This window comes from Notamacropus eugenii, chromosome 3 (assembly GCF_028372415.1).
Source record: "Notamacropus eugenii isolate mMacEug1 chromosome 3, mMacEug1.pri_v2, whole genome shotgun sequence".
NCBI classification, from domain to species: domain Eukaryota; kingdom Metazoa; phylum Chordata; class Mammalia; order Diprotodontia; family Macropodidae; genus Notamacropus; species Notamacropus eugenii.
This window is the reverse complement of record NC_092874.1, coordinates 426,971,641-427,113,578: the sequence shown is the minus strand read 5'-3', so window position 1 is coordinate 427,113,578 and position 141,938 is coordinate 426,971,641. Positions and strand designations below refer to the sequence as shown.

At 45.2% G+C, this 141,938-nt stretch overlaps 6 protein-coding genes across 9 annotated transcripts; 4 read left to right on the top strand and 2 right to left on the bottom strand.

Annotated features, from left to right (window-relative positions):
* Window positions 1–27,640: 27,640 nt before the first annotated feature.
* Window positions 27,641–48,939, bottom strand: TPRA1 (transmembrane protein adipocyte associated 1). 2 transcript variants are annotated; one of them, XM_072598339.1, is made up of 11 exons: window positions 48,736–48,939; window positions 38,437–38,564; window positions 37,679–37,811; window positions 33,805–33,891; window positions 33,300–33,372; window positions 33,074–33,153; window positions 31,102–31,212; window positions 30,733–30,793; window positions 30,233–30,335; window positions 30,021–30,101; window positions 27,641–29,404 (listed from the first exon to the last, which is right to left on the bottom strand). In XM_072598339.1, the coding sequence occupies exons 2-11, from the start codon at window positions 38,544–38,546 to the stop codon at window positions 29,164–29,166; spliced, it is 1,080 nt and encodes a 359-aa protein (XP_072454440.1). In that variant the 5' UTR covers window positions 38,547–38,564; window positions 48,736–48,939; the 3' UTR covers window positions 27,641–29,163. The 2 variants fall into 2 exon arrangements, with proteins under 2 accessions (XP_072454440.1, XP_072454441.1); XM_072598340.1 differs by lacking the exon at window positions 48,736–48,939 and adding an exon at window positions 44,117–44,137.
* On the bottom strand, window positions 47,217–49,646 carry LOC140532270 (uncharacterized). The gene is made up of 4 exons (XM_072650693.1): window positions 49,578–49,646; window positions 49,134–49,217; window positions 48,530–48,825; window positions 47,217–48,339 (listed from the first exon to the last, which is right to left on the bottom strand). The coding sequence occupies exons 1-4, from the start codon at window positions 49,644–49,646 to the stop codon at window positions 48,171–48,173; spliced, it is 618 nt and encodes a 205-aa protein (XP_072506794.1). The 3' UTR covers window positions 47,217–48,170.
* Window positions 49,647–71,725: 22,079 nt separating this feature from the next.
* Window positions 71,726–86,366, top strand: MCM2 (minichromosome maintenance complex component 2). The gene is made up of 16 exons (XM_072598338.1): window positions 71,726–71,843; window positions 73,158–73,402; window positions 74,863–75,038; window positions 75,428–75,688; window positions 76,307–76,526; window positions 76,993–77,200; window positions 78,669–78,803; window positions 79,239–79,430; window positions 80,628–80,721; window positions 81,127–81,377; window positions 81,520–81,646; window positions 83,062–83,174; window positions 83,780–84,028; window positions 84,725–84,907; window positions 85,188–85,343; window positions 85,449–86,366. Exons 1-16 carry the CDS (start codon window positions 71,838–71,840, stop codon window positions 85,557–85,559), a joined length of 2,727 nt encoding a protein of 908 aa, XP_072454439.1. The 5' UTR covers window positions 71,726–71,837; the 3' UTR covers window positions 85,560–86,366.
* Window positions 86,367–88,068: 1,702 nt separating this feature from the next.
* On the top strand, window positions 88,069–125,350 carry PODXL2 (podocalyxin like 2). 2 transcript variants are annotated; one of them, XM_072598327.1, is made up of 8 exons: window positions 88,134–88,371; window positions 106,134–106,412; window positions 114,295–115,091; window positions 115,547–115,621; window positions 117,546–117,702; window positions 118,844–118,905; window positions 122,539–122,718; window positions 123,991–125,350. In XM_072598327.1, exons 1-8 carry the CDS (start codon window positions 88,332–88,334, stop codon window positions 124,201–124,203), a joined length of 1,803 nt encoding a protein of 600 aa, XP_072454428.1. In that variant the 5' UTR covers window positions 88,134–88,331; the 3' UTR covers window positions 124,204–125,350. The 2 variants fall into 2 exon arrangements, with proteins under 2 accessions (XP_072454429.1, XP_072454428.1); XM_072598328.1 differs by lacking the exon at window positions 115,547–115,621 and having other exon boundaries at window positions 88,069–88,371.
* Window positions 125,057–129,046, top strand: LOC140532269 (uncharacterized). Its single transcript, XM_072650692.1, has 4 exons — window positions 125,057–125,265; window positions 125,382–125,517; window positions 125,688–126,087; window positions 128,787–129,046. The coding sequence occupies exons 1-4, from the start codon at window positions 125,057–125,059 to the stop codon at window positions 129,044–129,046; spliced, it is 1,005 nt and encodes a 334-aa protein (XP_072506793.1).
* On the top strand, window positions 125,585–141,625 carry ABTB1 (ankyrin repeat and BTB domain containing 1). Of its 2 annotated transcripts, none has more exons than XM_072598329.1 (12): window positions 125,585–129,329; window positions 132,579–132,641; window positions 133,555–133,610; window positions 134,101–134,245; window positions 134,790–134,949; window positions 135,326–135,371; window positions 136,014–136,130; window positions 136,256–136,374; window positions 136,590–136,688; window positions 137,178–137,345; window positions 139,750–139,950; window positions 140,135–141,625. In XM_072598329.1, the coding sequence occupies exons 1-12, from the start codon at window positions 129,274–129,276 to the stop codon at window positions 140,339–140,341; spliced, it is 1,437 nt and encodes a 478-aa protein (XP_072454430.1). In that variant the 5' UTR covers window positions 125,585–129,273; the 3' UTR covers window positions 140,342–141,625. The 2 variants fall into 2 exon arrangements, with proteins under 2 accessions (XP_072454430.1, XP_072454431.1); XM_072598330.1 differs by having other exon boundaries at window positions 129,131–129,329; window positions 134,871–134,949.
* Window positions 141,626–141,938: the final 313 nt, after the last annotated feature.

Here is a 141,938-nt window from a genome sequence, read left to right as displayed (position 1 = left end):
GGCTCCCGCCTGCCTCCTCATGACAAAGCTTGGATGAGAAGCCAGGTTTCCAGGCTCCCGAGGGTGCTACTCTCGTCAACCCTAGTAAGATGATGACAAACTCATAGGAGAACACTCATGCTGAAGACTGAGCTTTAATAAGTGAATAACACTAATTATTGTCCCCTAATAAATTATCATAAGATTGCGCCAGTAGGATGCAGGGCAGAGACAAGCAGGAATGCTTTTAAGTACTTCCTTGATAAGTGGTTCTATAACTGGGGCCATCATGTCATTTGTTAAGCATTCTAAGGTCATTAATATATCTCCTTGGGACAAGTTGCAGCACCAGGGCTGAAAAAGAATCATTAGAAAAAACTCATTTCTATTTCTCATGGGTTCGTGTTATCATTAGGAAAGAACGTTTCCCTGAGGTTTTTATTTGAAACATCCAGTCAGTCCCTTTTACCTTTCTCTTTCCCTGCTCCATCCCCCTTCCACATGCCCCCTCCCTGTACACACCCAAATTCAGGAAGTCTCTTCTGTCTCCAAGTCACCAAGGTCTTAGAATTCTCCCTGAAATGAGTATGACTAGCAAACTCAAATTCAGAAGCCCATTCTCCAGTCTTTTATTCCCCAAACCCCCAGGAGGCTGTGAATTAGCCTGAAGAAACCCAAACCAGGTCAGGATTCCTGGATTTAGCATTGGAAGAGTGCTTTTCCCACCATCATCAACCCTGGGAAGATGATAGTCTTCTCATCCAAAGCCTTTCATCTTACAGAGCAATAATCTGAGGCATAGAGAAATGACTTACCCAGGGTCATACACATAGATAAGGTTATAAAGTCATGGGTCAAACATTTGAAAGGACTTCCGGGCCATCAAATCCAACCCCCTCATTTTACAGATGAAGAAATGGAGGCCCAGAAAATGACTGACTTGGTCAAGATCACCAATTTAGTAAGCAGTAAGGCCTAGAATCAGGTGCAGTGATTTTTCCATTGTATATACACCATACTAAAGTCTCCAAGCCTCTGACTGACCAGCAGAATTCTCAGAGGATCACAGACTGCTCAAGTCACAGATTTAAACCTAGAAGGGACTTCAGCAGACACCTAATCAATCCCCTCACTGTTCACAGGAGGGAAATGAGGCCTAGAGAGGTTAACTGATTTGTCCAAGGTTACACAGATAATAACTGGTAGAGTTAGGATTTGCATTCAGCTCCTGAGATTCAAAGTAGAGGGTTCAAAAGAATTGGAAGGACCTTACAGTTAGCATTGTCCTGTGCTGACTCTCTAATGCTCTTTGTCTTTTCTATCTCTGGCTCAAGCTCAGATAATTCCAATAAATGGCAGCCCAGAAGACATGAGCCATTCCACCATGTTAGTGCCGGGTTATGGGTAGCAGTGAGCTATGCCACAGGGCAGACCACAAGGGTCAAACTGACCACAGGACTCATTAGTCTAGATGGTAGCATGTGGGCGCTGTGAAATAAATGGTGTATGGAGAAAACAAAAAAAGGAAGCCAAAAGATGATCCCTGAGTTGGAGAAGGCAGAGTAGAAGTGTTTGCACGTAGACAGGAGGAACATGGGTAAGGCCATGGTGAGGAAGTGTAACCTGGCATTTAGTATTCAGAAGTCAAAGCAGGATGGGATTCCTGGTTTATATATCTCAGACTTCAGACTGGACCCAAGGAAGAAGATTAAGGTATAACTGGGGTAGGGCACTTCTTGCTTTCTCTTAGGGTACTTAATTTAGAATGTACTAAAAGTACTTGCAGTCCTTCAGAAACAGAAAAACAAGAGGATTTAGCACTTAGGGAGCAAGAACTGGTTAAAAGAACAAGTTACCAGATGACCTGTTTTATCTCTGCCCTCAACTTCCCCATCCCATTGTACTCAACATGAGCTCTTCCCAGCTTTAAACAGTTGTTTTGAAGGCCAGTTTAGCACTACTTTCCCCAAGAACAAGAACTGCTAATTATAGTTCTGCAGGAGGGCAACTGATTTCAGGTTTGGAAATGAAGAACAGGGTTTCAGTTTCCAAAATTAAGTCTACACAGGCACACTTGAACTTATGTTCATCATACAAGCTGCTACCTGCCCTTCTTTTAATCTAGAGTGGGCTGGTAACTATTTGCAAGTGTGTTCTCCTTCCTAAAGTGAAGCCCCTTACAAACCTATGACTGTGTAAAGCAAATTCCTTCCTCTCTCTGACCCTCAATGTCCTCATTTATAAGGATGATATGATCTACTGAGTCCCTTCTTGCTTTCAATCTATGATTTTATGGCATGCTGGTGATTCAGGCAGAGGTCTAGGGCCTTGAGGGAACCCTCATAGTTTCACACCAAACCTTGTACTCCTTCTCATCTGCTTGTCATTTATGTAAGTCCTTCTTATCTGGTCACTTATCTAAATCCCTGATCCTCAGAGATTAGCTCATCATTCCAATTTCTCTGTATCTATTAGCAACACCATTATCTCCCAGTCATCCAGGCACATAAACTTATCCATCTTCCCAAATCCTCATCCCCCACATACAATCAGTTTTGTTGATTCAATATCTACAAGTTTTGCATCTGCTCCCTCTCTGCTTAGGATGCCATTCTAATTCAGATCTTTACCATGTCTTGTTTAGGTTCCTTCAGTAACTTCCTAAGAGGACTCCTTTCCTCCATTCTCTACCATCTTCAATCCATCCTTCACCCAGCTGCACAGTTCCAACTAACCAAACATTTTATTGTTTATTTTCTAAGAGAAACAGTTACATCACCAGGTGATGTCTTGACTTGCTTGTGAGTTGGAGTTTAGTGAGGCAGAGCTACATGAAGTCATCAGCCTCACTCCCTTTTCCACAGTCATTAGAAGTCCAGTAGCAAAATGAGTGGTGATGGTCCAGGATGCAGCGGGTGACCTTGGTGTCTCCCATGTCTTACCAAGCTCAAAATACTCTATAACCCCTGCTTCAGTCGCCTTCATGGCTGTTGGAATAAATTATTCTCATCCAACCATTCTGCTAGGGAAGTCTTCACATGGTTGGGGGAGATATCTCCCCCCAACTCATTCATCAGATAGGTTTGAGGCCTGCCAGTTAGCTTCAATCTGATTTAGCCCAAATAGTTTTACTCGTGCATGACTGCTGCACATGCTACACTCCCTGGAGTCAAATGTGAGAGCTGGATGAAGGTGGACACCCAAGATGGAAAGGGCTTGACAAACCCTCACACCAGAAGAGCTGGTCCTCCCTGAACACCCCATCAACATGCATTAAGTGCCTACTATGTGCCAGGCACTGTGCGTAAACACTGGGGATACAAAAAAAAAAAAAGGCAAAAGAGTCCCTATCCTCCAGGAGTTTACAATCCAACCAGGGAAACTACATGCAAATAAATATTTACAAAGCAAACTACATATTTAAATAGGAAGTCCCTGGTCAAAAACCTTCAGCAATTTGCCCACCGTCATAAAGCCCATCCCTGGCAGATGTTGATCTAGAAGGTGAGGCAAGGAACCTTGGTGTGGTTGATGACTGAGTGGTACAGGTAGCCCCCAACTTGTAAACAGGTATATGTTCCCAAAACAGAAGGAAACAAGCCAGAAGGCTGGGGCTTGGAAAGTCAAGAAAGTCATGGACTTTGGAGCCATAGGCAGAGTCGAGGGCTCAATGAACCAGCATGTTGTCAGGAGTCAGGTACTTGTACAGACACCAGAGGTTGAATCAGGGAGCCCTAGCAAACACAAAATGAATCAGGGCCAAGCCTCATCATTTTTTCTTCTGCCACATTTCTAATATCTGTTCCTTTCTCTCTATTCACATGACCATTGTCCAATTTCAGAACCTCTCCCCCACTCCAGAGGTCCTGGCCATCAGGGTGGGACTGAACTGCCCTGGCATGAACCATATTAGATACCTTCACAGCAGTAGTTTATGCCAAGGTCTCCTTCTTGACCTCTGACCCTGCTCTCCCCAGTAGCCCTAACCCTTCTGCTATGTCTGTTGACTCCACCTGGTGGATGTTTAAGCCACTTCTTTGGACAAGTAGGATTACTGCTGACCCCCTCCATCTTTGCCCTGATATCCAGGTCTATTCTGATCCGATTGTCTGACCTAGAATTATAGACTCTTGCCTGGAAGGGACTCTAAAGATCACCTGTTCAACTTTTCCACCCCAAGCTGGAATCCTCTCTCTGACACCCTAGCAAATGTTCACCCTGCCACTACTTAAGCATCTCCAATAATGGGAAACTCACTACCTGTTTGGGCCATCCATTCCATTTTCAGATAATTTTCTGATCTCTTTATAATACTGGGTGAAAATCAGTGTCTAACTTGTGGGATTCATTTCAGCAAGAATTTATGAAGGGACTTCTGTATCTGTGGTTCTATGGGAGGGAGGCCCTGGGGGTAAGCAAGATGGGGAGAAGACTCTGAAAGAAGCATGAAATAAAATATCTGTCCTAGAGAAACTCAAAGCCTTGTTCACCCAAGGATGCCTACGTACACACAGAACAAGGGATAGAACAACATCACATAGAATCAAGGAATAGGTTGTTTTTTGCACACCTCAAAGGCTATCAGAATTTAGAGAGGAGGTAGACCCAAATGGAGCAGGGAAGTTAAGGAAGGCTTCAGGGAGAAGACAGAAAGAAAAAGTAGAAAGAGCACTAGATTTTAAGGTCAGAGGAACTGGGTTCAAAATATCTGCTAGGTGGTTCAGTGGATGGAGGAGTTCTGGGTCTAACCAGCCTGACACTTACTAGCTGTATTACCCTGGGCAAGTCATTTAATCAGTTTTCTTATCTATAAAATGGAAATATTAATAGCACCTACCTCCCAGGGTTGTTGTGAGGATGAAATGAAATAATTTTTGTTAAGTACTTGTCATGGTGCCTGGTACATGGTAGCTATTTAATAAATGCTTATTTTCTTCTTTCCCTCTTTCCTTCCCTTTTTTCCTTCCTTTCTTCCTTCCCTTGTCCCTACTTTCCTTCCTTTCTTTATTTTTTCCTTTCTTTCTAAACTCCTTCTTTGCTTTCTTCCTTCCTTCCCTCCTTCTTTCCCATAAAACTGAGGAGATTGGCCCAAGCTGATCTCTCAGATGCCCTAGAATTCTAAGCTTTTCTAAAGGCCTAGGACAGCACTTGATTTAGACCCTGAGAGAGGGAAAAGGGACACATGAAGGGAGAGAAAGCATGATCTCAAGTCTGGGAGGACTAGGAGCAGAGGGTCAGGGCTCTGAGGTAGAAGGGATGAGGGGTGAAATATGGCCCTGAATGGGAGATGGGAGCTGGGGAGATAAGGTTGGATTTAAATTGGGGCATCCTAGAGGACTTGACTGGGGTTTCGTTGGGAAGGTGGAGAATGAGAGAACAAGGAGATGAATTTGAATTAGGGGTTAAGTTGGATTGGGAGTTGGAGAGTGAGAGAAATAGGATTTGGATTGGAAAAGAGGGAACCAAAGGGGCAGCATTTGCACTGGGGTCCGGGGAGTCATGGAGGAGGAACTGTATTGGGAGTAAGGGACAAGGGAGACTGGGTGGAAGAAAGGGTAAGATTTGTCTGGGGGAGCAGGAGGAACAAGAAGGAAAGTTGCTGGATGGGGTGGCAGAGGCCAGGGAAGGCAGAACCAGATTTTTTATTTCAATGAGAATGGCTCTATGACTGATGAGTCTGTAAGTCTGGGTTTCCAGAAAGATGGGCCCACCTGGATAACTCCCCAAGCAAGAAGCGTTGATCCAGGGCAGCCACCTGGACCCCTGCCTTCCAGCAGGGACAGAGCCAAAGAAAGCTCCTGTCAGGGCATCTCTCCTTTTGGCTTCTGCCGGGTTTCTCCTTATGCAACAACAACAAAGGACAAAGGGAAAAGAGAAAGAGAGAGAGAAAAAAAAAAAACAGGGGAAACAACCCTTCGAGCAAAATGTCAAGGTTTTAAATTAAATTTAAAACAGTTTAATTGCCTAATTGCTCAGCTATTTTGTGCAGTTTATTAACAGAAGCAATTCTCCAGTAGTCATGCCAGCATAGCAGAAAATTGGCATTTCAACCAGGGGGAATGACAGAGGCATAGTGTGGAACTCCCAAAGCCCAGCACCTCCATCCTGGCAGGAGAGCTACCAGGGGCCTCTGGGCATGAGTGTCAGTGCATTTGTGGGGCTGAGCACACTCAGGTGTGTTTGCTTTGTGGCTATGGCTGTGGTTTGTATGTGAGGACAGGAACTCCATTAGGGTGCTTGGGTAAGACAGTGTCTTTGTGAGAGTGCATTTCTGTTATCCGTGTCTGCATGGGTATCTGTGTTTTGTGTGTGTCACTGCGTGTAAATTCAAATGTGGTAGCATATTTTTATATGCATCCATGTTTATGTGCCTGCATATGCATTTCTTTGTAGGTGTGACTTGGGTATGTACATATGTGTGTCAGATGTCCATGATATGTTTGTGCATATGGGGTCTTATGTGTTTGTGTATTTTAATAATGTGTGCTGCATATTTGTACATCTCTGCGGTTGCGTGAAGGCATGGTTTATCTCCATCCTTAATCTCCTTCGGAAGGATAGCAGTTTGACTGTTTTGGAAATGAGGCCCTGTGGGTTGGTTACATAAAGCTCTTTGCCATCTGGGAAAAGAAGGCCTAGTATTTCTCTTAAGCTTTTCCTTCTGCAGGGAGCCCCCATCGGAGGCATCATTAAAACCAATTTAAGCTCACACAGTCAGCCCATCTCCAAGTACATGCCCAAGCCTCCTCTAGAGATGCCAAAACCTGCCCCAGAGGAGAACAGCATGTCCCAGGGAAACTGTGATTTCCTGCTTCTTCAGACTGGCCCATGGGTACCTTTGGTCTGCTGCCACAACCACCCTCTCTTCCATCTGGCTTCTCTCAGACCATATTCTCCTGCCCAAGTCATCTCTGTAATAAATAGACCCTGTTGTTCTCTCAACAAATCATTGCACTGAAACCCATTGGCTACTGAATCCAAGTATAAAGTCCTGGCGTGGACATTCAGGGTTCCAACCAAACAACAGGGGACAGAAGAAAGGATGATCTGGAGTCAGAGGATCTGGGTTTCAGACCCAGACCTGCTAGTTTATGCCTATGTGACTTTGGAGAAGTCATTTCATCTCTCTTGACCCCCATTTCCTCATCATTAAAATAAAGGGATCAGAATTCAAACTTTCAAGAGTCTCCTGTAGCTCTAAATCCACTGGATTCAAGGATAAGAGATGCTACCTTATTTTTGGTCAGACCTGAGATTTCATTAGCATGAGAAACTCCTTGAAATAGAAACTGTCTCTACTAATGCAAGTTGAGCACTTGTCCACCATTTAAAGTCTTAGGGAAGACTGGTCTGGGGCCCCTTGTTGGGGGCTTAGCCATGTTCACATAGCTATCAGGTATTAGAGGCAGAATTGAATCTGGGTCTTCTTGAGTCAAAAAAGCTGTTTCTCTATCCCCTCTGACAAACTGTATCAGCCTCACCTCATGCTACACACTTTATTTGATGTACTTGATACTCTAGTCAAACAAGTTTTTTCTGTCTCCCATTATCTGGCCCTCTCCTGTCTCCATGACTTTGCTCTCAAGGTCACTTGTGCCTGGAACTGCCTCTGTCCTCCTATTCTCAGTTTCATCTGTTAAAGTCCCTACCTTTCTTCTAGATCCAGCTCAGATGGCATCTCCTCTATGAAACCTTCCCCTCATACTCAGTCAGCCTACCCCTCAAACACAGAACACCTGTCCCTTTCCAGACCCTATGAAAGTGATCTCCCTTTCCAATTCCTCTTAACACCCTACCTGGATTGATCGTATGCTATCTTTTATCAAAACTATTTGTGGAGGTGACTCTCCAAACCCCAAGAGATTGTAAACTCCTTGAGAAAAAAAATCCTGCTTCAGGCTCCCCTTTGTGCCATGTTTGTAGAATAAATAAGTGAATGAATTCAACCATTTTCTGCTCCTCTTCTATTACTATCTTATAAAAAAAAGATTCCTCAGCTTCCTTTAAGTTGTCTAAGAGTCTACTGCTCATCACTAAAGAGCAGCAAAGCCACGTTTAAAGCAATTAAACAAAAGGGTAATGTTACAAAATTTAAAAGATGTCTTAAAGGCATAACAGTAATAATTCATCCTGGTCTTCATTTGACTTATAAACTGCAACCAGGTCTGTTTTTGGTGATACAACCAAGAGTGTTTAAACAAGCACTAAACCTCGAGTCAGACCCTGTCAGTTCCCAGGTGAGAGACCATAAAGTCAATTAAACTTTCTCAACTTCACTTTTCTCACCTGTAAAATGAGCTTGACAGTGCTTATAGGATCTATTCCACAAGGCTGTTGGGAGGAGTCCTTTCTAAACCTGATAGTGCTATATAGGCCATCAAAGGGTGAAAATCAGCACCTTATAGTGCTATGAGATAGGGAATATGAAAATGCTTTGCAAACTGTTAAGCGCTACATACAAGTCATATCTTTTATTTTTTTTATTTCTTACTTCACACATTCATTCAACAAGCATTTATCAAGTATTTACTTACCTTCACAGGTTAGTTCTTCACAAGGAATGACAACTACCTCAAGGTCTAAGGAAGGTACCCTGTGGATACCCACTCCTAACACTATGTAGCTCGTGAGCCCCCATCTGTATGCCCCCCATTGACGATTAGTCCATGTTCTGTTGGCTCTTAGCAAAGGCATTTATCAAGATGGCATAGTAAGAAAAGTAGCTACAAAACATTCCTTCTACATAAACTTGGCTCACACTCTCCCATAAATACACTCAGTAGAATGCAATAATACTGGGGTATATATGTAGGGTATAGGTGTAGCCAGGCCAACTCACAATTCCTGGTGTTTCAAGGCCTTTCCCTTTTGAAGTCTTCACAAAGCTCCTCCTTTGGCAACATACCCTCTGTGGGCTCTGCTACCAGGAGTCCCATTCTTCAAAGCTACTTATTCCCTTGAATAACTCCCTTATTTTATCCATATCTATCTTGACTATGTGTCTCTGCTCCTTGATGGATGCAGTATCTCCCGTCTATTAAATCAATATGTCCCCAGGGAGAGAGAAGAGGTAGTGTTGGAAGGAAGAAATGAGGAGGGGGAGAAAATCCTCTCCTTCCTCAAAATAAGGATTCCCTCTCAGGGACATAGTTCTTACTTCATTCCTGGCTCCCATATTAGAGCTAACCAGAATTCCCCACGGTTTCACTATTTAAAATTCCCATTGGTGTGGCTAATTTGTTTGCTTAGCCAATTGTGTTTTTCCCCTCTGACTTGGAAAGGTGTTCATACTTTGTAATGGGATCATCAGGCAAGGCCACAATTTTACAGTTAATTTAAAATCTTATTATAACATTAAAAACTCATCATCTGTGACTGAATCCTGTAACTACAACAAATGAGTGGGAGAGAGGGGAATTACATCCCCTCTCTTTTATATATAATGCCAAGATACTAGGAGACAAACTGTTTTCCAGAGTTAAGGCCCAGCAAGTAGGCTGTACCCTGAACTTGGCATAACAACAATCCTTTGCACTCACCCTCTGGGTGATCTCAGACACAGCAAAATCCCAGAATTGTTTTATACAATTATTGTACTGCTTTGACCAGCACCAGGTGTTCTCTGAGCTCAGAAAAGCACCAGACAAGTATCCATGTTCAGGTCACAAAGCCCTGCTATGAATCAAACTTTCCTCATTATTGCTGTTAGCTCTCATTGCCAGGGCTACAGCTCATTGTACAGCCGTTGGTATAAGTATTGAGATCTCCCCATGCTGCCATGAGTCCTCCCACTTGCGGCAGGGCTCCTTGCTTACAAGCCATTTCCCTCAGTTTGAAATTAAACTTCTATTTGTTCCTGTCTCTAGCCTGTTCTGTTCAGCTCTGGCCATCCACAGATTAGAGGCCAGTCCGCCCTGGTTGACAATACAAATAAATATAAAATCATTTCTGGGAGTCAAGGAATGTCACTAACAAATGGCAGTTTTAGGCTAGGCTTATATAGAAGATGGTGCTTGAACTGGGGTCTAGAAGGAAGCCTAGGGATTCCAAGAGGGAGAAGTGAGAAGGCAGCTAATTCCAAGCATGAGAGTCACCCAGGGTATGGAAAGTCAAGCATGTGAGCAACAAGTAGGCTGGTTTAGATGGAGCTTAGTTTATAAATGGGAAAAAATGTTCAATAAGTCTAGAAAGAGAGGCTGAAGTCAGATTATGAAATACTTTGAAAGACAAATGGATCATAGAATCATAAATGAAGCTAGAAAGGACTTAGGGGCCCATCTCATACATTTTACATATGAGGAAACTGAGAAACAGAGAACTGAAGTAACTTGCCCAAGATTACACAGGTTCTAAACATCAGGGACAGGATTTGAACCTGGGACCTCTGCACCTCCTAGAGGAAAAAGTTGAGCCTCTGGAGTTTCTACCCTTCCTTCCTTTCATCCTTGCACTTTTTTTCTTGTTCATCCTCTCTTTCTTTCCATTCCCCTCTAAGACTGTAAGTTCCCTAAGAACAGGCCTGAGTCATAATTGCCTTTATATCCAAAGCACCTGACACAGAACTGTAACTGGGATTCCTTACACTCACTTGGAACTTATGGCTCCTGCATTACATCTCTGGGCACCCTTTCAAGACACCACCATATTAGTCAAACCCTCCTAAGCAGAATCAGATCCACCTCAACCCTGCCCAGGTTTGTTGTTAGACTAGGCCGAGCTTTTTGGTAAAGAAAAATCTGGTTCTTAAGGTGTTAGGTCCCCATCTAGGCTTTAATTTCAAAACAGAATTAAAAAATTACAAAATGTAATGGGCTGAGGAGTTGCTTTATTCCCTATGAGTCAAACGTTCCTGAGATAGATGCCTCCAGCTTCACTCCTCCCTTTTAAAGATACCCAAGAAATGGCTCTGGATAATTTGCTTAACTTGACCCAGAGGAAGACAGAAAAGGTCCATCCAGGGAAAACCTTTCGGTCACTGTCACTCCATCCCACAGCACCACCAAGGAAAACAAAATCAACAAATAAGCAAGGCTTAGAGGGAAAAGCTCTGGACTAGACTCAAGATGTAGGATTCTACCCTCACTCTTCCCCTAGCTGTGTGACTTCAGTTAGGTAAGTCATTTCCTCTCTCTTGGCCTCAGTTTCCTCCTCTGTAAAATGGGGGGAGGGTAGTCAGGGAGGGAAGGGAGGCTGGTCCCTTAGAGCTTCAGCATTCAATGATTTCATGAACCCCAGGCATGGACTTCTTTGTGTTTGGGGTCTGCTTTTGGCTCCCTGATCACATCAGCAGCACAGATTATCAACAAGGTTTAAAATGAAAGTGAACTCTGAAACTAATGAAATCCCACTCCTTGAAGCCCTGCTGTTTTGGCTCCCACTTGGCCATCGAAGAGTGAAAATCAGCAGGAACAAAGCTATCTCTGAGAAGTGCTCTCAGAGGCAACTTCAATGTTCCATCAGGAGAACTGCAGAGGATGAGCAGTCTTCCTTCCAAGCAACAGACCCAGGAATCAGGAAGACTAAGGAGGGAGGGTTATGACCCAGCCATGGATAACCCCACCAGAAAATGGCGAGTCCTAGCACTTGGAAAGGAGAGGAACAGTAATTAATAATCATTCATATTTGTGTTGTTATTATTGCATTTATACAGACGTTTGCCATCATAAAGCAGCTTCATATTATCTTATCTCATCTGATCCTCACAACATCTCTATGCAGGAGATTGGGTAGGGATGGTTATCCCCATTTTATAGAAAGGGAAACTGAGACCAGAAAGAAAGAGCATAGACTGCTAGGACATTGAGATGGATTGGATCTTAGACAAATGCTAGGGCTTCTGGGGAACTTTGAATGTAAACTTATATGTTAAAGCTAGAAAGAACCTTAGAGATGAACTATTCCAAATACCTCTTTTTATAGAAGAGGAAACCAAGGACCCTAACTTTCTCATTTTACAGAAATTTGCATTCACTCTGTCTCCAAATACCACCTGCATGACATCAGACAAGCACCATAACTTCTCTGGGCTTCAGTTTTCTCACCCACAAAATGAAGGGTTGGATGAAATTACTTCTAAGGTCACTTTCCACTGTAACCATCTACACTAAGTTCTGTGATTACAAACCTCCATTATTTGTACCCTGACAGGTCTACAAAGGGGAGAGGGAAGGGAAGTTGGGAAGCTGGGCTTCAGGGACTGCTCTATTTAGACAAATAGTGTATATTCTGTATTAGCAGCTAATGAGCTGTGTGAGCACTCGGGACAGCCACCCAACCTCACACTGACAGCCACGGATTCAGACAGCCAGACGAGCTTTAATTTATTGAGCCTTTCTCAGAAGATCACAGTAATATAGGCTGGGTCAAGCCTGAACCCTTCTGGGAAAGAGTCACAGATGAGTGGGCAGAGGCTGGGTGACCAGGTCAATCCACTTGACCAAAACTACAGGTCAATTCAGTCAAAGTTTTAGTTATATTGTCATTGCTGTTTTCTATTGAACTGACTGACCATTGAAAGAAGGAATTGGGGTGTTTGACTTGGAGACAAGAAGTGTTAAGGAGGGGCCTGAATGGTTATATGGGGGAAAGGGAAAACATTTATTCTGTGTAGCTCCAGAAGACAGATATAGAACCAATAAGAGGTCTGGGAACACAGATTTATGCTCAACATGAGGATGAGCTAGCTAATGATGAAAGCGATGCAACAAAATCTCCTTCCTCAATGGTATTAGGCTCCTGGTTACCAAGTCACAATTAGGTTGGAGCAAAAGGGACGAAATTTCAAGTGTTGATATAATTTCAGGGACATGGAAAAAATTAGACTTAGCACCAAGTTAGCAAAAATATTTTGTTAAAATAGAAAGCTACAAGATGGTATGTTGGGTTGGATTCCTTTCACATACACACACACACACACACACACACACACACACACACACAATCAAATAACCAGTCCATAAACACTTAACATTTGCCTACTATGTACCAGGCAGAAATGTATGATTGCAAGGTCCCCCTAAAAAAGGACATCGCCCCAATAGCTTCACAGGCAGGAGGAGTGGCATGACTCCCTAGACTCCAGAGAGTTTGTTTTTGCTCATCTCCTTGGCCAAGAAAATATGAGACAATTTTGGGACAAGAGTAGAACTTGGAAAGACCCATGAAAAAGGGTCCAGATGAGAGAAGGAGGGAGGAGGGATATCTCTTTCTTCTTTCCCCAGTGATGGGAGCAGCAGCAGAGGAGTTAAAAAAAATGTCTGAGAATAGTTCAGAATCTGTTCATCCTGGCTTCAGAGGGCTGTGACATTGAGCCTCACTCTATTTCTTCCTTCCCTCAGGTGGAAGCCTTCGCAACAACCTTGTGCTGATGTCCCAATGTCTCTGTCTTTCTCTCAAGCACATACTTCATACTCTTGACCCCAGGTGCCATTTTTGGTATATTCCCAGGTACAACAAATGTATAGTTACAACTCTATCTGACTCCAGAAATGACCAAGTAAAGATTGGATCATCTACTGGGGTAACATAGAGTGGTTTTCCATCTTATATTGGAGACTAAATTAGATCACTTCTAAGGTGCCTTCCCACTTTAAGGTTCTACTACTATATACCTGGGATCATAGGATTTAAAGGTAAAATCTTGTCCAAGCCCCTCATTTTACAGAGAAGGAAACTGAGACCCAGAGAGGTGAAAGAATTTGCTCAAGATTTTACATGGACTAAGTAACAGAGTCAGGAATCTATTGAGTATGTTGTTGACACATCAACATTATCTAAGAATGAAGATGAGGCACATCCAGGAAAAATGTAAAAAGTTCAAATATAAGAGATCAGTGTATATGATAGCTCTCCTATGCGTGATGGGGGAAGTTCTTATTGACCTTCTTCTGTCCCTCCTTTAACTCACCTCTTTGAGAATGAATGGTCTGAATCTTCCCACTGTCAAGGCCCCAGTAAAATGCTAATTTTCCTGGGCCTCAACCCAGTCACTAACTGCTTTTCCAATCTGGCCCAAGGAAACAACACTATATAGTCTCAAGTAGATATATGGAGGTCTGTTCTTGCAAAAACAGACAGACAATGACTAACCTAGGGCAAGAAAAACCCTTCTGGAACCCTTTTATAAGCTTGTTAAAGGAATGAATGTGTTAAATTCATCTTTATCTCTTCTCTAGAACCTAGTATAGAGCTTTGAACAAACAGCTGGTTAATAAGTGATGGCTGAATACATGAAAGAAACCAACCTATTACAGAGATTGAATAGATCCAGAGCTGCCCTTCACATCAGGTGGAAAGAATACTGGAGTTGGAGTCAGAAGACCTGCTTTCAAGTCCTGGCTCTAAAACTTACCAGCTGTGTTAGATCAGGTTAGCCTGCTCTTACGCCACTTCTGGACCAAAGACCACATCAAATAGCCTACATCTCTCCATCTGAAACAAAACAGTAAATGCTTAATAAATGCTTTTTCATTCATTCTTTCAAGCTGCTTCAGTTTTCTCATTTATTAAAATCAGTATAACAATTCCTATACTGCCTACCTCTCAAGATTGTTGAGATGATTCTGTAAAGCACTTTGTAAATTGTAAAATACCATATAGATGTTAATGTTGTTCTTATGAATTATTACTTTTTTATGCCAAAGTGACTTTGCAAGATGATTGGATGAAGGAAAGACCTGACACCTTAAAATAAGAGAATTCATTTTCTAAGTGTCATGTCATAGAGAAATAGTGGGCAGAAAGGTTAGGAAATCAGAATTTTTTCCTTTATTTCCTCTCTTTTCAGAGCTATAATTTGATTGGGGTAAACAGGGCTTTGTTCTCTCTGAGCTTGTGAAATTTCAAAGGGTATAGTATACATGAGGGAGATATGACTGAATTATTGGAGGACTTTGAGAGAGGCAGTAGAGTTAGGCAAACAGGACAGCTGACTGGAGATCTCCTTGGAGCTAGACACTTAGAGAAGCTGGCCTCTACAGTCTCCCTGATTTCTAGTGCTTCAACCCTATACGTGACTAGGAGTAATAGGAGACATGATAGAGGTCAGTTTCCTCACATCTGCAGCTCCAGAGAAATTTCTGTAGTTCATAGTTTCCTCCCTAGACCACTTTTCTTGAAGTCATTCAACAATCTGAAGTCATCTCTCCCTCAGGTAGTCATACCAGATCTCTTTGTCTCAGAGGTCTCTCAGCCAATCAGGAGTCACATCCTCTTCTACCTAGCAAGCTCAACGCAATGTATACATGTATGTGTGTGTGTGTATGTGTGTGTGTGTGTGTATAAACATATATATGGGGTGGTGGTTTCCCTGAAGTATATGTATATATATGCAGAGAAAGAGAGAAAACACTGAATTAAATTATCTCTGTACATTTTATTATATTCCCCTAAAATGCAGGCTTTTTTAGATCAGGAAGATATTCACATTCTCTTTGAATTCTCAGTATCCAGAGCAGTAGCTAGGATATAGTAAGATATTATAAGTGTTTCCACTGAAATGATTTTAATTGAATGCTGTAGTTATCCTCATATACTTATATACTCCTTGTAATTGCAGATTCAGAAACTGAGGCTTAGGGAGATTTAGTGACAGGATGGATGGTAAACATTAGAGCTTTCAAACTCGGATTTTCTGACTACAGATTCAGTGGTTGTTTTTTTCACTGCATTCCCAGTAATGCCTGTTAAAAACACTTCATAAACTTGGTAGTATTATGCAAATGTGAGAGATTAAGATGATTCATATGTTTCTCTTGTCAGTATCAAAGATCTGTGTTTTTAGAGTCCTTCATAGAACAAATCCCTAACACAAAGGAAAGGCTCACTGATGGTAGAATTTCAGGCATTGTGGTTAGCTGGTGGCAAAAGGATTTGGGGGTTGGAGGGAACAGCCTGTTAACATTCCTCATAATACCATGTACCCATTATTCTAGCCCTGACCTTATCTAGAGCCCTGGGCTGTAACTAGTGAAGGCTCAATAGGGCATGGCCTTGGGTACCGACATCTGAGGGGCAGGGGAGGGTATCATAATGTTTCCTGTTGGTCTATGTTCACTCCCTGCAGCCATGGCTATATTTGCCAAGGTCCTCCCTTTGCTAGAGCACACCCTCCTTCCCATGGACTCTCTGGGAATCAGGCCACCCCTTTGTCCTTACAGTTACACCTAAGATCTAACTATGTTCTTCATTATCACCATCTGCCCACCCTCATCCTCCATCAGGATGGCCCACTCTCATCCCCCCTCAGAACCATACCCCTCCCTTGACTATTTTTGCTCCAGGTGAAAAAAAATTCTCAGTTACAGCTCTGATAAAATCCTCTCACAGTCTGTTAGGAAATCATTAAGGTCTTAGAATCTACAACTGTTCCAACTAAGGCTCTTTGCACAATAAACAGAGCCCTGGTCTGCTTTTGTTTTTTACTCCTTCTGTTAGTTAAAGCAGGTTCCCCTCCCACAGAGCATAGCATCCTTAGTCAGCTGCTGCAGCCTGTGTTGTTCATGCAGAAACCAAGCATCCCAGGAGGGTCAGCAAGGCCTGGTCAAGGCAATCTCCAAGCAGCAGTCGAGTTGTGAGGCAGCAGCGCGTGAAGACTGAGCAGCCTGGCGCCCAGGGTGAGTCAGGTGGAAAGCTGGGGCTCACAGACCCCTGCCCCAGGGGGGACTCCCATTATCATCACATGAGGGTATGGGGGAAAAGGGGAGGGAACAAGTATGGCAGAGACTCTCCAGAGACTGAAGGCCCTGCCCCCAGGATAGGGAAGGAGAAGCTCATTGGCCTCAGACCAAAATCCAAAGGGATGTTCTCAGACGGAACTCTCTCCTTTTCTTTCCCCAGTTCCATTTTATTCCCTCTACAGTGTTAGGGTTACAAAGATTTTTTGTGGTGGTTGTTTGGTTCTTTGTCGTTCCTTTTATTTAGTTGCATCTGGAGTTTGGTTTGGTTTTTCCTCTTCTTGAAGGAAGAAAGAACTCTACTTTCATCTGCTAGTCACGGAATCATAAAAGATTACGACCATTGTAAAGACTAAGGACCAGCCAGAGGGTGCATGATGGGCCACACTGCCTTACCGTCTGACATAGAGGGGATGGAATTGGTGTGGAATGAGACACACGTTCCTGGATGTGACCAATGGGGGATTGGTTTTGCTTGACTCTTTATTACAGGAGTTGTATCTCGAATTCATCCTCCACTCAGCTGTCAAATGAGGGTCTGGACCATACAGTATACACACACACACACACACACACACACACACACACACACACACACACACACACATCCACTCAGTCAATGCCAGGGGCTCCTTCTTACCTCCAGGCCCCAACCTCAAATCCTCTGTTTAGCTTTTAAAGCCTTTATGACCTGGCACGTTCCTACCTTTCCAACCTTCTCATGATTTACTGTCCTCTATGTACTCTGCCATCAGTGACAAACAGAGGCCTGTACGTTGTAAAACACATGTTATTAAGTGCCTGATGCACACATGCCCATGAGCTGGGTGCTAGGGATAACAGAGATAAAACAGACTCTTCTCTCAAGCAGTGTGACCATTCCCAAGGATGCCATGCTCGTTAATTATCTCCTGAGAAGGCCATGTCATTGCTGACCAGCTGTAAGCACTGGGACATTTTCTCTTCTACTGAGCCAGGATTTCTTTCCCGTCATGTACCTGAGGTAGCGCAGTGCATAGAGCAAAAGACTTGGAGTCAAGACCTGACCTGGCCTCAGATACTTACTAGCCATGTGATCCTTGGTAAGTCACTTAATCCTATTTGCCTCAATTTCCTCATCTGTAAAATGAGAAGGAAATGACAAACCACTGCAGTATCTCTGCCAAGAAAACCCCAAATGGGGTCAGTAAGAGTCAGACATAAATGAACAACAACCAAAGCCCACTGTTGGTCCCTCTTTTTGCCCCCAGGCAATAGAAAAGAAGTGTGGTGCATCTCTCACAGGGCAGCCCTTCAGACAGACCTGCACCCGCCCCCGACAACCCTTTCCCACCTCTTAGTCCTCTCTTCTGACTTCACTCAATCATTCTTCCTGTTACATGGTTTCTGGTCTCTTAATCAAACCAGTCCTTTCTCCTCAAACACTGTGCTGCAAAACAGAACACACTGTTCCAGGTGTGGTAAGACCATGGCAGAGAACAACGAGCCTCTCGCCTCCCGTGATCTGGATGCTAAGTTTCTGCCAAAGCCGCTTACGAAGCTCTCATTAATTCTGGAGAGGGTTGTTCTCTCTCTTTCTTTCTTTACTCCTTTCTTTCTTTCTTTCTTTCTTCCTTTCTTTCTTCCTTTCTTTCTCTCTTTCTTCACCAATAACCCTGGGAGGGAGGTATTATTATGATTCTTAGTTTACAATTTGAGGAAACTGAGGCAATCAGAGGTTAATTGATTTGCCTATGGTTATTCAGTTAGTAAGTGTCAAAGGCTGAATTTGAACTCAGGTCTTCCAGATTCCAGATCGAGAATTCTATACACTGTACCAACTAGCTGCCTAGTAGAAAGAGTGCTAGGTTTAGAGTCAGGAGAGATCTGGGTTTGATTTTTGCTTCCCATATTTACTATATAATGGCACAGTAGATAGAGTACTGGGTCTGGACTTAGGACAACTGAGCTTTCTGAGTTCAAATCCAACTTCAGACACTTACTAGCTGTGTGACTCTAGGCAAGTCACTTAACCCTGTTTGCCTCAGTTTCCTCATCTGTAAAATGAGCTGGAGACGAAAATGGCAAACCACTCCAGTATCTTTGCCAAGAAAACCCCAGATGGGGTCAAAAAGAGTAAGACATGATTGAAAATGACTAAACAACAACAACCTATGCAGGATATCCCAAAAGTCTTTAGTGTAGTTTTAAGCTTTTAAAAGCCAAGCTGGTTTTATTAATGTTTCATAGTTGTACTAATACTTAGGGACACCCTAAGTTTATTGCGATCCTAGGCAAGTCACTTGTCTCTCTGAGATTCAGTTTCCTCATCTGTAAAATGGGGATAATAATATTTATAGTCCCTATCTCATGGAGTTCTTTCTGAGGAAAGTGCTTTGCATACCATAAAGCACTCCATATGTATGAGTTATGAATAGCTACCCCATCCCCAACGTGTTTAGGGATTTTTCACTAAAGTATAGCAGATTCAGCCAGTGTTTATTAAGGATCTACTGTGCACAGAATAATGTGTCAGGGGAGGGGTTTTGAACAAATATAGTACCTGCTACCCCAGAGTTTATGCTCCAGTAATGAATTTTCACTCCATTGAGGGAGAACCTTTGAGAAGCATTCTTACCTCACACTCAGATCCGCACTCTAGACTATGTCTCCCCTCCCCACCCCCATACACATACACACAGTATTCAGCTACCTTCTAGGTGTTGTGTCCCCTCCTTGAAATGGGAGTTCTTCCAAGGCAAGGACTGTTACTCTCTCTCTTTTTTTAATTATTTCATTTGTTTCCAGTGTTCTACAATCACTTCCATATATCTTAGAATTTTTCCCCTCCCTGCCTCTCTTCCCCTCCACCTCCCCACTTCCTCCCTGAGATGGCATACAATTTTATATAGGTTCTACACATACATTCCTATTAAATACATTTTTACCTTAGTCATGTTGCATAGAAGAATTAAAATGAATGAGATAAATCATAAAACAAAACAAAACATAATACAAAAGAAAATGATCTGCTTCATTCCGCAATTGAATTCCATAGTTCTTTCTCTGGATGTGGAAGGCATCTTGCCTCAAGAGACCACTGGGAATTTTTTAAGTCCTTGGATTGCCATGAAGGACTAAGTCTACCGGAAAAATTCCTCACACACTGTGGTTGCTACTATGTACAGTGTTCTCCTGGTTCTGCTCCTTTCACTCAGCATCAGTTCATATAAGTCCTTCCAGGCCTCTCTGAAGTCTTCCTGTTCATCATTTCTTACAGCCCAATAGTATTCCATTACATTCATATACCATAATTTATTCAGCCATTCCCCAATTGATGCGCATCCCCTTGATTTCCAGTTTTTGGCCACCACAAAGAGTGCTGCTACAAATATTTTTGTACATGTGGGACCCTTTTCCATTTTTATGAATCTCTTGGGGATACAGTCCTAGAAGTGATATTGCTGGGTCAAAGTGTATGCACATTTTTGTAACCCATGGGCATAGTTCCAAATTGCTCTCTAGGAATGGCTGGATCAGCTCACAGCTCCACCAACAAAGAATTAGTGTTCCAACTCTCCCATATCCTTTCCAACATTTATCATCTTCCTGTTTTGTCATGTTAGGCGATCTGATAGGTGTGATGTGGTACCTCAGGGTTGTTTTGATTTGTATCTCTCTAATCAAGTGATTTAGAGCATTTTTTCACATTACTATAGATAGGTTTAATTTCTTCCTCTGAAAACTGCCTGTTCATATTCTTTGACCATTTATCAATTGAGGAATGACTTGTATTCTTGTACATTTGACTCAGTTCTCTATATATTTTATAAATGAGTCCTTTAAGGGACTGTTTTTCTTTTGGTTTTTATCTGTATTCTCAGCACCTGCCATTTTTTTTAGTCATTTTTCAGTTATATCTGACTTGTCATGACCCCATTAGGGTTGTTCTTGGCAAAGATACTGAAGTGATTCACCATTTCCTTCTCTAGCTCATTTTACATATGAGAAAAGTTAAGCAAATTTCACTTGCCCAGGATTACGCAGCTAAGTATATATCTGAGGCTGGATTTGAATTTGGGTCTTCCTGATTCTAGGTCCAGCGCTCTATCCACTGTGCCACCTATCTGCCCCAGCAGCTACCTATCATAGTAAGTGCTTAATAGACTCCATTGATGTCAATCTACCTTCTAGCTTAGATATACATACATAATGATACTATAAAGGTAGATGTATCTATCTCTTTCCTCTATTAAATTTCTAAGCTTCTTGAAGAGAGGGATTATGGCAGTTTCCATCCTTGTGTCTCTCCCCAATGTCTCTCTCTTAGGACCTTGGACCTAAGCACCTAAGCAAGTGCCTAATGTTAATTGAATTAAATCAATGAATAATAGAATATAAGTCCCTAAAAGCAAAAAAGAGTTTCTTTTTTTCTCCATCTCTATCCCCAGTTCCTAGCCCAGTACCTTGCTTGTATAACCACTTAATAAATGTTTGTTGATTGAGTAACGGGGAGAGGTCATAGGATCATGGGACATCAGAGTTCAACTAGTCCAATCCCCTTTTTTTAATACATAAGAAAAGTGAGTCATTGACTGGTGAGAAATAGGATTTAAATCCAGGACCTTTGATTCCAGGGGCAGTACACGTTCCTCTGTCACCATAGTCAGTTAGGTTCAACTGCCCACCTGAGAAACTATCTCTAGCAAACAAAAATGTGTCCTACGGTCCCTGAGGTTGTGAAGGCACCGAGGACTTCCCTTACTTTCACAAGGAGTCTTCTGAGCAGTAGCAACCTAATCAGAATGTGCATGGCCTCCCAAGGTGACTTCTCCAAAGAAGCAAATATTCATTCAGACATATAAGGTCTGTTGGTTAAAAATGCAGTCACATCGCCTTAACTGAAATTTGCCTCATGCAGTCATTGAAACTTGGCTAACAAGGAATTGCCTAGAGGAAGTACTTAAGGGACCTGCTTTAATAAATTAAGTTGGGCAAAGGGGCACTTTCTGAGTCCTGGAATGGATGATTCCCAGGAAACAACTTATCAAGAGTCATGGGAAAAACTAAGCATCTTCCCTTCTCTTGGAATATCAGCAGCAGGGGCTGTTTTTAATGAATAAAGGTGAGAGTGGAAAAGGATCCTGGCTTAGACAATTCTCAGGAAAGACTGTGAGCTCTCCCTCTCCAGGGGCAGCCCTGGTGGAGGTGGGGGCAGGGCTCTCCCCTCCCAAGAAGAGATTCGATGTTTTCTATTCCAAATCAGATTTTGCCTTCCACAGAAAGCAATACTGCTTCCAGTCATGTGGAACTTATTTTTTATCCAAGGGACTATATCAGCTTATAACTAGATCCTGATAGGAACCTGGGTTTAAAACATTATTCACAGCAGGCTATTTGATCCTTATTTGTTGAATGCGCTCAACTGAATCGCCATCTCCAAACAATACCAGAAATAAAATGCCAGGCACGCTTCATCAGCCCGCAAGCTCATCTTGATTTGCAGAGACAATTACATCCCTCTCCAACTCACAAACGTTCTTGCACAATCTCTCAATATTTCTTTCCATCTCCTTCTCTCCCTCCGGAGTAGTCTTGTGGGAAGTGTGTTGGCTAAGAGGCAGAGGATCTGGATTCATCCTGATTCTGACACTACTTGCAAGTCTTTGGGAGCCTCAATTTCCTCATCTGCAAAATGGGAACAATTCCCCACCTCCTGTCTACCTCAGTGGGATATCGTGAGGATCAAATAGGATGGGATGCATGGTGATCCATTTCGAAAAGTGTACCATAAGGAGATATTTTTTACGACATCCTAGCGTCCCAGGGATCCCAAACCACCTTCTTCACACAATTTTCTCAGTAGGATCAGTACAGCCAATATCTCTTAAAAGGCAAACTAAGATATGATGGAAGGAAGAACTTCCCAACCCTTAGAGAAACATTTTTCATGCTTACTATGTACATGTCACTGTGCTAGGGGGTGAAGATTACATACAAAAATGACATATAGTCCCTGCCTTGAAGGAACTTACGTTCTAATGGGGAGAATGTAACAAACACAGAATGGTGGCCAGGGAAGGAATCTTTGATGTTAACTTAGAATGAACCCTCTCCCCAAAACAGGCTTTGGGGATACATTAACTTGAATGGGAAAAAATATCACATCTTGATTTTCACTAGCATCTAACTTAAATGAACATTTCCTTCAATTATTTTAAAACATTACTCTAAGAAAGAATCTTTCCCATGGGTTTCCCCCAACTGCCAGAAGAGAGTCTGTGACACAACAAAAGGTTAAGAACCCCCGATCTAGGCAGTTACAAGATCTGCAAGGGGTACAAGGGGCAGTAGATTGTCCCATCCTTTCCAGGATCACTGGTAATAATGATTTGATAATTATTCTCTGAACAAGAAGTGGAGGATGGCAGGAGAGGGAGAAAGATGCTGCTAGCCAGGCATCAGAGTCCTGCTGGATGACCATCATGAGAGGAGAACTTCTTCATCCTGTCTTTGGGCCAGGTCTCAGCTCCTTCCAGCTCTGGCATTAGGTGAGGTTTGGTGAGTTCTGAATTGCAGTGAAAGGTATGGAGATGGTTCATTTCAGTTGATGGGTCTCAGCCTTCTCCATAGTCCCATTCCTCCATCTCATTGGAATATGGAAGAGACTAAAGGTTCTCCAGGCTTTGCCAGGGCAGTGAAAGCTGGGGAAGTGAGACTGGTAAGGCCAAGCAAGGGCCAATCAGCTAACCCTCTCGGTGGAGCTGGGTCTTCTACACTGCCTATTAATTTCTCAGTTTTTTCAGAGATGATATCCCACCTGTGATACTTACCTGCGTGACCTTAGCTTAGTCCATTTCCTTTCTATAAAATGAGAGTGTTGGGCTAGAAAGGACCACCTGAGGTCCCACCTAGATCTGGGCCTATGACCCTGGGGTCTTGGCTTCAGTTACAGTTCCTCTTAGGTATAAAGGGTTTTCAGTCTGACTAAATTCCCTTCCCTTCCCTATTCTGACCCCTTGGTAAACCAGTTCAACTCTACACTGTCCTCTTCTCTCAAATTCTTTGTCCTAGAGGAGATCTTGCCCTTCCAAACCCCAGCCTTGGATTATTCCCACCATCCACTGCCTTTGTTCCTACTCAGGTGCTGCTAAACAAAAGGGGAGAAAATCACACAACCGTATTAACTGAGTCCACTATATGTTACTTAATCTCCACTGGGCTCTCCACAGCACAGCAATCCTTCTACACCTGAGTAAATAATGAACTCATTATCCCACTCTGGCAGCCTGTCTTGCCAACCTATTCTCCCTTCTCATCCTTCCCATGGCTCCCCTTTTCCCTACTCTCTCAGTTAATAACCTTACCTTATATTGCATGAGGCCATTTTGCAGAGAGCTCCATCTTTTCCTCTTCTCATCATTCAAATGCCATCTGCCACTATATCCTCCTCCTCCTTGCCAAGGCAAACTCCACTATTCCATCCCACCTAGAATGTCCCCTCTTCCTCTTACCAAGATCCAATCATACCCTTCCACTGGCTGCTTCTCCATTGCCTACAAATATACTCTCTCCCACCCTCAAAAACCCTTCACTTGATCTGGTCATTCCTACCAGTTTTCATCCTCTCTCCTCCCTTTTGTAGCCAAACTCCTTAAGGGTCATCCACAAAACGCTTCCATTTCCCTTCCTTTTAACTTTGCAGTCTGGCTTCTGACCTCTTTATTCAACTGAAACTGCTCTCTCCCAAGTTACACAGGATCTCTACTGCTCATTCTACTGGTCTTTCCAGGATTAACCTCATCTTTCTAGATCTCTCTGCAGCCTTTGATTGTCAATCGCCTCTTTTCCTTAATACCCTCCTCTCTCTAGGTTTTCTTGAGACTGTTCTCTCTGGACTTTGCTCCTACATGCTCTGTCTCCTTTGATAGATACTCATCCACTTCGAACCGTATACCTCTGGCTACAGTCCTCTTCTCCTCTCCCTCTATACCAGGGCTGTCAAATTTCAATAGGAACCTACAGCCCACATATTGACTTAGAAAACCGTACTTTAACATCACGTTGTGTTGGATTCTCATTTTGTTAAACACTTCTTAATTACATTTTAATCTGGTTCAGCTGCACTTGGGAGTTTTGCTTGTGGCCTTGTGACAGTCTGACACTTCTACTTTATTTCACTGGGTGATCTCCTCAGTTCCCACGGTTTCAATTATCATTATGCAAATGATTCTCAGTTCTCAGATCTGGTCATCCTACACCCTCTCCTAAACACTTCTCGAATCTCCAGCCACATTTTGGATATTCTGAACTGGATGTCTTGTAAACACTTTAAACTCAACACATCCAGAACTACCCAACCTCCCTCTCCCTCCTCACCACCTTCCCTATAATGGTCAAGGGTATCACCATCCTCTCAGTCACCCAGGCATCATCCTCAACTACTTAGGCTCTCTTACCCCCCACATCCTATCATTTCTACCTTTAAAACATCTCCTTTATATGCCCCCTTCTCTCTTCTAGCACTGCCACCTCCTTGGTACAGGTCCTAAGGCATCACCTCACCCCTGGATTATTGCAATAGCCTGCTGGTCAGTCTCCCTATCATCTCTCCCCAATCCAGTCCATCATTCACTCAGCTGTCAAATTGCTTTTCTTAAAATGCAGATCTGACCATACTACACACGCCATCTCCCCATTCAATTAACTCCAGCGGTTCCCTATTGCCCCTAGGATCAAACAAAAGATTGCCTTTGGCATACAAAGTCCCTCATAACCTGGATCCTTCCTGCCTTTCCAGTCTTCTTACATTACCGCTCTCAGCATGCTGGCCTCCTTGCTGTTTCTCAAACAAAACACTTCATTTCCAGTCTCCAGGCATTTTCCCTGACTGAGCTGTGTGCCTGAAATGCCCTCCCTCACCTCTGCCCCTGGCTTGCCCTGAATTTCTTCCAGTCTCAGCTAACATCCCACCTTCTGTAAGAGCTCTTTCCCAGGTCTCTTTAACCTTAGTGCATTCCTCATGTTATACATTTATCCTACATATAGTTTGTCTATCTATACTTTGCATGTTATGTCTCCCCTCCCATGAGACTGTGAACTCCCCAACAGCAGGAATTTTTGTCTTTCTTTGTATCTCCAGTCCTTGGCAAAATGCCCGGCACATAGTAGGCACTTAAAGGTTTGGAAACTCATTATTATTCCACCCTACGAAGAAAGCATGGAATCTTGGGCTGGAAGAAATCCCTTCAATCCAGCTCCAATTTTCCAGATGAAGAAACTGAGGCCCGGTGTGGACAGATGCCTTCCTCAAGGTCACATTATTCTAAATGGTTTCAGAGCTGGGAGCCCAGTCCAAGGCTTCTGGGGCAGCCTGCAGCATCTCGGGGTCTGTGGTGCAGATGGGCCATCACCCAGCCAGCCTCCATCTGCCTGGGGCCCATCTGCAGGAGAGGGGCCCTTGGCCTCCAAGGGCACACCACCCCTCCCCAACCCACTCCCCAGGCTGCTGCACCTCAGGTCTTTCCTGCAGACTGCTGCAGCAACATGTAGGGATATGCATAAGGGTCAAGAAATAACCCTAACTCTCCAAGCCTTAAGTAAACCTTCATTTGGGCACCCGAACACCCTGGCACCTTCAAGGCCTCTGTCAGGAACTTTGTAAAACTTTAAAAGCTTCCTTTGCTCCAGTTTGTCCATGAACTCCTGAGCTCCCTGGGGATGAGAAGGGTGCAGTGACTCATTGTCACTGGCCAGCCCTGTACTCCTCCCCTGTCATGTTCTTTTCTGTGTACAAGGCTTCCTCCTCCAGCAGGAGGCACAGCCAAATGGGGCTGGATAAGGATTCTTCAAAAGGACCCGTGGTCAGTCTCCATTCTAGGCCAGTGGAGATCAGCCCTGGGCCGAGTTGAACAAGAGATCAGCCCTGGTCCTGGATTGACTGGAATCCTAGTCCTGGCCCTGCCCTTATTCCACCACCAATTGGCCCAGCTTCCTCATCTGTACAATGGCCAGGCTGGTCTAGATCATTTCTAAGGGCCCTTTTAGATCAGACAATTCAAACCTCTCTGGGTCTCTGTGCAGCACCCATCCCCCCTTTTCTGCAGCCCTTCAGATAGGCCCCCACCTACTGGCTCCCAAACCCTTGGCCCAGGGAGATGCCAGGGAACTAATGTGCCCCCTCTCCAGGGGGAAGAGCAGGGATGGAAAAAGGAGGACAATGTTAAACCTGGAGTGAAGCTCAAATGGTAAATTGTTACCTCAACAGCCAATTCCTAAATCCCTAAATTCCTTCCCTCCTTCCTAAAAACATCCCGTCACTGAGCTCACTCTATTCTGCCTGGACGTAAGACACACCTGGCCCAGTCAAGTCATCATTAAGGGAAAGGGTGGTGGTTTCGAAGTGTTTGACAAGGCCATACCCTAGACACCAGGCCCTCACCTTCCTTTATCCAGGCGAAAGTAAACTGGGAAAGTAAACTCCTTCAAAGGAGAAAGGACAGGAGTGTGAAAAAGGAAAGACAACCCCCAGACCCTTCATTTATGAAGGGCAATGGGCACTGCCCTCTTTCCCCTCCCTCTGCCACCCTGAGTCACAGCCAGGTTCCCTGGCTGTACCCAGGAACTCAAAGCCCAGATCACCATAGGCAGGCTCCAAGCCCAGGAAATGTCCCCTTATGATCCACTGGAAACACTGAGCACACACCTGGCAGTGGCAGGTAGCCCCTGGTCCCAAAGCACACCTGTCCTCAAGGTGGTGTGTGGATGGAGCACTGGAGCTGGAGTCCTGCCTCAGATACTTTACCTTGGTGCTTCACTCTCTTCTGGAAGGTTGTTGGGAATCTGATCATCCCAGCAAAGCCCCTGACAGCCCTTAAGACCCTCTACAAATGCCAGCTATCCTTCCAGAGGAGGCCACACAGCTGGTTTTCCCACCGAGGCCCTCCCAGCACCCAAGCCCAGGTCAACCACTAAGATTCCTGCCAAAAAATGCCACGCCACTCAAAGCCTGGGTTTTCCCCTTATTCTTAATTCTTCTTTTAAAAACAAAGAACAGTAAGATATGCACAACTTAGCGGTTCTATACAAGAGATCCTTGTGCCTGAACGCCGCGGCAGACAGTAGGGAAAGGAGGCTGGGGGGATGAGGCCCATGGTGGCTGGGAGCTTCCTTAGGGAGGCTGAGAGGCTGATCTGCCACCTCTATGCACTGAGGAGGAGAGAACAAGCAGCAGGATCTAGGGGCCTTGAGGTTTCTTAACCAGAGATGGGGGTGAGGGAAAGGGGAGAGGTAGGAAAGATACTTCCTGAACTGCTCCTTCAGAGGAGCAGAGCCAGCCCTAAGAGATCAGCAAAGGTCCAGCTTGGTGTGTGCCCTCCTCACTTTGACCTCAACACAATGCCCAGGCAGAGTGAGTGCCCTGGCTCTAGCCAAGGCTGGTTCTAAACCCACAGACCCAAAAAGCTCTCCCTGTAACGAGCACCTCTTCCATCATCCAAGGCCCAAGGGTCCCACTGGCACTGCGGGGAGTGCACGCTATACACTCCCTTGGAGCAGGGGAAACGGGAGGCCCAGACCTGTGCTTATTTGAAGGCCTTTAAGGCTGGGGCATGTGGCCACACACACACACACACACACACACACACACACACACACACACACACTCTCTCTCTCTCTCTCTCTCTCTCTCTCTCTCTCTCTCTCTCTCTCTCTCACTGGCTCTTCTGAGTCAGGAGTCGGCTGGGTTCTTCCCTCAATGGGAAGAAGAAGAGGGGAGATCAAGAGATCCCTCAAAACACAGCCCCCTATTTCCACTGCTCATATAGTCGCCACCTGCAGTCCTCCCCTCTCCCCAGGGCCTGCTCTGCCTGGTTTTCAGGTCTGAAAAGACAAAGCTTTCTGAGGTCTTAGCCACACAATGGCCCTGTGTTTAGCAGCATGGGGAGATCTGCCCCAAACATGTCGGCTCAAGTCCAGTCAGCTCTGGCCTCATCTGCCCATTCAGGGTGGGTTCCTTCCCACCTGCCCTCCACTTTCAGCTGGCTTTTTTCTCCTTTTCACTTTGGCCAGCTCTGTCCTAGACTTGGGCCAGGCCTCTGCCCTCTACTCCGGGACCCCTGTACCCTTCACCTCTCTCCATTTCCAACCCCCTTTCTGTCATGGTTCTTTTCCTACTCAGCTTCATCTCCTGTCCTACAAGCAAAGGCTTCCCAAACCCTCCTATGCCACGTGACTGGCATGGAGACATCAGGCGTACTGCAGATGTCCTGTCGGCTGGCATTCTCCTTGCCTTTGGGGCATAATTCTGTCTCCCCTCCTCTCCCAGAGGATGCTGGGAAGTGGCTGTGCCCACCAGCTAGTATGGTCAAGACAGGGAGCGGGCAGGCAGAGCAGGGGCTCAATGTCTGCAACTGGGGTTAGAGCTGGTCTCAGTGAGGAAGGAGTTAGGGAGTCTGGAGGTGAAGCCCAGACTCCTGCTGGACCTCAGACCCCTTCTGGGGCAAGGGAAGGGGGAGGCCCAGGGAGGGAGGGCTCAGGCATTGATGGCCTTCCAGCGATCACTGTCAGTGCTGTTGATGCTGCCCACGTGGCAGGGCATGGAGGCCACATCGTCCAAATAAGCAGCTGTGTCGATCTGAGTGTTGGAGTAAGAGCCCACAGGCACATCTAGCCCCTCTCGGCGGGCCACAGCATATGGGTGGGGCAGGTGCACATCGGGTTCCTCTGCCTCATCCACTTGGCATTTGTAGGAGAACAGGATTTTGGGCTCCGCCCTGAAGGAGGAGAGCATAATACTGTTGTTGGTGGGAGACAGAAAATGGCACGATCCTCGGGCCAGCACCCTCTCACCCTCTCACAATCTGCCAGCTCCAGGGCTTTCTTTCACTTGATCCCCACAATGAATGAGAAGGGGCATAAGACACCTCCACAAAGGGTAGGGAGTGTTCCACATGGGAGAGAAAGGAGGATCTTTTAATAGGGAATTAAGCAGGCTTATTGTGGGAAGGGAAAGGCCAGCCTAGAGGGAAAGGGAGCAGTGTCAATACTGGACTGACACAGATGTTGAACAATGAGAGATCCTGTGTTCAAAGCTAAGGACTGACCTTTATCAATCCCCACCCCCTGTGACATGAGACCCCCATCCAAGTGGTCATCATCAGGGTCTATACCATCCTCGAAAGAAGACCCCACACACAGATATGCACACGCACACACACGTACACATGCGTACGCACACATGCACACACACACTCACCCTACCCCAGTCTTTCCCACTCGAGATGAAGCAGCTCTTCCCACACATGGCCACAGGGTGGCAGCCACACCCCTGGATAGACTTGCTGCTGGTGCTGCTGGTCATGGGGAGCTTCTCCCCAGGGGTTCACTTACCCGAAGAAGCCCTTGAGGAAGGCCACATAGATGAGAGGAGCAAAGAAGCTGAAGTAGAGGAAGGTGGTCACGTCCACACAGCTGAGAGATGGAAGATGGGGGTGGGGGAGATCAGGTGTGAGGCTCAGGACCTCGGCAGACCCCCACCCCTTCTTGGGCTGTCCCCATTCCACCCCTCCAGCCCCTTCCCTCTGTCCCTGCCTCCTACCCACCAGAGGCCCTCAATGATGTCCACGCAGAGCAGGGCACTGCCCAGGCCCTGGACCAGGTTCAGCAGGGCCAGGATGCCAGCATAGATATAGAAGCTCTTCCGGGCTGCAGGGAGGGACGGCAGGGAAAGTAAAAACCTGTCCCCCCCCACCCCACGCCTCCACAAAGGCTTGAGGGAGAGCTTTCATCCCACTTCCAAGGGTCCTGGTTTGTGCAGGGAGGGCCAGGCTCTTGTCCACTGAATTCCTATGGTGACCCTGGGCAAATGAACTGACCCATCCCTGATGTGACCCTGCACATCTGGTGGGGTGCTTAACTTCCCTCCTGGTTCCACTGAGTCTATGCTTTGAACCTTCCCCCTTCTAGAAGGAGCTGAGATAACACCAGCCTCATGCCCCTTGGGAATTCCAACTGCCTTGCCCAACCCCCTAAAGGCCCAGCCTCAACGACCCCCCCTTTCCCTTCCCTACCACAACAGTCCCCCCATTCCCCGCCTGCTCACATGGCAGTGAGATCCGATCCTTCAAAGGCGTCTTCGGGAGGATCACCACAAGAGAGTAGACCTGGAGACGCAAAGCAAAGTGGGATTGGACAGCTTAAAGTGTGGGAAGTACAGGAGCCATTACCATGTAGTAGAAAGAGCCCCAAGATTAGAGTCAGGAGAGATGTGGGTTCTGACCCTGCGTAAGTCACTTGACTTCTGTGAGCCTCAGTTTCCCTCATCTAGAAAATGGGAAAAATAATGTTTGCATTAACTAAACCTCAAGATTCTTGTGAGCAAAGGGAAAGAAAGAACTAGTGGTAGAGGAGAAAGGAGCCTTCCTCAGTCCTTACAGAGCCCCCAGCCCACCCTCATCTCTGTCACCCTTACCAGGAAGAAGAAGCAGGAGCTGGCGAGCCAGAAGTGGCGGCCACCATGCCCATAGATGTTGAAGTCATCAGCAGAGAGATGGGAATCAGGGTACAGGATCTCCAAGGTCCCCTGGGGACAAGAGCAGAGGAGGCTCATGTCCTGCTCAGACCACCCCAAGCACAGGCCTCCTCCCTCCTCCCTCGCTCTCCTGCCAAACTCATGGGGCCAGATGCTGCTGTAGGCCAAGTCAGAGGGGGCCAGCCATTAGGGAGAAGGGCCTTCTATCTACCTTGGATACCTGTAGTGCTTCGAGGTTGGCAGAGATCTTTACATATGAGGCCTGGCTGAAGGGACTGGGGAGGCTGGTCAAGGACATACCTTCCATCAAAGAGGAAGCCAACTCACTTGTAAACTGGTCATGTGTGTGTTTGTATGTCTGTGTGTATATGCATGTATGTGTATGTGCGTGTATGTATGTGCACACGTTTGTGCGTCTTGGTTCCCCAACCAGAGGTCGTTCCCTTGACCACTCCCCTCCTGCCTTATCCAGCCACAGTACAGCAAAGCTTTCAGTCAAGGATGCCAATCATACCAGGCACAGACTAGGCTCCCACTCAGGCAGGTGCTACCTTCCACTAAGGCAAATGATCTACCACCCAACCCTTCTTCAGAGCTCCAGGCTGCCTGTGATTGTCTAAAGGAGAGTGGAAAGACACCCACACCCGAAACTGGACGTTATAAACTTGCTTCACTGCCTACTGATCTTTCCTTGATTGGAACAGTTGGTCCTAAATTTACTGGGGTCATTCTTCTCCACCTCTCCCCATCAGAGACATTCCATTGTGCTGGGCACAGGAATCAGGAGACCTCAGCTTGCTCTCATTCACTCATTTATTCCATCTGATCTCCAATAAGTCTTTCCCTCTTCTGCGGCTCAGTTTCTCCTTCTGTAAAAGGAGGGTGCTACACTAGTTGATTGCTGAGGTCTCACGTCCTATGAGGGTTTTCTTCCTTATCAATGGCTCTCAGCTCTGTGCTTTTTTTTTGAAATAAGGAGACAAAAGGGGTAACACAGGAAAAAAAGACTAAGATACAGAAAGTCTGTCAGACACCACAATCTATCCTGAAAACCGAGACAAATATTTTTGTCCTTTGTGGCTACAAACAGTATGAGGTATTTTGGTTTTTTACATCTAAAAGAAGTTCCGTTACTTTTGGTACCGTTGTGCAGATCGGTGAGAGAACATGCACATTTCACATCAAGCTTGGGTTTCCATTTAAACTGCAAAACTGTGTAAGTATCTAAGTACAGGAATTAATATAATAATTGTCTAAGTTTTTAAAAGTGCAGCCCAGTGGGAAACCCTGCCACAGAGGCAGTAAATACTTCTAGTTCCAATCAAACTAGCCTGCTAGCAGGAAATGGAGTATTGTGTGTGGGTGTCTGTGTGTGCAGGCGCACGTGCGCGTGCGCACTCACACACACACTCCATCTCCCACTACCATGCCTTTGCCCAAGTGCTCCCCTCCTCACCACTACATCTGAGAATCTAGCTTTCTTCAAAGCCCAGTGCTCCTTCCTATAGGATATCTTCCTGATACCCCTAGATAGCATTGTTTATCTCTCACAATTACTTTGTATGTACTCTGTATTAACTTACTGTATGTGCTCTGTGTTTACTTGTCCTCCAGACCCAGTAGAATACGACCTATTTGAAGGCAGGGACTCTTTCATTTTGGTCCTTGTACCCACATGGCTTTGTGTTTAATAAATGCTTATTGCAGGATAGCTAGGTGGCACAGTGGATAGAGCACCAGCTCTGGAGTCAGAAGACTTGAGTTCAAATGTGACCTCAAACACTTACTAGCTGTGTGACCCTGGGCAAGTCACTGAACCCCAACTGCTCAAAAACAAAAATGCTTATTGCATCGAACAATGTCGCTCTTCTTATCTCTGCGCTCCCCACACAGGGCCCACTCTCCCCTTTACCTGAGTGGCTGAGTAGGCCAGGGATAGAACTGTAGTGATGGCCAAGACCCGTTTGATGCTGGATTTACTCTCCAGGTGACCTGGAAGATGACCCAAGTGACCAGTGAGGGCCACCCCAGGGAACCGAGCCCATGTGGGGTGGGAAGACCCCCCCCCCCGGCCCCCTCCTCCAGAAAACTGCCCTCCCTCCCCCATTATAGCCCTGTGTCTTCAGCTCAGTCCATACCAAAGGCAAGGCCCAGAATGATCACACTCAGTTCAATAGCCAGAAGGAAAAAGCGAGTGATTTCCCACAGAATCTGAAAAACACAGAAAGGCAAGAGAAAGAGAAAATGAAGGAGGAAATCAACAGGCCCCAGGGCACTTCATCCTCTACTGTTCTCTGCCCTCTGGTCCTCTTCCCTCCTCTCCCCCAGCTGGTTTCCCTTCCCCCCCACCTACTAATCCCAATTCCTCTTCCCTCACCACAAACACACACACACATACACATACACACACACACATATACACATATACAGCCACACATATACGCATACATATATACACACATACACCTATACACACATACAGACACATGCACACACATACACACACGTACACATACACATACAGATACACAAACACACATACACATACACAAACATCCCCCCTAGCCTTACCAGTTCCCCTCCTCCAGACCAAGGCCTAGACAGGTGTTCTAAACAGGGTTCTCCCTCCATGCCCAAACTCACCTTATCAGCCACCGTGGCTGCATCTGAAGTGCTGACGGTCATGGAGACCACAGCCCGAGCTATGCCCACCAGGGCCACTACAAACACCTGTCGGGAAGGTCACCATGATTAGGGCTTAGGGCAGAGGAAGAGGCTGAGCACAAGGCAAGCACTGGCGGCAGCCCAGAACTGCACCACCCCTGTGACTTTCTCTCTCCCTCCCCTTGACCATTCCCCCATCCCCTGCCCATCCTTGTCCATACCCTGTTACTGCTCAGCCTAGGAACTGGAGGGAGGGAAAATCAGCCCTGGCCCTGAGGAGTCAAGTGAGCAGGTTCATGCAGACCATCCCAGGCAAACAAGCCTGTCCAAGAGGACCGCCATCTGAAAGCTGCTGGGATGAATGGAGCTATTGGGGCAAGTCCAGGAAGGCATTATGGTGGGGTGATTCCTAAGGGGCTATTCAAAGGTAGGTTATGATTTAGTAGACAGAAAAGCCCTAACAAAGGCACAAGCACAGTCTCATCAGGGAGCAAGGTTTCACCAAATCTGCCACAAGAAAGGAAAAGGCAGGCAAGTGGTACATGGGAAAGAGTATTAGATATATTTGGAGTCAGAGGGCCTGGGTTCAAATCCTGAATCTGTCACCTATGTAACTTGTGGAAAGGTACTTTACCTCTCTGGGCCTCAGTTTCCCCATATGTAAAATGAAAGAGTTGAACTAGAAGGCCTCTAAAGTCCCTTCTAGCTCTCAACTTATGATCCAATGGACCAAAGAGGGAAGAGCCTAGTGGCCAGCCCTGGAACAAGGACTCCTCCATTGATTCTGGTGACACGGCCACTAATAGTTCACATTTGCTGACGCAGGTAACTGTGTAAAGTGCTTTCACATGTGCTTATGTGACACAAGTCAAGGCAGGGACAGGGTGTAGCAGAAAAAGAGCTGCACTAAGAATCCCAAGGAGACTCACGGTCTGGAGGCCGGGAGTCACTCTATGCCTGCTGAGTGCTGGGGGCAGGGGAAGATGGCCACAGAGCAGATTTTCTCTCTGACCTCCAGTGCGGGCGCTGACACACATACTCACATACACATGTAAGACTCGCTCATACAGTACACATATACACACACATGCAACCATGCCATAAGACAGTTTGGTGAAGTAGAAAGAGCACTGGTCTAGGCATCAGGAAGCTTGAAGTGCTGTCTAATCCCACCTCTGCCATTCATTAACTACATGATCTCGGGTAAGTTGTTTCCTCTCTCCAAATCTGCAAAATGAAGGAATAACCCCTGTCCTTTTGGTCTCATGAGCTTGCTGTGAAATTCAAGATAATTCAAGACAATTTATTGGGTGTCTACAATGTGCTACAATGGAGACAAGAAGATGAAAAATTACAGTCTTGACCCTGAAGAAGCTTATGGGGAGTATGATGTTCATTATGAATACAAGGAGCAAGTCATGTTACCTCTCTGAACCTCAGTTTTCTTAGCTGGAAAACAGGAAGACTACTACTTGCCCCACCATCCTCAGGCTGTTGTGAGGAAGGCACTTTGGAAACCTTGAGGTACTAGAGAATAGGAATTACTACCAGAGCTGGCACCATTGCTGCCAAGCCTCCACTCCCTACACCAAGCTAGGGTGGCAAACAACTTGGTATTTGTCTACAAGCCTGATCAGACTGACTTCTAAGAATTCACAAAGCCCTCTAAACCCAGCAAAGCAACGTTGTGCCCAGTGAGGTAGTCTGAAGTAATGAATAATCAGGAAGACTTGTATTCAAATCATTCATCAAACACTTGCTAGCTCTGTAAACCCGGGAGTCATTTAACTTCTCTGAACCTGAGTTTCCCCATCTGTAACTTTTAAGGTACCCTCCAACTCTATGAATGTATCTAGAACCTATGATCTTATTCTAAGTTGACTAATCCACATGCTCCAGCAGTTTAGTGAGAATGGGCTAATCTCAGGATAACCCAATTCCTGTTCAACTGAATTGGGAAGTAGAAATCTTAGAGGAAGAGGATGCCTGGCATCTAGAGATTCTGGAAGGAGGGGTGGTTAGTACTGAGGACCACGATGCGGCAGGCTAGAAATTGATTCAAGAGCTAGCTATCAAATACTTAGCCACGGGGATGAACTAGGTCTAAGTATTTGGAAGCTAGCTCTAAAATGAATCCAATACTGTATTACAATATAATACAGAATAACACTGTAGCAAAAGATAGCCAGAAAGACAGACAGACAGAGAGAATCTATTAAGTGCTTGCTATATTCCAGCCCTAAGAAAAGATGACTCTGAAGATAACTGAAAAGTATAAGGAAACATATTAACTGATGCACAGTGAAGTGAGCAGAACCGGAACACTACAGATGTACAGATGTCAATAGCCCCACTCAGATTCAAACTGAATGCTACCTATCAGTACTAAGCATGCATCCACAGAATGGATGAAAAAACGCCCCTCCTTCCCTTGTCTGCTGAGATGGGGAACAAAGGGCATGGACACTGCTGTGTTGGTTGGTTTTGCTTAACGGTCTTTCCCCTTCCTTCTTTTTTATGCTTTGTGATAACGCTACTCCTTATAAAGGAACTCCTCTCTGGGTGGAGTAGAGAATATGGTGGAAAATGAAAGTAAGTATAAAAACAGAAGATCATATCAAAAAATAGTTTTTAAATAATTTTTTTTTACCAGGACCTGTGACTTCCTATGTCACAGTTCATAAACTTCTCACCCAGGGAGGGAGGTAGTGCAAGAATTTTCACAACCTGATCCTCCTGAGAATGAAGCTTAAGTCCATTGAAGTCCATCCAACAAGGTCCTAGAGTGAGGGAGGGATGAGGATGGGACTCCCACCTAGCTCTTCTGACACCAAACTCAGTATCTTCTCTGGGGTCTGTCTGTGGCTGCGAAGGTCAGCTGAGCTCCCAGCCTGGGATTGCTGTTTCCTTCTGCTCCTGAGCTCATGGACGCAGGAAACAACCACTTCTTAAGTTCTTACTGTGAGTCGGACACTGCGCTACAGAGTTTAACAAATACTGACTCATTTGATCCTCACAACAACCCTATGATGATGCCATCTTACACTTCCGGAAAATGAGGCAAACTGAGGTTTAAGTGACTTGCCCAGGATCACATAGATAATGTCTGAGGGTGAATTTGAACTCAGGTCTTCCTGACTCCAAATCCAGTATTCTATCCACTGGGCCATCTAGCTGTCACCAAGAGACCAGAATGAAATAGGCCTTAACTCCCCCGCCAGCTTCCTCCTGGCACCAATGCTCCAAAAAAATGCCATTAGTTAAGAAGTCTCAGACCTCACAGCCTTGGCCCCTACAAAAGTCTAACTCAGGGTCCTAGGTCATCCCTCTACTCTTCCTCTCTCTAGTCTTTATATACATGAGTAGGACAAGAAGGGGGTGTAGAATGGTAGATGCCCAAACTAGTGTTTGGTGGGAGCAAACTGCAGGCGTGTGCGTGTGTGTGTGTGTGTGTGTGTGTATATAAAATGATGGGGGGGTCCCAGAGGAAGAGATGCCAGATGTAGAGGCCTCTCACTTCCAAGGCTTAGTGGGGCCCTAAGGAATGCCTCTTCTAGTCCCTGGACACCCATAGTTGTCAAACTGCCCAGACAGAACATACAAGCAGTGGTACAGGGGAGCAGGAAGGAAAGAAGCATTCATTAAATACCTACTATGTGCCAGGCACTGTGCTAGGTGCTTTACAAACATCATCTCCTCTGATCCTAGAAGGAAGAGATCCCAAGAGGGGTCTGAGCAAAGGAAATTTGGGACTAGCAGGTGAAGTTGGACCTTCCTGGTTCTCAATTCCCTCTGCTATAAAATGAGCTAGCTGGCCTTCTGGCGGTGTTGTTGGGGTGGGAAGAGGACTCACCAGGATATAGAAGGTGGTAAAGATGGGGCTGGAGGTGATACGGATCTTGGCCCGAGCGGACGGCAGCTTCCAGAGCAGGAAACTGAAGAACAGCACATTGGGGATCAGCAGCACGAGGTCCCAATACCGAACGCTGAGTCACACGCCAAGGCTCAATTAGGGAGTTAGGGAGGCCAAGCCCACTCCCACCTCCCATCACCATAGCACAGACAGAGCCAGACCTGGGGCCCACCTGCCCCATCCCTTGGGTCCGCCTGCCCCACCCCTGCCCACCGCAGAGCCAGGTCTCGGGCTCACCTGCCCCATCCCTGCCCACTGCAGGCCTTGGCTCCCTTTTGCTGCAGGCCACACACCAGTGTAGATGTAGACCCCCCAGCATACACTCAGAGCTCCCTTCTTCCAGCTCAGTACAGATCCAGCCTTGGCTGCACACACACACATAAACATACAAGCCCGCACACATACATCAAGGCCCATTCTCTCTCTGTCCTTCAACCAAGATCCTCTAACCAGAGCTGAGCCTCGGCCTCCTCCCACCCTAGAACTCCAGGAACAGAGACCCAAAAAGCATAACCCCTTTTGGCGAAGTCTGTCTCTGTCTGAACAATTGCAATGGCTCCAGGAAGGAAGTGGACAGTGAACAAGCCTGGCCCTTGCTACTACCCACAACTCCACATGACCCCAGGGCTAGCGCTATGTAGGATATCTCCAGCAGTACACAGAGCTCCCCCTTCCCTGCCTCTACTCCAACTACTCACCGGGAGGTGCCAATGTCAACATAGAGCAGAAGTAAGCATCGGTGCGGGGTGGTGATGTTGGGCAGAGAGGATGGGGCTAACGTGGCATTGCTGCTGTCCCAGTCCACCATCTTGCCTTGACTCTAGCCCTGAGGATGGACCAAGAGGGGAATAGATCAGCAGCAAAATTGGGGGACAAAGGCTTCCTCTGACACACGTACTCTGAAGAGCAGTTTGTTTATTACTCCACTGAATCATGCCTGCCCCCTAGGGAACTCCAAGAGGGAACGAATGGTTCCTTTAACCTTCAATGGGAGGCTGATCTGAAAGATACCAAACACTAAGGTAGAAAAAGGCAGACCACACAGTGTGGTCAAAAGAGCCCTGGATTTGAAGTCACGGGGTCTGAGTTTAAAGCATGACTAACCCTGCCACCTAGGAGACCTTACCCAAGTCACTTCCCTGGGGTGGGCCTCAGTTTTCTTCTTTGTAAAATGAGGTTGTTGGACTAGCCTCAAAATTTCCTTACTGGTCTCCTGACCAAAGAAGGATGAAATGCTGGCCAGGACAGCCAAAGCTGAGAGCAAAGATAATGAAAAACATTTCAAGTCACACTAAGGTCTGAAAGAATGGAAGGAACAAAGACAAGAAGACAGGAATGAGGAGAGTGGCCTCAGACATCACTTTACCTCTGTCTGCCTCAGTTTCCTCATCAGCACCTACCTTCTAACATCATCATGAGGACCAAATGAGTTCTCTGTGAAGTGCTTTGCAAACCTTAAAGCACTATAACAGGCTAGTTATTACTATTGTTAAGAGGAAACAGAAGAGACAGGAGGGACGGGATTCAAGAGAGGAAAATGGGCTGGAAGCCAGAGGAAGAATGAGCTTCATGCCAACAGTGCCACGAGCCACAGAGGTCAAGGAGCATGGCAAGAGAACAATGACCACTGCTATGACTCAATGACGCCACTGCTGATCCTCACGAGAATGGCTGCTACAGAGCGGAAGGGGAAGGAGAGGAAACAGAGACGTCCAAGTGCAGAAAACAGAAGCAGGGCCCCCAGGAGGGCAGGGCCCCCAGGAGGGCAGGTCACAGCCTGCCCAGTCAGGGGCTCTCCCCCACAGGAGCAGCACCAGCCTCATGGGAGGACAGCTTGGCTTCTATGCATCCCATCAGCAAAAACTGGCTCATGAGAGCTTAGCTTGTCCTAGTGCAGCAGACTACAGGGAAGGCCCCATCCTGGCCCGCACCCCTGCCTTACATTCTCCTGCCCATTATAAGTTTTCTCAAATTAAAAGTACACTGGGTGCTCCTTTCTCATTCTATGAAAATGCCTTCTTGACTAAGAATAACCTGTGCCGTCTTGAGGTGGCACTGCTATGCCAAGAAAAAAAGACCTGGTTTTCAGCTACTCTGGAACAGGTAACAATTTATATATAACCTGGTTAGCAAGGGAAACCAAATAAACTCATCATGCAGTTGGACCTTTCAAGGAACAAGGATATGGCCTAACCCAGACATCCAAGAGGAAAACATGGAAAATTAAATTTTTAGTCATTATTAACTCAGTGGTAGATGAGACATTATTAAAAATCACCCCCCTGGGTCCTAGGGCAATGTGTACTAAGAATTAAAGCTAGGATAGGGGAAGAGTAGAGAGGAAGAGACTCCCTCAAACCACTTTTGTAGGGAAAAAAAATTTATAAATGGAAGAGCTCAGATGAGGCAATGAAAGGCCCCAGGCCACCAGGATGCGATTGAGGGGAAATGAGACCTCAAGGAGCCTTGAAAACTGCTGAAAGGACTTTCAAGACCAAATTTGCTGTCTGCAAAACTCCTGGTCCAATCAGATTAAAATGCAATTGGAAAATGTTTAATAAATTAAAATTTATTAATAGATAATGTGAAGTTGTGGCTCTCTAAGTGTCTATGGAGCCTGCAGCAGTCAGTTTCAACCCCATCAATGTAGTCCCAACCGCTCATTTTACAGATGGACAAACTGAGAGTCACAGAAATGACATGACTTGCCCAAGTCAAATACCATGGTCATATTGGTCAGGATTAGAATACGGATCTCCTGAAGCCCTATTCAGGACACCAGGACACCACAAGGCCGCCCAGGACTCAGAAAGAATATGAAGTTTCTCTCATACACTACAGGGCAGGGTTAGATGGAGGATCTTCAAACACTCCACTTAGAAGTACTGTGCAGACTCAGAAACTGAGCTGGTCAGAGAACCAGGACTGGAGCACAGGCTTGGGTTCCCTGGAGCAAGACTTCTAACCTCTAACCCCTAACCCCACCCCACTCCTACCCCTCCCCCCCAGGCCTCAGCTTTCTAATTAGTCAAATACACTAAAGCCAAAATGATTTTTGAGGTCTGTGCTCAAGACAGCTCCCCAGATTTCCCACTGTCATCCTCCCTTTCCTTCAATAATAATGTCATTCATTTATTAAGTGCCAATGCGATACAAGATGCCAGGGATAAAAGACCAAATGGAAAAGAGTTCTTGCCCTCAAGAAAGTGACATTCCAGGGGGAGGGAAATACAAGTAGCAAACAGCTAAGTATGTACAAAAAACAATTAAGGGGGAAAGACAGGGAGAGGGAGAGAGATCAGACTACTAAAGGGCTCAGGAAAGGCCGACAACAGGCCCAAGGATTGTTTTTAGGCCAGAAGGGCGTGCATCCAGACTTGGAACAAAGGTAGGAAGATGGGAGATGGAGGTCAGAGGGAGAAGGATGAACTCTGTCCTCAAAGTCTAGGCACCTGAAGCCAGATCATCAAGGCCTCAAAAGGCCAGGCTGAAGAGTTTGTATTTCATCTTACACTGTGAGTTAAATGGTTGGTCAGGATTGGGCTAGATTCCCAGACCACTGTCCACATGTCAGATTTCTCTCTGAGTCTCTCATTAAAAGGGAAAAGTGCTAAGAGTCTTTATTTGTTGTACTTAATAAAGACTGAGATTCTGGCCCTTAATTCTCAAAGCCAGTGAGCTGACTGATGTTTCTCCTGTGTTGGCACTGTGAGCCGTGCACTGGACTGAGGCAGGTGAATGGCATTGGAATTCCGACTGGCAGCTGCTAGCTCTTGGCCATATCATGCACTGTCCCTCCTGTGGTCCATTAATGTCATCTGTAAAATGAGGGTAAGAATTTTTGTCTTACCAACCTCACATGGTTTGGTGAATTTAGGGGAGCTATTATTTCTCACCAAACTCCCCTCCTTATATCTCTCACTACTATAAAATGAGATTCTGGATGCCAATGGAGAACAAGCTAGAAAATATGGGCCCCTGGGACAGACGTTGTGCATTGTGCCTTAGGACAGTGAGGCAGCCAGCTGGCACCAGTGGGTGAAGTGTTGGACCTGCAATCAGGAAGACCTGAATTCAAATCCAGACTCAGATACTTACTAGCTGTGTGACCCTGGGCAAGTCACCACCATTACTTATCTCAGTTTCCCCATTTGTAAAAATGGACATAATAATAGTACATACCTCCTCCCAGTGACTTTGTGAGAATCAAATAATATATTTGTAAAGTGCTTTGTCAATCTGAAAGCACTCTAGAAATGCTAGCTATTGTAATTATTCTAGCTAAATTAGAAGGTGAGAGATCAGGTAATCAATTTTTTAGCCAGACCAGCCCCTGAACACTGCCTGCTAAGATGAGGAGGTGCTACAATCAGTACCGCTAAATGGAACATTGGCAGGGTTATAGATGCTCCAGGTACTTAAGTATCAATATCAGCTCAAGGGGAAAAACATCTAGCCAAGACAAATTCTGGAGCTTTTTAATTTTTCAACTCTCTTACTACTCAAGTGACCTTGGCCAAATCAAGTAACCCCTACGGGGCCTGTTTAAGATGCCTGGTTGTGGGGAGGAAGTAGGTTCTTATCAGGTCTAGGGAAGCCTGGCTCTAGGGTCCAAGGGCTGGGCTCTATCTTTGGCACCATCTGCAAAGGGCTGACAGTGGAATCCTCGCTGGGGAGGAAGAAAGAGGACTGAGGTATAAAAGATAATCTGGTGTGAAACTAGGAGGAAGCCAGTGAAGTGAAGTGATTAGCCCAGTTAATAAGCATCTGAGGCAGTGTTTGAACTCTGATCTCTCCAACTCTCAAGTCTGTTCCTGCCATGAGCATCCTGGGGGCCACAGCTGTTGACTAGGTGGAAAAGAGAAAATCTCCAGTCACTCCTTGTTGGGCACCACGGGCCGGTGTATTCCAAGTGGTCTTGCAGAGGTAAAAGAGACCTGGGAAGGTCCAAGCCCTTCCTCTTACAGATGACCAGCTGAGGCCTAGAGAATATGACTTGCCCAAGGTCACACAGACAGTAAGCAGCAGGGGCAGGATTTATTCAACAGGAATTTAAATATTAGGCACCTACTATGTGGCATTCACAGACAAAAACAAAACAAGTCCAGACTTCAAAGAGCTCACATCCCCAGGGAGGGGGGGATGGCATGTGTACACCTGTGAGCAAATACAAAATTTCTCCATAGTAAATATGAAGGGGGGATGGAGAAGGGGCAGTACTAAATCAAGTGAGGCCCCTGTAGGAGATGATGCTTCAGCTGGGCCTTGAAGGAAGTTAGGAAGGCTACAAGGCCAAGGCAAAGAGGGAGCCCATTGCAGATGGGGGTGGGGTGAGGGGTTAGAGGGAAGTCACTAAGAACAGGGATGACCTTGGAGCTTGCCCGGGCTTCCCACTGACCTGCTGAGTGGCCTCCCTGACCTAAGTTTCCCCTCTCCCATCTAGCATGGGAATACTGTGTAGGTGAAGACCTACAAATACCTACAAACCTAGGTATGCCCAACCAAGCCCATAAAAGCTCAGAAATGCACTGGCTCAGGGTGCACCACAGAGTCACCAAGCAATCTAATGAGGACTTCCAGTGCCATCTTCCCAGCATGCTCTGTGGGAAAGGCTCAGGCACTGGCCCCCAGAAAATAAGGACCAGGACTCAACCCTCCACCGTCATCACCTTCTCACCCCCACCACCTGCCTCAGGTTCCCTTTTCCACCTAGCCAACAGCCCGGGCACCCAGGATGCCCATGGCAGGAGCAGACTTGGGAGTCAGTGAGATCACAGATACTTATTAGTTGGGCTAACCACTTCACCTCACTGGGCTTCCACAGCTTTATTGTATAATGGGGTCACTGATAGCACCTGCATCAAAGGGTCAAATGAGATATTGTGTGTTGTTAAGCCCTTTGCAAGATTTAATGTATTACAGAAATGTTAGCTATTACTATGATTACAGTGCAAAGAGGAATGGCCTGGTGCCTAGAAGCTTTAAGTAAGTCATTTCCCTCTCTCTGTGCCTCAGTTTCCACATCTGTGAAATAGAGATCTTGATTGTTTAGAGGACAGAATAAGTTGATAGATTTGGCAGCATTTGGGGGCTCTCAAGCCAAGTACTAGTGGTTCTTTATTAAAGATCTCCCTGCCTCAGGGATCCAAGAAGAACAAACAAGATGTAAGAGGCCTTTAAACCACAGGACAAATGGAGAAGCAAGGAAAGGAGCAAAGGGGCACAAACAGTTCTCTCACCCCACCCAGTCCTGGGAGGCCAGAGTGAATCTCAGAATCCTCTGACTTCTCCCCAAGGCCTGGGGAACAACGAGGGGAATGAAGGAGCTGCTCTGGAGGGCATGCCCTCCTCCCTACCATCCTAGGGCACATGTCCCACCTGGACCAAAGGAACAGGAAGTGGCCCAGGATTGTGAGAACAGCTCAGTCCTGGGTGGCTAAGCCTTGGTGACTTGCTCTACTGGCCTGGTGACTTCCAGGAGCACCACTTAAGACATCCCTTTGGGCCCCAGGCACCAGGCTAGCAGGGCAGAGAACTTGTAGGTCAACACCAAGGATGCTGGGCAGTGTCCATGTTCTTTGTCCCTGCTCCTGGGCGCCTGCAAAGTCTGAGTCCATCGATATAGTTGGATGTCTCCTACTGAGTCTTCCTCTGAAACCTACCCACACTCTCCCAAAGCACTGAAGGTCAACTTCTGGAAAGGAGAGAGAGAAGAGAATATACTAATCTATTTAGGAGAGAGACAGAAATGCAGACTTCTTAGCTGAGCTTTTGTGTGAGGACAAACCTGTCAATTGGATACCACCTGGGCAAGGGCTAGGGGGAGTGGGGTGGCGTGTAGGGGTAGACAGTGCTATCCATTGCCAAGTTCTTTGGAAGTGGAACACGGGCCCTGGTACTGGCCCGCCAAAGCATCAGGCCCTCTTGATCACTACAGCCAGAACAGGGTGAGGCCACCTTCCCATTCCCACAGCTACAACAGGGGGCTCCTCCTCCTTACCACAATGGCTAAGAGAGAAGGAGCCAACCCCCCTGTCTTGAATTATACAGACATGTAATTCCACTCCGAAACTGGCTCTACAAGCCCAACAGATGGCCCAGCCTCCTAGAACAGCTAAGGACAGACACACGGCCATCTCCCATCGCTCTCCTGGCAGCCACAAAACAAGACTGACAAAAACCAACCAACCTGATTCTAAAGGTCAGCCTGACCCCCACCCCAGCTGGCAGCTCCTTACACTCTAAGGGAACAGAGAATCCTGGGGCCAGGCTGGAGAGTCTCGAGAATCAGATTTCAAGAGCACAAGCTGAGCCATCTTGGCCCAGGTCCAGGCCCACAGGTGCCTTTGTCATCCTCAGAGGTGAGGGATGTTTGATGCATCCAACATCCCATCCTTTAATGCTTAAAAGGAAGCACATAAAGATGACATACGCAGGTCAGGGCTTCTTCACCTGCAGTATGTGAACTTAGTTTTAGTCTGCATATCTTTTTAAAAAATATCTTAACAGCTGCATTTCAACATAAATGGTTCCTTTGCAGTCAGTCCTCTATATTTCATTTAAAAGCTAGATTCTGAGAAGAGGTTCAGAGAGCCCACTAAACTGCTGACCAAGGGGTCAGTAACACAGAAACGCAGAGAACGCCTGATCTAGGAAAAAACCCTGACTTTATACATGAGGAAACAAAGAGCCAAAGAAGGGAACTGCCCAAGAAAGGCAGGACTCAAACTTGGGTCTTCTGGTTCCGGTTCCGGTTCCAGTCATCTCGATGCTCTCCCAAGCTGCTGCCTCCACTGGACACAGGCCACTTGCCACCTCCCCCTGAAGGCTTGTTCTTTGAGCCTTTTTTGAGTCTTGGATGATACCATGGTTGGCTCCAGGTTTGATTTCTATCCCACAAATGAATGCATCTTCTAGTTTGCCCAGAACAAACAAACAAACAAAGAGATTCCTCTAGGCTCAGTACTGAAGGCTTCTCAGCCTGCAAATCCCCCTCTGGGGGTCCATCCAAAGGCATACTGAAATGTGGGCAAAAAAGATTCTTCACTCACTTATCTCTCCTGTGTGGATGGTTAGTACCTAAATTCTGAGTTAACTGTGGATCTCTTCCCAAGTCTCTGCCATGTTCTAGGGCTTGAGGTAATCAGCAAACTGTCATCAGCAAACAGAAGGATGCAGAGGACTCACCTCCTCTGAGATTTCCTCTTTGGCCTGGGCCTCTCACCAGATCTCCAGCACATGCCTTTGGCCTGCTTTATGTTTCATCTAATGTTGTGATCAGAGGGTCATTAAGGAGGAAGGGAAAAAAGGAGGAAACAAGGGATTTTTTAAGTATCTACTATATGCCAAGCTCTGTGCTTATCATTTTAAGAGCATTATCTCATTAGATTCTCACAACAATCCTAGGAGCTAAGTACTATTTTTCTCTCTATTTTTACAGATGAAACCAAGGCAGAGGTTATGTGACTTGTCCAGACTCACACAGCTACTAAGTACCTGAATCACATTTGAACTTGTCTTCCCTACTCCAGGTCCAACACTCTATCCACTGCACCACCTGGCTATCTCAAAAGGTGTTATTTCTGTTGCATTTTCCAGGAAATCTTGAGATTTTAACATATGGCTGGGAGACAGATGCATTGTTGTAACAAGAGCCTAGGTTGTGTTCTACCAAATCAAATGTCTTTCATAATCGATATATAATAAACACAATGGGATCTTAAATTCTGTATACCTTTCAATTAACTGTGAAAAGGTCAAGATGTGGTCCATGGCTAAATGCTGCCTGCCAAAGTCAGCAATGTCACTTAAGAGAACTAAAGAGCTGGGAAAGGCAGCCAGAATGGATGGCTAGAGAGCAGATCCAGGCTGGAGGTGACTCAACTGCAAGGGCTCTGAGGGACCAATATAAAGAGTACTTACGGAGGAAAAGACATGGAAAAATCTCAGACCTCCATTCCTTGCAACTACTGCAATTCGTAAAAAGCATTCCCTAATCAATGGGTACTCACTTTTGCCTACAGTTTTTTGCAGCCACAAAAAGCTACTCTGAACATTTTTGGCAAACATAAGACCTTTTTGTCTTTGATTTCCTCAGGGGACATGCCCTGTAGTACAATTGTTGGATAAAGGGAATGAAGATTTTAGCAACTTTTCTCCAGTAATTCCAAATTTAACTTTGCAGAACGATTGAACCAATCCACAGCTCCACTAATGGGATATTCCTAGGCCAGTCTTCTAGCCACCCCCTCCCCCAACATGGATTATTTCCATCTTTTGCCATCTTTGCTAACCTGACAGGAGGCAGATGAAGACTCAAACCTTGGGTTGGGTTTTTTTTACGCTATCAGTGGTTATGAGCAATTTACCATGGGGTTACCTATAGGTTGCATGCCTTCTTTTCAAAACCATTTGTACCCTTTATATACTTATCTATTGGAATCATGTTAGTCATATATTGGTATTAATTGGTCATATCTGAATATAAGACTTTTATAAAATGTTTTATTTAAAGTAGGAAATCTTTTCTGATTCTAACATCCATGTTACTCATGCAAAATCTTTTTTAAAAGTTTATCTATGAATTGACTATTTTATCAGCTTTTATCCTTCATTTGTTTAAGAATTCTATCCCCTGTCATATCTGTACAAGGTCTCTTCATTTTTCTCTGACATTTTTATAACGGACCTTTTTGTATTTAGATCATATGTTCCTTTGGAGATTATGGCATATACGTGTACACAGAGTTCATACGCATAGTGCGTATACTTGATTAGATATAGCTACATTGTATACATAGTATGTTGCAGCACACCCACAGAGTATAAGATCTGCCCCTCTCTTCTGCCAAGCTGCTCTCCCGTTTTCCTAGCAGTTCCTGTAAAGGAAGGCTGCTTCTCCAGCAGCTTGGAGCTGCTGTGCTCCATGACTCTTAGGTCTTTCTGCTGTTTTTTTTAAACCAGTACCAAACCGCTTTGGTGACCGGTTCCGCAGCAGGATTTGCCAGGTCCCTTCACTGCTGCATCTTTTCCACTACCTTCCTTGAGGTCCTTGGCCTCGTCTTTACCAGGCTGATCACCACTACTTTGCCTGGTCCTACACAGCAGCCCTCTGGGGCGCTCAGTCTCCAAGTTCAGGCAGTCCGTCCACTTCCATGACATGGGCACGGCCTAGGCACGAACACTGCTGATTCTGTAAAGCAGGCACGTCCTGCAGCTTAGCTCCCGGCTGTCCTGTGCAGGCTGGGATTACTCTGAACGGAAGGCTCCCGAGTCTTGTGGGCGATCTGCGTCCAGGCTAAGGATGTTAGGGGGTGCTCTCCACGGGGCTCTAATGGGTTCAGGGGGACACCAGGCTCTAAGGCGGAACTTCAAGGCCAGAGGTCAGAGGATCTATCACACATTGGAAACTGAAAGGGATCGGCGCGTCCGGCTAGTCCAACCCCCCCAACGTCACACCGGCAGGGGGAGAAGCGGGATTGGAACCCAGGTCCTTCAGGGCCAGGGAGTTTTCTACTGCGCTCCGGGGTTCTCGGTCCAGCTGTGACGGGGGCGGGGCTGGCTCTCTCCAGATGTGACGGGGGGAGGGGCTCCTTCCCGAGCTGCAACAGGCAGGGGGCAGGCACCCAGCTGTGACCAGGGTGGGGGTGGGGGTGGGTCCTCCCTCCAGCTGTGGCCTGGTTGGGGGGCGGTGGGTTGGGGGCAGCCGTCCCCCCCCATCCAGCTGTAGCCCGGACTGTCGGGGAGGGGGCGGGCCGAGGGGAGGGGCGCCGGCCCTTGGGGCCTCCTTACCTGATCTCCCCGGATCCGCAGCCGCTCAGCGCCCGGCTCCCGGGCGGCCCATCAGCCGCCCCCCTCCCCGGCCCTCGCAGGCCCCGCCGCCTCAGGCTCCTCCGGCGCTTCCGACCCCGAGGACGCTGAGGAGAGGAGGGGGAGGGGGAGGGGGAAACGAACGGCCGGTCCGCGCCCGACCAGGGACCGTCCCCAAAGAGCCTCACCTCTTGGGCACCGAAACGCGGAACTCGCAGCCGGGGAAACGCGCAGCGGACAGCTCGGCCCCGCCTGAAATCCCGGCGTCCAGTACAGGACTAGCCGACAAGCATTCTGCTGGGGGAGGGGGAAGAGGAAGGGAGGGGATTGTGGAGGTGGGAAAAAACCCAAACTCGCCAAACAGCTCGGCCTAAGAACTTATCTATCATCCCTGGGTGCGACGTGAAGCCCCGCCTCTCCATCACGAAGGAGCCAATAGGACAGAAGCACTCTGAAATCTCTGTTTAAAAGAGAAAGTAAATAGCAGAGGTAACCAATAGGGAGCATCAGGGGGCGGGACGTGCTGGCTCTTCTCTTAAAGAGACAGTCTTTGGCCTTGCCCTTTTCCCGTGGCCCCCAGCCATACCCATCCACCAGGGAGCAGTGCTGTGCGACGGTCCGGACCATTGGGACTAAAAGGGACCTCAGGGCTCCAATCGCTTTTTATGACCTAAGAGGAACCTAAGACACTGGCTAAAGGTCACAGACCCAGTGCAGCTGCATTTTGCACCCGGGTCCTGAGTCCAGATGTGGCATGCTTTCCCCTGCACTATGTGTGTGCCATTTCTTGTGTTTAATTTTTATTTGGTTTTTATAGTATTTTTTAAATACTAAGGAATCTTTATTTAGGAGCCCCAGACTTATTGAGAAGGAAAGCCATACACGTGAAGTTATGCAAAGCATATTTCCATGACAGCCACATTGCCAAAAAAAAAGCGAAAAAAGAAATGAAGGAAACCATAAAGTTCTGGTTGGATTCGCACTCGAGTCCATCAGCTCTCTCCCTGGAGGTGCACAGCTTTCTCCTCACCAGTCCTTTGGAGCTGTCCTGGTAGCCGAATCTCAGGGTGGACCATCTCTCCAAGGCTGCTGGAGCCATGCAGGCTGGTCCGCTCACTTCTCTTGGCTTACGTAGGACTTGCCATTTGTATAACCATTCCCACTGGTCATGGCTTTTAGCTTAGTGTTCCACTAAAATCATATGCCACAACTTGTTCAGCATTCTCCGAGGGACTCCCAAGTTTTCACCGTCACCAAAAGAGCTGCTTTTTCATATTTTCAGTATGCCATTTCTAACCGATCTGGCCCAGTGAGAATTAACTTAGAGTGTCTGTCTCAAGAACCAGGAACTTCCCTATGGATACCCACTGCACTTCTGCTTTCCTTTATAGAAAAAAATAATTGGATTTCAGAGTTGAAAGGAACCTCCAAGGAAATGTAGAAGACAATGCACTACAGAAGAAAAGAAGTTATAGGACTTAGAGCAAAGCGGCTCTTCAAGCTTACAATGTCAGGGATAAAAGGTTCCATCTTGTCCAGTTTCCTTATTTTACAGATGAGTAAGCTGAGACCCAGAGAGGAATAGCAATTGTCTCAGGTGCCAGAGGTAAAATTACAAAAATCAGGATTCCTAACCAGGTTTGGAATCTGCCTCTGCCTCCCAGTTCAGTGCACAACAGTACAATGGATTTGGTATTGGGGAATATAGGATCAAATCCCTACTTATTCCTTGTGTAACCTTGATCAAGTTACATTACCCCTTGAATGGGATATTTGTAAAGCATCTAGCACACTGTCTGACCTATCTTGTTTTTTGCTCGTTTGTTTTCAGTTGTCTGACTCTTCATGGCTCTCAATTGGAGTTTTCTTGGCAAAGATACTGGAGTGGTTTGCCATTTTCTTCTCCAGCTCATTTTTCAGTTGAGGGAACTGAGGCAAACAAGGTGAAGTGACTAGCTCAGGGTCACTAGTAAGTGTCTGAGGTCAGATTAGAATTTGAGAAGATGAGTCTTCCAGACTCCAGGCCTGACACATAGTAAGTGTTTAATAAATGTGTTTCCCTTTCCCCTTCTCCCTCAGCCTTAATTTCCTCACCTCTAAAATGAGGGGAGATTGAATTAGCTAGTCTCTAAGGTTCCTTCCAATTCCATATTCCTATGACATCTAACTTCTTCCTTGGGCAGCTAACAGGAAAGGAGTCAAAATAACAAAAAAGTTACACTGATAATTGAAGGCCTACTCAATCCATCAGCCAGTGGCAAAGACCCTATCTGGGATCCTAATGAGAGGTATAATTATCCCACAGAGCCAGGAGGCGCTGAGAAATAGGGCTGAAAATGGGCAGTCTGAGGGAACAAGTGTGTAATAAGGCAGAAATAAACACAGGAACTTCCAGCAAAGAACAAAAGGAAATCCCTCTGAAGTTAGTCAGGAAAGCCCTTCAGAAAGGATTAGCCACTGGAAACCACTGAGAGCCAAAAGCTAATTGGTGGGAAGTCTTCACTCAAGGTCCTTTTTCTAAGCAGGGATTTCAGCAGGGCTACGAGCCCTGCCTTCACTCTCCTATCACAGACCAGGGTCAGAAGGCACTATGTTACCTACAGATGACCTCTTCTTTCTCCTCCTTTCCCAGTGATTCCGAATCCTGGGCTGCCTCAGAGAAAGACACCTGCCACTCTTATCTCTATCCTCCTCAGCCCCACCCCACCCATAGAGACTTCCTTCCATTGTATCTGCTGGCATTCCCTTTCTCTCTTTAACAAACTTCTCTTTATGTTTGCACTTGACTGCAGACAGATGGTTTATTGGAGAGGGTATTAGACCTGGCTTCACACCTCATCCCAGATACTTACTAGCTGTGTGATCCTGGGCCAGTCACTTAACCTCTGTCTGCCTCAGTTTCCTCAACTGTAAAATAGGGAAAAACAACAGCACCTACCTTGAATGGCTGAGGTGAGGATCAAATGAAAGCCCTTAGCACAGCTCCTGGCACACAATAGGTGATTAATATATGCCTATTTCTTTCCCTGGTTCCCTCATATGTAAAATGATGAGTTTGGTCTTCAAGGCTTTTCAGCTTCCTTCCAGCTTTAAATATCCAAACTTAAAGAACCTAAGCTCCTTCCATCTTCTCACTCTCTCTAACACCTGGCTTCCAGCTATAACACTACTTCCCCAGAACATATACATATATCTTTCTTTCTAGTACTAAACATATATTCCTTAATACTCTCTGACTTGCAGGTCTAGGGTCAGGGAGTTGTAATACTCAATTACCACTTTTAGACCCTCCCTCAGACACTAATTAGCTGTGTGACCTTGGGTAAGTCCCTTACTCCTGTCTGCCTCAGTTTCCTCATCTGTAAAATGAGCTGGAGAAGGAAATGATAAACCATTCTGGTATCTTTTCCAAGACAACTCCAAATGGGGTCACAAAGAGTTGGACATGACTGAAAGGAGTGAACAACAACAAGTGCTTAATAAAAGGTTGCTGATTGATTAAATTGACCTCCATCATTCCACTTCAACTAGGGACATGTAGAGTCATACCCTTGATCTTACCCTATATGTGTCCCACTTTTATGATCAAGAGTCTCAAAATTCTTTGAATCAGCCAAACCCTCTTATGTGGTTTTATCTTTGCTGTGCCTTAGTGCTTTATAACCTTTGGAAATTCAAAAATATACATGAAAGTGGCCCAGAATAAAATCAGCCAGACTGAGACCAAACTGAGGTTAAAAACATTCTGGAGAAAAAGCCACAAATTCACAGGCTAATTGATTAAAGTAAGATCAGTAAGCACGTTGCACTGTTCTGCCTAGGGGCAGAAAGGCTGCTCATGGGAAAGGCAGTTTCCCAGAGTCCTCAGAGGGTAGTGCTATCTAATCTACCTGTAGCTCTTTACTGGAATGCCAAGTTCTGAAAGTATGACTGATAAGAGAGCTTAGGCTCCTGGTGCCATTGCTGTCTATACTCCACATCTGCACTTTCCTTTCACTTCTCAGTCCCTTGTAATCCAGCTTCCAAATACATCACCCAACTGAAACTGCTCTCTCAAAAGCTACCAACGATTTCTTTCTTAACCTTTCATTTTATTTTTCAATGAACAAATATTTATTTTTTTCTTCCTCCCACTCCCCCCACTTAAAAGAGAAAAAAAAGCAAACACATAACAAATAGATGTGTTAATAGATGTGTCTGTTGTCTGACTATATATGTATACATGTGTGTATGTATACACACACACACACACACACACACACATGCAAACAAAACAAATCCCCACCAACGATGATAGGATGTCTTGTTCTTGTTTGTTTTTTGAAGAGGACCAGTGGCACCACAGGGCAATGCCTTGACTTACCCTTGAACTGGGTTTAAGTGATTTCTTAATTGCCAATGACCTTTTCTCATTTGGTTCCCTTTTTGATCTCTCTGCATTTGTCACTGTTGACTAAACTTTCCTCCTGGATACTCTTTTCATCTCTCTCCTGGTTCTTCCCCTACTTGTCTACCTGCTTGTTCTCAGTCTCTTTTGCTGGATCACCAGCCATATTCTTCCACATAAATAAGAATCTATCCCAAGACTCTGTCCTGGTACATTCTCTCACTCAACCTCATTAGCTCCCATGGATTTCTATGCAAGTGAGTCTCAGATTTATGTAGCCAGTCCTAGTCTCCTTCCTCAGCTCCAGAACACTGGATTTTGAGTCCAGAAGACCTAAATTCAAATCCAGCCTCACCCCCTTACTACCTATATGATCTAGGCAAGCTGCCCTACATCTCTCAGTCTCAGTTTCTTCATCTGTAAAGTGGGAATCACACCTGCTTCACCAGGTTGCTATGAGGATCTGTTGAGATAATATAAGTAAAGAACCTTGTTAGCTGTTATTACTATTACTATTACCATCACAAATACCTATTGGACATTTTGAGATGGGCATCTCAAACACATGTCCAAAACCAGAACTCATTGTCTTACACACACATACTATCTTTACAACCTTCCATTTTGGTAACCTCAGAGCCATCTTGGATTCCTCACATTCTCAATCAGTTGATAACCTACAACATTCCTACCTTCTCTCTATCCCTTGAGCTACATCAGGCCTCATCACAACTGGACTACTGTGCTAGGATTCTGATTGGTCTGTCTGTCTCAAGACTCTCCCCTCTCCAGTTCATCTGGCACAAAGAAGTCAGTGATATTCCTACAGCCCCATCTAGGTCACATCAGCTCACCAGCTCGGTAAATTCCAATGGCACCATACTACTCCTAGGGCCAAACCCAAATGCTTCACCTGGACATCTAAAGCCCTTCCTGTCCTGGATTATTACATAGCTTCTCCATGCCTAGCAGAGGGCCCATCACAGAGGGTGCTTAAGAAATATTTTCTAGTCCTTCCTTATTGCCCCTTCCAGACCATTTCTGTGATGCCACCACTCAGTGATCTCTTTATTCAATCCTTCTGTCCACCAGATCCTAGTTGCCACCATCCACTAGCCTCCAAGCACTCTCCTTTCTTGAGGAATTGAGTAAGTGACTCACAGTCCTTCTCAACACTCCCACCTCTGCACCCTTGTTCAGGAACTTCAACATACAGTCAGTCAGTCAATAAAAACTTATCAAGTACCCATTCTGTGCCAGTCACTGTGGCACTTACTAGCTGTGTGACACTGAGCAAGTCACTTAACTCTGTTTGACTCAATTTCTTCATCTATAAAATGAGCTGGATAAGGAAATGGCAAACCACTCCAGGATCTCTGCCAAGAAAACCCCAAATGGGGCCACAAAGAATTGGACATGACTGAAATGATTGAACAATTAAAACTCCAAGCATGACCCACCTACCTACCTCCTAACTGTGACCTCTAGCTGGTGTAGTGGACAGAGTGCTGGACCTAAAGTCAGGAAGACCTAAGTTCAAATCCAGCCTCAGAAATTTAATAGCCAAATGACCCTGGGCAAGTCAATTAACCTTTGTCTGTCTCAGTTTCCTCAACTGTATAAAGGGGATAATAGGATCTACCTCTCAGAGTTGTTGTAAGGATCAAATAAGGAAATATCTATGAAGTACTTAGCACAGGGCTTGGCACACAGTAGACAAAATACAAAAGCTTGCTTCCTTCCCTCCTTCCTTTCTTCTCTCCATGCCTTTCTGTTCTCCCAGTCCTTCACTCCTGTTCTCCCTTTCCTTCCTTCATAGAATCTACTATATGGTTTCTCAAGTTCAACTATATAGTTTTCGCCCTGGGATCCCTTGAACTGTGAATCCATTACAAACACAGCATGTTATCTAATTTCAGCTTGGTCCTCACCCCATTGTTTCACAACAATCCTTTACTCTACTCCAATTAACTTGAGCAAGCAAGCATTTATTATGCTAAAACCCAGACATCAGACTTACCTGTCCAAAAGGACCCAGCTCAAACCACCTCCTGGGAGCTAATTGTTCAATGGCATCCACTTAAACCTGTTAAAGGATAAACTTCTACAAATCAAACTTGACTTATTGTTTTGTTGGTGGTCTAGACTTAAAACAGTCACGGAGAAAATATTCATAATTTTTCCTGGTAAGTCAGTGATTAAACATTTACCAGCACTCCACTGAAAAGGGATTCATGAACGAATATTCAGTATATCCAATCAAAGATTCAGGAAGCCTGTAGATGAGAGGTACCTCAATCTTTTAAATTTGCATCCAGGTTGGAGTGAGTCCGTGATAGCTCCCAACATGGTTTCCAACTTTTCTTTTGACAGAGGGAAAGTCCCATTGCTGACATGCATTTAAGATATTCCCTCCAAATCGGGGAGGCTTCGGGGTAGATATTAATGGAGAACAAGGTGCTGTAACCATCACTTCCAAGACTATGATTTGGACTTTTAGGACGCAGTAATTTGATTGCAGGGAATGAGAATATAGGATTATAAAGTCTTGCAATTTATTCAGGTTTGGTCACAAAAGGTGTGGAACACATTAGTCAATTGGTCAATAAGCATTTATTAGACACTTAGTATGTTCCAGCCATAGACTGGTGGCTGTGTGAGCTAGGTGAACATCTATGGAGTCATAATTGGGGCTTCTTAGCTGGTTTGGGGAGTAACATAAAAAAAGTGGGAAGCAATTAAAACCACAGCCATATACATTACAGTAGTCAACTAATCTGGGCAGGAGTCTTCCAAGAGATCTATGTCTCTAAATTACTAAGCCTTGGTTATTTTCACAAGGGGATCAAAGTCCCTCTGATGGAAACACTCACAGTTTTTTCCCTTGGGGTTCTATAAAAGAATGGTAACTCAGATCCTCTAGGGAAGGAAGAATGAAGTCCCAGCACACAAAGATCCTAACATGGAGGAAAAGGCCTCAGTTATTGATGTAGCTATATCTGAATGTGTGCATGGGGGTCTATTTTGACCAGCAAACAAATATGCATTTATTAGCATTCCAAAGGAAAGGGATGATGCCTACAGTTACAAAATTCTCAAAAGCAAACTTTTATGTTTCATAAGAAAAAATCTAGGAAATGACAAAGTAGATTTAAAGCAGTCAAAGGTGGGCTATAATGCCCATCTGTGGGTCCATTGTAAAAAGGATTCCTGTTCAGGTTAGATCAGATGGCTCTGGAGGGCCCATTCCACTTTGAGATGCTATGATTCTATGACTATTTTATAGCCAGATGCCTTAGGAGAAAAAACATCGTCCGAAAGATTGGGCTTCGTCTTCTCACCTCCCATTTAGTTTTCATCTCTTTGCAATCAAACTTCTGCTTTCACCATTCTTTCTAAGATTACTTGATCTCTGAAATGCTCAAGGTGAAGGGCTCTCCTCAGTTATTTTGCTTCCCCTCCCTGAAGTCCTTAACACCAGTCCTTCTTCTTGGATACTCTTTCCTCCCTTGGCATCTATGACTCTGCTGTCTCCTGGTTCTCCTCCTCCCTGCCTAACCTCTTCTTCTCCTATGGAGCCTTTTCTGAATCTTAATTTTTTGCCCTAAGCATGGGTGCTCACCAGGGCTCCATCCTGAGGACTGTTCTCTGTCTATGCTAGTGGGTGGGTTAGTGAGTATATAGAGCATCCAGTGGCCCTGGAGTCAGGAAGATCTGAATTCAGTGCTGGTCTCATATACTAGCTTGCTGTGTGACCCTAGGCAAATCACTTAACCTCTGCCTGACTTGGTTTCCTCAACTGTAAAATGGATCTGCCTCTCAGGGTTGTTTTGAAGACTAGATGAGATTATATTTATAAAAGGTTAAGTATAGTGCTTGGCACAGAGTAGGCACTTAATAGAAGTTTTTGTTTTGTTTTATCTGTACTCTTTCTCAGTGATCTCATCAGCTTCTTTGGATACAATTATCATTTTTATACAGAAAAATCATAAATCTATGTATTCGATTTTCTCTTTCCTGAGTTCCAGTCCCTACGTTGCCAAAGGCCTGCTGGACATTTCCAACTGGATGCCCCACTGAATGAATGAATGAATGAATGAATGAATGCAAAAACATTTAAGTGCTTACTATGTGCCAGGCACCAGGCACCCTAAGTCCCAGGAATTCAAATACAAAACCAAGGCAGTGCCTGGCCTCAGAGAACTTATGTTCTAATGGGGTAGACAGTATATAAAGGGAAATGGTGCCTAAGAAGGGTTGCTTGTTTTTTTTTTTTGGGGGGGGGGGTAGAGTCATAGGCTTGGTAAGTGAAGCCATAGAGGAGTTGACTAACATACCTTTTCCAGGAGAAACCATAATATTGATTTCATTCTGGTTCTATAGCTGGAAAGTGGTATAGAAAGAAGTGAGGAACAGAGGATGGAGGGAGGGCATTTCAAATCCAACATGTCCAAAAGAGGACACAATATCTCCCTCCTCAAAGCCTCCCCTCTTCCATGCATCCTTATTCCTATTAAAGGCACCACTGTCTCTCTAGTCTTCAAGGTTCTCAGTCTCTGTACCCCTCCTCTCCAATTAATTACAAAGTCATTAATTTTCTCTCTATAAAATCTCTCCCATTCATTCCCTTCTCTTCATACACATAGCTAGGGGCAGCTAGGTGGTGCAGTGGATAGAGCACCAATGCAGGAGTCAGGAGGACCTGAGTTCTAATCTCACCTCAGACACTTGACACGTACTAGCTGTGTGACCTTGGGCAAGTCACTTAACCCCAATTGCCTCATCCTGGGTCATCTCCAGTCATCCTAATGAATATCTGGTCACTGGATCCAGATGACTTTGTAGGAGAAATGTGGCTGGTGACCTGCACAGCCCTTCCTCACTCAAAACAAAGTCAAGTGCAAGTCATGTCATCATTTCTCTGATGGCGTGGTCTTCTTCGGCAACGAAGGATGAACACATACGTACACATAGCTACTACTCTTGTTCATCATCTCTCACCTGGTCTATTAAAATAGGCTCCTAATTGGCACTTCTACTGCCAGTGTTTCCCCTCTCTAATCCATCCTCCACTGATAATATAGAGAACTGGCCACAGATCACGACACACACCCACACACAAGACTACCTACTGATCCTGGACACCTTAGAATTCAGAAGCTGAGGATTCCACCTTCATTCCCAAACTTGGTTGACAATAGACAGACTAGCACCTCTGGGGTGAGGGCTTCCCAGCCCTTTTCAGGGCTGCTCATCCACTTCCTAACTCTCACTTGTGACTCCAAGAAGCTGTAGCACATGCAGCTGCCACATCCTGGTAAAAACCGTCTTTGGAAACAGACTAAACCAGACTGAGGGCCACCAAGAGGCCTCAAACATCTCGGTGAGTTAGGGAAATGTGAAGACTTCCTTGATGGAATGGGTGGATGAAGCAGGCACTATGGAGTGCTTAGAGCTTGGTCAAACATCGTAAAAGCCAAGGTCATCCATTACATCTAGAACTATCATCAGTTGTCTTGACTTTTATCTTGCTACTGTCTTCAATGACTCTGGAAAAGAGGGTGAAGCTGCCAATTTCATGGTCACTTAAATATAATTCACAGACAAGTCAAGATGTCACCTGGTTATGTTGCTCTTACAAAAGCATATGTGGTAGGAACAATACCCTAACTCCTCCTTGACTCCATGTCCCCACCATGCAATTTACTATCATTTTTCCTTAAAAGGAATCAAGACTATCCTTGAGACTTAGTCTTTTGGCATTGCATTCTGGTGGTCTGCATACAAAGCAGCCACAAGGAACTCCAGGCAGGCCTTCTGACACTTGAGTTGGTGGATAATAAGGGACAAGGGATCTTCACTCAGCTGAATGATTTTGAGGAGTCTTCAGTGACCATCCTTGTTGAATATCCTTTTCCTGTTACAGCTAGATAAATCTCCTTTTCTTTATAGATGAATGTTCTCCAAGTGTTTTATTTTGTCCCAATACCAAACCTAAACTACCTGGGGAATGGACTGAGTCAGGCCCAGGCCAGAACAGCATGTCTGGCCTTATCACTTTGCCTAGCTCAAGAATCTTTAGGCGTTCTCTGTTGCTTCTAGGGTAAGACACAAATTTCTCAGCTTACCATTTAAAGCTCACAGTCTCTCTCCAACCTTTCCTTCCAGGCTTACTTCTCCTTGTGTTTCTCCCAATAGAAGTATCCTCCACCTCCTGGCCTCTCTTTCTGATTAGCTGGCTCCTCCCAGAACCTGCATTTTAAGAAGGACGCCCAGGCCAGCCATCTCTCCATCCCTTCCCAGGCTACATTCCTGACTAGATTTTTTCTACTATGGCTCAGCACCGGATTCCTTCACTGTTCCTCCCCACATGCCAGTATGTTTTTAGTTTCATTTTATGTGTTGTCTACCCCATTAGAATGTAAGCACCTTTTTCTTTTTCTTAAAAAAAATTAGCATTTGTTATATGGGATGGTTCTCTGGGAGGGTAAAGGATACTTGGGAGTATCAAATAACTATGATAATATGAGAAACAGAAGAAATCAAAAAAATTATTTTAAAAAAAGAATGTAAGGTCCTTAAGGGCAGGGACTGTCTTTCTGATTGTATTGTATTCTGGGTATTTAGCACAATACCTAGAAAATAGTTGCATAAAACTTAAAATTGATTTTAATTCCATTTTTTAAAAAGTCAACTCAACCAGTACTTATTGTTTATTACGTGCCAGGCACTGTGCTAAATTCTCTAAATAGAAATACAAGCAGGAAAACACTCGCCTGTCTTCGAGGACCTTACATTCTTTTTCTTTCAATTTTAAAAACTTTTATTTAAAGTTTTGAGTTCCAAATTCTATCCCTCCCTCTTTTCCTGCCCTTGTCCCCAAAGACTGTAAGCAATCAGAAATAGGTTATACATGTACAATCATGTAAAACATTTCCATATTAGTCATTTTGTACAAGAAGACTTGAATAAAAGGAAAAAATGAAGGAAAGAAAGTGAAAAACAGCATGCTTCAGTCTGTATTTAAACCATATCAGTTCTTTCTCTGGGGATGGATAGTATGCTTCATCATTAGTCCTTTGGGATTGTCTTGGATCATTGCACTGCTGAGAATAGCTAAGTTATTCACAATTCTTCATTGTACAATATTACTATTACTATGTACAACATTCTCCGGGTTCTGCTCACTTCACTCAGCATCAGTACAGGTAAGTCTTTCTAGGTTTTTCTGAAAACTACCTGCTCATAATTTCTTATAATGATAGTGTTCCATTACATTCATATACTACAACTTGTTCAGTCATTCCCCAGTTGATGGGTATACCCTCAATTTCCAACTTTTTGCCACCACAAAAAGAGCTATAAATACTTTTGTACAAATAGGTCATTTTTCTTTTCTTGGATGTCTTTGGGATATAAGCCTAGCAGCGGCATCACTGGATCAAGGGCTATATACAGTTTTATGGCCCTTTGGGCATAGTTCCAAATTGCTCTCCAGAATGGCTGGACCAGTTTACAACTCAACCAATAGTAAATTACCGTCTTAGTTTTCCCACATCCCTCTAACATCCAATACTTTCCTTTTTTGTTATATTTGTCAGTCTAATAGGTGTTGATCATTTTATGTCTTGAAGCAAATTGAAAACTTATTTAAATGAAGTCTTAATACTCCCAGGAAAGATTCAGATCTGGGACTCTACTCCTAGAGTCTTGATGGTGGCAGGCCATAATAAAATACAATTTAGAGACAGAATTCTCCTAGGATTTGTGGTCCTCACCTTATTTCAGTCTTAAAGACCTCCCAAAACTCCCCAAATTTGTATCTTTTGGGATTTTTTATGGGTGTTAGGCTAACAAGGAGATCAGTAAGGGTAAAGGGCAGCTAGATACTTTGCAAACACACACACACACAAATGGGGTCATAAAAAGACTGAACAACAAAGTAAGGGTAGCCCTGGTATGTATATGTGATAACTGATAAAAATCTAAGCCCCACTACTGATATGTGTGACATGAGATAATAGAGCTGGGATAATGGGATTTCTGCTTGTGGAATTCTGAGATACTATTTTACAAAACGCCTTGCATATAGGCATATAAAAGCCCACCTACCATTCAGTTAACTCAGATTCAAGTTGATTCAATCAAAGCTGCTGCAGACTACTTCCATTGTCTGCACCCTAATCCCACAGCCAGGTGGCGGCAGAGCTTTGGGTCTAGAGTCAGGAAGACTCATCTTCCTGAGTTCAGATCTGGTCTTGAACACTTCCTAGCTGTGTGACCCTGGGCAAGTCTCTTAACCCTGTTTGCTTCAGTTTCCTCATCTATAAAATGAGCTGGAAAAGGAAATGCTGAACAATTCTAGTATCTCTGCCAAGAAAACCTCAAGTGAGACCACAAATTCCAAGAAAACACAACCACAACATTCCCATTTTCTGAATGAGGAGGAGCTGAGGTGCCGCTTATCCCACCTCCTCATTAAAATGTCTACTAATTGAGATTGTTTTACTTTTGTTAGGTGAGAGTCCAATGATAATCAGAAAGAAGACACGTCCAGGTTTAAGAGACCCTGTTAGCCCTCACCCAGGGTCTTTGGTCATTAAGAGAGGCCATTGAGCCAGTTTACTGCTAGCCTAGTTGATTGACAAATCGGTTGTGCTCAGATCAGTTTACCTTAATTTTCAAAGGTAACAGTAATCTCATAATAATAGAAATCCAAATAAATACTTGTTGACTTGACTTGACATTACCTTCCTCTTGTCTTCCAAGCAAAATGGCCTATGTGCCACTCCCTAAATTCATTGTTTCATCTCCCCCAGACTGAATCTTTGTGCAAAGCTATCTCTCCTGATTGGAATGCATTTCCTCCTCAACTCTACCTCTTCAAATCCTTAACTTACCTCAGCATTCCCCTCAGGTGCCACCTTCTAGGGGTAGCCTTTCTTTGTCAATCAGTCAATAAACGTTATTAAGCCAGGTATTCTTAACCCAAAGCCCATGGATATACAAAGGACACATGGGATAGATTTCAAGAGGACTGTGAACTTGGATGGGTAAAATTATACCTTTATTTTCATTCATTGCTAACTGAAATTTAGCGTTTTCTTCATATTTAAAAACATTAGTCTAAGAACTATCCATAGGCTTCACTAGAATGCCAAAGGGGTCCATGATGCAAAAAAGTTTAAGAATACCTGAGTGCATACTTATCATATGCCAAGTACTCTGCTAAACATTGAAAATACAAAGAAAAAATTTCCCACCTCACCCTCATGGTTTTTTACTACTCTTTCTCTTCTTAAACTATCCTGTATTTACTTGTGTAGCATATCCCCAGTCTACTTTCCCAGCTCTGTGCTTGAAAGTCACAGACTGAGTATATAGTAGTCAACTATTGCCCCAAGTTCTCTATACTCCTCTAACAATGCAGTTTATGAGCCCCTACAGGTGTATATCCATTTATTACCCTGTAGACACAATTAGCTCAACTAAAAGCATTTATAGAGAGAACATATATGAAGAGCTATAAAACATTTCCCCCATATATCACACACACATACATATATATGGAGAGAGAGAGGGAGAATCAGTGGGAAGGGTGATATGCAGCTTGTCATGCACAAAGAGTATACTAGAAGAAAAGCACACACATAAGAAATACATGCAGACAAGGAACTTTATGGGGTCCTGTCATCCTTTTCTTCTCAGTTGTCATAATGTTGCTCCCACCTGGGCACAACGTCTCCGCTGGGTAGGTCAATCAGCTGGATTTCTGATTGCCAAGGCTCATTTTCTCTTCAATTTATAGCTAGTTTCTTTCTCCGATACTAAGGGTCGCATTCCTCAAGGTTGTCCCTGCCAGACATTACGTCTCCTTCTAGAGCAGCAACTTTACTACAATATGCCATGGATGACTTGAGGGGAAGATAAATAACCCACCCCCATAATTGCTAGCATTTATACAGCACTTTACAAATATTATCTCTCTGCAATCCTGAAAAGCAGGTGCTATTATTATTTCCATTTTACAGATGAAGAGACTGAGACAGACAGAGGAATAAATGACTTACCCAGGGTTATATAACTAGTAAGTAGCTGAGGCAGGATTTGAATCTGAATCTTCCTGACTCTGAGTTGAGTGTTTCATGCACGTAGCTGCCTACTCTCTGGTAGAGGTATAAGGGAAGACTTTTTCCAGAAATGGCTCTATTTTCAGTTGTTTGGGATCATTCTCATCAAAGCTATCTCTACTAGCTCTTCAGTTATTTTTCAGTGGTTTCCAACTCTTCATGACCCCATTTAGGGTTTTCTTGGCAAAGATGCTGGAATGGTTTGCCATTTCCTTCTCCAGCTCATTTTACAGATGGGGAAACTTGGGCAAACAGGATTGAATGACTTGTCCAGGGTCACACAGCTAGGGAGTGCCTGAGGCCAGATTTGAACTCAGGAAGATGAATCTTCCTGGCTTCAGGCCCAGCATTCTATCCACTGTACCACTTAGCTGCCCCTCTACTGCCTCCATGACTCTAATTTCATCAAACTTAATTGACAAACTTTTAAATATTTCTTTTAAGACTCAAATACCTTGTTATCTACTACTTTCCCCTTACATTGTTGTTTCATCCACTGAACTGTCAATTGATCAGGGTTCCCTTGATGATTTACCCTACTATAGTTGTATCTTGTATTATCTTGTATCTATGTAAATGTTGTATCCCTCTTCTTCTCCCCCTTCCCCTACAGTGGAATATAAGCTGCTTGAGTTAAGGGACTAGTTTTATTTTTGCCATTATATTCACAGTGCCTTGTATAGTCAACATTTAATGAATATTTGCTAAATTTAAGTGAATTGAAAGTTTAATTGGCATCTTATTGTACACAGCTCTAAATATCAAGCCAAGAAGTTTGGAATTCTCTTTGCATACTACCTTCTAAAAGTATTTTGTATTTATTCTGTGTTTCTTTCTCATATTTATCTGGGGACATATTGACCCACTCCACTTCCCCTTTCTAAGACTGAAAGCTACTTGAGGACAGGTACTGTTTCATTTTTACCTTTGTATAAGAATCTAAAACCTAATCGGGTGACTAGCACACAGCAGTCAACTAATACCTACTTTCCTGTTGATAATATTTAATATAAATTTTAGACTTTAATAAGGGCCAAAGTTTGAATTAAGAAGAGCCTGAACCTAATAGTCCCCTTTGTTTAACTTAGAGGATGCCTTTTGATGTCAAGCAAACGGGACTTCCTTATCAGACCCTTCTTCTAGCATCCTAGTGATAAGAGAAAAACACAGATACCTTGAGTTGTAACTTCAACTTTGTCAACTCTGTTAAGATAAACAACTTCAAAGTCCTGTTTAGGACAGGATGTCTGTAATCTGGGTGATGGGACTTTTTCCTTATCTTAAATCACAAAGGCATGCTAGGGAAAGAAGATGCCCATAGCTTGGGATCATAAAACCCAACTGATGCTACTTTGTTTTCAGTGTGTTTATCTAAGAGAACTCCTTTCTCATGGCAAAATGTATATAAGCCAGAAGATTTCTGTACTGGGTAGCCAGAACATCTTTCTGGCTTCATAATGTTACTGTTTTCTTTAATAGGGAATTGATTAATTAATTACATCATAAAATGTATGCATTTATGCTGGGGATGGAAGCTCAATTCCATGTGGACAGTCTCGGGCGGGTAAAGGTGGGAACTTCTAAATCTTAGAGTTCTCACGAGGCCCCCCAGGAAACGACTGGGAATCGAGGTGAACCGAGCTATCTCGTGTATTTCCACCTCTTCCCGTGAGAAACGTGATGGGAGAGAGCTCTCCCCGCCCTCGAGATTGTCCTGGATCTGGGCACACCTAACAGGCACAGTATTCAGATGCAAACTATGCGGCTGGAGAGCTTAAGTAGGATCAGGAAAGCCTGCGGAGCGGACAGGACAGAAGGCTCCACTTTTCCTCTCTCCGCTCTCCCCTCCCCCTCTCTCCCCACTTACACTTCCACTTCCAATCTCTTATTGTAAGATCTTTGCCTCCTTGGGAGATCTTTCTCTCTCCCTCCTAAGGAAGAATTCCCCTGCACTTCTAACCAGACCCTGAAATAAAGCTCAACCCTTGTTCGACTCTGGAACGTCCTTTCTCTCATACGAGCATCCGGTTTGGCCAGCCGAAGACCTCCGATAGAGGTAAGGTAAGACTCGGGTAGCCCTCAGGCCTCTAGGCCTGGCACATTGAGCCTGTTGCCTTTTCTTTAATTAAGTTTTCAGGTCAACACTGTTGAACTGATCAGAGAGTTAGACCATAGAACGTTAAAGCTAGATGGGACCTTCAAGACCATGTCATATGATCCCCCTTCTCTCTCTTTTTTTTTTAATGAGTAGGAAATTGAATCTCAGAGAAGGAAAACCTTGCTTAAGGTCATACATGGAGGATGCATGTGGCTGAAGGCCTGGCACCTAATCCACACCTTGACCCTTGCAGAAACATTGTGTTGCTTTTAGATCAGGAAGCTTTTTGCCCTTAACTATCTCTAGGTCAGATCCTTTTCCATATAGAGTTTTCCCCAAAGGGATTAGCTGATACTGTCAGTTTCCAGGGGAACAATATTCTGTGCAGAAGAAGGAAAAAACACTTCAATAGAATTCTGGACACACCCTAATCTGATTGTTACTCAGTCGTTTTCCAGTTGTGTTTGACTCTTTGTAACCTCATTTCGGGTTTTTTTGGCAGAGATACTGCAGTGGTTTTGCCATTTCCTTTTCCAGTTCATTTTACAGATGAGAAAATTGAGGCAAACAGGGCTCAAGTGACTTGCTCAGGGTCACACAGCTAGTAAGAGTCTGATCCTGGATTTGAATTCAGGTCTTCCAGACTACAGGTCCAACACTTTATCCGCTATACCACCTAGCTGCCGTCAATTCTCACATTGGCCATGTCCAAAAATGTATGCCTCATTCTGCATCTTATGTGTTTGTGTGTGTGAGTTTATCTGTCTTATAAACACATATGCATATATATATGTATATGTAATAACTGAAAATTAGTATCACCCAGAAGGCAATGGGAAAGCAAATGGTAAGTATGAATAGGCTATAACACATTGCAAACAATGTGAACTCCAATAAGAGATGTCTTCAAAGAAATGTAGGAGCTAAAAAGTTGTTCTGGTCACATGACCAGAGTGAGGGATAATCAACGTGATGGGGTTCTTGGGTACTTGTGCTTGGACCCCAATTCCAAGATCACATTTCTCCCTAGCTTCAAAACACTATCCCTGACAACTTTCTCCCCAGCTCAAGGACACTATGCCTAGCAATAACTCATGAGTGAGTCCCAGTAAAGCAAACTATCTTTCCCCATCACAAGAACAGGCTGATCTCTGAAGAAATTCTCTTGTAAAAGCAGGACTATCTTGTAACCACGGAATTATCATGTATTGATTCCCAAAGTTATCATATTCCATCCAGAGGTTAAGCTATACACATCAACTCTCAAATCTATCTTGCTACAGATGTAATAGACCAAAAATACACCCCCGAGAAACCTTTTCCCGTTTCCAGTAGTGAATGACACCTATGACCAAGGTTGCAAGTTATCACCTAATCAGCATATCTGCCAGATAATTCTCTACTTTTCCTATATGTTTTTGCATCATGCCTGTTAAGTTGCAGGTTCCTTAAGGACCTCTGCCTGCTATTTTGGCCTTACAATAAACCTTTGCTACCTTGACATAAAGTATGTTTGAGTCCATGAATTCATTCCAGATGACCTTCTCTTGTACTCTAGTCCTTGGAGGGGTCCCTGAACCCCCCTCAAACCTCATCAAATGAATAGTTCCATTAAAATATGTCCTATGTCAAGAGGAATCAAGGAAAGTCCCTAGTATGTTGTGTGATCCCACACTACAATATTTATGGCACAAGGTGAAGAGTTGCCTAGGATGATCAAAAACTGGATGTTTCTAGCTACATCAGTTTGAATATTCTCAATCAATGAGCATTTATGAAGTGTCTACTATGATGACTCAGTGGATAGAGTATTGGGCCTGGAGTCAGGAAGACCTGAGTTCAAATTTGGCTTCAGACACTAGTTGTCTGATCCTGGATGTCTGGCTTAATCAATTAGAGGAAATCGCAAACAATTTCAGTATTTTTGCCAAAAAAAACCCATACAGGATCACAAAGAGTTAGATATGACTGAATAATAAGAACATGTACCAAGAACTAGGGATACAAAGAAAGGCCAAAACAAAAAAAGAAGAAATAGTCACTTTCCTCAAACAGTTTACAATCTAAAAGGGGTGACATAAATAATCCTGTCCTGAAAGAATTTACATTCTAATTGGGCTGAGAGAGCTCTAAATCAAAGACACTGAGTATTTGCACAGAGCAGCAGATTTTGGAGTAGAGATTGTTAAAGGTGGTCTTTAAGGATCTGTACTGACTTTTGAATGGTGGAAAGATTTCCCTGGAGCTAGAGATTGGGGGAAGTCAGCCCCCACATCTCCCTTTATTCTCGACACTTAGAGGTTGTTAAGAGCAGATTCCCCTGGATAAGATTATTCTATTTCTCCTTAGTAGAGTAGAGATTTTATCTTGCTACTGTCTGAAGAGTTCTTGTATGTTCTTTGATCTCTTCTAATCTGTATAACCTCCCCTTTCTTTATGTTTTACTTTGATAAAGAAATTTACCAGCTATTTGTCATGGTCTTTTGTATAATCAGTTTGGCTGGAGGGAGTTAAACTGGCAGTGGGGAGCCTAGTGTTACCCACCCCTTGATAGTGATGGGTAAAGTGCCTTTTATTCTGCATCCCTTATTGTACTGATGGGCTACAGATATTTGTTATGTGGTAGATAGATATAATTTTAGTCCAATGTCCTTCTTGGCAATACGAGAGTATAGGAAAGACCACACAGCTATGTTGATTTGGAATCCCACCTACTCTTTCCCTGCTATACTACTGGTAGTATAGGCAAGGAACCTCTTCTTGCTCCTCACTGAGAGAAATGATTGCTTCTCCCTCATATTAGTAATCATTTATTGCCGTAGGACAAGAATTTTTTCAGAAGCCTATAGGTTGTTCAGTCTCTGAAGGACATTGCTGATAAATGAGATTGAATCAATTTTCTCCTCAATCTGGTTCAGACCCCACCCAACTTTACAAGGAATTTAATCTAAGGTGGGGAAGTCCATTGTGCTCTACACAGGTATGGGTGGGGATGAATTCTTTAATTAAATTGCCCAAGGCGGGGAAATTTAGAAGTAAACAATATAATGAAAGTTACATCCCCACACCCTTCATTAGAATAGGTCTACTTCTCATTGTAATTTTCTTTCTCTCTCTTTGTTAACCAATTAGAGTTGATTGCCACCCTCAGGAACAGGCATTCTTCCAAGGTCACAGAAACTGCGAGCCCACCACTGTGATTGGTTTTTGGCATTCCAGAATGTCACTGAGTCTTTTATTAATAAAATGCTAGCATTATTAATAAAATGATTAACTACCCAGAAACTACATCTCTCAGACTTTTTAAATGTCACATCACAAAGAAGAAATCACAGGGACCTATTGGAGCTCATTATACAGGGTGGGGAGAAAAGAAAACATTGTTATACACAATTTTTTTTTTTAAATCTCACTGGGAACTGAGTGGAGGATGGATTGAAATGGAGAGAAAATTGAGGCTGGAATATTAGTTAAAACCCTATCACAGTAGTCCAGAAGATAGATTATTAAGACTGAAACCAGGACGGTTGCTGTGAGAATGGAGGAAATGAGATTTCCAGGAGAGATATTGTGGAGGTAGAAATGATGAGATTTTGCAGTACTTTGGATATGAAGAGTGGAAAGTGAAAGAGGACATTAAGATTGTAAACCTGGTTGACTTGAAGGATAGTGATACCCTTAACAGAAATAGTAAAGTTTAGAAATGAGGAATGTTTGGGAGAGACATATAAGGAGTTCTGTTTTGGATATGTTGGATATAAGATGCTGGAGGACCAGCCAAGATGGCAGACTAGGAGGAAGCAATGCAGCTGAGTTCCCCACAGCTACATAAACAAATATGTCAGATAAGCACCTGAACAAACTGTAATCAGAAAACTAAAGTGAAATCATGGTAGGTGATCTTTCCAGCAGAAGACCACATACTCAAACCATAGGCAAGTGACTATGAGAGTTACTGTGGAACATGGATGAGCCAGGATTGTGGAGCCAGACCTGAGGAACAGAATGAGGGGACTGGAATCTTGGTCTTTAGTCCTTGGGTTTGGGCCATAGTTTTGTCACTGTAACCCTGGAAAGGAGATCTTAGCTCAGTGCCCTTCCTCACTCCCCATTCCATGAAAAGGATCTAGGATGCAGCTCCTCTTTACAGAAGACTTTTCTTTTTTTTTAAACTAATTTATTGTTAGTTTTCCACAGACACTTACACAAGATTTTGAGTCCTAAATTTTCTCTCCATCTCCCCCTTCTGCCATTCAGAGGATCCCAGGATTGTGTTCATCCTTTGTTGCCGAAGAAGATCATGCCATCGGAGAAATCATTTCTCCCATGGCATGACTTGCACTTGACTTTGTTTTGAGTGAGGGAGGGCCATGCAGGTCACCAGCCTCACTTCTCCACAGCCATTTGAATCCAGTGACCAGATATTCATCAGAATGACTGGAGATGCATGTTTGAAGAGCCAGCAATGGAGACCAAGATGGAGCCGTTATTAAGAGAAAAACCAGGACACACCACTCTCAAGAAAACCTAGAGGACAGTGTATTGTTGCATGAATCCATTGACTAACCATTGCCAATAACCCAGCAAGAGAAAGAGACAAATTTTTACTGCAGTTCATTCAGTGTGACACACTCCATCAGCAATTGATGGAAATGTGTGTCATTCACAATCCAACTAGAAGTATTTACATAAAACCAAGAAGAAAAGATGGCTGCTTATTAGAAAAGAGTGTGCTCATTAAGGAAAATGTCTATCACTAGCTACAGAAGATAAAAGATCTAGTCGTTGTTAGTACAGCTAGTTGTACTAAGTCAAAAGGAACTATACATTATGTCAGACAAGATAAAGAAGGGAAACATTCCTTGGGCTGCTGAAGTCCTCCTTTCCTAGCAATTAAGTCTTTTGTACCAATTAGGGGAAGAAAGAAGATACTGAAAGAAATCAGCTGTGGCAGTTCGTTCTGTAGTTTATGCAGGGCCCATACACAGCAAAATTACAAATACAGAACAAAATCATTAGCAACTCTGGAGTGGGAAGTTTCTATTTAATGATGAGACTGGAAGCCTGATCATACAAGGTTTAGAAAGGAGTGAGAATAGAGGAAGAGAAGGTCCTAAGTGTAGATTATTTTCTCCAGGAGATCAGTCATCAATGAGAGGATTGGCATAGGATGATAGCTTTGGGTATGGTAGGATGGAGTGAGGGAATTTTAAGGCTAAGGAAGACAATAGGCATGTTTGTAGGTGGTAGGGAAGGAACTGGAGGCTAGGGGGTGCAGTGGATAGAGTACAGGACCCGGAGTCAGGAAGACCTGAGTTCAAATTCAGCCTCAGACATTTATAAGCGGCGTGACCATTGGCAAATCAGTTAACTGCTACCTGCCTCCGTTTCCTTAACAGTAAAATGGGCATAATAGTAGCACCTAACTCCCAGGGTGGTTGTGAAGGTCAAATGAGACATTTGCAAAATTCTTAGCACATCCCAGCTGGACAAATGATAGTTGTTTTCCTTCTATGGTAGATAAGGATCTCTGAGATCCTTAAGGGATAAGAGAATGGAAAAGACGGTGGGGGCAGTGGCTGGAGAGCTGAAGAGATGGGTTCAAGAGAAGTTTGCCTTGGTAAAGAGAAGGGCTGTCTCTTCATCTGAGCCCCAAGTGAAGGGGACGTAGCGGGGGAAGGATTCTCCAGGATGGACGGGAGAGGCCAGGTCCTCCCCTAAACAGGCGGCGGGGAGGGGCGCTGGGACGCTTGAGGACAGAGGTCTGGCGCGGCCGGGGTGGACAGTGGGCAGGAGGACGTCTGTCCAGAAGCAAGGGCTGCGCGCAGCGGTGACCGTGCGGGAGCCGGAAGGCCCTGAGGCGGGTAGGGAGGAGAGAGAACTATCCCGGCGTGCGGATGAACGACGGCATATTCGGGAAATCCAGAGTAATCAGAAAGACGCTCACTGAAACTGCCAAGGGTCAGCAAAGCTGTGGTCCGCCCTTTGGCCCCCCGAGCGCCCCGGCCATCACGCCGGGCCGGGCCGGCAGTCCGGGTGCAGCGGCCCCCCAGCGCAGGCCCGAAGTCCGAGGCAGGGCTAGCTCTCCGGAAGGCCTGCCTCATCACTCACTTCTCAGGTCCGCCCTCCCACAGCTTCCTGCACCGTTACGTAAAAGGGGGGCCCGGAGGGCGAACAACGAGGCCCACGTGGGACGGCCGGGAGCGCCTACAGCACCGAAGGCTCCTGCGGCCCCTCGTCAATAACCGCGGCGCTTCTCCCGGGTCCCAGGCTCGGTACACGCCGCCCGCCCCCCAACCCGGCCTTCGGTCCGGGCCGACTCCCCAGGACCCCCCGCTGCGAGCCGGGCGCAGGCCGGAGAGCACTAGCGGCCGGCAGACGACGCGGGGGCGGGGGGCGGGACTGAGAGGAGTCCTGGTTCCCGGGCCCCGCCGCCGAGCGGCCCAGCGCGAGGGGGCGGGGCTTCATGCTCAGGACGGCGTAGGATTGGCTGGAGTATCTCTGGGCCCGCCTCCTGACCGCCTTCTTTATGCATATGAACGACGTGCGCCGGGAAGCGTATTGATTATTCATGACGTTTCGCGGGCTTCTCCGGGTCACGTGGGCTTTTTCGCGCGAAAACTGTTTCTCCGGGTCGGAGGGAGTTGTGGATCTGGGAGCTGAGCTGAAGCAACTATGGCGGTGAGCTGGGCTCTCGGCCAGCCTGAGGGCGGGGAGGCGGGGGGGAACGTGACCGAGAGAGACCCGAGAAGCGGATACGGGGGTCCTTGAGGGGCCCGGTGGGGGCTGCGAAGAAATAGGGATAAAGGAGAGGGGAGGGGGTGGCGGGAAGAGAAAAAAAAAAAAAAAAAAAAAAAAACGTGAATGTTGCGCACGCGCAGTGAGCAGACGAGGGGCCCTTGGGCCTCCTGTGGGGGTGGGGGGAAAGAAGTGAAGGTTGTGCGTTAGTTCCTCCGGCTTTTATTTGTTTAGGGCCCTGCAGTCTCAGGGGGGATGAGGCCCCCACCTGCAGGGAACTGTGGGGACGAGCCCACTAGTGGGGGGGCAGATGGAAGGTCATTCTGGGGGAGAGGTTACTGGGGGGCGGGAGGGGAAGCATGGGTGGGGGCGGGGCCGCCGAGAGTCCGACAGGCTAACCGTGTCCGGTTCTGGGCCCAGAAAGGTCCTGCGGGCAGGGGCCAGGGTCAGCGGCTGCAGCTCCGCAGAGAAGCCGGGGTCCGGTGGGGGCAGACAGGCACCCCTGGGTGCTTTAGGGGGCTGAGGCGGTGGGGGGCGGGGAAGGACCGCGGTTAGATAAACTGCTATCCAGCGCGTCTGACGTCACCAGCCTCCCGCCCCCCACTTAAGCCAAGTCTGCTCCCAGGGTCCGCCTGAACTCGGGGGGAATGAGCATAGAATATAGTAAAGTATCTCAGACGTGGGGGGCGGGGCACTAACCAGTGGTTCAGAAAAAGCCCCTGGAGGGAGGGTGGGTGAGCCGAGCTTGGAAAGGGCAGGCTTCCCGGGGGAGGGAGCGCTTGAGCTGGGCTTTAGAGAATGGATAGAAATTCAGCTGGTGAAGAAGGAAAGGGGGGATGGCAGGGGGCCTTAGGGAGCTGTGAGCAGCAAAGACCCCAGTGCTGGAGCTTAGCTAGCATCGTAGAGGGAGGAGGGGGCTCCTGGGGACTGCCACTGAAGAGCCTTCCCTCTGCTTAAGCATCCTCACCTATAACTGGAATTGGCACCAGGGCTGAAAGTGCCCCAATTTATTAATCTCCCTTTCGTTTCTCCCTTCTCTACTTTGATAGTTTTTTTCTTTTAAAAATATCACTCTCAAAGGAAATCTCTACTTTGTGGGAGCCTTTTCAAAGGAAGGGAGAAGAAATTTGTTTCCTTACACTTCATAGATCCTATCCTGGACCCCAGCTCTTTTGCTGGAACAGGTTCTCCTATGAAAGCCTCCGTCATTGCCTCTGCACAAATGCAGAACTGCTGACCGGTCTGATCCTTTTTCAGGATTCCTCAGAGTCTTTAAATATAGCCTCCTCTAGTCCAGCCAGAAGATACAGACGGGTCAGTGATGGTTTGACATCTAGCCCTGGGCGGGGTTCCCGGCGTGGGGGCACTGATGCTTTGACTTCCAGCCCTGGCAGAGACTTGCCACCTTTTGAAGATGAATCAGAGGGTCTTCTGGGCACTGAAGGGCTTCCTGATGAAGACGAAGAAGATGGAGAAGAGCTTATTGGAGATGGAATGGAGAGGTGAGAGGTTTGAGAAAAAAGCAGAATTGATGGTGGGATGATCAGGGCGTTTGAGAATCATTCTAGACCAGAACCCTATTCTTTAGGATTGGCTAGTTAGGTAGGATGCCAGGGAGTTAACTGCATTTATTACTACTTTGTAGCAAGTTTCTTCCCCCTGCCTCAGTTTTCCTTCCAGAATATATGGAGATGCCAGTGAAACATAACAGAATTTTTTGGGTGTAGCCTGATCTATCCTTAGGGGAAAATGTATATCTCTAACACTAGTTGCAGTTTCATGATGTATTGTTGGTGGGACTGTCTCAAAGAATTCAGTCAGACCACCTCTAGTCCAAGTGTAGACATTTATGAGAATTGATGCCCCTCAGAAGCAGGATAAGGTTCCAAGAGGAACCAGCAACTTAATAAGACAGGATAGGCAATTTTATACTGTAATGATGTTGACTACACAGCAGAGATTATGTATATTAAAAAGGCAGAAGGGGTTTGTTAAGGGATTAGGTAATGGGGGGAGCCCTTCTATGACTCAGTTGTCAAGCATCCTGGTCTGGGTGCTTTCTGATTGGCTAGCTGTTATGGTCCTGTCAGATCAAGATGGATAGTTGGGTATTGTGGTCCTGTCGTGGGCTAAAATGGATGATGTGATTGTGGTTAAGTACAAGGACCCACCTGTTCAAATATGTGGATTGTGTCTAGGGTCAGTGGGGTAACTAAGGGCAATAGCTGTATTGAGACTGGGGGCCTGTGATGTGGTTAAAGCCAGATTGTGAGGTCAAATCAGGGCCTGCTTGTTATTCAGTGAGTCCCCTAAGGAAGTTAGAATTTTGGGGCTGGGGGCAGCTTTATTAGGATTCCATCACTTTCATCAGCAGAAGAGAAAGAACAGATCAGTGAATTGGACATGCAACTAATAAAAATTAGATAACCAACAGACTTTTAAAACTCAAATGCCAAAATGGAAAACTTGAAAGTCAAGAAATTAATAAAATTGAAAGCATAACATGTGGAGAGTCATTTTTCCTTTGCTGAGATAATGTATTATATAGTTAAGTTAAAAAGTGCACCAAGACTTGGGAACACCTGTATTTTGAGCATTAGGTTATAATTGGGCAGATAACATTGCTCTAAGGACATTGGAGATTCTGTACTGTTCTTACCAGTGCTTTTTTCATCCAGTATTCTTTCTCTGATGGCAGCATCAAAAGATGATGTGTGGGAAAGCATACCTACCTACCATGACAGTGACCATAAAGATTGATTTGATGTTCCCTAAACATCCCTAACTTTTGAGTCATAAATGTCTATGTCCATTAATAAAGTGCTTTTTGATCTCTGAGGCCTTGTAGCCTTATGAATGGGACAGCTGTCCTTTGTAGACCTGAGCCACATGAGCCCTATGAGTTTAGAACTTGGGTTGTCTTTCCTCTGCACTAACTGTACTTGCTCCTGGGTCCCCGTAGGGATTACCGAGCCATTCCCGAGCTAGACACCTACGAGGCAGAAGGGTTAGCCCTTGATGATGAAGATGTGGAAGAGCTGACAGCCAGCCAGAGGGAAGCTGCTGAGAGGGTGATGCGGCAGCGAGACCGAGAGACTGACCGAGGCTTGGGGCGCATGCGCCGGGGACTGCTCTATGGTGAATACTTTGAATTTCTTGCTTGGGTCCTTTTCAGGGGTAAGCAGCTAAAAGGTCTTGATTCTATTATCTCTTCCCTTCGCGGGGTTTGGGAATAAAACCGTAGAGGGGAGAAAAAGGGGAGGGAAGATGTTCTTTATGCTTAATGAGCCCTGCTACCTCACAAGTCCATCTCCTTGGGGCTACCATGATTTCCATGGTATTCAAACTTTTTGGTACCTCCGTTTACCTCTCAGCTTTCAGGTTAATGGCTAGGAGTGATCTATTCACTGAACAATGGGAAAGGTGGTTATGGCCCCAGAGAGGGAATGATCTGATAGAAGGAGGGTATGAATTAGAAGAGGGGAGAGACAGAGGAGGCTGACACCGATGTTCCTTATGGTCCTCAGATAGTGATGAAGAAGATGAGGAACGGCCGGCCCGGAAGCGGCGCCTGGTGGAACGGGGCACAGAGGAGGGAGAGGAGGAGGAGGACATGATAGAAAGCATTGAGAATCTAGAGGACTTGAAAGGTCACACTGTTCGGGAGTGGGTGAGCATGGCAGGCCCTCGACTGGAAATACACCATCGATTCAAGAACTTCTTACGCACTCACGTGGATGGACATGGTCACAATGTCTTCAAGGAGCGAATTAGTGACATGTGTAAAGGTATGTGGCCAGTGCTCCCTTCCCTTCTCTCAGACCCAGCCTCATTTCTTGTTAGTGTTTTTTTCCTTTCTAAATACTTTGCACATCTAGTTTGCTATTTCTGTTCTCCCAACAAGATGCTATTTTTAGTCTTATGACAACTCCTTTAACAGAAAAATTAGGACATGGAATTCCAACATATTGTTGAAGATCATGGAGCTGAAGTGAGCAGGGCTGGACCTAGAGTGTGGCTGTTGAGAATTCTTGCCCAGTGCTCTTCCTCCATGCATGCTGTCCTGACTCCAGCAGGGCCGCTTTTGGGTTAAGGCCATGTCTCCCCAGCACAGGTAGAAGAAAACCTCCCTGCATCGCTCAGGACCCTCGGGAAGAGCTGCCATTTTTGTGTCTCTCTTCAGACCTCTCGGCCTAGCCATCAGCCCTGTGCCTGAGCTTTCTTACATGATTTGTCTTTCTTGTGTTAGTGGGTGAGCTCTATGAGATCTGGAGCTGTCTGATGTTTTCTGTTGGTATCCTGGAACTTAACAAGGTGCTTGGTGTTAGTAAGCACTTGTTGCTTATTCATTCATTTATTGGTTCATCTAGTCATTCATGCATTTGTTCATCTTTGTACTTCACCAGAGAACAGGGAGAGCCTGGTTGTGAATTACGAAGACCTGGCAGCCCGAGAACATGTCCTGGCCTACTTCTTACCTGAGGCACCAGCAGAGCTCCTAGGGATCTTTGATGAAGCTGCCCGAGAGGTGGTGTTGGCCATGTATCCAAAGTATGACCGCATTGCCAGTCATATCCATGTCCGTATCTCCCATCTTCCCCTAGTGGAGGAACTTCGCTCCCTCAGGTGAGAAAGAGGAGCAAGTAGGCCAGGGAACAGAGCCAGCGTCTGTGTGAGGGAAAGGGGTGACAGGGATTGCTTACCAGTTTCTTCTGCTAGACCTTCTGAAAGCTGGGCCTCTGGGGTTTATTTTACCCTTTCTAAAACTGGATGGGATTGTAGAATGAGAAATGGAAGTCTCGTGGACTGTTTGGATTTTCTGCTACCCAGAAAACCTAGGGGAAGTAAGGGCCAGCCAATGGGATCACCTGTCATGGAAGCACATCCTGAAGAGTTCTGTCTTATTAAGGGATGGAGAGAGATCTGGATGGTTCTGCCCAGTAGGGCCGCTGAGGCTTTTATTTACTGGAACAGGATTTCTGGGTGTCCTGAATGAGAGTACTTAGTCCTTCACTGCCCTGTCCCAGCTGGCCCTGGGGAGTGACCCCTGTGGCCTCTGTGTGGTTCATCTTCCTTTTCCCAATCCCTGTAGACAGCTGCACCTAAACCAGTTAATCCGAACCAGTGGAGTGGTGACCAGCTGCACCGGAGTCCTGCCTCAACTCAGCATGGTCAAGTACAATTGCAACAAATGTAACTTTGTCCTGGGGCCATTCTGTCAGTCCCAGAACCAGGAGGTGAAGCCTGGCTCCTGCCCTGAGTGCCAGTCCGCTGGTCCTTTTGAAATCAACATGGAAGAGGTGAGCACAGGGGCATGTCTCAGTCTTGTTAGCTGGGTCAGTACAGAGAGGGTCAGGAAGACCTGAGTTCAAATCCAACCTCCTACCCTTGTTGCCTCAGTTTCTTCATCTGTAAAATGGGGGTAATAACAGCACTTGTTTTCCAGAGTTGTTGTGAGGATCAAATGAGATCGTATTTGTAAAGTGCTTAGCATAGTGCCTGGTCCTAGTAAGTGCCCCATAAACCTTAGCTATTATTGTGATTATTCCATGGCTAATGTTGTCTGCCTGGAGGAAAACTAATCAGGCCATGTGAAGCAGTCATTTGTTTTGATTGCTCAGGACACATGGTGGGGTATGCCCTGAGCGTACATCCATAGCATGAGTGATCCCTTCCTGTGCTTCCTGGTGTATCAAGATGGATATGAGTGAGAGGCATTTGTCCAGCTTCATCTTCAGCTTCACCAGGTGGCCTTGGATAAGCTACATCTTTCTTTACCTTCATCTTCATCTCTGTCATTTCCATACAACACTGCTTCCTGAAGGACTGGGAAGGATCTGACCAATAGAAGGAAATGAGAAATCAAGAGGGCAGCAGTGATGCTCCAAGACCTTTTTACTGGAGAAGGCTTCTAGAGAAGGACATATCAGAGTAGATAGTATGTACTTTGTCCCTATATAGGGGTGTGATGTGAAGAGTGAGACATGGGCTTTTGGCTCCCTTCTAACTAGCTGTGAGGCCTTACCCTGTCTATAGCAATTTCTTCAGATATATCAATATAAATATCTGTATCTCTGTATCCTGGCCAATTCATCAGGGATGTTATCAGGATAAAATGAAATAATGTATATGAAAGAGCTTTGACAGATTGAAAGTGCAGCATAACAAATGTGAGGTCTTACTGTCCCAGAGGAGGAGGGAATTATGAAGTTTACACTGTCAGTTATATTAAATATTAAGCACTTGCAGCATTCAAGGCTATGTGCTGGTCCTTGAAGGAATACAAAGCAGAATACCTTGCTAAGCAAATAGGTACACTACAGAGAAGGACACTGAGTGCTAGAGGTTTAAATGTTTTAGGGATTTTGGGGAAAGTGGAGACAAATTCTGAGAGACTGGGGAGACTTTATGAAAGGTGCTGTGTTGAACTGAAACTTGAAGAAAGGATAGGGTTTTGATTGGCAGTGATGTGGGAGGAGGCATTGAAGGCAGAAGGAACAATGAACAAAGATGGGGCAGTGGAAAAATGAAGAGGTTTTAGGAAAATTGCAAATGTTCCAGTATAGCTGGGACATAAGGAATATGTAGATGACAAGTGCTGAATGGGTAGTTTGGGGGTGGAGCATAAAACTTGAATTTCCTATGGAATTGGGACTTGATCCTGTTTAAGAACTGGGGAGCAGTCATAGATTTTTGAGCAGGGCAGTGCTATGACTAGAGAGCAGTGCTTTAGGATTTTCTCACTGGAATGTCCTTTGTCTTCTCTAGACAATCTATCAAAACTACCAGCGCATCCGAATCCAAGAGAGTCCAGGCAAAGTGGCTGCAGGCAGGCTTCCTCGGTCCAAAGATGCCATCCTTCTTGCTGATCTAGTGGACAGCTGCAAGCCAGGAGATGAAATTGTGAGTGAGCAGGAGAAAGAGGGGCCTGAGCCCCCTTTACTTCAGGACTAGGAAATGCAGAAAAGTGGGTACAGGTTGGGGGAAAGATGGGTGTGGCAGTGTTTGTAATGGGCGAAATGCTTACATAACTTGAACCAATCAAATGAAGAAGCCTGGTGTGATGATGAGAACACCAAAGTGGAAACTTGCTCTGCCATTTATTCATTGAATAATTTAGGGCAGAACAGCCTATTTATTTGCACTCTGGTTAGATAAATAACTTGGATAATGGTGTTGGGCATTATTTTCCATATAATTTTCTGATCTTGGTACTTCAGGATGACAATGCTTAAGGAAAAAATAATAATAAATTGGTGGAGGCCAGCTGTGAGGTGGAGTCTAACTCTTAGCCTTGCTTCTCCAGGAGGACCATTGACCATTTTTTCTCCCATCCAGGAACTGACTGGCATCTATCATAACAACTACGATGGCTCCCTTAATACTGCTAATGGCTTCCCTGTCTTTGCTACGGTTATCCTGGCCAATCATGTGGCCAAGAAGGATGACAAAGTAGCTGTAGGGGAGCTGACTGATGAGGATGTGAAGACTATTATTAGCCTCTCTAAGGATCAGCAAATTGGAGAGAAGGTGAGTTAGGTGGAGTAATCATATGGAGATGCAAATCTTTTCTTTGAATCACTTTGACTTGTCCTGTCTGAGTCTTTAATTCTGAATTTGTCCTTTCGTCAAAGTGATCAGTGAATATATGGGATCTTGGGTGAACTGTGGGTGTATCTAGGAAACCCATATGGTAGGACAAAGTGTCTTAGAGTTGCTGAGATCCCTTATTTTGGGGGCACATAACTGCAGATAATTTTATTTCCACTGTGTGGAGCTGATGCATCACCAAACCAGAGGAACAGACCTTTGAAAGTATGCAGTGCTTTTCAGTGAGTGTCTGCAGGCTAAGTATATGCTGACTTGGAAGCTAGGACTTCTTTGGGTTCTAGGCTTTGTCTCCCCACAGTGGTACTTCACCATATTGTCTTCACCTCAAGAGATGAATGGCTGTCTATAAATTGTCATACAAGCTTAATATGTTATTTCCATTGTTTGAAAAGGTGTTAGTGCCCGAGATTCCAGGTCCTGTCATGCTTCAGGATGCTTATATGAGAGATAAGAGGATCGGGTACAGCATTGTCCATGGGGTGTGAATGGAGGGATAGAGCATGTGTGCAGAGCTCATGTTATAAGAAAGATGGAAGAACCCTGACGGCCTGGGCGGGGGTGGGAGGGTTAGGTACATCCCACTCTTATATCATCCAGTGCTATCATTCTGCCCTAGTCTTTTCTAAGCCCTATTAGGGAGTTAATGTGGTTACCTAGTTCTCGGAGTTTTCGCACTTTAATATAGGAGCATAGGGGAGAATAGAGAACCATGGAGTTAGAGAATGCTCTCCTGGAATGTTTGCTCTCCTCATCCCTCCCTCTTTGCTTCCTTCAAGTCCTGCCCCTGCACAAAGCCTTTCCTAATCCCCCATTGGCATCTCTCTTGATCATCTCCAGTTTGTCCTGTCTCTTACCTGGTTTGTCTGTTGCTGTTTTTGTGGTATCTCCCCCATGAGACTCAGCTCCTGGAGGGCACTGTATCCCTGCTGCTTAGGACAATGCCTAGCACACGGAAGGTTTATTGACTGACTGATTAACTGGAGAACACTCCTTAGAATTGCTTATTAGAAATCACCTGTCTCTAACGTTGGCTTTTGCTGGGGTTATAGTTAGAGCTTCCAGGGGTTCCAGAAGCTGTCAGCATCTCTTGCCTCACACACAGATTGATTCTTTCAGGTCTTTGCTAGTATTGCCCCCTCTATCTATGGACATGAAGACATTAAGAGAGGCCTTGCCCTGGCTCTATTTGGAGGAGAACCCAAAAACCCAGGTTAGTGGAGTTTTGTTTAGGAGCAATCTTATATGAGACCAATTTGGCAGAAATGTATGTTTTGTAGTTTGCAATTTGAGGGTGAGGACACATGTTCAAAGGTAGTTTGTGTTGACAAGGGATAACTGGTCACTTTTGGGGAGATGCTCCCCGTACTCTTCATACCCTAACCAAAATAGTCTGAGTAACACCCTCCCCCCCATAATACCTTGATGCTCCCCTCTTTGTTTTTGTCTACTAGCTGGTTATCTTGGTGCTATGATGCAGCTTCTTTGTCCCTGTTGCCCTCCTGACTCTCAGTGACAAAGTAAGGAGTCAGTGGGCAATTCAGCAAGTCCCTAGTTCTTGCCTTCCTCCAGGATGGTGCTGCCTATCCCCCAAACATTTATCCCTTTCTCCTTTTAGGTGGCAAGCATAAGGTTCGAGGCGATATTAATGTGCTGTTGTGTGGGGATCCAGGCACAGCCAAATCTCAGTTCCTTAAGTATGTGGAAAAAGTGTCTAGCCGAGCCATCTTCACCACTGGGCAAGGGGCCTCAGCTGTGGGGCTCACTGCATATGTCCAGCGACATCCTGTCAGTCGAGAATGGACCTTAGAAGCTGGGGCCTTGGTTCTGGCTGACCGAGGGGTGTGCTTGATTGATGAGTTTGACAAGGTGGGTGCTTGGGTTTTTTAAGGTGTTGAAAATTGGTTTATGGGGAAAGATCTTAGCTGAACCTGAGTCCTAAGAGTCTGGTATAGGTGAATATTGAAGGAGTAGGGATGTGGACTAAGATGGACACTTGCCTGTGCTGCAGATGAATGACCAAGACAGGACCAGTATCCATGAGGCCATGGAACAGCAAAGCATCTCCATATCCAAAGCTGGCATTGTCACCTCTCTACAGGCTCGTTGCACTGTCATCGCTGCTGCAAACCCTATAGGTATTAGGGTTGGGCGGGTGGGAGCAACTCTTCCTCTTTGAATATAGGGACTGATGAAAGGGCTTGACTCCTAGTAAAGAGCCATTTCAAAGGGATTCTGCTCTTCTGTTCTAGGAGTCCATATGGTCTGTTACCTTCTGGTCTCTACAATTAGATTAGACAGCTAGAAGTAGATGGGGGCTTCTACTCCGCAGCTTTGATTTGGGAAAATAACTGATAACAAGAGGTGCAATGAAGCCTTTGATAAAACAGGTTCATTTATGTTAGAAAGACTAAATATAATAAGAGCTCTCATTTACATAGCATTGTAAGATTTATGAAGCATTTGGCATCCATTATCAGGATTGAGCCTCTTAACAATCCTTTGAAGTAGGTGCTATTATTCCCATTTTACAGAAGAGGAAACAAGCTCAAGAAATTAAGTAATTTGTAACTCACTGTGTTTCAGGTGACACTTGAACCTACATCTTCAAGCCCAGTGCTAAGTTCTGTAGCATTTCCTTTTTATTTTATAGCTATATTTTGATAACTTTTCCTTAATATGAGAGAAAGTATTCATTTGAAATTTAGGAGCAGGACTTTTCTGCCTGAGAATGGCAAAGCAAGGCTGCCTGCTGTCAGCATTACTGTTCATTAGTTTTAGAAATACTGCTATTGCAGTAAGATGGCAATATGCCATCTTCTATGGCATATTTAATGCCATAGAAGGTATCAAATATCCATTTGTGGATGATATGCTTTGTTTAGAAAACCCAAGAGACAACAAAATTAACCCAAATAATACGTCCAAATGGGTTTAACAAGATACCAGAATAGAAGAGAAATACTCTAAAACCAGAAGCTGATAAAAACATCACACCAATAAAATGTATAAAATACTAGGTCTTTCATGTAACACAGACCTGGGTAAAGCTAACTATAAAACAATTTTGACAGTTGTAAAGGAAGCATTAAGTAATTTGAGAGATCTTCAAAGTAGATGGCTTAGGTGGAGCCAATAAGATAGTGATACATTAAATCTACAAATTAACTTAGACAGTAATACCCAAATTAATAAATGTGTTTTTTACATGTATACATCACTTTAAATGAAGGTGGCAGTAGGAAGGCCATCCTAGGGTCTCAACTGAGTATATTTCATCCGCTCTCTTTGTAAATGAGGGAGAGAGAAATCAGGTCCATGGTCTCTGCAGAGCAAGCGTTAGGTTTCTGTCGGGCAGGTCAGGTGTTGCTACGCATATTGTGTTATTGGCTTTCCTTCCCTAAGAAGCAACTGGACCCTCTGAGCTATTTTCCTAGAGCATTCAACCCCTATAGAAGTAGCATGCCTCTGTTTGTCTTTGCATTCTGAAAGCTAAGTAGAGGCACAGAGACTTGAGGGAGTCAGAATTAATTGACTCACCCTTATGTTGCAGGAGGGCGGTATGATCCCTCATTGACCTTCTCAGAAAATGTGGACCTCACTGAGCCCATCATCTCCCGTTTCGACGTCTTGTGTGTTGTGAGGGATACTGTGGATCCTGTTCAGGTACTGCTGTGCTCCAGTAGGTTTGAGCAGTGGGTGTATTAATAATGAAAACTCAAATCTATGTAGTACTTTATGTTTATAAATGTAGTGCCTTCCTCAAAATTCTGTGAGGTGAGTTACAGGTAGTCTTCCCATTTTACAGATTTACTGAGGCTTACAAGTCTAGTCACATGGCTAGTACTTACTGGAGCCAGGATTTAACCTGACTCTGTATCCAGTGCTCTTCTCTCAAGAGTCTCCAGACAGGGATTCTTAACATTTAAATTAGAGATTAATGAAAATAAAGATGTAATTTTTTTTGCTATTCAAGCTCACAAGAATCTTAACCATGGATGCTTTGGGGGTCCAGAGACTACAGGGTATGAACCACTCCTAGTCCTGACTTTGGTACTTGGATGGTCCTTGGGAATGTGCTCCTATATGGTAGTAGTACTGAGCAGAAGGAAAGAGATGACCAGATTGGAGATGTCATTCTGTTGGTCATGGCCGTTTCATGTTATTTCTCCTATCTGTCTTTCTACGGTTAAGATGATTGGATGACTTGCGACAGGACTTGGTTTAGAAAAGCAAAGTGTCCTACCTGACCTTTCCCCTCCCCTGACCAGGATGAAATGCTGGCCCGCTTTGTGGTTGGCAGCCATGTTAAACACCACCCCAGCAATAAGGAAGAGGAGGTGGCCAGTGGCAGAACACTGGAACCAGCCCTACCTAACACATATGGTGTGGAGCCCTTACCTCAGGAGATACTGAAGAAGTATATCATTTATGCCAAGGAGAAAGTCCACCCAAAACTCAACCAGATGGACCAAGATAAAGTCGCCAAGATGTACAGTGACCTACGGAAAGAATCCATGGTGAGAAACCTAGGGAGTAAAACTTAGACTGAGAGGAAAGGTGATTTCAGTTCAATTAAGCAGGTATTTACCAAGAGCCTCCTGTGTGCTAGGAACTGAGTATACAAAAGAAGTAGTCTCTACTCTTAGGTTCATATTCTCCTGGAGGATGCAACATGTAGATAGGTAAACAAATAATAATTTAAGGATAGAGAATACTAAGGGCTAGGAAAGGTTTCCTCTAAATGGTGGCATCTGAAGTGAGGAGGATGATCGCAGGGACAGAAACAAAAAAGGTGATGCGTTGCTGCATTTACGGTTAGGCAAGTGGGCAGGTTTGGGTGGAAGGAGAGTATAATACCAGATTAAAATGTAATTGGGAAATATTTAGCAAAACACAACAGAGTGCAGATAATATTACCATGATTTTCTAAGTCGATATTCAGTCCATAGGGGTTCCATTTCTACTTCACTTTGATACCACTCTATTAGGTGTAAAGGGGAACAATAAGAATTGTCTGGAAAGGTGGGGCTGGTGCCATATCACATGAACGATTTTAAATGCCAGGCTTGGTACAACATAGTTTTTCCAGGCTTGCTGAACAAGTGTACAAGGAGTGTTTCTTCAGTTTCTTTGCAATACTGTACTCTAAGCTATAACTTTCCAGTGGGATTTTTCTCCAGCTAAAATCTGAACATGATCTCTGTCTCTGGCAGGCCACAGGCAGCATCCCCATCACAGTTCGGCACATTGAATCAATGATCCGAATGGCAGAAGCCCATGCCCGCATTCACCTTCGGGACTATGTTTTGGAAGATGATGTCAACATGGCAATCCGGGTGATGCTGGAGAGCTTTATTGACACCCAGAAATTCAGCGTCATGCGCAGTATGCGCAAGGTGGGACACGTGGATTTGGATGAAGAACAGTTAGAAAACCTAGCCTTCCCTGAGAAGGAATTCAGTGGGCCACTGGGGGACTCATGACCCTAGAGGTGGGGCACTAACCCTGCCCCAGACTGCTCTGCTCAGTGAAAGCCAGACTGGTTTCAGTGCTGTGAGCATGTAGAGAAGATGGGACAGGGGACACACTGATTAACTGGTTAATGGGGAATTTTAGTGCTGTAGAAAAATGGTTGAGAGCACATGGGTTGATCTTGTGTCCCTTTCCTCTTGTCAGACCTTCGCCCGTTACTTATCATTCCGGAGGGATAACAATGAGCTGTTACTCTTCATCCTGAAGCAGCTAGTGGCAGAACAGGTGATCTACCAGCGCAACCGTTATGGGGCCCAGCAAGACACCATTGAGGTACCTGAGAAGGACCTAATAGACAAGGTAGGGACTGAGCAGGGATTTGCTGTCCTGGGTGTTAGGGCCATGTTTGGGGAGCATGGGCTATCACAGATCATGCTTTAAGTTCCCTAACCTTACCTTTTTTAGGCTCGTCAGATCAACATCCACAATCTTGCTGTTTTTTATGACAGTGAACTCTTCAGAATGAATAAATTCAGCCATGACCTGAAACGGAAACTGATTATCCAGCAGTTTTAAGACCTCAGGACACTGTAGCTACTAATGCACTTTGCTTCTGGAAGGTCAAGTCATTGTTGAACACCTTTTGCTTTGTGCCTTAGGGAAACCTCACCCAAGAGCTTTGTTAAATTGCCAGTGGACGTGGGAAAATGGTGGAGTCCTGTTGATTCAGGGTTTGAACACCTTAACTTGGCTGTGGTTCTGAATGACTGTGGCTTTGGGCTAGAATGGTCATTGTGTATCTCTTCCCTTGCTGTTTTAGATGCCTATATTTTGTATTTTTCTTCCTAGCTTCTCTGGAGCTAGAGCTCAAGACTTTGTGATCTAAAAGAAGGTCCCCAGATCCCCTTCTATTGGTTTTGGTCAGAGAAAATTTCATATTTAAAAATATTCTGATGGCATGAGATACTTTGACCCTGTCCTTAGTTGACTTTGGCCAGATGAGGTATTAAGAATGGTTTCTTCTACCCCTGACATTTCATTTATCATCTTTGTTTCTACCATCCTTTGCTTACAATCAGTGACAAATGAGTGGGAGACTAGTGTGCATCACTTCTAGAACTGTTTGCCTTATACTCATCTGGGTAGAAGTAAACGTCTGTATTTAACAGAAAAATAGAAACCAGAAACCTGGCCATGTAAAGTGTGTGATTCTGACCCTACCTGGCTTACCTCAATTGAGCAGAGTTCAGTCAGTCATCTTTGCCACCATTCACCTTTTTTTCCACCCCAGCTGTTTCCTTCTTACCATTAGTATTTGTACATTGTATTTTCACTTTTGTAGTTTTCACTTTGCATTAAATGATTAAAATGTTTATTTGGAAATGCTCATGTCTTAGTCCTCCTTTGAGGCATCAAGACTATAGTAGAAGTAGTGCTTGAACAGCAACTCCCTAGTTCTGCCACTTAACTAACAGTATATCCTTGAGCCTTCAGTCTCCTAATCTTTGGGGATAGTATCCTACTTTACCTACCAAAGTCATGAGAGGGCTTCAGGGGTCAAAAGAGAAGGCAGTGTGGTATAGAGGATAGAGTGTTGGACTTGGAATTGTAAAAATGTGGGCTTTAATTCTGTGTCTGACAGTACCTGTGTGACACTTGTTGAGTTTCAATTTCCTTATTTGTAAAGTGGGGAGATAATATCTTTAGTACCTATCTCAGAGAGTTATGAAATACAAATGAGACAGTGCATTGCAAAGCTTTTTGCAAACTCAAGTGCTATATAAAATCAGTTTTTAATTATGATCATTACTGATACTGTCTTTAAAACAGACTCTTTAGGGTTCTTGAGGATTTCTGTTTTTAGATCACTTGTAAAGCATTGCCAATTTAGACAACCTATAATCAGATAAGGACATATAGCAGAAGGCTGATTGAGGACTTGCTGACTTGTAAGATGAAAAGGATCTCTGTGACAACTTTTCTGGGCCTCAGTTTGCTCATCTGTAATATGAGCAAGGTTGGACAAGATGGCTTCTAATGGCCTTTTCAGCTCTAAATCCGAGTTTGTTTGAAAAACATCAGACATTTGGTATAGAATGGAAAAGACCATAAAGTATCTCTTCCAGCCTCCTACCTGCACAGTAATAACTCTTAACATTGTATGTTTAACGTTGTCTGTGCTTGAACATCCCAGTGCTGAGGAGCTCACTACATTCCACTGTTGGAACAGCTCAGAAATCTGCACTCCTACAGCTTCCGCCCAGTCAAACCATGTCAGAGCTGCAGGGCCCAGTTCATGTCACAGGGGAGAAAATAGGATTAGAGAAAGGGAAATCATTTTCCCAAGATCCCCCCGGGAAGTGGGAGACCTGGGACTAAAACTCGGATCTGACATCTTCAGCTCCACCGCCCGCTGGGCACATCCAGGTCACTGGACTTGGTTTTCTCTAGTCATTTGGCACAACAAATACTAGGTGACCTTTTCTCCCTACATCTCTGTGTGGCTACTTAGGGTCCTGGGCACACTTCCCAGGGGTGGGGGTGGGGGCGGGGCACAATGCCCCCAGGCCGCCATCCAGAGGCCCTTCCTTGCTAGGCCACAAGTGTCCCCAGGGCCGTTCCTCCCAACAGGGTTTGCAGCCGCGCAGCGGTGTAGGGGCCCCCCTTGTTCTGTGTGGCCCCTGATCCCACGTCCCTGCTGAGACTTAAGACAGACTCCCCAAGGGCCCCCGCAGGGATGCCGGGGGTGGGCCTCGGTCCCCTTCTCTGCCCAGGGGCCCGCTTGTCCCCAAGTACCAGGGCTAGACGAGGCCGACCCCGCCTCCCGTAGGCCCGGCCCGATGTTCACCATCCCGAGGCTGGGCGTGTGCCTGGCCCCTGAACCCTTCGGGCGAGGCCTGGCCTGCCTGGCCGCCTGCCACGTTCTACCTCCTTCATCTGCCCTAACTGGGCACCACCGGCCACGGGGCAAAAAGGGCGCGAGGGAAGACCCCTAGAGCCGTTGAGGCCGTTATGGCCGTTAGGGACACGAGGCACGTGGGACGAGTCTGGGCGTCTGATTGGTTGGTCCCGACAGAAAAGGGCGGGGTTCGGGCGGAAGCGGGTCGACTCCTTCTGCACCCGTTTCCTTCCGGTCGAGGCGTGAGGCACGAGGCCCGGCGAAAGAGAGAGGGAAGGAGGGAGGGGGCGGGGTCCGCGGTGAGTGACTGCTCGGCGGCCCTCTCACGCTCGCCCCGCCGGCTCCGCCCTCCGCGCTCGGTTACGCCCGAAGCGAAGCTCCAGGGTTGCTGCGGCTGCCGCGGGAGGAGGGTGCCTGGTGCGGCGGTGGGAGCCGAGCGAGGCTGCACCATGGGCCGGCTGCTGCGCGCCGCCCTCCTGCTGGCCTGGGGTGAGCGTCCGGGGCCTGCGGGCACGATGTCGGGGAGGCCTGAGGAAGAGAAGGGGGGAGGGGAAAGTGAGAGGGGGAGGGTGGGTGACAGACAGGGTGCTGATGGACAGCGCCCGCGTGTGTGTGTGAACCGTGTGTATGTGCGTGCGTGGGGGGGGGGGGTGTGTGAGACACGCTGCTGGACAGAGCCTGCGTGGCCTCTATGTGTGCCACGCTATGTGTGCGTACGCGCGCGCTCGTGTGACACTGCTGTGCGGGGCGGTGTGCGTGTTGTGTGCGTGTGTGACACTGCTGTGCGGCTCTACGGGGTGTGTGTGACACTGCTGTGCGGGGTTGTGTTGTGTGCGTGTGTGACACGCTGCTCTACGGGGTGTGTGTGACACTGCTGTGCGGGGTTGTGTTGTGTGCGTGTGTGACACGCTGCTCTACGGGGTGTGTGTGACACTGCTGTGCGGGGTTGTGTTGTGTGCGTGTGTGACACGCTGCTCTACGGGGTGTGTGTGTGTGTGTGTGTGTGTGACACGCTGCCCTAGGCCTACGGGGTGTGTGTGTGTTGTGTGCGAGTGTGACACGCTGCTGGACAGCTCCCGGGTGTGAGGGGGCAGCCAGACAACCTGCCCTGCTGGTTCTAGGTACGTGTACACGGTTGGGGGGAGGGGGTCAGTCACGCCTGTGAGGCTTCCCGCAGGGGGTGTGCGGGTGTCTCTACCCCTGGACAGCTCCCAGGTGGCGCCCCGCACAGTGAGAGGTGTGTATCAGTGGGTCTGTGTGGCTGACGTGCTCCTGGATAACGCTCTTGTAGCTTCACACAAAGTGTGTGCAGCTGGCGCTGCTGGACAGGTCCGTTTGCCCTGACTTGGGGATGTTGCGTGTTTACTAGCCAGCCGTGTGTGTGTGTGTGTGTGTGTGTGTGTGTGTGTGTGTGTGTGTGTGTACGTGAGATAGACATGCTTTGGAGACATGCTGCGCATCATGCACGCTCCCTAGTGATTTTGACCCAGTGACACCAGGGTGTGATTGTATGTGAGGAACAGACATGCTGCTGGACAGCTCCTGGTTCAGCAACCGCTCCTGGGTGTGGGGTGAATGCATGAGAAAAGAGACAGTTAGTTCTGTGGTTTTGACACCATGGAGAAGCAAGTGGGGTGTGACATAGTGGCTTGTACCTAGTAGGTGTGAATGCTAGGTGCTTAGTAACTATTGATTGAATTGAACTGAATAACTATTGAATTTAGTAGCCATACAAGTGTGTAGAAATATGTGGCAGTGAGAAATATGTATCAGTGAGTGATATATAAAGTGTCACCTTGGCCTTATATTCGTGTGATGTTTTACAATTTTCAGTGTGTTCACATACATTATCTCACTTGCTCTTCAGGACAGTCTTCTGAGGTATCACATTTTTATAGATGAGAAAACTAAGACTCATACAGGTTAAATGTCTTGTCACAGGGCTGGTTAGTATTTGAGCTGGGGTGAGATCTCAGATGAGATTTCTAACTCTCAATCTGTTATTGTTTTTGTTACATCACATTATCTCATCCATTGAAGGATAGTTCCTATATGATTACTACACAAGGGTGAAGGATGTATATGTGCATGTATTTGTGTTACAGACACTATTGAATCTTATGTAGCTCCTACCAGAACAATTAGGAATGTATGATTCTGTCAGACAGACACTACTGTACAGTCTGACATGGTTATCATACAAGTGTATAAAGGTGTGCTTGTGTATGTCATAAATGGTGTTGAATAATTATTTTACAGTACGTGCTGCTCAAGTCCTCTTTGTATCCCTGTACTGACCACAGACTGTCCCCTGGCTTAGCCAATGAAGACTCTGCAGAAATGTAAAGCAGAGTAGAATAACTTATTCCCTGTTTTCCCTTGGGATCCTGTCATCCTGACTTAATGGTAGTGTTCTTTCACTGCCTTATTTTGTACCCGCACTCAGAGACCTCCTAAGGAAACTGATGTATTTGTCACTGTACGTCTATTAAAAAGGTGCTTAGAATGAACTGGATTTCAGAAGCACTGACAGAAAAACAAAACTAGGTAGTTATTTATTTCTCAGGGTTGACTGCTGGAGCCAAGAGCTGATTACTGGGACTGAATTTGAAATCTGGGAATGAGCTGGGCAATTTCTATGGGGTATACCTCCTCCTCTTTCCTGTCTGGGATGATCAGTTAGATATTCAGCTCTTTGGGGTCATTACCTTGAAGAAATCTGCATGGGATCATAGTATGATCAAAGATCCAGAAGGAACCTCAGAGGCCATCTAGTTCATCCATACTTGCACAAAGTCACCTCAAGTATCAGAGGCAGAATTTGAACTCAGGACCTCTGACTCTAGAGTCAAGTGTTCTTTCCATTGTACCAATGTCCTTTCTGGCAGCTTCTTTTTCTCTACCCAGTCTGATTGCCAAGTATCATAAAGTAAATCATTAAAAAAAATCATAGAGTAAAAAAAATTAAAAGTGCTTGGGGATAAAGAAAACAAACTATTCAGAGTGAAATCCTGAAATATGAAGTAGGGTGTGGCCTTAATTAAGGCAGATTAATTGTTAAATGTGAAAGTAATTATACTTAGAATGGTTAGGCCTGTGCTACTATTTTGGTGTAATCTTATTGTAGACATATTTGAAGAGAAAGGACTCCCATCTAATTATCTAAATAATTATGTACTGTCAAGGTCTTTGAAAATATCAAGGTCTATATAAAGGCAAAATAGTCATCATAGAAGGAAAATAAGCAAAGAAAGTGGGATGCTTCCTGGAGAACATCAGCCAAAACCAGGGATGAAAAACCAGGAAAACAGATTCTCTTACACACACACACACACGCACACACACACGCACGCACACACACACACTTTTCATTCAAGTTGTTCAAAGCTTCTAGTTATTTCAACATATTCAGAAGAGATAGGAAAGAAAACAGGAAAGGAGAGATATGTAGTAGAGAAACTGACTCTCCTTTCTTCACAGATGAAGGAACTGGGTCAAAGAGAAGGAAGTGACTGGACTGAGCCTCCACCTGAGTCAAGAATGGAACAGAAAATAGTGCCCACAAGTACTTCAGTGGCACATTCTGTCCTGAATGCTCTATACAGGATCCAATGATCATAAAAATAATGGAATTTCTAGAGTTGAAAAGAACCTCAGGGGTTATCAAGTCCAACACATGACTGAAATTCCTGCTTCAATATCCCTCACAAATGGCAATTCACTGTTACACAAATAATTTCCAGAGATGGCAAACCTAGTGCCCACCAAGGCAGTCTGTTCCACTTTTGGGTAGCTCTAATGATTAGGAAGCTTTGTACTCATACTTAGCTGAAATCTATCTCTAATTTTCTGCCACTGCTTCTTGTTCTGCTTTCTAGGGCCAAGCAAAACAAATCTAATCCTACTTCACATGTGAACGCTTCAAATATTGAAGACAACTATATATCATGTTGCCCCCTAGTTTTATCTTCTTCAGGGTAGAAATCCTCAATGTCTTCAGTGTCTCCTTGTTTCTTGGTTTCCAGTTTCTCCACTAGCCTAATCACTCACTTCATAATGTGTCACAGTTTGTCAATACCTTTCTTTAAGTATTTTATCCAGAACAGAATGCATCCTTCCTGTGTCATCTGACCAAGGAAAATCACAATGGAAATATCAACTTCTTTGCTCTAGACATTTCTCTTAATGTAGCCTCAGATTTTTACGCTTTTCTTTTTATTGTTTTGGTCACAACTTCACACTGTTGACCAATAATAAACTTGCAGTCCACTAAAGCCTCCAGGTCCTTTTGGATGAAATATTGTCTTAACATCTTCCTCCCATGCTATACACCTGTACAGTGAAGTTTTAAACAATTCCCTTTATTTGTTTTTAGTATGAACTTCACAAACATCAAAGAAAAGATCATTTCCTCTACATGGTAGAGCAAAAAAAGAAGATTGTGTATGAAATGTGTAATTGAGTTTTTAACTGAAGTATAGGACTTTTATGTTTATTCCTTTTAATTTTATTAAATGAAATTTGTATCAGCCTATAAAAAGCTTTCTAGATCCTATTTCTATCATCCAACATGTTATTTTTCTCTTATTTACATACTGAATGAACATACCATCTTATACCTTCACCCAAGTCATTGGTAAAAATGTTAAATTGAATAGTGCCAGGCATATAGTGCTTGTGTCCTTGCGCTAGAAATAGCCCTCCAGGTTGACCTTAATACATTAATATCTTTGGGTCTGCTCATTGAATCAATTCCAAACCCACCCAATGAAGGATCACTCAGTTCATATCTTTTTCTTTTATCTGCCAGCCAGACTTCCTAGAAAGATGGGGAAAACAAATGACTCTTCCTCATTTATCCATTAGTCATTTCACAAGCATCTGTTGAATGGCTATTGTGTGCTAGGCCCTATGCTAGGCACTGAGGAAGATATAAAGAAAAGAAGTTTACAATCCAATGGAAGAAATATGATTTGTTTGAAAACAGCTAATGCAATGTATAGTATCCTAAATTTAAAAAAAAATAGTTATATCAAAATATTTTTGGATTACTAAGGATGAAGAGACAACTTTGGGTTGCTAAGATTGCATGGAAGAGTTCTTGGAGGAGGTAGGTACCTTTAAGAAATGTACCTGAAATGGGTGTGCAGTAGTTAATTTCCCCTACCCTTAATCCCCTCCCAACAAGTTTGCCTAGTTTTCCTTAAAAAGTTGTAAAAATTGCTTTCAAGATGTAATTGGCTTGTTGAATACAAGCTTAAGTCATTGATGTAGCTACCTGGTCACTTGAGTATAAAACTTTCAGGACATGAAGGTCCTTTCTCTGGCTTGTGACTACAGACTGTCAGCATGAACCACACTGGGGAAGCTGTGTCCAAGTGAACTAATGCTTTATTTTGGATGAACTCTGTTCCTTGCTCTGACTGGCCTTCTCCTGTTAAAGCTAAGGAAATTTCTTTTTGCTAACTGTTAGACAGATTACAAGTCTCATTTTATTTCAGTTTTAGATCCAAACTACCAGGAAATTAGTCTGAATCAGGTCCATGAGCTAAGGTATATAAGCAGGAAAGTGTAGTATGCATTTGGGGCACGTGAAGTGGTCCGATTTTACTGGACAGGATTTCTTTAAAGGAAGATGAGACTGGTGAAAGGTAGGTTGAGGAAAGATTGTTCGGAGAATTGAGTGTCAGATCAAGGGGTCTGAACTTTGTTCTGTAGGCAAGCAGGTAGCCATCGACAGTTTTGTTATTTTCCATTTACACTTTGTAGATCTTGTTCCTGACTTTTCTTATTTTACTTTCTTTCAATTTATTTAAGTCTTCTTGTGCTTCTCTGAATTTTTTGCTTTCACTGTTTCTTATGGTATTAATAATATTCCATTGTGTTCATGTGCCACAATTCATTAGTCACAATAGTCCCTAAAGTATGCATATACTATGAATATTTTGGTGTTTATAGAACAATTCTTTCTATCTTTGACTATATATATTGTATATATATATTTGTATATACATATGTATATATAATTTCTCTGTATAAATATGAGATATATTTATTATGTGATCATGATTATAATATAACATCATATATATTACATATAGTTATAGAGATATATTTGTTGTTCATATATAAGTAATTTTGTATTTTTATATTATAGTATTATACTATATTATAGTAAATAATATATAATGTATACAATATATAATGGTATATATGATATTAATTATATAGTATACATATATATCTAATAATAGGATATCTTAGTTAAAAGGGAAATTTTAGTCACTTTTTGGCACGGTTTCAAATTGCATTCTAGAGTAGTTGAACCATTTAAAGCCCTTCAACAACAGCTGTCTTCTGCGCTCCCTCCAACACTGATTATTTCCATTGTTTGTCATCTTTGCCAATTTGCTGAATATAAGGTAGAATCTCAAGTTGTTTTGATTTGCATTTTTCTGATTATTAGTAATTTCTCTACTTTATGCCTGTAATTCTCCTGTCACTTTCTTCTAAGCTTGATTCGGTCGAGTTCCCAATGTCATCATTGCTTTCTCCAAAGTTGCCAGTGATTTCTTAATTGCCAAAGCTGGTGGCTTTTTCTTAGTCTTCATATTTCTTAATCTCTCTGCACCGTTTGACACAGTTGATCACCTTCTAGATCAGGGGTGGGGAACCTGCAGCCTTGAAGCCACATGCAGCCTTCTAGGTCCTTCGGTGGGACCTTTTGCTGAGTCCAGGTTTTACAGAACAAATCCTTTTATGAAGGGGATTTGTTCTGTGAAGTTTGAATTCAGTCAAAGCGCTGCACTTGAGGACCTAGAGGGCCACATATGTCCTCGAGGCCCCAGGTTCCCCACCCCTGGTGCTCTCTCCTCTCCAGGTTTTCAGGACACTGTACCCTCTTCTCCTCCTATTGATATGACTGTTCCTTCTGATTTCTTTTGCTGAAGTGTGTATGTCATGCCCACTAAGCATGACTGTCTCATTAGGGTCTCTTCTGGACTTCTCTTTTCATCCTGTACTATCTATGTATGCTATTTAGTGATCTCATCAGTTCCCATAGGTTCTGTTTCTATGAAGATGATTCAGAGATCTGAATATCCAGTCCTAGTATCTTTCCTGAGCTCTAGTTTTTCATTACCTCAAATTGGATGCCCTGTAGACATCTCAAACTCAATATATACAAAACAGAACTCATTAATTTTACATCCAAACCCTCCTTTCTTTTGAACTTCTCTATTATAATTGGGGGTGTCACCATCTTTTTTAGTTACTCAAGTTGGCAACTTGGTGGCATTCTCAACTCCTCACTCTCAATATACATTTCCAATCTGTTGCCAAAACTAGTTATTTGTACCTTCAAAACTTCTCTCCTAGAGCTTCAGCTTCTCTTCTCTCCACTCCTGCTTCCCCAGAGATGATGAGGACTTAGTTCAAGCCCTCATCATCTCTTGTTTAGACTATTGCAATAGTTTTCTAATTGGTCTCTCTGCCTATAGCCTCTTTCCCCTTCAATCCACTTCTAGCTGCCAACTAGATATTCCTAAACTTCTGGACCTTAAGCATAGGTATGGCTTTGTCATATACACACCCTACCCCACCCGCATTAACTTTAATGGCTATTACCTCCACAATCAAATTTAAAATCCTTTGTCTTTATAACCTGTGTATCTTGGGTCTATTTCTCTATATCTATTAGAGTATAAGATCTTTGAGGACATGGATTTTTCTTTTTGCTTTTCTTTGTATCCTGAATGCTTAGCACATAATACACTCTAAATGTATGCTGACTGAAAGTATGAATATTATGTACTGCTTGCCTTTTTAAAAGTATATTTCAAATTTAATAAGGTAATACTCACACCATCCTGCTTGTCTGCATCCCCTTCTGAGTTTTCTTCTATTCTGTGCATTTAAAATTGTCTCACTAATGTTTTTTTCTTAATTTTCTTGAGTCATTTTCAGCCCCGTAATCCCCCTCACAATCCTATTACCTGCAGAAAATGACAGACTTCCCTTGTAAAAAATACATACAGTCAAACAAAAACAATCTACACATTAGCCAGTATATGAAAACGTTTCTTATTCTGCATTTACAATGGATCTCACCTCAAGAGGTGGCAAATATGGTTTAAATTTTTCTTCCAGAGTTTTGATTGGTCAGAGTTCTTAAGTCTTTCAATATTATCTTCCTTTACAGTATTATGTTTATTGTTCTCCTCTTTCTTGTCACTTTCCCAGGATTCTCTGAATCTCTCTCTTTTATAATTTCTTAATAATTCTTGCATGCTTTCATATATATGATTTGTTATCCATTTGATGGACATTACCCATTTGGTGGGTACCTACTTTATTTCTAGTCCTTTGTTTCAACAAAGAGTGCTGCCATAAAATTTTTGAAATTATGGATCTTTTGCCCTTTTCTTTGATCCCTTTGAGAAGTATACCTAGTAGTAGTATAACTGGATCATAGAATATGCACAATTTAGTGATTTTTGGAGTATTGTTCCAAATTGTTTTTCAGAATGGCTAAACCAATTCAAGGCTCCACAACAATGGATTAGTGTAGCTGTCATCCTATAGCTGCTCTGACAATTGTCATTTTCCTTTTTTGTCATCTTTGCCTATGTGAAGTGGAACCTCAGAGTGGTTTTAATTTATATTTCTCTTATTATTAGTAATGCAGAGCAGTCTTTCTCTATGGTTGTTGACAACTTGAATTTCTTATGAGAACAGTTCCTATTCTTTGACCACTTGTGTGTGTGTGTGTTTGTCCTTCATTGCTGATGAAGACCATGCCATCAGAGAAATGATGACATGACTTGCACTTGACTTTGTTTTGAGTGAGGGAGGGCTGTGTAGGTCACCAGCCTCACTTCTCCTCCACAGCCATCTGGATCCAGTGACCAGATATTCATCAGGATGACTGGAGACGACCCAGGATGAGGCAATTGGGGTTAAGTGACTTGCCCAAGGTCACATAGCTAGTGAGTGTCATGTGTCTGAGATGAGATTTGAACTCAGATCCTCCTGACTCCTGCACTGGTGCTCTATCCACTGCACCACCTAGTTGCCCCTTTGACCACTTATATATTGGGGAATGATTCTTGTTGGAGTAACAGTTCTCATAATAGTCATAGGATCATAATTTAGAGGTTAAAGGGACTCTAGAGGTCATCTTGTCCAATTCCCTCATTTTTTTTTAAAGTTTAAAACAACTTTTTGAGATGAAACAGGGCCAGGATTTGAATCCAAAGCACTCTTTCTACTATATATACCTTACTTCCTTATTTATTGTCCATATTCCCCTCATGTGCCTATTGCTTTTCCCTAAAGACTGGTGCAAGGAAAATAAAGATCTTTATCACACATCTTTCAAGGAATTACTGCTCAGGTATGCCTAGGACCTTTAAAATCATCCAATATGTAGTTATTGCAAGTTTTCCCCTTTGATATTTAGCTCAGAGTTTCAGCAGAATGACTTACCTGGAGGATCTTGGATTACTGTGTCCAAATGCCCCCCAAAAGGGGAGAACTCATTCTGGGTGACTCCAGAGAGCAAAAGTAAGATACGGAAGGAACAGTTAAAAGCCAGATTTTGGCTCAGGATAATGAAGCACACCACTGAGTTGATTTTGCTTCTGTTTTATTGAACATTGTGCTCCAGATTTAATTTCCGTTTGCTTGATTCCTTGCCCCTGGATGATAGTTGTTCTACAAAAAGTAGTCCTGGTGTCCAGGTAGTTGGGGTAGTAATGGTACTCATTTATCCTGGAAGCCCCAGTAAGACCAGCACTGAAGAGAGGAATGGGGGTGGGGGATTGGAGGGAGGGAACAGAGAGAGGCAGAGAGAGATGGATAAAGCGCTTATTATATACCAGAAAGGCAGGTAGGTGGGACACTGGACCTGGAGACAGAAAAGACCCAAGTTCAAATCCAGCCTCAGATACTAGTTATGTGACTCTGGGCAAGTTGCTTCTGTTTTCTTAGTTTCTTCAGCTGCAAAATGGGGATGATAGCATCTACCACACTGGGTCATCGTGAGGATCAAATGAGGATCAAATCTGGGAGGCACTTAGCACGGTGGCTGGCACATGGTTGCCACTTTATAGATACTTATTGTCTTCCCTGTTTCCCTACCAGGTACCCAGGTACTCTGCTAAGTGCTGAGGGCACCGAAGCAAGGCAATCTCTGCCTTAAGGGAGCTTACGTTCTAACAGGGGAAGACAGAAATCCAAGGGGAGCTAGAAGAGAGAAGGTGGAGGAGAATGAGAAAAAGGGGAAGGAAAGGAGGATACCCACCAAGCGCAAGGCTGTCTATCTTTGTCCCCCAGTGCTAAAATAACTTTTATTCCTCCTTTCTTTCTCTTTTAGTGGCTAGGATTAGATCAGAGATGTCTTAGCATGGAAGAGAAAAAGCTAACCATACATATACAGCTATTTCTACAAAGGCAGGAACTGGACCCTCTGGGATATGGCAGGGGTATGCTGGAGCCAGCTCAAACTGACTTATGGGCAGATTGTTAAATTTGTGATATGGGCATTTAGAGCTCCGAAATTGGCAAAAATTATGAACCAGGCTTAGATTTATGTAACAGTAAGCACCCCAACTTACACAGGGGGTTCTACTACCACAGGTTCTTAGATCTGCACTCATAAAAAGAAAGGCAACTTTTGAGAGGTTAACAACTACTTTAATCAACCATATGTATCATTTAGTTAGTTGAAGGACTTGGTGCCCTGAACTTCAAAGAAAATACAGAGAAATTAAAAGTCAACAGATATAGTTTCCTCTGCCTGAATTCAACAGACAGTTGGACCCCAACTGCCTGACCATAGTTACCAGAGAGGGAAGCACGGCATCTGAGTCCTCAAAGCCTGGGGCTGGGGGGGTAGGGGGCAGCCTAGCGTGGCTCATTAGTGGCTTCCAGAGTCCTCATCTGGCACTCAAACCTTATTACAAAAACTAAGCCCCAAAGTAAAACCTCACCCTCAGAGTATTTATACCTTTTTAAGAGCATCCCAACCTTTGAGAACCAGTGCCTCATTAACAAAAGCTGTGGGTGTTCCTACAAATCTTCCCTAATCAAACTCCCCTTAATGAGCAGGCCCATTAATGGGTGGGAAAGATCTTTAATCACATTTACAATACAAATACATATATTGTTTCTAGTTAAAGAAACTCTTTGTTTCTGTACTTTTACTGCTAGTAAAGACTCTTGATTCATAAAGGCAAGATTCAATCTGGCACTTGATTATACTAAGACAAAAACAGCAAAAGATCCTAATTTTACTTGCCATTACAATTTATTGCTTTGGTGATTATCTAGACTTAAGAAAATGATGGAAAAAATGTTAATAATTCAAATTAAACTTAAAAATGTATTGTGGCTGCATTTTTTTTTTTTGAGAACCAATTGTTAGCCATTTACCACTGTACTCTTGGAAGCAGATATGTTTCCAAAAACATGATGATATGGATTCAGAGATGGCATCTGAAGGGAGATCACCCACTAAGGGTTAAAGGGAAAAGAGATATGTAGTGGTGATTAGTGACTCCTAGGAGAGAAATACTCAGACAGCTTTTTGTTGGTTTGACATTAACAATTGATGTCCATCTTCCCAACTTATATATCCAGGACATGATAAAGAATTTTCCAAGACTTCTTGTCTTACCTGGTGACTATTGCTCTTTGCCAGAAATTCAGGTGGGACAAATGGTGCTGCCAGAAGGAATTGAGAACATATTCCTTGAGTTGATGAATTATTTGGCAAGAAGGTGAAGGCCTCAAAGTAATATTTTCCCCACAGATACTAGCTGAAGATTGCCTTTGATAAAGAAAGGCAAATTTGGGAAGTAAACTGCTGATTAAGAGGATGGGGTCTGAGAACACAATTTAGAATTCTCTATGACACTTAAAATAGAAGGGTGATTGGCCTTTGACTAGGGATGGAAATGTACTCAGTGAGAGATGTTAAAATATACGTTCCTGGAGTCTTTAAATCTAATTTAAAGGGTGTTAAATTAAAACAGGAAGAAGGTAAAAACTTACTATGTATCATTCTAGATAACACAGAGTAGCAGCTACAATATGGGAAGAATTACAGTAGAAACGTTTAGTAATTCATAGAAAACAAACTCCAAGAAAGGAGCTAGTAATAAAAATTGACAGCCTAAGATTTTTGCATACAAATGTAGAAGTATGGGTGGTTTCTAGATCTTAATCTAAGGATGCAAGTTTGACCTTAGGTACCACTGAGACGATAAGATAGGAATCAGAACTAGAATATGTCTGGGGATATTAGACTTTCTTCTAAAGGAACAGTTATCTCACCAGCATATTGTTCCAGGCTCTGTATTTAGTGCTGGAGTTGTAAAGAAAAAGCAGGAATGGTCCCTGCCCTCAAAGAACTTAATTCTAATAAGGGAAATAGCATATATAAATGAGAATACACAAGATCAACATAACATAGTTGGAAGGTAACCTTGAAAGGGATGGTACTAGTGGCAGGGAGAGAGGAAGGGTCTCACAGAGGATGTGGTGCTTATAAAAGTCGGGGAATCTACAAGGTGGAGGTGAGGAGGGGGAGCATTCCAGGCATGGGGAACAGTGCAAAGTCACGGAGACAGAAAATGGAGGGTTGCATATGAGGAGAAATAAATTGGCCAGTATGGCTGGCTTGTAGAGAATGTGGAGGGGAATGAGCATATAAGGAAATTGGAAAGCTGGCAAAGGGTCAGGTTATGAAGAGCTTTCAGTGCCAAATTGGATTCTAAAGGTTATAGGGAGTCACTGAAGTTGATTAGGCAGGAAAATTATAAAGTCAGATCGACAACTTCAAGGAAATTACTTTGGAAGCTTAATTTGGAATGGATTGGAGTGGGGAGAGACTTGAGATAGGAAGGGTGGCAGCCCCTGCTGTGTATCAGGGAGGCCCAGGTTACCTTTGGTCCTTACCTTGAAGTTACATCCCCACACACATCATCATACCCAGATTATCTTTAAAGTGGTGGTGAAAGCAGTGAGGAAAACTGCTATTCCTAATCTGATTATGAGATTGGTGATGACTGTAAAGGATGACAAAAAGCACACTTAGAAAAAAGTGATGCTGGGGAAATAACGCAGGTAACCACAGGCATCCTATTGCATTACTCACAGTGACAGTGACAGCACACAGCAGTGAGAAGGGACAACTGCTTATGCCTAGGAGAATGCTCTTTTTGAAAATTATTTTTTTCAGCTTTCAATAATCATTTCCATAAGTTTTGAATTTTCTTCCTCTCCCTCCCGTGTTGCTCCCTGAGATGGCATGTGCTCTTATATGGGTTCTATACATACATTCTTATTAGACACATTTTCACATTAGTCATGTTGCATAGAAGAATTAAAATGAATGGGAGAAACCATGAGAAAAACCAGAACAAAACAAAATATAACTTTGGACTAACAAGGATGAAACAAAAATGATTAACAGGGAATTGAAATCCAGTTTAAACGAGGACAGAAGAATCTAATTGCCTTCAAGGAGTGTCTGAAGAACTACATTGTAGGGCACTGAAGGAATCAATAAGCTTGGTCACTGAGCTACTGGCAGTGATCTTGGAGAGATTGGGAAGAATCAGAGAAGTGCTCCAGGCCTGGATAAAGGACACATGTCTCAATTTTCAAAAAAAGAAAGAGACTAGAGTCCATGAATTAATCTGGTGAGCTTGACTTGAATTCTTTTTTTTTTTTTTACTTCAACTCTTAACAAGGTTCTAGGGTATATTTTACAGTGATTTTTATTTAATATAATATTTTATTTTCTCCCAATTACCTGTAAAAACAATTTAAACATTTTTTTCATATTTTAAGTTCCAAATTCTCTCCCTTCCTCCCCACCCCCTCCACTGAGAGGGTAAGCAATTTGACAAAGGTTATACCTAGGATGTATTATTAAAGAAATAATTTGTTATTATCCATTTATAAATGAAAGCTGTGATCTTTGACAACTTGGTTTCATTGATAGGTCAAGTTGCACTAGCTTAATTTGTTATTTTTAAAAAATGTAACCAGATCAGGAGAATGCTATAGATACACTATACCTAGGTTTCAGCAAAATATTCCAGTCTCATCCTTCCATCACTATCCTTATAGACAAGATACAGAGATGTAGGCTAGATTATTTTACAGTTTAGATGGATTCAGACCTTGTTGGATGACTATCCTTAACAAATAGTCATTAATGCCTTGATAGCAGCTTGAAAGAATGTCTCCACTGGAGTACTCCAGAGATCTGTCCAGAGATTTGTCCTTGAACCAGTTTACATTTTAAAGACAGATGCCACAAAGCTGGAAGGAATAGAGAACACAATGGGTGACAGTCATAGAAAATCCTAAAAAAGTAAACTGGGTAGCATCCAGAGGAGAGCAATTGGGTTGTGAGAGGGCCTTAAGTTTGTACTCTATGAGTATAGGTTAAAGGAATTGGTAGTAGTTAGTCTAGAGAAGAGAATGTGATAGCTGTGTTCAAATATCTGAAGACATGGAAGCAGGGCTAGATTTGTTCTCTTTGGCTGCAGAGGGCAGAACCAGGTGCAAAGTTAGACTTTTTGTCCCTAAAAGCTTCCTTCCAACTCAGATTTTCCAAAACTAGAACAAACCACTGGATGACCACTTATTGAGTGTTTCATAAGAGGAATTCTTTTAATAAAATAGTGATAGTTAGCATTTATGTAGTGCTAAATTTAGACCCAGCGCTATACACTGTGCCGCCAGTGCAGGAATGGACTAGATTGCTAATGAGATCCCTTTCCACTTTAAGATACTGTAATTTTCTGATCGCAACAGACTAGAATTACAGACTTAATCAAAGAAGATATTGTGGAAGGTTGATCAGCAATAAGTTTTTGGAAGGCAGGGATAGTTCTTGCTTTTTCTTTGCATCTCCAGCACTAAGTATAGGACCTGGAACATAGTAAGCACTTATTATACGCCTATGGGTTAACAGTTCCTTTAGAACAAAGTCTAATCTTCCTGAGATGTATTCTAGTTCTGATTCCTGTTGTAGAGCAATAGATTTGGAGTCAGAAAGACCTGAGTTCAAATCCAGCCTCAGACACTAGCTGTGTGATCCTGGGCAAGTTGCTTAACCCTGTTTGCCTCGGTTTTAAAACGAGCTGGAAAAGAAAATGGCAAATCACTTCAGTATGTCTGCCCAAATAAATTGGGTGGAGTCATGAAGAGATACTTAACTGAAACACAACTGAAGAACAACAAACACTTGTACTCATTGAGACAAGGGCAGAGTATCATTTGACTCATTCTAACTCAATGTGGAGTGATTGTGAATGACTTTGTTGGCTCAGATTTAAAAGGGGGCTCTTCAATCCCCTTCCTCCTCTCTATTCTTTGAGAGTAGAGATTGTTTTATTCTTTGTTTTTGTGTGCCTAGAACAGTGACTTGTACTTAGTTGTTGTGTTTGTCTTTCGTTCTCCAAGAGGACCATGACATCAAGATGATGACATGACTTGCAGTTGACTTTGATTTGAGTGAGGGAGGGCTGTGCAAGGTCACCAGCCTCACTTTCTTCTCCTGAGCCATCTGGATCCAGTGACCAGATATTCATCAGGATGACTGGAGACTTAGTAGATACTTAATAAAGTATGGGCTTGGGCTTTTTTGCCTCTTTGCCTTTTCTGGATAATAAGCAATAAGAATAAAATTGAACCTGGATCCTGGGGGGGGGGGGGGGGGGTAGGTAGGGATAAGAGTGGGTGAGTAATCTATGCATGTATATAACCTCCCTAATCCTCCTCCTCCCCAAGAGTGAGTAACAACTGTTTCTGAGACAGAGAAGCTCATGGGAATTGCATGTATATTTGAATCTATGCAGCCAAGAATGTTTGTCCTCCAAGCTGCTAGACTCAGCCTAGGTATAAGTGGAGGAAATGACAAAGCCTTTCAGCCTAAGAGATAGCAGCTATGGAGAGGGGAACCAGTTGGTCTGAGTGCCAGGAGTTCCTGAGCCAAATTGTTTGGAAAAGTGTCAAGAGTTCCTAAACTCCAGCCTTCTGGACGAAGTAGAGATTCCCTGGGCAGCATGATTTTGCCTCTTAGCAAGAGAAGAGAGGAGCCTCTGGGAATGTTAGCCTTGAGAAATTCAAAAGTTTGGGGATCCAGAATTCTAGAGAGAGAATGGGCATAAGGGTGAGTGTTCATGAGCAGTACTAGCCTCTTGGATAGAAGAGAAGGTGGGCATGTGCCCACCTACACATGCCATAGAGGAGTGACAAGGGACTAAATATATGGGGCAGCAGTGGCAAAAGAACTGAACTCTATTGTTATGAGTTATTTGGGACAGCATATGTCCAATAGGAAGTAGGTTGCCTCTTTAGCAGCTCTTAAATTTGTTTTCCTACTTGAGAGAATTCAGACTGTAAAGCTGGAAGTTTTCTTTTTGTTCCCAAGTCTGGGACTTGTTTCCTAGGAGCATTCCTTTGGTTTATAGACTCTTTTGGACCATCTGTGTCTCTTCACCCTTACAGGAGTTATCATACCACCATAGATTTATAGCTAGAAGAGGATCTTAGAGATCATTTAGTCTAGGCTTCTGGGTTTAAAGATGAAAAAACAAAACAGGACTCCAAAGAAATTAAACGACTTGTCTGACTAGGGACACATAGCGAGGAACAGAGCTGGTATTTGAATCCAGGTCTTCTGCCTCCAAATACAGGATCCTTTTTACTGTACCACATTCCTTACATTCATCACCTTTACTTCAAGGGCAATGGGGATCCATGACGGAGTTCTACTCCTTCCAAACAACCCCCATAGCTATGGAACCCACTTATGTAGTCCAGGTAAGTCAATCCCATGGTGTGCTGGGGGTTCTGTTTCTTTTTTCTTAAGCATTCAGGGAACTGACAGAAGTAAACATCATTCAATATAATCCCTCACTCTAACAGAATTGACAGCGTCAGCAGATCCCTCATTCTAGCTCCACCTGGCCATGTTATTCTAATGAAGTTGACCCTTCCTGATCCTCAGACAAGGAAAACACTCTGCTGTCAGGGTCTGACCTGTCAACCTCAAGGATAGGCACTCTTGGTCATCTCTCTGGGTTTCTTGGCCTGGGCATTGTATAGTCATTTGAATGGTCCCTTATACTTTGAAAACAAGGAAGGAAGAGTGGTTTTTTGGTAGCTGTTTTTGGCTTCTTAAGTCCAGAGACCCATACATAGACTTCACACACAGATAGTAGATGGAGAGTGTAAGATAATGACGCTCTTTACAAAGATGAATACCTATCCTCCCACAGGTAAACAAAGGGAGGGAGGCCAAGCTGGTCAATTTTCATAAAAGATTGAATTCCTGACATCAAAGGAAAGAGCCAACTTCTGGCTTATACCAGTCTTACTCAGAAAAGACAAGTCAGGTAGTTTACAGACAAAAAACAGCTTATCTTCTTGTAAAAGATCCAGTGGGATCCCTTATGATATCACCTTCAATCAGCTTCCTACTCAGTCTTTAGCCATCACCTTTTACAGAGGAAGACACTGAGGAACAGAGAGGTGAGGGGCCCTACCCAAGACTGCAGAGAGTGTAATAAAACAGACAAGCACACTTGCAGTTCCATTCTTAAGAGGAATGAAAAAGCAAATAATTGTTGGGCCCTTACTAATTTGAATATTACATTGAATAAACTGCACAATGAATCCCAGAACCACTCATCAGTTTGTACTGCAATTCTTTGTAAAGAAAATATTCAGGATACTAGGCAGCTAAAATACAGAGCAAGTGTTTAAAAGCAGCCAATTTAATCACATTCTTGATCAGTAGAAAGACCTGGGGAGACATGGCTGTGAATGAGGTCAGTCTGGGACTCAGTATTACTTCTGTCCTTACTCTCCCACACGCCCTAGCACTATTTCCTAGGCCTTAAATGCTCTCCTCCTCTTCCTCCCCAAAAGAGCTGAATAGCTATTTTTGAGGAACTCACCAGCCCTGCCTAGAGAGAAAAAGGAGGCCCAGCATCTTCCTGCTACTGAAATGTGCCATCCTGCCACCTCTCCTAAACCCATCCCCCATCCACACCCATGTGGATCTATACTCCACCCCCCCTCCAAATTCTGTTCCCTGTAGACTAAATTGATAATGATATTGATAAACTTGTATAAAGTGTGTGTTCTTGAGAGATTTTCAGTCGAGATCCCTCTTTCCTGTCCCTTCCAAACTCCTCCAGCCTCTTCTTTTTGTGTTTGCACAGGTGTGTCCTTGGGTATGTGCCTGATAGGACTTGAAGACCCTGGCCCTGAAGGCCTCACTTCTACCTCTCTGCTGGATCTCCTGTTGCCAAGTGGACTGGAGTCAGTAGACCCAGCTGAGCCAAGTGAGGCCATTGGGCCAGGAGTTGGATTGGGAGGTCCTGGTTCCGGCTTCACCAGTGAAGAGAATGAAGAATCCAGGATTCTGCAGCCACCACAGTATTTCTGGGAAGATGAGGGAGAGCTGAATGACTCCACCTTGGACCTAGGACCCACTGAAGGTGAGAATTCTAATTAGCTAGCTATATGGATGGCATGGTTCTAGACCAGAGTACAAATGACTTACTCCCCTTAGGTTATTATAATCCATACTCTCCCATTCCCTTCACCAAATTTTTAGTATGTCAAGATTATTTAGAGGTCCTGCCCATCCATGTGCACACAAAAAGGTGAACTTTTTCATCTGCTTTTATGAGTCAGGTGGTGACAGGGTCAAACATATAGGAAAGCTTGTGTATTACCCTATTATAATAATTAGCTCATTTTAAACCTAAGGGATCAATATAGCAGCTCTTAAGGTCCACTTTATCCTTTTTCACTTCAAGGAGTTTGTTTTAGATGAAAAGTTCCATGTTCATTCACAATTCCTCTTAAGACCCCAGTTAGGAAATTTCCTAACATTTAGGCAGAGGTTGGACTCTGAGCATAATTTGCATTTATATCCATCTCTAATTAACCTATGGCCTCTTGGTGGCTGAGACAAAATGCAATTTTCTGGAAACATTTGGGTAACAAAGCAGTAGATTATATTAGAGTGTATGTAGATAGATACTAGGAGGAAAAGTTGGGGAAAGAGGCTACCTTATCTGGGAACTTCCCTCATCCCGGCTCTTCTGCCTTAAAAGCCAATAACCCTTGACGTTGCCCTAATCTGCTACAACTCAGCTCTACCGTTGCTGTTCAAGGACTTGTTGAAGAGCCACAGATACTCCAACTTCTTGTATGAATGACGTTCTAACTAGTTTGATAATTTATAGATGGCGCTGAGTCATGGCCAAGTTTCCTCAACCTATCCAAATACAATTCTTGTATCACTACAGTTTGAAGGACTTTTTCTACACTTAGTCTAAGGCCTATGAAATTGATTGATTAGCATCTGATCACTTACTTTCAGCAGGGTAAGTTTGAGTAAATCAACCATCCTACTCTTACACTTGGATACAGGATTTTTTTTCTGCACTGAGTTTACAGATTTGAGTTGGATTCCAGGGTCCACCTTGTTCCAGGACTTCATAATTGGCTAGGTCTCCATAGTCTTCCAGATCATTCCCTACTCCCAGAGATACTCTGAGATCTGGTGAATGTGAACCAGAGCACCTAGCAGCTCACATGAATGATTTGAAAATTACACAGCAAACTATTCTACAGCTTGTTCTAGCAGCTGTGCAAATGTGCTTGGTTAGCAAAAACTCCTTATAGATTTCAGGCTATTGAAATTCTAGAATGGCAACTTGGTAAGAGTACTGGGCCTGAGTCAGAACACAGATACACTGGGACTGGATCTGATTCCTTCTCTGCGTGCCAGTTTCATCACCTTGAAAATGAAGGGAGACTGAAAGAAACACCAGTTATGGGCTGTAACATGGCTGTATACATGTGGGCTATTATTAGCTTGAGATGAAAGGGCCACTCAGAAGTCTCCCAGAACAGGAAAATTCAGTGTCCAAGCTGTGCTTCCTGTTCCTCTCCCCACCCTCTGAGGGACCTACTTCTGAGAAATTAATGGGATGGGTCTTTATCTTAGATTATGCAAAGTTCTCAATATTTGTCTCTTCCTACTTTTTGTTTCTCCTCCTTCCTCCCCTCCCCTTACCTCACAATCTTCTCTACCTTCCTTTCTTCAGTATCTTAGATTTCATTTGTGTGTACAATACATACTTACATAGGAGGACATTTATGTGTGTGCATGTGCAGACTCTTTAATGACTGTGTGTCTGTAGGCTTATGTTCATATGCATGTCTTTCTCTCTGACTTACTCTTTCTCTTTTCCTGAGCATTTCATAAAATCTCAGAGTTGTAAAGGACCTTAGGGAATATCTAGTATAAATTCCCATCAAATATAAGAATATGCTGTGTGACTTTATGACATGTGATCATAATACTTCCAATGACAGGAAGTTCGTTATCTTTCTGGGCACTTCATATTATTGTTGGCCAACTGTAATTCATAGTACTGTGGAAAGCACTGGCTTTGGAGTCAGACCGTAGATTCCATCATCCCTCTGATGTTTACAATACCAGCATGATCTTGGGCAGGAAATCCTTACTTCCCTGGGTGTCAGTTTTGTCATATGTAAAATGAAGAAATTGAACTAAACGTCCTTGGAGGGCCTTTCCAGCTTTAAATCTGGAGACATAACATCTTTTCAAATTGTTAGAAATTTCTCCCTTGTACTTGAGTTGAAATCTGTCTCTTGGTAACCTCCACCCATTAATCTTAGTTTGCCTTCAGTAGTTACACAAAATCAGTCATAGAATCAGAATGTTAGAGCTAAAAGAGACTGTACAGATCACCTTATGTAACTGGATCTTCTTATAGATGAGAAGTGAAACTGTGTAGAGAAAAGGACTGGGCTTCATCTGGGTTTGAGCTTGTTTTTGGTTGCATGAGCCTAAAAACAAAAAAAGATTCACTCAAAATAGTAATAAGAAGATTTTTGACCTCTGTAGGTCAAAAAACAAAACCAAAAAAGTGATCTTTCCCAAGGTTTTTATATTCTAAGACAATGTTTAACTTTTCTTTAAAATATATTCTCTAAGAGAATTTATAGCTGGTTATATGTTTCTGATATGAATCAAACTGAAACTGTACTTTTTAAAAAAAAATTTCAAATTTATTTATTTGTTTTCAATTTTCAACAATCACTTCCATAAGTTTTACGTTTTCTTCCTCTTCCTCCCCCTTCCCCAAGACGGCATGCAGTCTCTTATGGACTCTACACATACATTCGTATTAGACACATTTTCACATTAGTCATGTTGCATAGAAGAATTAAAATGAATGGGAGAAACCATGAGAAAAACCAGACAAAACCAACATAACAAAAGAGGAAATAGTCTGCTTCATTCTGCATTCCAATTCCATAGTTCTTTCTCTGGATATGGGTGGCATTTTGCATCACGAGTCCTTTGGAAGTGTTTTAGGTCATTGCCTTGCTGTGGAAGACTAAGTCTATCAAAATCAGTCCTCGCCCACTGTGGCTGTTACTGTGTATAATGATCTCCTGGTTCTGCTCACTTCACTCAGTATTAGTTCATATAAGTCTCTCCAGATATTTCTGAAGTCCGCCTGTTCATCATGTCTTATAGCACAATAGTATGCCATTACATTCATATACTACAATTTGTTCAGCCATTCCCCAGTTGATGCACATCCCCTCGATTTCCAGTTCTTGGCCACCACAAAGAGAGCTGCTATAAATATTTTTGTACATGTGTTTTCTTTCCCGTTTTTATGATCTCTTTGGGATACAGTCCTAGAAGCAGTATTGCTGGGTCAAAGGGTATGCACATTTTTATGGCCCTTTGGGCATAGTGAAACTATAGTTTTTAAAGTCAGTCTGTTGTCTCTTTCAGATGATGGACCTTTGGGTGAAATTATCTCTAAAGTCCCTGCCATTCTAATCTTCTCCTCTCCAGGCTAAACATCCCCAGGTCTTTGAGTTATTTCTCATCAGACACAGAATGGGAACTGCTGGGTTCTACTTGCAGTTCTGCTGCTTAAGCAGACATTCATTTCCTTCTTAGGCCATCATTCTCCTATCTCAACTCAGAGGCCCTTCCTAAGTTTCCAGCAATGCTTTAGAGAAACAATCCTAGTTGTTTTGCTTTTCGTCCCTGAGCTCAGAGTAGAAAACCAATGCTAACCCCCCTCCTCTGGCTTCTCTCTTTTCCCAGACAGAGTCCGGACTTGATTCAGGTCATGGAAACTTAGAGTTTTGCAAGGGTAAAATTATTATTGTCATTATGATGACTTGTACATTGTTGGCTTTTAATATTGTTTTGAGTTGAATTGGACCATTACCGTTGTAATTGTATAAATTTAAGCCTGAGCTGTCTCAAGCAAGGGGCCATGGTGGGGAATAGTGGGAAATAGTAAATTTGGAGAAGTAGGATGTCTCGCTTCTTAGAGCAATCTCGTCCAGTCCTAATACCTTCTACCTTGCAGCTGGAAAGGAGTAAGCTTCAGGGAGAAGATTACTTGACGACTGAGTGAGTAAATGATTAAATATGCAAATTTAATTAAATTTAAAATTAAGTATTTAATTGAAATATTAAGTGTCAATAAATAAATAGATAAGTGAACGAGTAAGCCCTGTACTCTCTCTGCAGACTTGATTCCCAGCCTCGTCACATTTCTGCCCTGTGCTTAATGACACTCAGAGCCGTGACTCGAGGTGCCCGGAGCTCCGCCTTAGGGCCCCAACATCATGGATAAAGGAGGAGGGGATTTCCCTTCTGGGCACTGGAATGTGCTTGGTCCTTGCAGCTCTCACCAAGCATGTGACCGTCACCATTTGCATGCCTTGCCTCGCCTCCTGCTGTGTGCCAATGACTCTGAAGCCCCAGAGAGGCTAATGGAGTTGTTAGCATTTCTGCCAGTTCAAGTCAGTTCAACGTTGGCAGCATGTGTTAAAGCACCTTCACAGTGCAAGGTGCTAGCCTGGGCCCTGGTACGCAAACGTAAAAAGAGAAACACTTCTTGTCTTCAAGAGCTGAAATTGTATCCCAGAAGCTTCTATTCTTCTAAGAGGCCAAAGTAAGAAGGTGGGCAGATGGACTGGCCTGCAGGCTTCTTGGAGAAACAGACCATCCAGTCACAGACTTCTGTATCCCTCCGCAGAAAAGATACATTAGTCTAACCCTTTCATTTTACAGCTAAGGAACCTGAGGCCCAGTGAGGTAGTGACTTAATCAAGGTGCATTAGAGAAGTAGGTTAAGAACTAGAACCCAATCGTGCTGATCCTGGTGTCCTGGTATCGGTAGCAAAGGATCTTGAATGTGATCATGTGAGTAGGTCAGGAGAGGCTAGGCCCCATAAACCAGTTAGTCCATAAAGGGGTAGCTAGGGTCTGGATTGCAAGGTTTCACGGTTAGAAGATTACGATAGTACAGGAGCCCTGAGCTCTATTCTATTTTTCCCTGGAGTTTTCAGCCATACCCGGTGCTCTTTCAAGAAATGACTGTAGACCTCAAGAAGCAAAAACACCATTGCTTGGTTTGGTATTTAGAGCCCTACTTTATGGGGGCCCCTACCTACCTCTCCAGTCTTCTTACCCTTTTGTTGTGTTTGTCCTTCGTTCTCAAAGAGGATCATGACATCAACATGATGACACGACTTGCACTTGGCTTTGATTTGAGTGAGGGAGGGCTGTGCAAGGTCACCAGCCTCACTTTCTTTTCCAGGGCCATCTGGGTCCAGTGGCCTGATATGCCCCAGGATACAATGTGAGACCCTGGCCCTTTCAAGCTAAGGTCTTATCACATTCTCACTTTGAGTGAGATTCATACATTCAGTGACTAGGCTTCTTTGAGTTATTAAAGGGATGGCCCCTTTAATCAAAAAATAAATAAATAAAAATAGGAGGGGAAAACCCTCAGGGTTCCTGGGTATAAGAGAAAAAATTACTATTTAGTTATTACACTTTACTCTTCTCAGTTCACCCTCTGACAACCTATTGGCCGTTCCTCAGACAGACCTCTTGACTGAGAGTTTCCTTCAGGACTTAGCTCAAATCTTATCTTTTGTGGAAGGACTTTCACAGCCTCCCCACAATCTTCCCCATGTCCCATCACTTTTCATTTACATGGCATATATCTTGTGTATGGTTATTTGTATGTTGTCTCCCCCCATTAGAATGTGAGCACCTTAAGGGCCAGGACTAGGCTCATGCCTTTCATTGTATCCACAGCGCTTAGTGCAGTGCCTGGCACAGAGTAGACACTTAATATGACTAATATATCCCTTCCAGTGGTCATGCTCACACAAGCTCACACACATATATAAACATACATGTACACATACACACACACGGAGCTACAACATAGTGTTAAACCAAAATCAGAGTGACCATCACAGTATCTGCTGCATGCAGACTCTTAACATATGCATATGATGTCTAGTGGAAATTGTAGTGCAGCCCATGATTCCGTGTTCCTTATTCACAGGGAATCAGAAAGTGCTGTCTGGCCTTTGCCAGGCATTTCGCAGCAGGGACTTCTTTAAAATCACTTAGCCAGTCACTGTGAACACTTTGAATAGAACTCTGGAGCTTTACTCTTTAAAAAAAACAATTTTTATTGATAGCTTTGGTTTTTAAATGACTTAAATTTTCCCTGGAATCCCTTCTCCTCCTTCTAGAGAACCTTCTCCTATAACCAAGATTTTTTTTTTAAGAAAAGAGAAAAAGAAAAAGAGAAAACAAACAGTAAAACCAATTAATACATTGAAAAAATTGAAAAATATATGCCATGTTCCACCTTTGTGGACCTTCTGCTTCCACAAAGTAGTGTAGGGAAGATGTCTTCTGTCTCTTTTTGGGGTCATGCTTGTGTTTGGTAACTTCATAAACATTCACTTTCAGTTATTTTGTGGTCGTTCTTTCTGTTTACATACAGTGTTGTAGTCATCATGTATATTATCATCTTGACTGTTTACTTCAATTTGCATCAGTTTACAAGTCTTTCCATGTTTCTCTATATTCATTGTTTCTTTCTTTTTTTTTTGCAAGGCAATCGGGGTTAAGCGACTTGCCAAGGGTCACACAGCTAATGTGAAGTGTCTAAGGCCGGATTTGAACTTAGATCCTCCTGACTCCAGGGCCGGTACTCTATCCACTTTGCCACCTAGCTGCCCCTATTCAGAGTTTCTTATAGTACAGTAAGATAATGTTCATTCATGAACTGTCATTTGTTTAGCTGATCCCCAAGTGATGGGCATCTATGTAATCTCCAATTCTTTGCTATCACAGAAAATGTTGTTATAAATATTTTGGTGTCTATGGGTCCAAGTCTTTACTCTTAGCTGGTAGAAGTGATAGATCAAGGAATTTGAGGCTGATCATTATTGCTTTTTACAGTTTTACAGAATGGTATGTAGAATAGTCATCTCCATGATCCTCTCTCAGGAACCAACAGTTTAGTAAATCATAGGATCCTAGATTTTCCACCTGGTGCTGGAAGGGATCTTAAAGGCTATCTAGTCTACCCTCCTGATTTTAGAAATGAAGTTACTGAAGCCCTAGAAGATTCAATGACTCAGGTCCTATAACTTTAAGTTTGGCAGCCTCCTTCTAGCAACAACCACTCTGACCTTTGAGACTTCCTGCCTTCTAATTGGTTTGGGGGAACAGGCTCTTGGTAATGATCCAAGGGTACATTTAGTGGCCTTGCCCAGGATAATCCTGGTAAGAAACTTGAGAAACTGGATATACTGAAAACCCATCTCCAAACCTCTACATGACACCTCCACTTGAATGTTCTACTATTACCTCAAACTCTTGGGACTTTTGGGACAACATGTCCCTGAAACTGAATTCATAATCTAACTTAAATCAGCACTCCCTTATAACATTCATTTTACATTAAGGCCTCTGAGTCTTGGAGTCATCTTTTGACTCTTTTCTCTCATTTGTCTTCTTCATTCCGTTAATCACTAAGATGTATGGAGTATCCCTTCACAACAGCTCCCAAACTGATCCCTTTGGGTTCACCCCTACTATTCCACTTTAGTTAGAGTCTCATCACTTCATCACTGTTATTCCAGTAGCCTCCTTGCTAATTTCCCAGTGTCCATGTGTCCCATTTTTAATCTTCTGATCCATCACACACACCATTGCAACAGTAATGAGGTGCTTTTTTTAAATTCATAAAACCTTGAGTTTTTCCTCACCACCTATGAGATCAAGTCCAAATTTAGTCTGATAGTCAGAAATGTGGCCAAATATATCTCTTATTATTCCCGAAAATGATCCTTCCACTCCGGCTAAGCTAGTCTTTTCTCCATTCTCTAACAATGTTTTTTTTACATTTCTTCTGTAGCACATTATAGTTGATAAATAAATCATGAATGAATGAACTAACCTTTTATCTCTATCTTCAGACTACACCTTTCCACTTTCACCACAGAAAGCAGCACCAGAAGAAGATAAGAGCCAGGACCAAGGAGCTCCAAACCTCTCCTCTCCTCTGCCCACAATGAATCTGGTTGAACCACCCTGGCATAATCCTCCTGAGGACTTGGATGAAGAGGAAGAGGAAGAGGAGGAAGAGGAGGAGGAGGAGGAAGAGGAGGAGGAGGAAGAAGAAGAACAGGAAGGGGAAGAGGAGAAACCAAAAAAGGAGCAGGAGGAGGGATTGCTTCCAGTGAATGGATCCCAGGAAACACCCCAATCTCAGGTGCCAGGTCCCTTTTCTACCCCACCTGGCTCAGTGCCAGGGGCTCCCAGAAACAGACATGAAGATCCTGTGGATCAGGGTGTGGAAGTGGGGAGCAGTATGGAACCAAGCTCATCACCACTTCCCATCAACCCAGCTACAGTGGCCCTGGGCAGCCAAGATTTTACCAAGCAGGAGGCAGAAGGGACTGTGGAAGTGTTAGAACAAGATTCAGGGCATGTTAAGGAATTAGAAGCACATGAGGGAATAGATGAGGAGGCTACAATGGTAACAAAAGGACCAGTGATCAAGCAAGGGGACGAACCCCCTTCAGTATCACCTCAAAGAAATACGCCATCGGGGGATCCTTCCCAGGCTGGCGTCTCTGCCTTTCCCACCCTGGACTTCAGTGGAGTAGAACTCACACCCTCTGCTGCTGCCACAGAACAAGACCTTCCTCTTCAAGTTGAGGATGGGAAGGCTCCTGGGGTACCTACCAGAACATCCTGGAATCCAGCTCAGGTAACACGAAGGGGCTCATTGACTGAGAAATAGTGGTTTTCTGATAGGATGGGCTAACATTCCATAAAATAACTCTCAGTAATTACACATAATATTCACAAACTATAATACAAATACAAATATAGCACAACTATAACACAAAAAGTGATGTTCACAAAGTTTGGCCACTCCACAAGATCTCTTATGGGGAGCTAAAGCCTTTGATTGTTTTTGAAGAAAATCTTTCCAGTTAAGTGACAGCTGAGGGGAGGGGCAGGAAGAGAATGAAATTGCAGCTCTGAGAGACCCTCTAGGAGTCTCTCATCAAACCTCCTAGCTTGCTGGTGATTTGTCAGGTTGGGCAGACTTCCATTCCATTAGCAATGGCATCCTACATGATGCATGCCAAAGTTAGTATCCAAGCCAGTTGTCACGCTGCTCCCTGCCTCCTCGCTTCTCTCCCTTTCAACATCCAGGTTATCTGCAAAGACTGGAGCAACCTGGCAGGAAAGAACTACATCATCCTGAACATGACAGAGAACATCGACTGTGTGAGTGGTGGGTCTTGGGCAGGGACTCAGGAGATAGGGCTTATCTTAAGAGATTTGGGGGAGCAAAACAGAGGCTCATAGCAAGTGGGCATCAAGAGAAGTAGGCTATCAACATTCATCAGTGTCATTGACAAAAAGCTGTCATACGCTATTTTTAAGATGTTATTGCCTAACTCATTCATTATACTAAATAGAATTAACAAAGGTTTGCATCATTTATCCATTTATTCATTTGCATATGAAATTTAGTTGTTATTTTAAAGATCTTTTTAGTAATTTGTAATGGCATTTGTTTTTCTTCGCCTTGCTTCAAGGGGCACACTTGAAGCTCTAAACAGCTACATGGACCCTCAGGGCCAAGGGCTGATTACTCCTGCTCTAAGTGGTTGCCTTTGGGATGGTGGGAGTGGACATGAAGATGGTGCCCACAATGGGCTGATGTTGGGCAGATGATTGGACAGTCAGAGGGGGTGAGCACTCTGTGGGCAGGTACAAAGAAGATAATGCCACTGGGGAACGGGGACTTTGGGGAGAGGAGAGTGGCAGTGCTCTTACAACTCCACCACTTGCTTGCCTGATTGGTGACCCCAAATCTGCCAACCAGCTTCAGCCTGGGAGTCTATGCTTTTCCTCTAAGTCCCAGGTGTTTTCCACGAATGGAATTCCCTGTCACTCACTCTAGTTCTCCCCATGTGGTCTGCAGAGGGAACACTCCAGGCAGTCTGGATCAGAGTGGTGAAGAGAGCCCTAGGGAGATGGTGGAATATGGTTCTTGATCCCTCCCCAGCTCTCATTCTGTCATATGGTTGTCTGTGGGGTTGCTAGGTGGCATTGTCATTTCTACTAATGTCAGCTTTCTAGAGGACTGAAGTGACAAATAGTAGGTAGTAGGAGCTCCCCGGGGTAGTTGCTGTTGGACTGTTTCTGAGTGCCTTCAAGTCTGCCAAGTCAGGGTCCCTTTCCCTTCTTAAATTCAGAATCAAGTTCTCCTCCCATTAGGCCAGAAAGAGCCTTGGATTTTTACCTTGGTAACCCTGGGGGGATGGTCAGGCTGTGAATCATCTTGGTGGTCTTTGAGTTGGCATAGCAACAATGGCAGCAACATGGGCCAGTGAGTAGAAAGGAGGGAATGCAAAATGGCAGAGAAATCCCAAGGGATGGATCTGAATTCAATGTCATGCATGTCTTCAGGCTCCCCCAATCTATCACAAGGTCCAGGAGTCAGACAGATGAGTCCTGGCACTTCACCTGGCTACTATCCTGGGAAAGAAGCTGGGATGGGGCTATTAGGGAGACACATAGAGACTGCATTAAGTGAAAGGGAAAGGCTCCCTGAGAGAAACAGAAGATGTGGAACTGAGAGAGCAGAGGAGTATCAGTACTAAATAAAAGCATCTGTAGAACCAGAGGAACTGGTAACTCTGGGGGAATATAAGTTACTTGTCTTTAAACAGAGCTGAACAACATTCATTCATCCATTCATTCATTCACTCACTCATTCATCCATCTGTCTATCCATCCATCCATTCAACCAGCATCTTACAAGCCCACACTGTGTCTGGATCTCTTCTGGATATTGATAGTGATAAATAAGTCATTTCCTTGCTATTAAGGAGTCCAGGATCATCATCAATATATGATTAAGTAAGTAGTACAGACAACTTATTGCCATGGGTTTGAAGTATGTCTAAGCCTGTTGCCAGGCTTCTCTGATGCTTTTGCTCAAAGTGGTCCCTTCCCTACCATACAGGGATGGGGCTAGGACCAGTTAATCTTTGTAGAGCAAATGGAACAGGTTTGCAGGATGCAAAGCAGAACTTCTAAAGGGAATGACTGGAGAGAAATAGGTCCTGAAAATAATGTCTCCCACAGAGCAGCTTTGCTCAGATTATGTCTTAGGGAGATCTCCTCACCTCTTTGGCAGGAGGTGTTCCGGCAACACAGGGGACTTCGGCTCCTGGCCCTGGTAGAAGAGGTGCTACCCCGGCAGGGAGATGGGCGTCCTGGGGACTGGCACATTTCCCTGAGCAAACCCAGTGAAAATGAGCAACATTTGCTGATGACCCTAGTGGGAGAGCAGGGTAAGTGACCAGAGTTGGGGATGGAGCAAAAGGTGGGAGGGCTTGGAAGAAGATCCAAGTGTAGAGGATGGGACTGAGAGTGGAGGAGAACAGAATTAGGGTGAGGGAGGGCCCAGAGCGGAGCTTTAAGAGGACATCAGGCAGAATAGAAAGGGGCCGGCCTCTTCTCCTTTTCTTTTGCTTAGGCACAGAATACAGTCGGAGGCCTAATTCTCTTTGAGGGCCTAGCCTCTTATTAAGGTACCTTATAAAAGTAACAACAATGTGGTGAATTCAGCATTGCCCCTTGAGAGTTTTCACACAGAACTAATTACAAAATAGAAAAATGCAAAACCTTGGGTTTTTATATTTTCCCTTATTTTAGGAGAAGGTAAAAGAGAAGTCACTGGTTAAATTGTTAATCACATATTCAGGGTTCAGTCTGGGAGTTCTGGGATCTTGAAGCTATACGGAAAATATATAAGCACAGATTTTGGGCACTGGAAAAAAAGAGGAGAGTATACATTATTAGGTTCATTCAAACCCATAAAGGCAACCTGCCATAGTGGACAGAAAGCTGGTCTCAAAACTAGGATGATCTGGATTCAAGTGATACTTATGATAGATACTAATTGTGTGACCTGGGTAAGTCACTTAACCTTAAGTGTTAGAGGCACTCTCTAAGACTTTAAGTTTCAGAGAAGGGTGCTGATCTGCAAGGGTATAGAGGATATCAGGAATTCCCTGTACCAGTACAGTCATGGGTCCAATTCCCTATTCCTAACTCAGTCATAATTAGATTGGGACAGCTGAGGCGTTGTCTGGGTCACTGAAGTTAGAGGGTGCCAGCATCACATAGCTACAGCCCAGGTGAGTTTCTGTCCTCGACTGCTCCCTGCCTTGGCCTCCTGGTTCCCCATTAAGTTTGTAGAAATGAAGGAAATCTATAGGAGGAAAGAAAGGCATCTAAGTAAGAAAAAAATATGTTTATAGGAGGAATGAAAAAAGAATGTGTGTAGAGTAAAAAAGGTGTGAGTGAGAAGTGTGTCTGTATGTAATAGAGTGGGAACTCAGCAGTTGTAGAGAGAAAGCCAAGGCTACAAAATGGATGGGAGCCCCAGGGGCCGAGACAATAGAAACAACTCTTTTTCCTTCTTCTCAGGAGTGGTTCCAACTAAAGATGTCCTCTCGGTTCTGGGTGACATTCGGAGAAGCTTGGTGGAGGTAAGAGCCTTAGAGCATGGATGGTCAACATGGCCTCCTTTGTATTGCACAGCCATATGGACAAGGGCCTTACCAGTAGACATACTAAATACCTGCCTACACATTTGTGATGGGGGAATAAATGGCTGCCATCCTCAAACTACATCCTTACTTGTCCTCCAGTGTCTGAAATTCCTTCTATCATACTCTTCTTAAAGAACCTCCTGGAAGAGCCCAGTATTTTAGCTAGTTTAAGCCTTTCGATTGGCTAGGAGATATTTATACATTCCTAGTAGATATGTCGGTAGGAACTAGTATATCCTAGTCAATAACCCACTGCTGTATATATTGCTACCTAGTAGAGAACAGAACCCTGAGGTTCTGGAAATGGAAGTGGAAATTTGAAGGGGTAATAACTACTTGGGGGAAGACCATTGGTAGCCCATGAGAGGGCCAGAAAGGATTAGGGGTTGTTAGAGAAATGGGGGAGAGTGAAGAGGACCTAAGAAAGACTTTATTGACCTCACTATTTGGCTAAGACTCAGCCCTATCAACTGGGAAAGGTAGAGAAGGTGCTGGTTCCACTTCCTCTAATGAACTGCCCCTCGCTAAGCCCCAAGCCAAACTTCTTTAAGAACTTTTCTACAAAGAATGTGGCTGGAGATTTTCCAAACTCAGCAAATAGCAATGGAAGATTGAAATGAAAGAACTTTCTTCCCCATTTTGTTTTATGTTATTTTGTATTTTTATGTTATTTTGCTCCATATTTTGTCTTCACGAAATTGTTGTTGTTGTTTTATTAATCATATTCTTTCTCAGTTGGATTAATTTTAAAGAAGTCCCTGCCCTCCAGGAGCTTACAACTTACTGGTGGAAACAACATGAGGGCAAATGAGGTAGAACATGATCGGGAAGACAGGAAAGTCTAGATACAATGCTCTAAGAAAGTTGAGGGGGGGAGGAATGACCTTCAGTTGTGAGGATCAGGGAGGTTTCTTGGAGGAGGGGACACTGAAGAGGGCATTAGAGAGTTTCAACAGGAAGAGATAAGAGACTGGTATTAGGTCTATAGACTAACCAATGTTCATATTAGAGAAAGGAGAGCTTAGGACCAGATTCATATCTAGAACCATAGACTAAAGGGTGGGGACTGGTGGGGAGAGACGGAAAGGAAGAACTGGAGGTAGACAAAATAGTGGCAACGTAGGGTGGATATGATTCTCCAGAGAGCAAAACAAGGGGCACATCTACTTTTTATAAAGGCTCTTATGTTTTGTTTCAAAATATTCCACTCTCCATGGTACCTACTATTTATTTTGTGATAAGTCGTCATACATGTCATGGTGAGGTTCAAAACCTCCACTGGACAACTCCATATGAAGGAACTTTTGATAGGAGGGAGCCCAATTTTCTGTCTTTGGCAAAGACATACAAATGTGTTGTCTGTCTGCAAACTGGTTAGGCAAGGACTGGCTTCAATAGAGATCATAGCCCTGGAGTTCTATGGCATAACCCAAAGTATCAGTAAGCACCCCAACATACACAGGGGGGCATACTACCACAGGTTCTTAGATCTTCATTCATATAAGGAAAGGCAACTTTTGAGGGGTTAACAGTCACTTTAATTAACCACATGTATCATTCCTTTAACCTAATTCAGGGGATTCATCACCCTGAACTTCAAAGAAAATATAGAGAAGTTAAAGATCAACAAACATGACTTCCTCTGCCTGAATTCAACAAACAGTTGGACTCCAGCTGTCTGACCATAGTTACCAGAGATGGAAGTTACCATAGTTATCTGGGTTCTCAAAGGGGGGGCTCCTTAGTGGCTTCCAAGAGTCTTCATCTGGCATTCAAACCTTCTTGCAAAAACTTAGCCCCAAGGTAAAAACCTCAACTCAGAGTATTTATACTTTTTTTAGAGCCAGAGGGCATAACCCTCTGACCCAGTGCCTCAACAGAAAAAACAAAAGTACTTGGGATCCTCCTACAAAATAACTCCCCTAATCAAGCTTTCCACAATGGTCAGGCCCATCAATGGATGGGAAAGATCTTCTTTAATCACATTATTCAATCAGAGGCACTTTTAGTAAAACAAAAACAGCAAAAGATCCTAATTTGATTGCCATCACACCCAAGAAGAGGGAATTGGAAAGGAAGCTTCAGCTAAGACTGGCTGGTTGTTGTCTTTCGTTTTTGAAGAGGACCAAAATGACATCACCATGATAAAGTGAAGTTTCAGTGTGTCTGACTGTGGCTGATCAGACCAATACAAGCTCAGAATGCTCTACCACAGGTTGGGCATAGATTGTCCATATGAATTTTTGGGGTTGGACACTCCAAATTTGTGCATCCTACGTTTACTTTGTGCTGTCTCAGTTCTGCTTTGCTCATAGAGCACAGCACCCTTTCTGATGTGGGCACATCATGCTGAGCAGTCCTGTGCCAGTGTCTCCCATGTTGCACAGTCAAATCCAAAGTTCTTGACAGAGACCTTGAGAGTATCCTTGTATTGCTTCTTCTGACCATCATGTGATCACCTGCCCCTTGTGAGTTCTACATAAAATAGTCTTTTTGGCAAGCGTATATTTTGCATTCAAACAACATGGCCAGCCCATTGGAGTTGTGCTCTCTGAAGCATAGTTTGAATGCTTGGCAGTTCAGCTCGAGCAAGGACTTCAGTGTTTGGTACCTTATCCTGCCAGGTGATCCTCAGAATCTTTCTAAGACAGTTCAAATGGAAGCGATTCAGTTTCCTGGCATGGCGCTGTTAGACTGTCCATGTTTCACAGACATACAACAATGAGGTCAGCACAACAGCTCTGTAGGCCTTTGGTTTGGTAGTCAGTCTAATACCTCTTATTTCCCAAACTTTTCTTTGGAGCCTCCCAAACACTGAGCTAGCTCTGGCAATGCATGCACCAACCTCAATGTCAATGTGTACATCCCTGGAAAGTACACTACCAAGGTAAGTGAATTTATCCACAGCATTCATTCAATTCAATTAGGCTCCACTGTGTAGGGGCTCCAGGAGTCCCCATTATCTAGTGTTTGGATGCCTGTAAGAATGAGACACCATGGACATCACCCAGGTCCAGAGGATTCACCAAGAGAACAGGACAGACACTTGTGAAGGATTGATTGAAGGAATGGGAATACTTAGCCTGAAGACTTAGTGGGAGGTCGTGAGAGTTCAAGTATCCTAAGAAAGGCCTAGGTCTTTTTAGCTCCAGAGGGCAGAACTAGGAACAATAGGAAAAAGTTGCAGAGGGCCAGTTTAAATTGGATGAGTGTCAGGAAAAATTTGCTGTCAATATGTGCTGTCCAAAAGGAAGTGGGCTGCTTCAAGAGACAGTAAGTGATCCTTCCTTAGAGGTCTTTTTTTTGGAGTGTTGCACAGGGACTGGGTAGGATTGATGGTTTGTGGGCTGCCCCACCGTCTTTGAGTTCCTGAGGACTCCCTGCTTGTGGGCACCTTTGCTCCTCCCAGCCTCTCTGCTCCCTGACACACTTCTGCAGGGGATAGGAGGAACTGGGAGGGCATTCAGGGGGTCCTCAAAGCCTCCCCAGAGTGACTAAACAAGGTCTTTGGGTGCACCCAGGCAGAATGCGCTTATATTTATTGTCGTCGTCGTCCTGTTTCTACTCTAGATTGGCATCCAGAACTACTCCACAACCACCAGCTGCCAAGCCCGGCCAAGCCAGGTCCGGAGTGACTATGGGAAGCTCTTTGTGGTGCTGGTGGTCATCGGCTCCGTCTGTGTCATCATCATCGTGCTAGGGCTCATCTACAACTGCTGGCAGCGTCGCCTTCCCAAGCTCAAGAACATGGTGAGCCATTGGCAAGAGACCATGAAGACCATCAGGGAATGGGAGGCAGGCGATGGCTAGAGAAGGGGCGAGTGGGCTGAGGGTTAAGCTGCTCAGAAATGACCTGGGGCTGGGGAGGAGATGGTCCCCTTCATTTCAGCAGATCTTTGTGGAACCTCTATCACATGCCGAGTGCTGGAGAGGATCCAAACATGAACAAGGTACATGGTCTGCCCCTCAAAGAGCTGACTGTGTAGTAGAAGAGACTAGGCTAAGAAGTGTACACAGTGGTGTGTGACTGAGAGTCACATGAATAGTTCAGACGCTGAGCACTCTGGGAATTCAAGGAGAGGAGATGTCACTGTGAAACTCTGGGCCTCCATAGCAGGAGTTATGAGCACTTCATGGAGGATTTGAATAGGTCGTGGGGAGGGCGTTTCAGGGAGGGGCAACAACATGAACTGTTTTTTTCTCATAGCTGGACATTCTCATCTCCCACCTCATGACAGTTCATGTGGTTGCTCTTTTATTTCTGGTTTCTCTGAGGTAAGAGAGCAAGGTAGGGAGAAGAGTGGATGTTCCTCCCATGATGGAGTGTAGTGAGCTGGAGGTGAAGCTTACCAGTGTGAACACAGAGAGGGCTGGTTTATCTGGAAAAGGAACAGGTTCCTGATCAATCCAGACAGGAGTATAAGAAATGGGGAGAGGAGGGAATGAGGAGGGGATAAAACAATATTCAGATTATAACCAAGAGTAATTCCAAGGGACCTAGGAAGATATCCAAGCTTCCAAGATTTCCAAAAAGGGCAGGAGGAAGGGTTCCTTGAGGCCACTGCTATTGTGGCACTGGGTCTGAAGAGTTTAGTTGAGTTAAAAGACTAGTGGTTGTAGGCCAGGCAGTGCCCCCTACTAGTGAGCCTATTCCAGCCACCTCTTCTCCAGGCCTTGATTCAGCTCTGTAGAATGGGGATAATAGCACTTGCCTTGCCTGCCTCACAGAGCTGTGGTGAAGATCCAGTCAGAGAGTATATGGGAAATGTTTTGAAAAACTATAAAGCATTATCCAGATGGGAGGGTGCTGTAAGGGAGATGGTGGGAAGCTTAACTCTTAGTCATGGGTTGTGGGATAAGAAAGATGCAGTCCCTTAACAAGAAGAAAGGGCATCATTGTTCTCCAAGGCTGCCCTGGGATGGCTCATCCATCTCCCCTCATCTTAGGTTCTAGAAGCATCTGAGGGAAATTTTCCTTGAGCCTCTTTCTAACAGCTTTGATTTTTCTTATCTCCTTCTCAGTCTCATGGAGAAGAACTTCGCTTCGTGGAGAATGGATGCCATGACAACCCCACATTGGATGTGGCCAGCGATAGCCAGTCAGAGATGCAAGAGAAGCAGCCAAGCCTGAATGGGGGCAGCACTGTCAATGGGCCCGGGGGCTGGACTGTACTGATGGGGGGCAAGAGAGACCCTGAGGACTCTGATGTATTCGAGGAGGACACACACCTGTGAATTGGGTTGGGGGACCAGTCCTCTCCTTCCCTTCCACCACTATCAGGCACACTCCTTTCCTTCCACCCCAGGACTTTGGACCAGCTCTCTGGACAAAACCAGAATATTGTTGAAGGGGTGTGAGTGGAACACGTTCAGATCAGGTTAGGTATGTCGAAGAGAGGTATCCAGTTCTGTTCCGCTTTAGAGACAAATCTGTATTATTCTGCTCAAAGCCCACCACTAGGTCGTGTCTCTTTCCCTTCCTCTAAATCACCTCCCATCCTTCCTTCCCAGCCTTGCATCTACCTCTTGGCTGGCCCTGTGCATCCCAAGCAGAGAGCTGACAACTTGATCTCCACCCATCACCAAGGTGGGGAGCTCTCCTTGCTTAACTCTCAATGGATGAAGGGAAGAAGGAGCCCAGAAAGATCACTGTGGGTAATAACAGTTTGTGTCTGAACCTAGAAAGTAAGCACATCACCCTGGCAGGCCTGAGCACCTGGGACAGAGAGAAGAGGGTCCAGCTCAACCTTCATTTTCCGTTCTACCAGAAATCACCACCAGGAAATCTGCATATGTTACACCCATTGTCCACCTCCTTCCTCCATCTCACTGGCCAAAATCTTGCTTTGGCTGACCCCAAAGCACAGAATGGCTGGGCCCAAAGCCTGATCGGGATTAGGACTGTGCAGCCCACTCTGCTTCTCACAGCTTTTAGCACGATAAGCTTTCATCTCCGCTTTGTTGGGGTGGACCCGATGGGAAAGCTAGCAAATGAGGTTGCCCTTCCCTTTGGGAGCTCCTCCCCCACGCTCCCCACCGCCCTTGGTCTATGCAACCAAGGTTTCCGAATCAGCCCGCTTTCCCAGACATGGGTTCGAGAGACAATCGCTTCATTCTGAACACTCCATCCGTCGTGCTGCTGCCAGGTTGGCGGTGTCTCCAAATCACTGTGCCGCCCCAGTACCGGCTGCGCTTTAGTCTGGGCTCTGCACCCGCAGGGATCCGGGCCAGGCGCCCGAAGGTGGGAGCTGCCGTTATTATCAATGGGGTGGGGGGGGGGGGGAGGGAGGGCCGAGGGTATCCCTTCCCTGCTCCCAGTCAGCTCTCCTCCGGCTCCGTGGACCTGATTAAACCGGCCCTGGTGAGGGATGCTGACCACAAACGTGCCTCCTGGCGGTCATTTCCGTGCCCAGGGAAGAGCTGGCCTTGGCCCGACGTAGGGACGGAAGGGCCACGGCCCCCAGCGCTGTGGCCGGACACAAGGGCCACGTCCACGAGGCGCAGTGCTGGCGTGGGGGGGCGGGGCCTCGCGAGCGCCCAGGAGGCGTGGTCAGGGGCCCGGGGAGCCAATCAGAAGAGGCACACAGCTGCCGGCGCCTAAGGCCCCGCCCACGAGAGCCAGAATTGTTGTAACGCGCGGGGCTGCACGTCCCCGGAGCTGAGCCAAACGTTTGGGGTTGGGGGGAAGTGGCTCGGGATGGCTTTTCTTTCTGCGTTAGAGGGGCCTCACGCCTCGGAGGGAGGCCCGGAACGTCCCTAAGAGATGGCCTCTTCAGTCACCCGCCCAGGTCTGCACATGCTCAGTGGGGCCTAGCTCTGGGCCGGTGGGGAAGCAGGCAGCTGCGCATGCTCAGGTGCATGACCCTCTCCCGGAATGCGGGCGCACTCGGACCTCTTCAGGGGGTGGCGGTGGGGCTGGGGTGTTTCCGCCACCGCTCAGCCCCCGCCGTAACCGTGCCCCGTCCGGCCCACCCAGTGATGGAAACCGGCAGAAGGAGGAGCAGAGGTCCGGCTTTCGGAGGGTGTTTGGCGGAGTCCGGAGACCCTTGAGGGCCTGTGCTTTTCAGCCCCCCAGGGTGTGGGAGAGGATCTTCCAGCGAGAGAAGCTGGGGAACAGAGGTGATCTGCCCGAAGGGACACCGGGTCAGCAGAGCAGGGCCGCCCTCCCAGCCCAGCACACTGAGGGAGCGTCTGCTAGGCACGCCTGGACAGCGGTGAAGACTGCCTGTCTTCTCTTGTCCCCAAACGGCCTCCTTCCGGTTCTTGGGAAGGGTCGTAAGTCACACCAAGGTCCCACATCTGGGAAATGTTCTCTGCTTAGCTCGTACACTTTGAGCAGGTCTTGCCAGACTGATTTTCTGTATTTTGGACAAAGTGGCTCAAGTAGTAGAACGAGAATGTGGCTCGTATACAAGTTTAGCAAAATAAAGTCTCATACATTCTTGTAGGAAAGATGAAGAAACGTGAACTAGACAATGTCACAGTGAATTGGGACCTAGGCGGCTAGAGACGCTTGACCGTTGGTCTCCAGGGGAGGCCTTTTGGACCTGTCCTTAGTCCTGTGCTTTTTACCATTTCTATCACAATGACCTATGGGATCCTTGGCTGGGTCAGTAGAAGATCCTCATCACTGGCCCCAGAGCTGTGATTTAGCAGAAAGATCCCCTCCAGAAGAATGTGGGTACATGGGAGCAGAATACAAGAAAAATACACTTCCCTGCTTTGCAGAGATGTCACATTCCTGGACTATCAAGGAGGAGAGTCACAGAGTGGTCATAGAGCACTCATAGAGACAGGATCCAAAAAGATTTTAAGAGATTAAAACATCTAATTTCAACAGGGATGAATGTATATACACTTGGGTCCAAATCAATGTCAAGGGTACACAATGAGGAGCCGAGAGGAGGGGGAGGAGGCATGATTAGACAACTCTTTGCAGGAAGATGTTTTGGGCTTCTTAGGGGCCTGCAAGCTCAATATGAGTCAACAGTGTGATGTAGACGCAAAAATCAAAAAACAAAACCACACACAACACAACACAACCTAACGTAAGCTTGGGCTAAACCAAGACGTTTTCCAGGAATATGAAGATGATAATCCCTCTGCCCTCTGCTCTGGTCAGATGACAGCTGGAATATTGTGCTCAGCCTCAAGGGCCAGTTTTAATAAGGATATTGATGTAAGCTCCCTGAGAACAGGGACTGTCACCTTTTTTTTTTTGTATCCCCAGTGCTCCTCAGAGTGTCCAGTATGCATTTGGTGCTTTATTGACTGATGAGGTAGGGAGTACCCAAAGGAGAGCAAGCTTACCTGAAGGAACTGTGATTGTTTAGCCTGGAGAAATCTCAAGGGGAACAGGATAGTTAATTTGAAGTATTTAAATGGCTGGCCTGCAGGAATTGACCCCAGAGGGTAGTGCAAATTATAATGGGGCAGAAGTGGCAAATTTAGGCAATGCCAGGAAGAACTAACAATAAGAGCCATTCCAAAGTGGATGGGAGTGGCTTAGGAGGTTAGGGGAGCTCTAGAAGCTGGATGACCATGGGCATTCTTTTGGGTCCAGCTTGGACCAGATGGCTTCCAGGTCTCTTATAACTTCAGTTCTGATTTTTTGTTCCTGTCTCCTTTCAGTCTGTCTCAGCTAGAGAGTTCTCTAAGGCCTTAACATTTGTATCTGTCCTCATTTGATCCCAAACTACCAAATCAGGCCTTCCCTGGAGAAATCCAACCTCAGAAAGCTTTTGTGGTACCCTGGACAGACCCTGAAACTTCTCTGGGGTCACCAAAGATTACCTGGTGCAGACGTGTCCACAGAGTGGACAGGGGTGTCTAAAGTGGGTTTGACATGCCAGTGGCCTTTTCTGCATCCCCAGCAGGGATTTTGTTGCGGTCTCCCTTAACCTACTCTCCTCAAAGCTGGACAACAAGGTATAATTTGAGGATCCTGCACATGAGGTACTGGTCCTCCTTGTGCTATGTTATGGTCTGGCATGGATGTGGACTGGCCATGAGGAAATGTGGGTGGAAACTGGCTCCACCACCAACTAATGGTGCCATTTTGGATACAGCATTTCACCTCTCTTGCTCTGGGCTTTCTCATTCAGAAAACACGGGGGTTTGGGCTAGACAATCTCTAAACATCTTTCCAGCTCAAACATTCTATGAATGAACTTAACTTGCTTATTCTGGCCCTGAAATTCTCTCATTTAGAGATTGATTCCCTTGAATCTTGCCAGCTTTAGACTCTTTCAGTATCCTTGGGAGGGAGAATACCCTGGAAGAAATTAACTGAAAGCCAGCTGAACCCAAGGCCCTGTAGAAACTGAGACTGGAGATGGAAAGGGGAAGAGGGCCCCTCACACCAAATATCAATCCCATACCCATGTCAGGTTCTTAGGTGGCCAAAGATAGGCTGAGCCTAGCTTCGGAGAACACTGTAACCTCTGCCCCTAGGCAGACAAGAGTCTGACAAGTTCTCAGCGATGGGAAAAGATGGGGTGGGGTCTTGTGTTGGCCTTGAATTGTTGCTACCCGGAGCAAGGGCTGTACTAAGAGCTGGATGAGATACAAGGCAGAAACAAGAAACATTTATTAATCTGCAGAAAGATACAAGCTAACCACAACAAACGATTCCTAAGGATATGCAAAGTAAAGCTCCAGCGTCATAGACTTAGAGCTGAGGGGTTCCAGAGCTCATCTAGTCACCCATTCTTGAGATCAGTGATTTGGGGGATCCCACAGGGATCAAGGGGTTCGTGGATTTGGGGCTTGGAAGGGATAAACAGAGGTCATCTGGTCCACAGCTTTCACTTTTGCAGACGGGGAAACTGAGGCCCAGAGAGGTTCAGTGACTTGGCGGAGGTCCACACTGCAGAGCATAAATTCGAAGCCGCGTTGTCTGTCTGCATGTCCGTCTGTCTATCCGTCAGTCCGTCAGGTGCTCTGGCCCCTGCCCTTTCGGAAGGCGTTTATAACCTCGTGGGGACGGAGGTCTTCCCTGCCCGTCCTCCGCGCAGCCCAGAACGCCGCCGCAGCTGCCGCTCTAGAACCCGAGGCCGGAGGGGTGCCCCGCACCTAGAACCCGGCGGGCGGGCCGTGGGTCGTTGGTCCTCGGGCTCCAGCCGCCGCAGCGGCCGCCCCGCCCCGGGGGCGGAGCCGGGCCTTGGGCCTGCAGTGTTTACATCTGCCCCGGGACTGGGACGAGGAAGGGCCGGGAAAGGGAAGGACCAACGCAGCCTTCGCCACCGCCGGAGTCCGAGAACCTCTGCCGAGCCCGAACCCACCGGGTCATGAGCGCTCCGGGCCATGGACACCAGCGATCTTTTCATCAGCTGCAAGAAAGGAGACGTTTGCCGAGTCCGGTGAGGGAGGCCAGGGGCCTGGGGGGCGGGGGAGGGGAACGTGGAGGCCGGCAGGTGTGCAGAGACGGGGCTGGGAGACGGGGGGAGAACGGGAAGGCGTGGTGCGAGGGGAGGGTGAGCGGGAGTGGGCAAAGACTGGGAGGTGGGGGACGGGGAAGAGTGGGGAGAGAGATGAGCGGAGGGGGATGGGATCAGGTGTGTCGGGAGCGGGGTATTCAGAGAGTGAGGGGGATGGGGAGAGGAGGAGAGGCAGCAGAGATCTGGGGAGGACGGGTTGGAAAGGTGTGGAAGGAGGAGGAAGGAAGAGTGTGTCGGGGCAAGGTGGGGGGTGTGAAGGTGCCGATGGGGGGGAGGCGGTGGAGAGCTGCAGGGTGGGTGCTGAGGGAGGGCTGGGGAATGGGGGCGATGGACGCCCGAGGACTGCCTGAGGGCCCTCACCATAGCGTAGAGTCTGGCTTGTCATGGGGGCAAAGAGGGTCATAATATTCTCCAGGGTTTGTGAGCCTTGGGAATAAAGTTGGGGGCAGGTGGAGGGCAGGGGATGAGCTCCCTGGCCAAATTCCTTCCAGGAGCCCGTCATTCTCCACACCTGCTCTTAGTCTCCAGGGGCAATTGTATTTTCCTTACTGGGAACTCAGGGCCCACATATGTTCTTTCCAATTATTAGAGGTGACCACCTAAGTATATAATCCAAGTACTAGGCCTCTATGTAGGTGAGATTGTCCATCAGAACAGTCCCATTTCCTTCCTCCCTCTGCTGGCTTCTCTGGGCACTGCATGAAGCTGACCGATGAGGGTCAGGAGAATAGTTTCTGTCTTGGACTTTTCTCTTAATACCCTGTCCTCTGCAGGCATACCCACCTGCACGAACCAGGTAGAATCAAGGCAGAGCCTTTGTAGCCTGGGGCTGGGCCAGACCTCTAAAGAGGGCCTTCTAAGAGGCCCAGTTCTTGATGGGTTGGAGGGGTTATTATGCATCTGATGGGAGAGCTCAGGGACCTAGGGTGGGCCTTTGGGACACAGGGCAAGACAGTCCTTTGGCAGGGATAGACAGTGGTCTTCAGAACTTGAGGAAGGAGAGGCCCCAGAGACCTTTTGCCCTGGTTCATCACCTAGTAGCCTCAGGTTTTGCCCAATGGGGTCATTCTTGTAAATGAAAACCCCACTTCTTTGGTAGCTCTAACCCAGGCAAAGGAAACCTCTCTGAGTCACTGCTTAGAACCTGGGAACATGGACTATCCAAAACTGGGAACCTGGGGTGGGGGGCGGGATGCCTCATGTACTATACCCCAGGGAGAGATGTTGCTGATGTGCAAAGGATCTCACTTCTTGCTTCCCTGAGAGAAAGTGGCCATTGGTACAAACTTCATTTCCTTGCCTCCTCTCCACCCCAACATATTTATCTTTCTTACCCTACAAGGAGAGAGGAATATGCCCACCTTTCAGTCTGTGTGCTTGCCCTGTTTCCCTCTCCCTCCTCTGAGTCAGCTCCATCAGCTAGCTCTCTAGCAAATCCAGTCACTCTCTATCCACCGACTTCTTTCTCCAAACTGTCACAAGTCTCTATAATGAAAAAACATCATAACTTTCCCCTGCTCTCCTTTCTGTTATCTCTCTTTCTAGTGACTCCATGTCATGGCGTCACCTCCCTGATGTCATGGTCATCTTTGAGAATGAAGGAGAAACAGCAGCAACCAGAATTCTTAAGGAATTGTGTACATACCATGTTTCCATCCACTTCTTATTTTTTACCTCTTACAAGACACCCCCCCATCACTGGAATTATGGTAGTCCATCTAGTCACTGGACTGATGGTTTCCAGGGCACCAGTGACCCACCCGGTCACTGGACTTACGGTTTCCGGGGCACCAGTGACCCACCCAGTCACTGGACTTACGGTTTCCGGGGCACCAGTGACGCACTCGGTCACTGGACTTACGGTTTCCGGGGCACCAGTGGCCCACCCAGTCACTGGACTCATTGGCCTTTTCTCAGACCTCATCACCTGGTCCCTTTTGGCTTCACGGGGTGCACTCTTCTGGAGATTATTGCTTCTCTGCCTTCACCTCACTCACTCACCTGGTTCTCCTGTTACTGGTTGTTGTTTGATCCCCTTTCCTAAGCACATGGTGTCCTTTGTCCACTCCTATGTCCTCTGGCTCCAACCCTCACCTATGTGTAGGTAACCGTGTAGTAATGGATAGAGATATTAAGGTAATAGAAAATGAGACAGCATCATGTGGGAAAAGCTTTCAGACTCAAAACCAGGGGAGGCCCCAGTTCAAATCGAGCCTCATACGTGGAGACCTTTAACCTTTCTGAGCTTCAGTGTCCTTATCTGTGAATAATGAGAATAATATCAACTGTCGCCCCTTGCAGCCTGTTTGCAGGAGCAGGGTCAAACTCAGGCAGAGCTGGGGCCACCAAAGCATTCATAAGGTTCCCTTCAGGCCACTAGTGAATGAACAAACCACATATTAACATTATCTGTGTTCTATTGTAATTATTACCTTGTTAAATATTTCTCAGTAATGTCTGAGTGTGGTGAGGGCAGGAGTGGGCCCTGTGTTTGATGCCTCTGCCTCTAAGAGCTCTCTGAACTATCAGCTGCCCTTAGTCTTGGCTCCGGAGAAGGCTTCCAGTGAGGGTCTCTCTCCCAGTGCAGCTTGGCCCCTTCTCCCTGAAGCCCAAAGCCTTGTTGTGGGTACTGACCAGCCCAGGGGGAGTCAGGCCTTGTGGACTTGTGGTCAGGCCTTCCTGACCCTCCAGGCCACCTTTCTAACCACCCTGAGACGCTATCTCTGCAGCAGTTATTATTACCCTGTCCCCGGCATCATCTTTTCTCCTGCTGTCTTTTTCCCATTAGCTTCTGGGAATTTCCTACTCAGCATTCTGCCAGGATTGTCAGTTCAGTGTTTCCCAATCCAGGCTTATCTTTTCCTCCGAAATCAGCTCTTCCTTCTAATTCCATATTTCTTTTCTTTGGTTCACTCCCTTTTTTCTTGGGTTCCACAGCTAATCAGTCACAGAGTCTTGTAGATTCTTTCTTCCGAATGTCTCTGTCACCCCCCTCCATCATTTCTGCCCCCATGGCCACCACCTGTCCTGTGAAGAGAGGCCTCATCTCAGTCTTTGTCCACTGGGCCCTGCAGTCTCATGGATGGGTAGAGTTCTGTGTCTCCTTTGAGGGATGGATGACTCCCATCGAGGAGGCATTACTCAAACCTTTGCTTCCTTCTTTCCACTCAGGTACCTTCTGGAGCAGAGAGACGTGGAGATCAATGTCCGGGACAAATGGGACAGTACTCCTCTGTGAGTGTCTCCACCTCCCTTTGGGGAAAGAATCTCCCAATCTCATGTCAGTCAGTCATTAAGCATTTATTAGGATAATAATATCCTACTGAGGATATTATATATACTGAGGACATAAGTACAAAGAATGAGACAAACTCTACTCCAAAGAGCTTACATTCTCATGGGACATGTATAAATATATAGAGCACAGATATAAAATGAATAAATATCAATCTATACAAAGTAGTGAAATACAAGGTACTATGGGAAGGACACTAGTGAGTTGTGGGAGGTGCCTGAACAGTATCCTAAAGGAAGAGGAAAGATAGTGTGAAGCAGAGGAGAGTTAGGAATGTGCTGTGGGCATGGTGTAGTGGTCAGTACAAAGGTGTGGTGATGGGAGATGCAGTTTCATGTACTAGGAACAGAGAGAAGGCCAATTTGGCTTGATTGAAGAGTGTGCAGGAGAGGGAGCAATGACCATTGAACTGGAAAGGTAGGTTGGGACCAGGTTGTGTAAGGCTTTCAAGGCTAAACAGTAATTTCTGTTTTGTGGTTGAGGCAATGGGAAACCATTGGAGTTCACTGAGTAGGGGAAAAACCTGCTTTGGGGAGGAAGGATGGGGAGGGAGGGCCACGCTAAGACCTTGAGGAGAGGGCTGGCCATGGCCATGATAGTTTGATCTCTGGAGCATTTTATGGCTAGCGTGGCACCTTCTATCACAATCGGGAAGTCTTTTAAGTGTGACATTCCCTCCTTTCTCTGAACCCTCATTTTAGAGGTGGGAAAACTGTCATCCAACTGGTGAGTGTTGGAGGCTGGACTCCTTGAGGCCTCTGCTCTTTCCACTCTCTTATTGTCCTAGTATGTGAGGAAGGGGGTGCACATGCTATAACTTGCTCTCCAGAGGGAATTTTTTTTTCCTTACAGATACTATGCATGCCTGTGTGGACATGAGGAGCTTGTACGTTACCTCCTGGCCAATGGTAAGCACTGGAGGGGATGAGTGTGTGTGTGTGTGTGTGTGTGTGTGTGTGTGTGTGTGTATACGTGGGAGAGGGTACACTTTGAGATAAACTGGGTTCACAGATTAGCAGGGGGCCCAGTGGACACCTTTCTCTGTGGTCCTTCTACCAGCCTGAGGTCTCATCCCATAGAACTGTCCTTATGAATGAGAGTCCTAGCTTGTTGTTTTAGCATTAACCCTGACTGTGCTACCTCCTTCTCATCCTGTAAACTCTGTTTGGGGCACGTTGGGGCACATGGCATTTATATGCTGACCCTGTCTGGATCCCCACTGATGGGTTTAGAAAGGATGGGGTAACAGGGAGCATCATAGCACTAGGAGGTGGGGCTGGGATGGGGGTCTTGGTATTGAGGTATCTAGGGTAGGACCAGGGAACTCAGGGCTGGGGTCAGAGTGAGGCAGACAGCAAGGAGAGCAGGCCATGCTCATTTCCCATCATCCATCTTCAGGAGCCAGGTGTGAAGCCAACACTTTTGATGGGGAACGCTGCCTGTATGGGGCACTGAGCGACACCATCCGTCGGGAGCTGAGGGATTACAAGCAGATCACCTCCACTCGAATGCAGAGGGATTATTATGATGACTTCCTGCAGCGGTGAGGGGCAAGGGAGGGCCTGAGGCTGTTGGGCTTTCTTCTTCCTTCCTTGGGGCAGAGGAGAAGGAAGAAATTCCGGGTTTCGTGGATCTTCCTTTATGCCTCAAAACCATCCTCAGATAGGCCAGAGCTCATCATACCATTTCCTGCAGTGGTGAGGAGGCCAGAGAGTGGCAGATATCCCTATGCTGACTTGAGATTTTTTTCTATGTGTTTTCTCAAGGCATAAAATAGAAAATTTGAGTATCATTTTCCCCCCTATCAGAGACTAAGCTGTACAGATAGAAGAGCCAACTCATGGGCCCAGGAGTGTTGGGGGAAGATAAGCTGAGTCTGAATGTACCTTCCGCCAGCTGCTGTCTTGTTTACAAACCTTGGGTCCTGGCTCTTAAAAGAGGCATCTGCAGGGTCAGGCAGTGGGGGGGAAGGGGGGCCTGGGGTGAGGACAGGGGTGGGGGTAGGGAGGAGATGATAGCTACTTCCCCCTCATGGCCCATGGCCCCTTCCCCTCCGTGCCCCTGCCCACCCAGCCCCCTCTCCCCAGGCTTCTGGAGCAAGGCTACCAGAGTGACATTGTTTTCATCGTCCATGGGAAATCCTTTTGTGCCCACCGATGCATCCTCAGTGCCCGAAGCAGCTACTTTGCCAACATGTTTGACACCAAGTGGAAAGGGAAAAGTGTGATCGCCCTCAAGCATCCACTGGTATGGCCTGGGTTGTGGCCCTGAAGACTCACCCTCTGGGCCATGAAAGGGTCTGTCCATCGCCCTCCACCATTCAGGAGTAAGAAGAGTCACAGTGTCTACCTTTGGTGGACATTTCTTCGTATGAGATTCCCAGCCTAGGTTCTCTAACAGCCTGAGCTAAGCATGGACTCCTTCCCCTCCCCACCCCCAAGACCTTGATGGTTAACTCCAGGGTGCAAAGGCGTAGAGGAGAACTAAGTGTCAGTCTATTCTTAGGAGAAGGGACTCTGGAATTGTTAGACTGAGGAGATAGTAGGAGTCCTTCCTGAGGGAGGGGGAGGGGAACTCCGCCTGGGATCCCCTGATCCCCTGACTCTTTCTTTTCTTTTCACAGATTAATCCCATGGCCTTCGGCTCCCTTCTGCAGTATCTCTACACAGGTGGCCCCTCTCCTGGGGGCTGGTGATTGGCAGAGCTAGGGCGGCTCTTGGTGGGGTGGTCATAACTCAGTTATCTCCTGTTGCTCAGTTCATTTCGGTCAGAACTCATTCCAAAGTACCCAGTAACCTTGGCCTTCTATTGTGAGAGTTTTGGGATTTGGACATGAATCCTTTATGAGACAAGTGCCTTGATGAGACAGTCTTCCTTGGTCATCTGCCACTGGGAAGGGTGCCCCTCCTTAACTTCCAGTAAGGTTTTTGCGTTGAGTAGGGGTTCCATGAATTATGCTGGGCCAGGTCATACTCTCATGCAGTCCCATGCCCACAGTGTCTCTGGACATATTTGTGACTGCAGTCACCCTCCAGGTGTGCCTTATCTCTCCCTAGTGGGTAGATCAGACAAGTTCTGACCACGCTTTTCCTACTTCCAGGCAACTCAGGAGTTAGTTTCTTAAATTTCCTGATGGAGAAATAGAGGCAGATGCTGAACAGTCTACATTTGTACAGCAAGTTAGAGGATGAGACTGGAGTCCTTGTCCTGACTCTATCCCTTGCTTTCTCCGACACATCCAGGGCAGAGAGCCTGCCCAGCTAGAAAGGAAAAGCCTCTCTCTGAAGGCCCCACTGCCCTTCTCTCTGCAGGCCGCCTGGACATTGATGTGGAGTATGTGAGTGACTGTAAGAGGCTGGCCAAGCAGTGTCAGCTGCAGGAGCTCATCACCAGCCTGGAGACCAAATGCAAGAAGGCCTACGAGTTTGGTGAGCCCCATTCCATTTGACCACCGAAGGCAGCAGGCAGGACTGGGGCTTCCCTAGGTTGGGCCAGGCTGGCCAGCCCAGCCTGGGGGTAGAAAGAGAAAGAAGCTGTGCTCCTCCCTTGGCAGTGGCCTCGAAGCCGGGGACGTGTGTGAAGGTGCTGACCATTGAGCCGCCCCCTGCCGACTGCCGGCTCCGGGAAGACCTAGCACTGCTGGCAGACTGTGCCTTGCCTCCGGAGCTCCGGGTATGACCAGGCCCCTGCCCAAAGCTCCTGGGACTGCATCGCCCATGTCTGTATCCAGGGAGATGGTGGAGGGCTGAGGGTGGGATGTTTAGAGAGTTCTGGTTTGGAAATAGGCCTTGACCTTCTTTCTTCTGAGGCTGGTGTTGGGACATGGGTGGGCAGGTGCTTTGAATTGGGCTGCCACCCCAGTCCTCTCCTCTTTTTTCATCCCCCAGGTGGGCTTTGGACAATTGCCTTTCGATAGCACCGACAATTTCAGCAGCTGTCCTGATGTCTGCTTCCGCGTGGCCGACTATAACTTCTTATGTCACAAGGTGCCTGCTGCTGGCATTGTTGTCCCCAAAGCCTTCATTAGCCCAGCTAGATCTCTCCCTATTCCAATTTCCCAAACCTGTCCCTATCCTCCCACCTCCTTCACCAAACCCTACTGTCTCTTCCTCAACTTCGCCTTGTTATGTCTTGCAATACTTGCCTATTCCCAGATCCTTCACACAGATTCCGTAACATTAGGTTGTGGTATGTGGGGGTCATTTTCTTGGAAATGGGGGGAGGCAAAGGTGTGTAATTTTTGTGAAGGCCTTGGAGAAAGGATCTGGACCCTTAAGAGACAAGGACAAAAATCAGGTGGTTCTGTTTTCAAATCCTGCCTCTGACATTTAAGAGACCACTTAACCTGGGGCTGTTGGACTGAGTACCCTCTAAGGCACCTTCTAGCTCTTGATCTGTGGTCCTGTGATCATCTGATGGAGCTGGCAGAGGGTCCCCTCCAGAGTGACCTCCTCCCATCCTCCTGCCTTCCCTAGGCCTTCTTCTGTGGCCGTAGTGACTACTTTCGGGCCCTCTTGGATGACCACTTCAGTGAGAGTGAAGAGCTGGCAGCCTCTCCTGGCCTCCCTGCAGTCACCTTGCATGGCATCTCCCCCGACATCTTTACCCGCGTGCTGTACTACGTGTACAGTGATGACACTGAGGTCAGGCTCCCCTCTCAGGGCTCCCATGCTTTTTAGTCACTCATTTACTTCATTTCATATTTATTGCGCACTTTCAGTATATGTGCAGGATGCTGTCTAGCTGAGTGCTAGGAAAGAGAGAAAAAACAAATAACAAGGCCCAGGCATTGTGGAAGTAGGTCATTACCTACTTGGAGAAAGAGAGCAGGGAAGACACATAGTAACAGTATGTGTAGCAAAGGAGACTGACCCTCTATGAGGGATAGAGATGGATGATAGGAGAGAGTGGGAATATTCACACTAGACTTTGAGGAAGGGCTAGACTATTACAGAATGACAGAATCTCAGAGGCCAGCTAAGCCAAAGTCACACTTGACCAATTCCCCTACAATATCTCCAGCAAGTGCCCTTTGCTTGAAGCCCTCTGGGATTGGGGAAGTCAGCCCATGGCCCTTTGGGACAACTCTGATGGTCAGGGAGTTGCCTGACTCATCAGGCTAACTAAATAGCCCTGGTTCTTTCAACCAGTCTTCCTTCAAATGGCTCAGTTTCAAAACCTGTCACCGTCCTCATTGCTGGGCACCCCCTCACTTTTCCACATCTTTCCTGATTGAGTACCCGCCACCTGATGTAGTCAGACCACAGTCAAAGAATCTGGGACTGGTGTTCCCCTTCCTTCATCGGACCATGCAGCCTAAGAGAGTCTTAGCTCTTCTGGCTGCCTCATCCACTGGGATTCCTTCAGATGAGCATCTGCACTCTAGCTGGGCTGCTCTCATCTGGCACCTGAGAAATTATTTTCTGAACCCAGTTTGATTCACCAAACATTTATTAAGCACTTTTATGGTGCTCAGCACTGCACTGAGGTGGTTACAAAGACAAAAGTGAGGTCATCCCTGCCTTCAAGGTTAAAAAACGAATTTTTATTGTCCTTTTCAATTAACCAGCATTTATTTCCTCTCCCACTTATGCCATTTCCCAATTAGAAGGGGAAAAAAGAGAAATGCAGGTAAAAAGTTTACATTCTATTTTACATTTAAATTTCATTTCTTTTAAAATGTTAATTTAAATATCTTCTTAGATGCTAGTTGATCATAGGATTATAGATCTAGAACTGGCAAGAATCTTAGAAGTCCAGCCTCTTCCTGTTACAGAGGGGGAAACTGAGGCTCAGAGAGGTCAGGCTCCTTCTCTGTGGTCATATGGCTAATAAGCAATGGCAGAGCTGGGCATAAACTCAGATCCTGGCACTCCCACAGTTCTTCCCACTGTACTTTGCTGCCCCCCAGTGTTCTAGCCTGTCATGAAGTGTTTGGATTCTAATTCTGTTGTCCAGTGAGTTTGCTATCCCCTCCAGCTTTGTGTCATCTAAAGATTTGATAGGCATGCCATATATGCCCACAACAGGTTTGTAAAAACAAAACCAAGAAATGTTAGAACCACCCAGGGCCAAGAGCCTAGATGGAGACCACACTCTGAAGTTGCCAGAGAACCATTATTAACCAACTCTTTGGGTCTGATTGTCCAGCCAGGTCCCAGTTCACACCTGACTGCACTATTATCTAGCCTATATGAGTAACACGAGGGACAGACAGATGTAATGCTAACATAGACAAATTGTCTACAGCCCTCCCGTTCAGCATGGCAAGTAACCCTGTAGAAAAAGTAGATGGAATTGGCTAGGCCATCCCTTTAATAATACATTCTAGAAAGGGGAGATTTTGATAAGTAAAGATACAGAGGCAGGGAGGAAAGGCATTCTGGACAAGGGGAATCCTGTCAGCAGTCACAGAGGAAGGAAAGCCCAGAATAGGGAAGTGTCCCCCATACCTGGGATGCTATGCCCCTGGTAACCCCCAGCTCCCTTCAGGACTTGGTTTATGAGTCCTTCCCTCGTTCCTCCCAGTGCATCATGTTCTTTGAAATTATTTTGGATTTGGTTTGACTGTGTTTTGTATTGACTTATCTGTGTACTTGTTTCTACATCAACCTCTGGTAGGATGTAATCTCTGGGAGGGCAAGGACGGACTTTTGTCATCTTTGGTTTTGCATCTCTGGTACATAGCATTGGATTGGATTGGGTTAAATATAAAGCATGTGAGAGGGTGAACTTAGCATGATATGTGTCTGGCACATAGATGTTTTAGAAATGATTATTGATTGGTTGAGAGAAGCCTCACCAGGTAACTAAGGGGCAGATTGTAGAGCTTTGAATGCCACACTAAGGAATATGACTTGGTTCTGCCATTATTAAAGTCCCTAGAGCAGGGGAGTTGTCCTACTGGGGTTGTGTTTTGAAATCATATTCCTCCATTCCCATTTGGAAAGGACCAATTTGGCATTTCTTTCTGTGGTCCCACTGTGGGGGGATGTGGTCCTAGACTGGGGTCCCCACCCACAAGGCCATACCTTGTGTGCCCTGCAGCTGTCTCCTGACATTGCCTATGATGTGCTGTGTGTGGCTGATATGTACCTGTTACCTGGCTTGAAGCGACTTTGTGGGCGGAGCCTAGCACAGGTGTTGGATGAGGACAATGTGGTGGGTGTCTGGAAGGTTGCTAAGCTGTTCCAACTGACTCGGCTGGAGGACCAATGCACGGAGTTCATGGCCAAGGTCATCGAGAAGGTGGGAGCCAAGGCTGGGAGTCCTTGAACTTGGGGGAATGGAGAAAGGCCTGGGTAGAAGGAATTGTATTGGGGCCCCCGGTGTGGAAGGCTTTCTCTAAGCTGATGTTTCTGGGATCCCCCCCCGCCCAACTCTCACACCCAGGACTTTTGGCCAGACCTTTGTCCCTTCTTCCCTTCTCTAGCTAGTAGAACGAGAAGAGTTTGTGGCAGCAGTGAAGGAGGAGGCTGCTGCCGTGGCCGAGCGTCAGGAGACGGACTCCATCCCCCTAGTGGACGACATCCGCTTCCATATCACTAGCAATGTGCAGACCTACAGCGCCATTGAGGAGGCCAGCCAGAGGCTGCAGGTCCTGGAGGAGCTCTTGGCCAACATTGGCCTGGACTGTTGACTTCCAGATGCTGTTAACTTGGGGGACCCCAATGTCCCCCTCCCCTTTCCGATGATGGCTTAGTATGGCTTCCCCCTTGCTGCAGAGAGGCATCAGCTGAACACAGGGACCTGGCCAGGTTTGACGCCATGGTCTGGACAGCTTTCTCTAAATAGCCTTGAGATCAGCATCCTCCCCCCCCTCCACACCCCGAATCTTGGAGTGTTGGGTGGAAGGGGTTTTTCTCCAAGCACTGATTACATCCTTAGGGTTGAAAGCCCCAGTCACTATGGGTCTTGAATCTTTGTTTCTAGAAACTAAGAATGTATTTTTCTGCTAAGCAAAGAGAAGCATTGACAAGATCAGCTTCTCTTTCTGACCACATATGTATGGGCAAAACTTTCCCCCAACACCTTCAGCCATGGGGCAGATGTGCTTTCCACTCCTCCAGGACATGGACTGTGTAGCTCATTCTTCCCTAGCTGCCTTACTCCATCCAGGTTACTGAGCTTTCCCCACTGGCCCCTTCATTATGGGGAAAAAGAAGACTCTGGGGCAGGATTGTCTTCAGCTGCCTCTTTTGGTAAAGACCTGCTTGCTGGCACCATCTTTCTTTCCTCTGTTTAGAAGAATCAGTCCTGTTCCCAGAGGATGCATTGCTCCAGGGAATGTCCCTTCCCTCACCATGTGCTCGCTTGACCACACATGGGCCAAGAGCCAGTACCCTGGTCTCTAGCTCAGGCTCTGGGTGAGAGGGACAGAGGCAGGTGGCTCTGCTGGGGCTTCCCTGACTGCCCCATGGCACTGTCAGAGTTCAGTTTGGGGCCAAGCTGAGTACTTCTGGTCCCTGGGGCCCAGCAATGGGGGCTTTCCTTTTTTTTTTCTTAAAGCACAAACAGGTTATTTCCCAAACTCTCCTAGTGGGGATATAGGAGAGTGATTTTTGGTTTGGGGGTAATAAATCCTGGGAAAGCTGGGATGTTGGAAAAACTGCATTCCCCCAAGGACTCCGAGGCCAGATATAGCCAGGGGATTGTGCTAAGCCCAGAGAAAACTGATCTGGGCTTGTGAGGAGAGCTGTTCTCCCTCCCCCTCATGCCCCTCAGGCTGGTTGTGGAGGTTGCCCCAGGTATTCTTGCTCGGAGAGGGGAGGGGAAGGGCTGAGAGCTGCCAAGAACCTTTCCCTCAGAAAAAAAAAATATGCCCAACTGCAGGTTTTCAGAGCTAAGATCTATTCTAATATATACTATTTAAAAATAAAACAGAGGAGCATGTGTGCGGCAATAAAAATATATTTCCCTATGATTATCTCGGCGACGGCTTGTTAATTATCTGGGGTTTATTATATCTGGGGCTTGGCTGCGTTTTCTCATCTGTTTTATTTTGGAAGCTGCTCCCCGGGGCTCTGTCTTCCTCATTTCCCAGCCAAGATCTGTTTTCTCTGCCTCTAGCAAATCCACCAGCCTTTGAAGGTGTTGGTTTCCCTGCTCTGATGGCCTGCTGAGGCATCATTTCTGGGCCTCTGGGTCCTAGGCTTCTCCTGGGCCCCAACAGAAGGAATTCTGGGGGTTGTGGGGAGAAGGTTGGCCTGGCTGCTCTTCTGAGTCAGGACTACAGC

Bases quoted from the DNA above. Each gene is read 5' to 3' on its own strand.
- ABTB1 (XM_072598329.1), top strand. From the start codon at position 129,274: ATGGACACCAGCGATCTTTTCATCAGCTGCAAGAAAGGAGACGTTTGC. The intron at 135,372-136,013 runs GTGGCCCCTCTC...TTCTCTCTGCAG, and splicing joins TCTGCAGTATCTCTACACAG to GCCGCCTGGACATTGATGTG. The intron at 139,951-140,134 runs GTGGGAGCCAAG...TCCCTTCTCTAG, and splicing joins TGGCCAAGGTCATCGAGAAG to CTAGTAGAACGAGAAGAGTT.
- PODXL2 (XM_072598327.1), top strand. From the start codon at position 88,332: ATGGGCCGGCTGCTGCGCGCCGCCCTCCTGCTGGCCTGGG. The intron at 106,413-114,294 runs GTGAGAATTCTA...CTCTATCTTCAG, and splicing joins GGACCTAGGACCCACTGAAG to ACTACACCTTTCCACTTTCA. The intron at 122,719-123,990 runs GTGAGCCATTGG...TCTCCTTCTCAG, and splicing joins TTCCCAAGCTCAAGAACATG to TCTCATGGAGAAGAACTTCG.
- LOC140532270 (XM_072650693.1), bottom strand. From the start codon at position 49,646: ATGGCTCCAGCAGCCTTGGAGAGATGGTCCACCCTGAGATTCGGCTAC. The intron at 48,826-49,133 runs GTATGGCTGGGG...CTTGTCGGCTAG, and splicing joins CACTGCTCCCTGGTGGATGG to TCCTGTACTGGACGCCGGGA. The intron at 48,340-48,529 runs GTAAGGAGGCCC...TGCCTGTTGCAG, and splicing joins TGCGGATCCGGGGAGATCAG to CTCGGGAAGGAGCCCCTCCC.
- MCM2 (XM_072598338.1), top strand. The intron at 79,431-80,627 runs GTGAGTTAGGTG...TGATTCTTTCAG, and splicing joins ATCAGCAAATTGGAGAGAAG to GTCTTTGCTAGTATTGCCCC. The intron at 85,344-85,448 runs GTAGGGACTGAG...TACCTTTTTTAG, and splicing joins AGAAGGACCTAATAGACAAG to GCTCGTCAGATCAACATCCA.
- LOC140532269 (XM_072650692.1), top strand. From the start codon at position 125,057: ATGGGTTCGAGAGACAATCGCTTCATTCTGAACACTCCATCCGTCGTG. The intron at 125,518-125,687 runs GTCAGGGGCCCG...TTTCTGCGTTAG, and splicing joins GCGAGCGCCCAGGAGGCGTG to AGGGGCCTCACGCCTCGGAG. The intron at 126,088-128,786 runs GTGATCTGCCCG...TCACTTTTGCAG, and splicing joins AGAGAAGCTGGGGAACAGAG to ACGGGGAAACTGAGGCCCAG.
- TPRA1 (XM_072598339.1), bottom strand. From the start codon at position 38,546: ATGGTGGACTGGGACAGCAGCAATGCCACGTTAGCCCCATCCTCTCTG. The intron at 33,154-33,299 runs GTATGGACTGAG...GTCATCTTCCAG, and splicing joins CATTCTGGGCCTTGCCTTTG to GTCACCTGGAGAGTAAATCC. The intron at 29,405-30,020 runs GTAAGTGAACCC...CTCCTCCTTCAG, and splicing joins TTCCTCAAGGGCTTCTTCGG to GGCGGAGCCCAAAATCCTGT.